Here is a 144179-nt window from a genome sequence, read left to right as displayed (position 1 = left end):
ACAAATGCGGACGAAGGACAGTCGAGCAACCTGGGGACGAGAGGCTGACCAAGAAAACAAGTAGAATTTAACAAGAATAAATCAAACAACATATCACCAATCACTTAACTTCTAATAAACTGCGATTTCCCGAGAAGACCTGGCGCAGCACCCCCTAATCGCTCTCCCGAACCGTCCGCTGCCAGCCGCTTCAACGGACGCAGGAAGCGCGCCGATCTCCGGTCTTTCCTGGTCCGCACCAACCGACCGACTGCCCGCTGCTCCGTCCGCGACTGCTGCCCCGTCGCGACTGCACTGCTGGTGCGTCTCCCACCCACTTCCAGACACACGACGGCGGAAATGCTGGCTCGGACCCAACCATGCAGAGTAAACACGCCCACTGGCAAAACGACATCCCTGCACCAGGAAAGGACCGAGCCAAGCTCCGCAAGATGGTAACTGAAGGGGCCCAGAAGTGCTCGGAGAACCAATTACACCACGGCGTCGCAGCTCGCACCGGCCAGACTGATGTCTTGGGTTGACTCCTGTTGCTCTCGTGTCGACCGCGAAGTCACTACCCTCGCTATACGCCGCGGCCCACTGGACTCACGTGGCGACCTCACATGCGCCGACGCCCAAACGGACCAGTCCTCTTGTGTCTCAGTGCGCGACCGACCAACCGATCGATGCAACCGCCAATGACCATTGCCTGAGCAAACTCGAACAGACTGGTGGCGTAACGCGCAGACTCAGATGCAGGAACTAAGCCCCGACCGGGCGACCACTCGCTGAGTTCTCTTACTGGCGGAGTGGAAAGACTCTCATTTTGCCGGCCTTAAAGGTTGATCCGAACGACAGACAAACACTAACTAACAAATGCGGACGAGAGACAGACTAGCAAGCTGGGAACGAGAGACTGACCCAGACTAACGGACTGGCGAGCTCATAGCGCCCCTTAAATGCACGTGAACAAGCAACCTTTCCCCATTCCCACCATAGGGAGACACCAAAGCTGCGATTGCCACAGCAGCGTTACCGCCAGAAACGGAGGGCGACTGCTTCACACTATGCGCTGCAGCGAGCTCTTCAAAACAGAAAATTTTTACCACGGCTCAGCTATTTTCCATAGCGGCACACAGAATTGCAGGTCTTCAACTGGACAGTATTTTGCCTCTTCTCAACTGACGCAAAGTGTCAACAGCAGCGACTGTCCAATGAGGCGTTTAAACCACTTTATGCAGAAGCTGTAGGTCAGGTCGGAGGCGGTTCTGTGATGGTTTCATTCCACTAATTGCGCCCACTAATATTCAGTTTGCCATTAACATGCACGAGGATGTTTACGTCCACATACTCGGTGACCAAGAGTTCCCGTTTCTTCTACACGGTCCCTTCAAATTATGTGACCACAACCAACGTTCGATATCAGTGTGCGACAATTACTCGTCTACATCCAGATCTATACTCCGCAAGCCACCTGACGGTGTGTGGCGGAGGGTACCTTGAGTACCTCTACCGTTCTCCCTTCTATTCCAGTCTCGTATTGTTCGTGGAAAGAAAGATTGTCGGTATGCCTCTATGTGGGCTCTAATCTCTCTGATTTTATCCTCATGGTCTCTTCGCGAGATATACGTAGGAGGGAGTAATATACTGCTTGACTCCTCGGTGAAGGTATGTTCTCGAAATTTCAACAAAAGCCCGTAGCGAGTTACTGAGCGTCTCTCTTGCAGAGTCTTCCACTGGAGTCTATCTATCATCTCCGTAACGCTTTCGCGATTACGAAATCATCCTGTAACGAAGCGCGCTGCTCACCATTGGATCTTCTCTATCTCTTCTATCAACTTTATCTGGTACGGATCCCACACCAATGAGAGAATTCAAGCAGTGGGCGAACAAGTGTACTGTGACCTACTTCCTTTGTCTTCGGACTGCATTTACTTAGGATTCTTCCAATGAATCTAAGTCTGGCATCTGCTTTACCGACGATCTACTTCTTATGATCATTCCATTTTAAATTACAAAAAAATCGCTCTGAGCACTATCGGACTCAACTGCTGAGGTCATTAGTCCCCTAGAACTTAGAACTAATTAAACCTAACTAACCTAAGGACGTCACAAACATCCATGCCCGAGGCAGGATTCGAACCTGCGACCGTAGCGGTCTTGCGGTTTCAGACTGCAGCGCCTTTAACCGTTTAAATTACACCTAATGCCTACTCCCAGATAATTTATTGCATTAACTGCTTCCAGTTGCTGACCTGCTATATTGTAGCTAAATGATAAAAGATCTTTCTATGTATCCGCAGCACATTACACTTGTCTACATTGAGATTCAATTGCCATTCCCTGCACCATGCGTCAATTCGTTGCAGATCCTCCTGCATTTCAGTACAATTTTCCATTGTTACAACCTCTCGATATACTACAGCACCATCCGCAAAAAGCCTCAGTGAACTTCCTATGTTATCCACGAGGTCATTTATATATATTGTGAATAGCAATGGTCCTACGACACTCCCCTGCGGCACACCTGAAATCACTCTTACTTCGGAAGACTTCTCTCCATTGAGAATGACATGCTGCGTTCTGTTATCTGGGAACTTTTCAATTCAATCACACAATTAGCTTGATAGTCCATATGCTCTTACTTTGTTCATTAAACGACTGTGGGTAACTGTATCAAACGCCTTGCGGAAGTCAAGAAACACGGCATCTACCTGGGACCCCGTGTCTATGGCCACAGACTATAGGTGGCAGCACTAGCAGTGGAGGGTATAAAAAGCGTGTCGCGGCCCCTCGGATAACAGTGCAGTCGTCGTCGTAACGAGGAAACTGAGAGGTTTTTCTAATGTCCAAAAGGGAATTACTATTGGCTTCCGGGCAAGAGTGAAAGTATTTCCAAAAGTTTGAGTTTTGTAAACTCTTCGCGTGCCGCCTTGGTTAAAGTATACAGTGTGTGGCAAAATGGTGCTATTCAAAACCGGCGCCGAATCAACTGTGGTGCACCACGAGCCACATATGACAGGGGTGAACGACCGTTGCAGAGATTTGTACAGGCAAATGGACGTGCAACTGTTGAGCAACTAGCCAGCCGGATGAACGAAGAGGCTACCAGCCATGTTGGCTACTATCCATCGGCGACGAAGGCTGGAATTTCGTCTTTCCATACGAATGCTCCGTCAGACAGAAAGCAGACTCCACGCAAGGATCCATGCTGCAGGAGGGAGCGTTATTATCTGGGGAATGTCTTCGTGGCTTTTCCTGGGTGACCTCGTCATTCTGCAAGGTATAATGGATCATTATACGTATGTATCTATTCTTGTGGACCAAATCGACCACAACATGCAGTTTGTTTTTCCTCGCCACTGTGACATCTTCCAGCATGACAATACAATGTGTCACAAAGCTCTATTTAGATCCAACCGAGAATCTGTAGTATCATCATGATTAGGCCGTCGCGACAGTCATTCTCAGACGAGGAACCTAGAGAAGCTGTCAACGTCACGGGAGTCGGCCTGGCTGTACATCCCTGTCGATACTTTCCAAAACCTCAGTGGCTGTCTTCCTACAACTGTCGCAGTGGTCCACGACGCAAAAGTGGTTATTCAGGCTTTTGACAGGTGGTCACAGCAACGTCACTGGACATTGTGTAACTTCATGATCGCTGTTTCCTAATATGACAACACCCGTGTGCCAAGGGCTGCAATCAAATGATCCCGATTTGACGAACTCTACGGCAATCTACGGGACCCCGACTGCGGCAATAATTTGTGTAATCCCGTGGAGAATGTATTGGAGTATTTGAAAAATTGAGTGAACCGTAGCAGTTAACATCCATCAGGATATATTCAGTTTTGTCTTTAGTTGCACATGGCGTGTATAACGAAACTTACGAAATTTCTTGTTCGTCGGTTTGAAGCCATTACGAAGGCTTGAGTGATGTCGCCTGAGGGCGACTTATCTAGTGTTGTTACTGTGGTAACATCGTCGGCCTATGTTTAAACTACTGATTCAATATCGAAGATAGTCACCACTCATACGGCAGTGTTCAACTTACATATCAAAGCCTCTACAGCTAACGTGCGAGAGCATTGACTTTGACTGTTGCGTACGTGCGGCGGATGCGGTGCGCTAAAATGAGGGTGAAAGTAGGGTGAAACACGCGAACTTGCATGACGTGGTTCGCTGCTGTAGCCCATTCGACCGTTAACTTTGTTAAAATCTAAAAGGGACATGGCTATCAATTATTTAACATGCCTCATCGGGTGGTTGTCATATTAAAGCTCTCTTAGCTGTGAGGAAATTCACACGTTTACAGTACCATCCATACTTATTCCTCTTGGCTCTGCTGCCAATTAGAAATTCGCTTCACCCTTTACGAGTGGTAGTCACAAAGCTATAATTACCCCTCGAAACAACGAAGTTGCATAATTAATTTATGGTTTGTTTCCAGGTAAACGTCTGCGTCCTATCCAGCTGAAGACATACAGTTCTGAGTGCCGCTGTGAGAAACGGCCTTCAGCGGGGTACACGAGTCCAAATGTCTACTGCAAGCTGAAATCCTCGCGCCACAGTGCCGTAGAACACCGCTATAGGATGCAAAACGAAATGGCGCAGTCCATCGACAAAGTGTAGTATCGTGCCATAAATACAGGGCTATTACAAATGATTGAAGCGATTTCATAAATTCACTGTAGCTCCATTCATTGACATATGGTCACGACACGCTACAGATACGTAGAAAGACTCATAAAGTTTTGTTCGGCTGAAGCCGCACTTCAGATTTCTGCCGCCAGAGCGCTCGAGAGCGCAGTGAGACAAAATGGCGACAGGAGCCGAGAAAGCGTATTCGTGCTTGAAATGCACTCACATCAGTCAGTCATAACAGTGCAACGACACTTCAGGACGAAGTTCAACAAAGATCCACCAACTACTAACTCCATTCGGCGATGGTATGCGCAGTTTAAAGCTTCTGGATGCCTCTGTAAGGGGAAATCAACGGGTCGGCCTGCAGTGAGCGAAGAAACGGTTGAACGCGTGCGGGCAAGTTTCACGCATAGTGATGTGAAAGATTCAGTGTTTAAACCTCCTCTACCAAGAAACGTGCCAGAACTGCGAGCTCGCATCAACAATGCTTTCGAACTCATTGATGGGGACATGCTGCGCCGAGTGTGGGAGGAACTTTATTATCGGCTTGATGTCTGCCGAATCACTAAAGGGGCACATATCGAACATTTGTGAATGCCTAAAAAAACTTTTTGAGTTTTTGTATGTGTGTGCAAAGCATTGTGAAAATATCTCAAATAATAAAGTTATTGTAGGGCTGTGAAATCGGTTCAATCATTTGTAATAACCCTGTACAATATTTCAAAGTGGGAAAACGCTGCAGCAATCCATATTGGAGTTTTTAAAAACTTCCGAGTTGGATGTGGTCGAAACGTAAAACTTTCCTCTGATATTTCGTCTCCTATTTTGACAGACATCCTCCTAGGTGTAGTGGCGAACTGCAATCAGAACACGAGGGAGTGCCGAAAATACAGGCAGTATAGAGGCACCTAAATCATCACATGGCTTTGGTTACTTGACTATCTTTGATAGTGCCAACATTCTCGGTTGAAGGTAATCGATCGTCATTCTGGCGGTGCAAAGTCGAATCCATATTTCATCTAATTTGGCAACTTCTCTTTTCTATTAAAATTATTAGGGTGTTTATAAATCTCAACAGTCTCTCTATATTTGCGGGCATCATAACGCGACGTTCTCGATATGATACTCGTCTTACTGAATTTTATTTCATGATTACCCTCTTGGTACACACGTTCTAGTACAGCCGCATTATCTGTGTGTCCCAGACGGCAATTCTTCTTATGTTCAACTAAACGGATGTTAACACTTCTTTTCGTAATACGAATGTATATAATAGTCTGATTTAAACTATTTGTCACGTGACAGGTATCGGGCTGCACAGCTTCCGCCACCAATGGGAGCCTGGCATTGTCGACTCCCCCTGCGTTCCCACCTCTGCCGCGCTACCTTGCCTGAAGCAACGAGCCAGACAGTCCTCGGCCGTTGTAGTGAGAGATTTGGGTGACTTTCAGCTTCACGTGCCTTACGGTGTGTGATGAAAGTAGTCAAAAGAGAGGCAGAGCGAAGCTGCGCACTTTTAGGAAACATTCAATAAGTGTCGAACATGGCGTGATTATACGCAGTCAGTCACATGAATTCTTGAGTTCCACGACGAAGTATTTTGAAAGAGAGACAGCTGCTGCAGCCCCTCTGCCTCCTTTGGATAAAGAAATGGAGTGAACTTCAGCTGCTCTATAAATCAGCGAAAGATCAGAGAAGAGAATCTGCAAGGAGAAATTCGTGAAAGAAAAATCAGGCGGGTCATGTAAATTAGAGACACCTAGGAACAAAAGTCGCCGCGAGAAGAGGATAACAAATTTCGTCTCTTTTCAGAAAGATGCAATCTATCGTCAGATATATGCATATTATTCAAGGAAGGAATAACCGATATTCAAAAAGCTACATGCTACCCTAGCAGCAGTGAGCCTGTTTCAACGTATACAAAATCCTCCCTGTCACGAGTCGTGAAAAAGCTAGAATTCAACTATAAATCGATTACTGCCTGCAAGTTGTTAACACAACGCCAAGATATTGTAGCCTGGCGATGATATTTTCTTAGAGAATCAATAGGGACACATTTTGACGATATCGTTAGGCTTGATGAATCTTGGGTGAAAGCGGGTCACAGTTTTAAAAAAAGGCTGGAGGACATCAGCGGTAGTATGGAAGCTCCGATCGGCATAGAAAAAAGAATGATTACAGCACACCAGCAATTCAAAAGGGTTCATTTCTGTCTGCTGTTATTCACTTCAAACAAGACCTCCGACAATCACGAAGAGTTTGAAGACACTGTGCTTCAAAACTTAACGAAAACCTCTATAATTGTCATGGATAACACGCTGTATCGTTCGGTTATGCAAGACAAGGAGCCCACAGGCAGGAACAACATTGTTTTCTGGCTAGAGAACCGTAAGATACAGTTTGACAGTAACGTGACAAGGGCAGAATTATCAGAACTTGTGTCCCAACACAAGCCAAGGAACTCAGTTAACATTATGGGTGAAATAAATAAATAAATAAATAAAAACAGGCATAAAGTGGTCAGATTGTCTCTCTACTATTGCCACGTCAACGCAACATAACTAATTTGGACTCAGGTTAAACGTCATATTGCTGTGGAAAATAAAAACAATTGCGTTGACGTAAGTGGAACAGATTTTGAAGGCGGCAAATGAAAATGTGACATAAGAACACTGGAAAAAGGTAGTGAATCATGTGAAAGAAGTGATATATGAAGTGTAGAACAATGAACGGGTGTTACAACAGTGCGTCGAAGACTTGATAATGTCTGTCATTACGAGCGACACAGATAGTTCCACTGTCTCTAAATTAAGCGGTGTCTTTCATTGTCTGATTAGTATTTAGTGTTTACTGCACTTTAGTAAAATCTTACTTCCATTATTAAATCTGGTGTTTGAGACTTTATTTCGATCAATTTCTCATTCCTGCCGTGTGAGACTAAGGAATACTGTTCAGTCACCTCCCATCATCTCCTAATAGTAAGTTATACTGCATTTTAAATATATATATATATATATATATATATATATATATATATATATATATATATTGAAGACACCAAAACGTTATTTAATGTCTATGATGCTTTTCGAGGTATGTAATGACAAGAAGGAAACTTTTCCGGACGCAAAAATTTCTCCTTTCTAAATAACCAACGTGACAGCGCCCCTAATTAAAATTAAGAAAAGATTTTTGACGTGCTCAGAGATATCTGAGAGCAATACAATGTCTAAATTTCACAATTTTTATGTTATTTTTGTGGGAGATAGAGACTTTAAACTTCATAGTTGTTACGAGTTAAATAGCGAAAGAATTGTATAAAAACGCCGTTCTCAGAACCAAGTGCACAGGAAACGCAATGCAGTACGAAAATTTTTGAAGATTCGTTGCTGACCAACATAGTTTAGTAATCAACAAAAAAGTATCGCTGTCAGAGCATTAGGTTTTAAGATTTGACGTGATAAGTTTGAAGCTGTTTACGAACGGGATAATTTAATCTGTTTCAAAAATATTAACGTAGCGTTTTCTGTTATTATAATTAAGAACAGATTTTTGATATGCCGAGAGACACTATAGAGGTCTACATAGTACCTTAATTTGAGATTCTCTTGTGGAAGATAGTGGCCTTAAAATACCCTTCTATCGCCGCAGAGAGCGATGCGGTATGGCGACTGCCTGTAGACTGTACCTGACGAGATAATACCGCAACTTCGGAGCTCAGATGGCAAGTGAAAATTATTTTAAATCAGACTATTGTCCACAACTACAAGGAATATCATATACACCTGGTGTAGCCAAGGGACCTCGTATATCTTTTGCCGTTCTTAAATATTCTTTTATCTCCCTGGTGAATCTGAAATAATATGGAAAATGGCCTGTCATTCCTAAAGCTTTAAGTCAGGTTAATACCAGCCGTGAAAGCTTACATTGTAGGGTCAAACCATAGTGAGCTGGTGGGCGTATGCGGTAACCCTGTACCATCGTATGATACAATGATTAACTTGCGCACATGCTTCCAGTGCGGTCAAATAAGTGTGAATGACGGTTATACAAGTGGAAGACAACTTCCCTGTGAAGAAAATGGAATAGCAAGAGAAGCGGAGCTATGGTGTCTGAAGACAGACGCAAAACAATGAAGGCGATGGTGGAAAAAGTGAAACTTATTAATGTATTAGTTTTCAACGATCCAGAACGAATTTTCATTCTGCAGTATGTGTCCGCTGATTGGAAACTTCCTGGTAAGTTACAACTTTGTACCGGACCTGGATTCGAACGTATGACCTTTACCTTTCGCGGACCAGTGCCCTAGCAACACTGTTTTCTTGTTTTTAAATTACCGATGGGACCGTCAGACCTGTTAATCGCTGATTGTGATGAGTCTTAGGTATGTTGTTGTGGGATCCGTGCTGAGTACCTGGTAGCGGATATCCATGCGACGTCCCCTAGCTTTCCAGCAAATCGACATTTAAGTTTGATGCGTAACTCTTGCACTCGAAATGTGAAAAACGTTTCGACCGAGAGAGCCTACTACAGTGGCTATGGGTCACACGGCTCTGACGCTAGCAGTAAGGGTTCAAACCCTGCCCGGGCACCTTTTTTTAACAATTTCATTATAAAGAATAACATTAAATAGTTACTTCATGAAAAATTATTCAAAAATAGTCGTTTTCACCGTAGTTATTTAATTAATAAATGAATTATTTCTGCAAAATATCTTCAGATGTGCATCCCCTTTGCTACAGAACAGATTGCAACATTCTTACTAGCTATAGCGTGCATGGCTTGCTGTGCTAGAACGGAATCCCGGATGGTAGTTGTCGGCGAAGTAAATAAAACACAAATTCATAGAGCACCGCGCTCATTTAATGAAAGCTATTGCCTTGCAAGCGCACGGATTTTTCAGAAGCGATATCGGAAAACACATTTTGTTTAAATTTAAAAAATAGTTCTTTTTCCAATCAACTTCGATGGGAACCAAGCGTATTTGATCATTACTGAGAAAGAAGGTGCAAAAAACTGATGCAGAATTAAAGTTTTATTTTCTCTTCTCGGAATCTGCCCTCGAAGCGAATTCTCTATTAGTCTTTAGCATACGGGAAATACTTTAAATTTGTTTCGTAAAAATTTTAACCTGCCTGTAAAAAGAGACATCACGGGATTGGCGAAGCGGAGTACTTTCGGCAGGATAATTCTTACCGTGCAGAAGCATGCTACTCTTTCATCTACACACATGTAGTCATTAAGTGTCGGCTCAGCCTGTCCTCCTCAATGTTCAATAACGTAAAAAAAAATTTCTTGTCCCACGTACGGAACAAAGACAGATTTTAAAAACTACTCGCGTGGCACTTTCGTGAATTTCCCTGAGTCCCTGAAGGTCAAAATTGCATTTTTAAATTTGTGATTCAAGTCGTCAACTCTTGTTTTAAGAATCCGACCAAGTTTTTGAATAAAGCCGCTAGTCTGGTACTCAGGATAGATCCCTCTACAACGTACGTAAGGCTCATCAAAATCTGTGATTAACAGGTCTGATGGTCCTAAAACTGCCCTAACGTCTTCTTCTTAATTTCGACTGATTCCTATTACCACTAATGATCTGTTAAGATTGTTCTATGAAACTTTGACGGGATTGTCATTCGGCTACGTGTTCCATAATGATTTCCACAGTGTCTTACAAAGAAGTATGCAGCTGATACAGATGATACTTTTCCCCATCGTGTCAGCTAAGTTGTAAAATATGAAAGAACTTTGCTGCACGTAACGTAGGTCCTATAGAACAACGTTCGCCTACACGCTTCGTCAACTGTTTATGATTAAAGTGCCAACCACTCGCCCATTTAACACAATCCAATGCAGGCTCTTTCCCTCCTGAACTAATATGTCTGTCATATTATCTGGTAGACATCGTCTATTTATGAAGAAAAAGTGACCAAGTTCGCTGATATGGAACAAAAGCACACGCCCGTCCCACACAAAATAAATTCATATAAGTGAAACACATAAACAGATAAAACATACATAATATTATTAAGCAAGTGCTGCTGTTGCAGTAAATGGCTCTGGGTTACTGTTTACTGGCCGGCCGAAGTGGCCGTGCGGTTAAAGGCGCTGCAGTCTGGAACCGCAAGACCGCTACGGTCGCAGGTTCGAATCCTGCCTCGGGCATGGATGTTTGTGATGTCCTTAGGTTAGTTAGGTTTAACTAGTTCTAAGTTCTAGGGGACTAATGACCTCAGCAGTTGAGTCCCATAGTGCTCAGAGCCATTTGAACCATTTTTACTGTTTACTATTAAAGATGGATATTTGGCTATGCAATGCAACTTTGTATACGAAACCGTCTTTTTACGAAGCTAGTAAATTTCACCGGTATTTACTAATTACCATCAGCAATTTTAATTTGTTAGAATTCATACTGTCCCTGGTCGAAACTAATTACCAAGGAGTACAAGAAACAAAGAATGAAATGCTCCGTGATTGGAACAAAGTAAATGAGCTTTAAATAATGTGGCTAGAAACAGTTTCGACTGAGCTAGGCGCCATTATGTTAGTAGACTGTTCTGTCTGGCGCCACTAGCTCAAGGGTAGTATCGAGAATCCCTCTTGCGGCCCCGTTGCCAATATCTTGGGTATCTTGAGGAAGAATTGGTATCTGTGGGTTGTGTCCTAAGAAGCTCTTTGGTTGCCGATATATACACGGGTTCGCTGGCCCTTGGAGGAGGCACCAAGCCTGGGGAGAGGCGGTAGCGTCGCGATAAGAGGCGGCCACGAGGTCTGAGCGGCCGAAGCCACGAGCTGCGCAAGGAGGGCCTGCGCAGAAGAAGGGTACCGGAGTACTTCACCGGGGTGAGCGTCTACTACAAGCAGCAGGCCGAAATCCGGTCGGTTGGTTGGCAACGTTTGTGTCAGACGACCTCTTGTGGCCTGGCTGCCCCCTTCTACCTGATTGTCATCAGTACCACTCAGCAATCGCCGCGCGGCACCGTGGATCCATGGAGCTGCTAGCTTATAAAGGGGAGTAACATTCTGTAATCCTCGTGGTGACTGGTGTCATTGTCTACCCGACCTAATTATTTTCTGTTTTGTACCCAATCCTCAGAGTCTTCTTCGGTCGGCTCTTTGGTCGTAAATAGAGGCCGTAGTATTGCACTAAGCACTAGTTGTCGTTCGAAACTTTGTACTGATATTATATTGCCCTTCCTTTCTACTTCATACCCGATCATTAATGTTTTAATGAATCGGCTCCTGGTCGGAAATACGGTCGGAACAGTTGTACCAAGGGACACGTTGCCGTTAAATGAACAGGTGTCTTGTGGTTAGACTTCGATGTTAACCAGTTCAGTTCCTTGATTGTAATTGTCTTTGAGATGATCTAAACTACCTGTTGCACTAAGTTGTGCGTTCCTGTCTTTGAAAGACCGTGTCATTATTGGCGCATTTTTAACTGGATCTTGTGGTTCCGCCGAGTGAGTTCTCTTGTAATAAGTGCTCATATGTAAGTTTTAAAACGTTCCTTCAGAGCGGCCTTCATAACTGAGAAGCAATTTAACTTTTGAGATCTTAACAGGCAACTGTCACCAGGGCTCTAGTGAGAATAAGACTGTCAAAGTGACGGGTCGGGATCCAGTCGCACCTTGTTGCTGATTGAAGTGAAAAGGTTGCTCGCTTTGAAGCAAGCCTGTTCATTGTCATAATTGTTCCTAATTTTTTTAACCTTTAAGCATAGCTGCGCATCTTAACCCCGAACCTTTCGACATACAGTTTCCAAATAAAAAAAAAATTGAAACACTCTTGTCATCAATATTGCTTATGTTTTCATTTGTTGAAGAAGGGCATTTAATAAGAGAAACTGTGTCCAGAGCGGTAATAAACCTCGCTGTTACACACGATAAAAATGGCTCTGAGCACTATGGGACTTCACATCTATGGTCATCAGTCCCCTAGAACTTAGAACTGGTTAAACCTAACTAACCTAAGGGCAGCACACAACACCCAGTCATCACGAGGCAGAGAAAATCCCTGACCCCGCCGGGAATCGAACCCGGGAACCCGGGCGTGGGAAGCGAGAACGCTACCGCACGACCACGAGCTCCGGACACACTCGACAACGGGCGGGCTGCAGGTCCGGGCCATTGTAATTACTGTCATGTTGTTCTTTTTTTGATTTCTCTTGTAAAAGCTCATTCATTTTACAAATTTGTTAATTCGTAAAGAAAACAAAATTATGAAATTGTTAAAAAAACAGGTTGTGTGAAAAAAAGGTACAATCGTGGGACCTCCCCTCTACGTTTTTCTTAATACCAATAAATACCGCGTCTCATCGACTTCAAGTCGTTTCTGACTGATTAAAAAAGCATATTTTGCATCAGGAGCACTATCTTTAATCACGTGAGTTGACAGTATCAATAAAACAAAAATTATTTCATCTTTATCCCCTATGTCTTCGGAATGTCGTTGCTAAATATTAGCTTTGGAATTACCACAAAGTAACGAAGTAATAGAAAACTAAAATCCTCTGCATAAATCATTACGTCATCATACTTTGTTATGTAAAACTACGTAAAGTTCTGATATCGATCTAGTCTCATACTGTGCAAATATAATTTCCATTTGAGGTGTTACTACAGGAGGACTGTGTAAACGTAAACCGAAAACTAACTCGAGCCCATTTAACACACTTCAACAATATTTGTCATGTTGAGTGTGTGTCGATGCCCCACAGCAGTGAAATGTCGGTTGACAGTCGACAGTGTAATTGTAAAGATGTGTATTCTGCAGCTCCCTACCTAAGACGACTGCTCCAAGATCTCTGGTGCCAAGGCTCCGTTGTCTCGTTGATCGATGACCTGGCGCCAATATGGCGATGAATATCTCATGATTAAGAGAAAATTATACTGAAAATTAAATAACGCTCATTGCGTCTGTTCAGAAGTGTCAAACTGTCAAAATACACCATAAAATAAACTTTCGATGTTCGAAACGCAGCGGGAGGGGACATATCATTTTAACTATTATGAACATTGATAAAATTTTCTCGCGATCCCAGCCATTGACAATGGCCGACGAGAACTCGGCCGAAAGCTTGTGGATTTTAAACCACTGGACGCGGCAGCAAGCTCGAGAAAATTTTATCAGCATATATCGCAGCGAAACTATGCATCTGTGTACTATGAACATTGCTTTTCATAAACAGCAGTGGACGGCTAGTTGAATATGAACATTGTCGTGCAGTTTGCCCGTTTATTTACACATCACAAACTTAAACTGTTTGATAGCTCGACCCACACACATATTTATATACAACTTTGAGGATTCTAGACAGTTCGCTACCCCAAATGACTACAGCCCGTTTTACTCGCAGTGGTCTGTTTCACTCGTAGCTGCAACGCAACGTATCTAAAAGTCTCAGTCCAATTAGAAAAACACGTAGATAGCTCATACTAGACTGATCGTAATGAGCTGTAGTGCAGCTCAATTTTCATAGCTGGCTTGCTGTTGCCTCTGAAGAGTTCTGTTGATGTGATATATTGTAAGTCTCCTTGGTGTGTTCTACGATAAATATTCTAGTCTTCTTTCTTCCAATCTTCTCTCATCTCCTTCTCCCATCTTCTTCTTTGTATTACGACGTTCTCCGTCTTACAAATTCAATGACCAATATTCCTCAGAAACTTCTCCTCCTTCTACCACTAACAAACAGTTCTTTCTCAGAAATTTACGAACTTTTCGACAGATTAATTCTGCATACACTACTGCGACATTAGCAAAAGTCCTCGTCTCTCCTTGAACTCAGATGCTCCTCAAATGTCTCTTCGTTCATACATCTATGCAAAGATATTCATTTTCCTGGAGGCCGAAACTCCTAGAGTAACACCATGGAGGTAAAAGAAGAAGGGAAGTGTCATTATGTCACAAACTTGAAGCCGATGTCCGCCATCTTAGCTAGCCCAAGTGCGGTGATAGGCTCCTTCCCGTGACGTCACTCTGACGCGCCCGTGCCCCGTTTCGACAGTGTTGGGTGGTGCTTTGACTGTATGGAGACGTAGTTGTTTCATCAAAAATGCCAGCCTGCGATGTCTATGGATGTACTAATCGATCCGATCGTAATATAAAGTTTAAAGGAATCACACTTCATTCGTAAGTGTACATTAATTATTGCTGCACTGTTTACTTTTTTTGTAATGGTTTTATTTCTGTCAATAGATTTTAGGTTTGTCTTACTTTCCTCAGTGTCCGTTCTTTCCCCTCTTTCCTGTGTTATTCATTTCCTTTATAATGCGCCACACCGGCTTCAGCCAGAAAAAAGCCCATCATTTGTTTGTATCACCTCAACTTACTATCGATTTTTGTGTGCTAGAAGAATGAAGAAATTAAGTTGTTTGTATAATTTTCTTATGCTTTTATGAAGCAGTTCTAAGTCATTTAGAAACAGATTTTGGAAAGATTACCGGCTGGTGTAGAAAATGGTTATTTCGCCCAATTTGGTATAGTGGAGACTCGCCAGATATAGGAAAAGCTCCGACTTATTGAAGTGTAAGATTAATGGTGCGTTGGGCTGCTTAATTGCCACGCGATGGCAGGCTTGGATGGTGTATGTGAAGAGAGGCGTTCACGTGAGGTCGTTTAGTTATTTTGTGGTTGAGGATTAAAGTACGCACTGAGGGATAGTAGCGTTGCATTGCATTATTGTGGTTGAAAAGGTGAACGCAAGCATTGAGCGATAGTGGCTTAGCGATATTTGGTTTGAATTTAATGTGTGACTTCGGCATGAGCGGCGCATTATAGTAAACTCCGGAAATCTCGTTGGACGCACTGAATTTGTAGTCTATATTAAAGAGAACGGTCGTTCTACTTAATATTTACTTATTGAGGAACAGTCGGAAGTTTATTGAGAAACTGATGGCTTTTTCCATTTACAAGAGAACACGCTAACTCTTTCTGAAAGAGATCATCGAGTGCTGTGTTTTGAGTTTTAAATATCAGTGGGTCAACGCCTGAAATCGTTCAGCTTTGCCTGATTATTTGAAATTCCTATAGCTGAAAAGTGTTGGTGACAGTCATGTTTTTTGTTTCATTTTTAATTACATGTCTTCTAAGTAGGATTTTGAATAGAGAACCAGCATTCGAAAAACAAAACGTTGACTCATACCTGTGGATGATTTAATTGCAGGAAATAAAGGAAAGCTGTAAACTGAAAAAGTCAGCACCTGATATGTCCTTTATACCCAAACTACTAAAAGAAAAAAAAAAAGAAAAACCAAAGGCTTATTTGAAAGCACAGTAATATCTTGAATATATCTTTTCGAAATAAAGTAAATCCAAAGGCCAATAAATTAAGACTGGAATATTGGTAAAAGCAAAGTTCAGAAAATTAAAGAGAAGGAATAGTATTTGTCAGTGATCGACTTGCAACTAAAAGAGAGGTAATTAATCTTCAGACTGGAAAAGCAAGTTTGCATGTTATGGAAGAGTCATAAATTATAGATGAAAAGTTATTCCATTTAATTCTGAAAAGCTGAGATTAGCGAAACAGTTTATTAGGATTAAATTTCAATATAGTCAAGGATATTGTTGCAGCTAGGAGCTAATTATAGACGTTATCGTTGACTGGCAACGAGATATAAGGAGTATAAAACTACGTCTTTGCCTTGTGAACGTATTCTCCGATTTACATAAAAGTTTATATCGCTCACAGTGATTGTGTTTATGTACAATTATTAGTTGAAGCTTTAAGAAAGGAGCAACTACAAGAGGCAACGGAAGTATATGACGTACTCATCGGTTAAATACGAAAGCTATTGTTTCAGGTATCTACGTTGTTGAAAAAGTGTTTCGTTGGTGTTGTCAGAGTACACAGGGTAAACTTCACTACAGGTTGCTGTAATTGGCAAAGTAAATACATCAGCCCTACTCCTCGTAGGCTCTCGCATGAGAATTTTCCTGGTGATTGATTCTAGCTTTGGTAGTTGTTTATCTGTCGAACCTAGTGAACCCTGATAGACACGTTTATGTAATTAATATCCAGATAGCTACCACTGACTCATTATTCCACGAAAAGTGATGTAGTGTCCATTCTTTCATACATAGTGATGTTGTGTAGTGTAATTTATAGCGTGAGAAGCTGAATATCAAATCTTACGTGACATCGTAGTGTTAGTACAGACGATTATTTCAAGTCACACAGATAACGTTGTTGAGTGTAGACAAGGTCTTGTCACGAAAACTTACTGTGGTATTACGAGAATGAACTATGTTGCTTTTCACCCACGTATTGCAGTGCTGATAGAGCGTGTTCGTACAGTATATCTCTTACGTGTTAGTGGTATCTAAAGGATGACTCAGTACATCTTCCAAGTCTCAAACGCTCAGACATCCGAGCCACAGTTTATCAACGGCCTCGTCCCCTACACAGAGCTTGTAACCGCTCTGATTGTTGGGGCAGCATTTGATGCCCTAAATTCCTCTCGCCGATAATTATTATTCATTTTTCACATTTCCTCGCCCTTTGAAAAAGATCCCGACTAGAACAGCCGGAGAGAGCGGTCATATGTGCGTGAGTTTTGTGTGCATAATTGTATAAATGTGTAGGTGTGCTGTGCTTCCTTTCTGAAGAAGGCTTTGGGTGAAAATTTATATGAACACTCTTTTTGTCGTGCCTGCCTTGTGCTCGACGTGTGAGTAGCAATCTATCCGTTTCACTGTATAGTTATTCCTTCACGAAGTTTGTTGTCAATAATCCACAGCGCTTCAACAGGAATAATGATGCACGGTACGTAATTACAACACCAGAATCAAAAAATGACTTTCATTACGCCGCATTAAAGTTGTCTGTAGCACAAACAGGGATTCACAATGCTGCAACCAATATTTTTGATCACTTACTCATTGATATTAAATGGCTGACACATGGCAATGTGAAATTTGAAACTAAATTAAAAATGTTTGCCTTTGTTAACTCCTCTTATTCCGCGAAAGACTCTCTATAACTGTAATATGTAAATGATAATGGGTAGAAATTACTAACGTGTCTGTCTTTAATTAAAAAACTTAAACTAAAATGATCAGCATGGAAGCATATTTACAAAAAAAAAGTCTGTATATAATGACTCGTTCCATATCATTACGATTTATCGTGCAAATGAGACTATGGAACACGAAACTAAGTAACTACTGGTAAATCACAAAGCATGGTACAGATTTATATACAGGGTAATCATAATTAAACTTTCAAACCGCTGTAGAAATAACACCACTGGTCATAATGACGTCAAATTGCAGCGGAATGTTATCGCAGAAATGGGAAAACGTATGCTAAGGTGTACGTTTGACGTTAAACAAGCTGTAATACTCAGTGTGCATGAGTGTACAGGTGTGATAATGTTAGTTTCGTAAGCCCACCCACCCCGGCAAGGTAATATCACATCGGATGGGAAAAATCTGTTTTTAATTGTCCTGAGGCGAAAAATTCCATAAAAAGGATCAATCAAAATCAAATCGGATTATTAATTTCCGTGTGACTGGTGCAAAACTTGTTCAGTATGCTGCCCACCGTTTTCTGCAACAGGTTGAAACCGAGAAACAGCACGTTCCACAACTGATCGAAGTGTTTCCGGACTCATTCAGAATGTGTTGCGCAATGCCTGCCTCCAATGCAGCTAAGTTTACAGTTGTAGCACTAAAAACAACATCTTTCAAATAGCTCCACAGCCAGAAGTCAAACGGATTAAGATCAGGTGATCGGGACGGCCAGGCTTTAGGGAAATGGCAGCTGATAATTCTAGCATTTCCGAAATGGCGCTTCAGCAGATTCTTAATTGGATTTTAAATGTGCGGATGTGCGCCGTCTTGCATAAAAATGATCCCATCCACACATCCACGCTGCTGGTAAGCTGGAATGACGTGGTTGCACAAAAGACATAGTGCTTACCAGTGAAGGTACCGGTAACAGGACCAGAAGCACCTGGCTCTTCGAAAAAATATGGCCTTGTGCCGCAGACCCGCACCAGACAGTGACCTTTTCAGGATGAAGTGGTACTGGTTGGTTTGCGTGTGGATTTTTCGTTGCCCATATTAGACAATTCTGTATATTGACATATCCTGTCGGATGGAAGAGGGCTTCGTCTGCCCATAAAATCTCCCATGGCCAATCATTGTCCACTTCCATGCGAGCTGGAAATTCTAAAGCAAAGGTCTCTCTTGCTGGCAGGTCAACAGGAAGCAACTAGTGCACATGGTTAATTTTGAATGGATAGCTAAAGAAGAATGTTTCGTAGGATTTTACGTAGCGTGCTCACGGGTATGTCCAATGTTCGGGCAATCCTCCGTGCACTGCACGTTTGCACACCACCGCTCGTCTTCTCCTGGATTGCTGTAGCCACTGCTTCCACTGATGTCAAATCAATTCGTTTCCTCCCTTTACCAGGTTGCACACCAAAACAACCCGTCTTTTCGAATTTTCGAATCATTTTCTCCAGACCCACGGAAGTTATCGGACCAACGCCTCTTCTTCAAAACCTTCAGTGTCCGGAACTTCATCAGAGCGACGTGTGCACAGTCATTATTCTTGTAATAAGGCTTTACAAGCAGAGCGCGATCCAGCATTAAGACCGTCATGGCAAACGTCGCAGACGCGAAAGGAGAAAAAGCCGTGTTCTGATACATACAGCGCCACCTATCGATCAATTTTCACACTATGCCATACGTATTCCTCCTCCTCCGATAATATTCCGTTGCAATTTGACGTCATTCTGACCAGTGATGTTATTTCTACAGCGTTTTGAAAGTTTAACTTCAATTATAATCACCCTGTACTTTGTAAAGATCAAAATGAAATTAAAAAGTAAAATCAAGGAGATGACCAAAGTAGATGTACATTCCAGCTGTGCTATGTTTGGTATTCCTGAAAAACTGACGGAGTTACTGGGCAGAAGTATTCCGGGAAAAGAAGCAAATAGCTTACTGCTGGAAAAGTAAGTCTACATCTTATACAGGTCAGGCTATAATTACTAAGTTACTAGCTCACTTGTTAAAGCAAAATATGCATTTTAATGTATATTAAGACCATTTCCTTAATCACATTTATAGTATTCCACATGCTGGAAGTTGTTAAAATGATTATATCGTTTCTTTACCCTGTAAGTTGCTATTATTGGCTACTCATCACAGGTAAGATTTCGACGTGAGAAGATGGGTAAACTACGGTGAGACTAATGCAATGACAATCCAATAAAACAAGAATTCTATTCTACATAGAGGTATACCTCTGTGCAGTTCTGTTTCTTTGACATTTCAATAATAATTCACTTTGTTGACACGCACAAGATACGATAGCGTGCCTTGCTTCCTTCCTCATTGCACACGTGTACTGGCTATCAAAGAACACGTAGGAAAGTTTTCTGCAAGCGTGAACACTAAAAACGTTGTGCAAACGAGATGAAAGCTCAAAATGTAACGTACAAAAGTTTCGGAGTTCCAGTTCGTCTGCTATCGATACAAATACAGTAAAAGTGGACTTAATGAATTACGAAACAATGCTTGTCACATCACTTCCTTCTGTTCTGGTTATCCGAAACACAGCAGCAAAAAACAAGTTACATTAACGAGGCAAAATGTTTGGTATTTATACAGCAAATACGCATTCAAGAACAGAGAAACGTTCGAAATTCCCTTCCTGACACTATGTTGTTCACGAAGCTCTATAGTTCTTAGTGTTTAAAACAGTTTTTGCGCGCACCCGACAGAAATAATGAACAAGAAGCAATCGTAAACAGTAGTCTTCCAGTGTTCTGGTCGGATTAAAATGGTGGCAGGCCCCGCCCACTCTGACTTCAAAACAGCGTACAGCGTAAGTCGCTAGCATAGACCATAATATATAACATACCGTAGTCCGCGATGTCCGCATCACTGCCTTGTTAAGGTTTGAAACCACCATCTACGTCACGTGACTCGGGGCAGAAAACCGAGTTCTGTCGTTACGCGCAGTGTGAAGTGGAGCTGACATTTACAGGATTTCTCATTTATAAGTGAAATAAAGCACTGATTTTGGCAATCCAGCGCACTGTAATACTACCGTCACACATGTAGTAGTGCAGTTAACTTAGTTTCTCCGAAATTCTTGATAATAATGCAATGGTTAGGTTAGTCATTTTTAGATGTGGTCAAGTTGAAACGTATTGACAGTTCTTTTTAACAAGCGACAGAATCACTGCTCTTTAATTAATAATTTTTATTTTCTTTTTTGCACTGTGAGTTCTTGTAGTTCACCTCTTCCACAGGAGTGGAAGACAAAATAACGATATCTCACGTAGCATTAGCTGTCTAACGATTCCACAAGAATATGTTCGAAATGTTTTAGTATGCTTTTGTAAGAAAGGAAATTCCTTTATGTGCACAATGTCAGGTATTTACACAAAATAAGCGCATATATTTTCTGACTTTTTCTTAATCCAGTACAGATTCCGAAAAGATATAAAGATAGGAACCGTTGATTATACTTGTGTATTGAGCTAGATGTTAACAATATGTCATCTCTAAATTCATCAAGTTTTACATCCAAGGACCAATATCCATCCTAACTCTCAACTCATGGAAATACATGTGCAAGGATTTTGAAATAGTTCCCTTTCACAATTGAGATTTTCTTCTGTTTGTGAATGTGTAGGGTTAAAAGAAGAGTCTCTCTGCATATATGAAGGTCATTTATTATGCTGCTAATACAAAGCACAAAATTTGATCTGTAACGAAATTAAACTATAGATGGAGAACCCTTAGAGATGTCAAATGAGTCAAGATCTACAGTAACAACAAGCAAGTTGTAGACAATCTGTATTAACACTGAAATAGCTAACTCTATATTGCATAGTTATAGTCATACCTACAACAGCTAATTAATTAAAGCAAAAAGAAAGTTACTTATATCTGCAAAAACTGAGTCTTACTTGCAGTGCATTACTATTTGACTTATAGCTTTACAACATACATTCGTACTCACCAAATAACCAGAAGATCGAGAACTACGGTGTAATTCGTATTAAAAATGCAAGAATCCGTGGTGATGAGTATATTAATTACAAAGGGAATATTTTTCAAGCACTAAAAACAGGGACACCATTCTCGTACACTTGATTTATTTATCTTGAGATACCTTAGATCTAGACAGTTCTATAGGTTTGTGTTGTAGGTTATGCTTTAGTTTATTGCGTTTTGTTTTTCTACGTGAGCCCTAACTTACAATTACCATATACCTTTAAGTCTTACATTTTTAAACTGATTTTAAGTGCAATGGGACTAACGTATTCTGCATTTTGTAGGTGCAGAATGAAATGTTTCAACAAGTTTTCTGAGCAGGACCAAATTGGCATTCTTACCAGAGGCGGAAGCTTTGCAAGCAAAGATGAACAAATTTTATCAAAGCCCATCCAGTGAAAAGTAGAACGTCTAGGTTGAAACATAATCACACAGATGACAAAGAATAGTTTACCAAACCTACGCATTCTGTTGAACATGTGAACGGATTTACGTTTCTCGTTATGGCTGGTAGACAACGAGTTAAGGTTTGCAAAAAAGTGTTTCTGAGTTTTTATGCCATAGGAAATATTATAGTTAGGAGACCGAAAGAGCTGATTTTAAAAGGTGAGTCGCCTGGAGATTTGAGAGGGCAACAGAAGAACCGTAAGACTTTTCCAGAAGATTATACCGACGAAATCAAAGACCACACTAAGTCTTTCTCCCTAAAAATTAGTCACTACTCGTCGAAAGAAATACAATATTTGGAAGCAAGGCTTAACATAAAGAAAATGTACAACAAGTTGTTAGAAAAATATCACGGTGATGCAAAACATAGTCTTTATCATAAGGTGTTCAACGAACATTTTAACTGCCGGTTTGGAAGACCCAAAACTGACACTTGCTGTCAATGTGAGATGCTTAATACGCGAATCAAAAACCCTCAGCTTAATGATACAGCAAAACGAGTAGCTGTTGCACAGTTACTCGTGCACAAAAAGCGGGCTAACAAATTTTATACTTCGTTGCGTGAAACAAAACAATACTGTGCAGAACATGATAATGTTGTGCTTTTGTGTTTTGAGTACATGGCAAACATTTCTTTGCCCACAATCCCAGTTCAGAATGTCTTTAACCTTAGAAGGATGTCAGTTTATCCATTTTGTATCCACAACAGCAGAACTGACACAACGTCCTTTTACTTGTACCACCAACGGGTTGCAGGATATGGCAGCAATGAAGTTTGCTCTTTTATAATGAAGTATATCAATGATAATATACCACAAAATGTTGATGAATTGTACCTGTACAGTGATAACACTCAATGATTAGGCTCCTACTTCCTCTTGCAGTGGAAGAAATGGTTCAAATGGCTCTGAGCACTATGGGACTTAACTTCTGAGGTCATCAGTCCCCTAGAATTTAGAACTACTTAAACCTAACGACATCACACACATCCATGCCCGAGGCAGACAGTGGAAGTTTCAAGAAGATTGTGTACAGACCGCCCTTAAGGGGCCACTCTCATCTGCCCTGTGACAGAGTCTTTGGCCTTGTCAAAAGAAAAGTAAGGAAATGTGACCGATATTACTCAATAAAAGAAGTATGTAAAGTGATATTGAGGTGTACAATACAAAGTTTAGCGTTGATTTGATAGAAACAGAAAATATTTTGGATATTCACAAATAGTGGCCTCAGTTCCATAAAAGTGCTGCTTCAGAAGAAACCAAATCTGAAAAGAAGGGAAAAGAGAATATTTTACTATTTCTAACTAGCATGAATTCTCGTTGCTGCAATCATGTAAAGGAAAAGAAACAGTATCAGCTTTTGTTAGTGGAATCCTCTATAAGACATTCAGACTAGCTATTCCGACACAATCATCCTTTTCTCTACCCACACACAAAGCATACACTGAAAGAAAACCTATTCCTAAAAAGAAAATGGATGATATAAGGAATGCTGTCCAGTTCGTACCTGAGGAACATGGTTTCCTTTATGACGAAGTGATTCATTGGCCTACAGTTGAAAAAGAACTGTGAAATTTAATTATATGAGACTTTAATGTTAATCTGTGTTGAAACTTCCTGGCAGATTAAAACTGTGTGCCGGACCGAGATTCGAACTCGGGACCTTTGCCTTCTGCGGGCAAGTGCTCTCCAAACTGAGCTACCCAAGCACGACTCACGCCCCATCCTCACAGCTTTACTTCTGCCAGTACCTCGTCTCCTACCTTCCGAACTTTACAGAAGCTCTCCTGCGAACCCTGCAGAGCTAGCACTCCTGAAAGAAAGGATATTGCGGAGACATGGCTTAGCCACAGCCTGGGGGATGTTTCCAGAATAAGATTTTCACTCTGCAGCGGAGTGTGCGCTGATATGAAACTTCCTGTCAGATTAATACTGTGTCCCCGACCGAGACTCGAACTCGGGACCTTTGCCTTTGTGTTTGTTAAAACCCCATTCTCATGTATCTGTTATAGCCAATCTCAGTTGTGTATACAATGTTTAATGTAAAATAAATAGCCTTCAAAAAGTCTCAATCATTCATTGCATTTTTTTTTACCTTTGTGTCTATGGATATGCTATTGTCAGCCCTTTAGTTATGAAAGGACTCTCGTCAGACAACTTTGATAGGCACTATCATGCAATATAAACAATAAAATTGTTTTTAATCATCGTTATTACTAGCAGTTTGTAGAATCAAAATAACTAGAATAAAAAACTTATCGTATTTAGTAATATCAGGAAAAAAGTCTTTTTTTTTTTTAAATTTCCCAACACTTTTCTTTTAGTAACAAGAGCCCCTTCATAAATAACCGATTCAAATATGTAAATACCTATATGTATGAATTACGTAATTTTTGTTGTTCTTAAATTTTAATATCGTAAAATGCCCAATATTCTTGTAAAAATAATACACGGATGAATCAAACTACTACTATTATCATTACTACTATTGCATATTGTAATTCCGTTTATATCTTTTGTCACAATCCTCTATGGACGTTGAACACTGTTACTACAACCTACTGCAAACGTTATTTTCGGTAACAGAAGCTTAATTTCGGAGAGGATTTATTGCATATTTTCCTGTGGTTTCGTACTGCAGTCGGTAGCCTGGACTACAGCATTTAATGGAAAGTGCTGGGAATCCACTGCGATAAGACTGCCGTTCATCTGTCCCGTATCGATGCTACGTCACGCACATGCAACAGCAAGCGTACACAGCCGACGCAAGCCGTTATGTAAAGGTCGTTGATTCCGGCCTTGCGCCGGTGATTATCGCGCTAGAGAGGTAACTCATCGGAAACTTGCTTACAAACGTTACTCGTCTAATACTGCGGAACGAGAAAATGTACTGTGCAGTGGAGCCAGGAGATTAGAAAGCACAAGTCATAGTGTACTGGCACGCCGCGAAAATTCCATGGAGACACGATGACCTAGCTTTCAATTAGACCACTATCTGACACTCCTGAAGTTCAACAGCGGAAACTGCCTCACGCCAGAAGCTTGCTGCGTGTTGCTCAGATCGCAGTGGGATCGGAACACGCAGAAATGGGAGGTGCTTTTACAGGTAAGAAATCCGATATCTTATTTTTTCTGACGTCACTACAGCACGAAAATCTCTTAACTGACTGCGGCGTGTACACAGAATTTAAACTTCTTAAAAGATCAAACGGCACTGTACGCGAAGGACAAGGGCCGCCGATTGAATATAAGTAACGTAAACAAACTTAATGCTTTCAAACAATGACGGCTGTTGCACATTCTACGCTTTTTAGAGGTACAATAACGCCCAAATGCTATGTGGTACGTTTTCATATCGCGCAGTTCACAGAAAATGCGTTCACGTCTATATGTGACGGTTACTTCCCATCAAGTTAAATTTGTCGACCAAGAGAAGGGAATGGAGCCTATTAATGAAAACACGATGGAAGCTGCTTCAGCTTCCAGTATTCGTGTGCATAAGGTCACGACGCCGTGGCCACTGGCATCCGAAATATCTACCCCAATGAGAAATTAGAAAATGTTTAAATATATTTTTTAACCTTACGTATAAATTGTGATGTATGATAGCTGTTTTACGATGCTTGATATGTATCAACGTGGGGCATTTCGTCTTTGCTATGCTACCACTCACAGGGTAGATAAACGCCGTTTTTAGGGTAACGTACCTCAGTCGATAAAAATAGAACCCATATAGGTTCAAATGGCTCTGAGCACTATGCGACTTAACTTCTGAGGTCATCAGTCGCATAGAACTTAGAACTAATTAAACCTAACTAACCTAAGGACATCACACACATCCATGCCCGAGGCAGGATTCGAACCTGCGACCGTAGCGGTCACGCGGTTCCAGACTGAAGCGCCTTTAACCGCACGGCCACAACGGCCGCCGAACCCATATAGGATCAGGTTGTTGTCCTTCTGTTAAGACCGCTTTTTCTCGGGAACAGGTAAAAGTATCAAGTCTAAATTGGTGTCAAATCCTAAAGTCTACGGTTGCTTAGCGGTGTAAAACGTTTATGCATGTAAGTCAATGCAACCTCAAGATAAGGTGATTTATGTTTTGATATTCGAAAACTCACTCATCATAACCTACAAAAAAATGGCTCTGAGCACTATGGGACTTAACTGCTGAGGTCATCAGTCCCCTAGAACTTAGAACTACTTAAACCTAACTAACCTAAGGACATCACACACATCCATGCCCGAGGCAGGATTCGAACCTGCGACCGTAGCAGTAGCGCGGTTCCGGACTGAAGCGCCTAGAACCGCTCGGCCACTCCGGCCGGCATAACTACAGATTAGCTATCTATATACTAGTACATAATTAAACGTAAACGAAACCCCAGAACGTGAGCCCTTTTTGCACTTGTCTATCTTATTTTTCACAATATGTTTGTTTGCATGGCCAACATAACAGCTGATATGAATAGTCATTATTAGTTTTACTGTCTTAAGCATACTTCAATCACGAGTACTTTTCACCGAACGCGTTTCAATTTTATTTATACGGCGTATTCTGTGGTCATTTTGGAAATTTGGTATACGTAGTATGTCTCTACAGAGTGATGTTTATACATTAAAAGCATTATGTATTTATAAAATTAGCGCACAATTTACTTACGTAATTTTTGCTCTTGTTGTGCTGAAATCCTGTACTTTTTCTTTCGTTGATAGCGTAGGTTGATATCGAAAAAAAGAATTACACGTGGTGACACAATCACTTTTCGCAAATTTTCGTCTTTTATGAACCCACTTTTTGTTAGGTTTCATTTCTGATTTTTCCATTTCACCTCACTTGTCAAATTCCACAAGAGAACACTACTGCAGTTTTCACGTGTTCACCACTGAGCTCAGAGTTTACGTTCATTCATTTGTTTTAGGTGTACATCGTGAGTAAACCTGTTGCCAACTTTGGCAATATAACTTTGTGTGTGTGTGTGTGTGTGTGTGTGTGTGTGTGTGTGTGTGTGTGTGTGAGTGAGTGTGTGTGTGGAGGGGAAGGTTTGTGTCAGTGTAATTAGAGAAAATGTGTTAAAAGTTCATTACAGTTTGATATTTTGAAGATAAATGGTGAGGGGGGTGGGGGTGGGGAGGGGGGCACGGAGAACAGGAGATATCGAGATTCAAGTTTATGTGGGGAAGAACTGATTAGATGATGTTATAGGTGCAGAGTCAGCAACTGAGGCGAAATGAAAGGTAGGTAGAGGTGTGATCATCTGCCTTTATTTGATATTATGCTAAGTGGTCTATTAATTTAAAAAGTGTATGTTTCATTTTAATATTAATTTTCAATGTATTTTCCGGTCGTAAAAATTCGGGCCATAAGGTCACAGGTCCTTTTTGAAGTTCGTAAACTACATTAATTCTCGCTAGGGGCGGGTGCTCTCACTCGCACACCCACTCCCCCTATGGGCGCATCTGTTGACAGTATTTTGTCAAATATTTGTTGTATACGACTCGTAAATATGTTTGATATGGTTCCAGATGCTGAGGATCCCCTTGCTAATCCTTCGCTTTGTAAGTAGAATTCGTCATTGAACTGTAAATAGTTCTGTTATTTGCTCTAGCAGCTTGAGTGTTTCTTTGACGTGATCATATGGTCGTGTATTGCACCTTGTAAGATCTTCTATAATGTTTATTGTTTCTGTTATTGCTGTATTAAAATACATGTTCTCCACATCAAATGAGAGGAAGGTGGCTGCGTCTGAAATCTGTATGTCTTTTTCGTATTTAAATCAATTATGAAGTGTTTGTTATAGTTCTATTATTATAGTTCTATTTGTAATGTTAATATTTCCAACATATAACTTGCAAGTAGTTATCTACGATCATTCCCATAGTTGACCTTCCTGTGAACTACAGGAATGGTCCCACATCGTGATGAAAAACTATGATGTAGAATGTTTCAATAGATTTATATACATAATATATTTTTCAGTGAAATATACACTCCTGGAAATTGAAATAAGAACACCGTGAATTCATTGACACATTCCTGGGGTCAGATACATCACATGATCACACTGACAGAACCACAGGCACATAGACACAGGCAACAGAGCATGCACAATGTCGGCACTAGTACAGTGTATATCCACCTTTCGCAGCAATGCAGGCTGCTATTCTCCCATGGAGACGATCGTAGAGATGCTGGATGTAGTCCTGTGGAATGGCTTGCCATGCCATTTCCACCTGGCGCCTCAGTTGGACCAGCGTTCGTGCTGGACGTGCAGACCGCGTGAGACGACGCTTCATCCAGTCCCAAACATGCTCAATGGGGGACAGATCCGGAGATCTTGCTGGCCAGGGTAGTTGACTTACACCTTCTAGAGCACGTTGGGTGGCACGGGATACATGCGGACGTGCATTGTCCTGTTGGAACAGCAAGTTCCCTTGCCGGTCTAGGAATGGTAGAACGATGGGTTCGATGACAGTTTGGATGTACTGTGCACTATTCAGTGTCCCCTCGACGATCACCAGTGGTGTACGGCCAGTGTAGGAGATCGCTTCCCACACCATGATGCCGGGTGTTGGCCCTGTGTGCCTCGGTCGTATGCAGTCCTGATTGTGGCGCTCACCTGCACGGCGCCAAACACGCATACGACCATCATTGGCACCAAGGCAGAAGCGACTCTCATCGCTGAAGACGACACGTCTCCATTCGTCCCTCCATTCACGCCTGTCGCGACACCACTGGAGGCGGGCTGCACGATGTTGGGGCGTGAGCGGAAGACGGCCTAACGGTGTGCGGGACCGTAGCCCAGCTTCATGGAGACGGTTGCGAATGGTCCTCGCCGATACCCCAGGAGCAACAGTGTCCCTAATTTGCTGGGAAGTGGCGGTGCGGTCCCCTACGGCACTGCGTAGGATCCTACGGTCTTGGCGTGCATCCGTGCGTCGCTGCGGTCCGGTCCCAGGTCGACGGGCACGTGCACCTTCCGCCGACCACTGGCGACAACATCGATGTACTGTGGAGACCTCACGCCCCACGTGTTGAGCAATTCGGCGGTACGTCCACCCGGCCTTCCGCATGCCCACTATACGCCCTCGCTCAAAGTCCGTCAACTGCACATACGGTTCACGTCCACGCTGTCGCGGCATGCTACCAGTGTTAAAGACTGCGATGGAGCTCCGTATGCCACGGCAAACTGGCTGACACTGACGGCGGCGGTGCACAAATGCTGCGCAGCTAGCGCCATTCGACGGCCAACACCGCGGTTCCTGGTGTGTCCGCTGTGCCGTGCGTGTGATCATTGCTTGTACAGCCCTCTCGCAGTGTCCGGAGCAAGTATGGTGGGTCTGACACACCGGTGTCAATGTGTTCTTTTTTCCATTTCCAGGAGTGTATAAATATATACTAAACATTTAAAAGATTGCGAATAATTACATTTCATTAATTACACGCAACTCCACGTGTAAATACGTACAACCACCCTCCTACTCACCAACCTACACCCACCCAGCCAACCCACACACACACAAATGCTTATAGACATACCATACATTCAAAAGTTCTTTTATGCATTATTTGTCTAGCATTTTTAATGAAGCCATAACTGTATGATTTGGCACACAAAGACATTGTAGGATATGCATTTTATGAATAAGCGTCTATCGAATGTCTGTGTTTAGGTTTTTATTTCTATGTATTTAGGAGCGAAAGCGCCATCTTCTGGGTGTCTAAGTTTCACTTAAGGTCTTTGTTATTGCTGGTGAAGCAGTCTGACTTGACGGAGATTGTATCGTTTCTCTTCATTTTCTCTTTCTACTTTTCTCTCTCTCTCTTTCCTTCACTTTTCTTTCGTTTTCTTTTCTTTCTTTACCTTTCTTCTCCATCAATGCTCGGTCTTTCTGGACTGAAATTCCTTGAGTTATTGGAACATATCTAGAGCGTGTCATATTGAGGGCGGTTTCTGTTACGACTACTTGTACTCTATTGTTATGTGACGTGTGTTACACGAGTTCGCAAACTGGATTTGACCCAGCGCTGTCAATAAATTTATTTGGAGAGAGTAACAATATAGGCGCATCTCAGCAACAGTTTGAAACATGTTGTCTACATTGATCATGTTCTCGTTGCCCTAACGCTGGTGTTCTTGAGCAATTGTTTATAACAATGCAATACATTCACACTAAAGGTGAAACTATCAGTTGGGAATATGGACGTTAAGGATGTCGCTGAGGTACCTTAAAAACATAATATAGGCTTTAATGATTCAGAAATATAGGATTTAGGTTAAAAATGTATCTTAAGGGGCCTGGACGTCATCAATAGTAGGGTGATGAGCTACGAGGACACTTTTGATATCACACTGATATGAAAATTAATGAAATTGATCAGTAAGAAAGAAAGGCATCTATGTTAAATGGTTTCTTTCAGTTTGATGGATAAAATTACATGGTTTGAGAGTGTCCCTAACTTTCAGTTCATTGTAAATAAATTGTCGTACATGTGTGTATTACAAACATTTCAAACATGTGATATAACATTACAGAATACAGCCTTTCACACCACTTGCTCACATGTCAGAAAAACCACCATTTATGTTAGGCAACAAGAAGCTGTAATTCCAGGGGATGTTGTCTTGTACATTATGGCAAATCCAATTTTGCCATTGTGATGCTACATCGCACTGGCATTTACAAAATGTAAGAAAATCAAAACGTGAAAGCATATCTTGTAATGGAATCTCCGAATATCACCTAGCAGAGCACGCTGATAAGATTCCACTGATACATTGAAAACAAATACTGTGTGCATGGTGATATCTGAAATTTTCGCTTCGTAACTCGCCTCTAGCGACCTGCGTGTAAAGTTTCTATCAAAATAGCAGCAGATTCTTGTGTTGTAGTTTCGTAAGTGATTTGGTCATCACAGAACAGCCTCTTTCATGCAATCTACTCACATGTCGGGAAAACACTGTCACTTCTGGGATCCACAAGGAGCTATAATTCAACTGTTATGATTAGAGGTTATGAAGTATAAAACAACACAGGACTTCTAGATATTTTTAAACGCACAATCGTTACAATAATAATAAAAGCAGTCATGAGTACACGAGAATAGATATAGTCGATTTCTATTAGTTTTATGAGGAAATCAGTGAAGATTGTGAGCATTCCACACGTTCAGATTGTAAGGTGTCAGGCAAATCCAACACCTTCCATGAAAACCCTGACATCATAAGCAAATCCAGTAGTATGTCACATAGCTCCGAATAAATCGTGACATTAAATTAACCAAAGTAATACGAGTAACGAGCGAGCAAATGGAATACCACAGACTAACACAAGAATGCCTAAATGCATGTCATACCTTCCCACCGTGAAACAGACGCAGTTCCGAGGGGAGAAACGAGAACAGAAGCCGAGAGCAGAACCGTGTTAAGCTGGAAGGCCCCACGATAAGGGACAGACACCCACGTTGCCAGCTAACCGCTAGGACCACCCCCCAGCCCATGTTAAAAGCTAGAGCCCTCCAGATGAACAGTATAGACCTTACGATAACACAAAAAGGGCCACCCCAGCCGCAAGTTTTAGCGTGAGACTTCTTCGCGTCTCTGTTACGTCAGGACCACCCCCCAGCCCATGTTAAAAGATAGAGCCCTCCAGAAGAACAGTATAGATCTTATGATAACACTAAAAGGACCACACCAGCTGCAAGTTTTAGCGTGAGGCTTTTTCGCGTCTCTGTTACGTTGCAAACTTTAAAAACATTGCCCTACCACGAAAAGTATAACGTTTCTCATTGGATAGACATAATTTTTGTAGGCGGAGCTTAAGGTTAACATTGAGACCCTGATTGGTCAGATGAAAACACAGCTAGATAGTTTTTTTAAACCAACTTCGGTAAATTGTAGTAAGGAGAAGTTAGGAGGGAGTTGCTTCCGAGACGGCGAGATGAGCGGAGCTGTGCTGTCCGCCGCCCCCTGACGAACACCGACAAGGTAATGAACGCACGCGATGCTGCATAACAGCACATAAAGCTTCACTCAGAACTGCAGAAGTCTCATCTGCTACATCCCCTTTTACGTAATACTAGTGTCGATCGTCAATTAAAGCTCATGGTATTCACATTTGCTACGTAAGATAAAATCTGAAACGCGATGATTTTTCTGTTATATAATTGAGGGTCACTGTAGACCATTTTGATAGTTTTCTCTTCTGTGAAACTTAATTTAAACCTAGATTATAGATGTGATATGGCATAGGTCATCCTTCAATTCATTGTAGAACTTGGAAACCCATTCAGGGAATATTCGTTCACATTTTTGTTGAACGCAGTTGGTTTTTGTCATCCTGTATTAAAATATTTCCTTTTATCAATAGTGCAATTTATAAACAATGTGAGTAGAATAAAATTTCCAGTGGTAACCTTAACTGCTTTTTCGATGTTATTTTACCAGCTAACTAAAAATAGGAAAGCCTTGAACCCCTTCCACTAAATTTAGTTAGTATTAAGATTCTTTTACAGGGAGTGCAGTGGAGCTGACGCTGAAATCATTAAGTATTTGGTTATATCATCGCTAGTCTCACTGAACTCTGCTGAACTCTACATGTCATGCGTGGTCTGGCGTCTCCTTACCAGCAACAGGTCCCAGGTTCAAACTAGTCAATTCCCTGACAGACACGCTCAGAGCGTCGTTGCGCGAAAGTGGTAGGGAGACACGACTTAGAACAAACAGACACCACGCAAAATGTTAGAAGATTACAAATAATCGTCTATGTGGGTATTACATTCATTTCAGACACATGAAATACCGACAGAGATCAGCTTCTTTACAGTCATTTGTGACTTTCGATAGCAATCTGCATTGTTATTTTGTAACTCTGGAGTAGGCAAAAAAGAACTACCAACTATCTGCATCTAAACTTTAATCAGTTACACCACTCCTTGTAATAGAACGTCCTATAAGATTTTATCATGCCTCTCTCTTCCAATATATCAAGAAACAAATACCATGTGCATGTTCACAACGAGCATATTATATATATATATATATATATATATATATATATATATATATATATATATATATATATATTGCTACAATGGAGCAGGGTCCAGTGATAAAAGCTGCTTGCACAGACCCATGTAAAGTTTGGTCACCTGTGGCCGGCCGAAGTGGCCGTGCGGTTAAAGGCGCTGCAGTCTGGAACTGCAAGACCGCTACGGTCGCAGGTTCGAATCCTGCCTCGGGCATGGATGTTTGTGATGTCCTTAGGTTAGTTAGGTTTAACTAGTTCTAAGTTCTAGGGGACTAATGACCTCAGCAGTTGAGTCCCATAGTGCTCAGAGCCATTTTTTGGTCACCTGTACTGGTGTAGGACCATATCCCACAGACTATCAATCACAAGAGAGGGTTCCTGCATTGGTCTTTCATAAGCAGTTTCAGACATTGTTTTTCAGCTGTAACACATCCAAGCAATGTTTGACTACAGCTTTGGACACTTCCATACATTTTGTTTTTCTACCATGACTTTGAGGTGTGTGTCAGGTGCTACCCCGACATTAACACATTTCGATCCATTGGCTCTCACAGAAAGCTGGACATTTCATGGGGTAAACTATGTCGCTCCCACAACACTTAAGATGGTAGAAATAAAACACACAGCCAATGTTCCTTTTTGAGAAAAATGTGGAAGACATCGCAATATATGGAAACTGCGAGGATGAGGCATTGTGAAGTGTTTCCAATCAGTTGTCTGAAGGTGATGACCTATACATCTAATCTCACCTTCCACAGTGACAGGATAGCAGATGTCTTCATGTATCATTTTGAAGAGAGCAAGAGCATTGTTTCCCCAATTTGCAGTCATGTACATGATCACAGTTCCAGCCCTGACCATTCCTGGAAGGTGCTGTTCACAACACATGCAGTAGAAATAAAAAGAGGTGATGTTATCTTATTGGTGAAAAAAATTGTGGAGAGCATCACAGCATATGGAAACAGGATGGCTCTGCAGCATCAAGGAATGTCTCCAAACAGCTGTCTGGAGATGATGACCCCTACATTTAATCTCATGTTCCACAGTGACAAGTAACTTATTTTCACTGTTCCCCCAAGGCTCTCTCTATCTCAAACAAGTGGTGTCAGTCAATCATTATGTGGTAATCAACAGTGTACCAGTGGATGGATGACAGAAAAGACACCATCGCTATGAGACAATGTACTGTTACAAACACTGCAGCTGATAGCGTGATCAATTTTAGCAATTTTATCAGCTGTTTTGTAATTTCAACAGCAGCCTGTGACACAGCACAATGCTTCCTATTTTCTGTATCACCGCTAAACCACCCCTCCTCTATTTTGCCAGTACCCATACACTAGACTGCAAATGCTGATAGATGACTGTGCAGTAAGTCCACTTGGTCATTATAAAGGCACATTTGCATGCCGAGCGTGAGTTTCCGCGGAAACGCGAAATACTAATTAAATAAATAATCAGTGACAAATAAATAAAGCCTATGGCACACAACTGCAGCGCTGTGTCGCTGATAAAACAAAAGCACAATTACGTTACTCTTATGTTTGATTAAGAAAGGGGAGAGCTCTGGTTGAAGTGGTGCGAGAAGCACGTATTTTATTTTATTGTCTGGCACACCGCCATATTTCATGTTATAGAAGAATACTGCGAGTTGCAACCACACTAGGCACTCGATTCTGTAAAGAATTATATTTATAAAAGTAAGTAGGATTATGAACTGTAGGCTTATTCATTGAATATATCTGATTTAACTAACTGTGTAACTTTTTTATGTTTAGTAGACAATCACCTCTGTACGACGTATTGGCATGGCTGGCAAATTATTGTAATATTGAGATTTAGATTATGAGTCCGCACCTACCGCAGCAGTCTTTGGAAACGATTTAATTACGAAGTCCGATTATTCAGTTTTATTTCACGGTCAACTACGAGTAACATTGCCTTTACGAAAAAGCCATTGTCAAGCGTCTGATACCGAATAATTAAACGTCCACGTTCCAGATAAGCAAATACAATTGCAATCACAATCACCATCATACAGATAGAATAATCAATATCTAAATAACAATATATTTTTATTTATTTATTTATTTTATTTATTTTATATTGGCGACTGCGTGTCGGACTTGTTATTTTGTCATTTGTTACATTGTTCTCTTTGTTTCATGTAAAAAATCAACTTTCTGGACCTGGACGTCAATGTATGAGAGATAACAAAATCTGAAGATATTTTCCAATTCTGAAATTTTGCGGGAAGACGCAATGAAACTTCCAGCAAAATAAGGTAAGACGCAGCATCTTTGCATTGGTAGGCTTGACCAGACGTATAATTCAGTGTATTAGCTTTTCAGTAAATTCTGTAGTGTTTCTTTTCTGCATAACAGTTTCAGTGATAAATTTCATTCTCAGTACTTTTCCTTAACAATAACGTATGCAACAATACCAATACACGAGTGTACAATATGGCCGACTTCTGTACGATATCATGTAACATGGCCAGCAGCCATTACCAATAATCTCAAATTCAGTTTATATTTTTAAATTGACAGACAGCCATTGTTGCTACGAGCGATTCATGCTCAACTACATTTTATTTTAAAATCAGTGTCAAAATTTTTCTTGAAACATATATCACGTGTGGCATGGTAATAATTAGAAAACAATACGCAAAAATGGAACAGCAAGGACGTACTATTCAGGCGCAATCCGACTCGGACGTGAGACAAGTGTTAGAAAATGACTTTACGACAGCAACCGGTAGTGACGATTCATCAAACATTGACGCAAGTGTTGACGAAAATTTTGACAATAGGCCGTCCACTACAAAAATTTCAAAATCTCAATCAGAGCCCATGTTAATGCATGACGTCACGTCTAATGACGCGGCGGGGGCAGAGACCTTGCAAACGGTAAACATTGCCGACATGTTACAAATGATAATGAAACAAAACGCAGAAAATATGGCAACCATAAGGAAACAGAACGCCGAAAACATGGCAACCTTAAAGGCACAATTAGAGACACAAAATGAACAGTTAAAAACACAAAATGACGAAATCAAATCTGATCTCATAGCAATCAAGATAGGTAATGACACTTTATGTAAGCGTGTGGAACTTATAGACGCCACACTGACCAAACAGATGACTGAACTCAGTACTAAATTTTCCCAGCTTAATACGAGACAAGAAAAGACTACAACTGACGTAGCACTTTTACAGACACAAGTAAAAAACCTTAATGTCACGTGTGAAGTTCTTACTGAACAAATTCAAACATATCCTTCAGTACATGACAACCTTGAAAAACGAATTACTGACGTACAGAATAAATTTGACAATGTTGAACAACACCTGACTGACATCTTACAATCAGATGCCACAGCTCATTTTCAAAATATTAATAAAGAATTTCATGATTGGGTTGAGAACAAAGACAAACATTTTGATAGATGCTTACGTGAAAATTTACCAACAATTGTGCACGACTCCGTAGCGCAATACATTACTAATAACAAACAGCTGATCAGTGACGCAGTACAATCCGTCACTGCACCCATGAGACAATTCACCGATCAACTACAGTCTGAATGTAACGAAAATATCAGTCAAAATGTACAGTTCAGAAACCAATATACATTCGAGTATGATACACACATTCCGCACACGACAAATACGCAAGAACAAAACACACCACGACTACAACACATACCACGATGTGGAAACACAAACACAAGCTATTATCATGGTAAACCACAGCAACATTATCGTAATTACTCGCCAGCTGAACATACCAGTAATTACAGTGGAATAAATCCATATCACAATGCGAAGGAAGATGAAAGCTTAATGAAACACAGGCAATTTCAGATTTTTATCCCAGAAAAACGAACCATTCATCCGGTGATTTTTCTTAAATCTTTTAGTAACGCATTTCCACGCACTTGGAGTGACCGGAAAAAGATTTCATATATTGTCGGTTACATCCAAGGCGATGCAGCTGTCTGGGCATACAGTCAAGCTGACGTATGTACCACGTACAGTGAGTTTGAGCGTGCTTTTCTGAACAAATTCTGGTCGCAATCCGTCCAGGAGCGACTCAGGAGACAAATTTTAGAACCTGAAACTTTTAACAGTAAAAATGGTAACTTACGCAGATATTTTGAAAAATACTTGAACATGGGACATTTTTTAGACGAACCAGTCGCAACGCGTGATATACTCCGTGCGTTGAAGGCCAAATTGCCTTTCAACATTAAAGAAAAACTCCTACATATCCCGGATGACGATTCAGATTATTTTTTAACAGCTTTAGATTCGGTTGACATGTTACTTGAAGATCAGCGCTTCGCGCGGCAAAACAGCAGCCACAATGTTTACACTAGTGGTATGCAAAACATGCAGGCTTGCCAACTCAATTCTGGCGCGCCCACAGTTGGATACGCGGTACAACAAAAACAGCAAACTCACATGCCGTCTCAGTACGGAAATCAAAATCAACACGCGTATTCCAATACAAACAATAGTTACAACAGTAATAACATTTCATGCGGCAATCCATACAAAAGGCACCGCGGTAATAACTACAACGGTAACAACGGATACAAAGGTAATAACAAAAACACAAACAGAAATAGAAATAATAGTAACTACGAGCCAAGACAGCATCAAGGTTGGACTCGTAACGATCAGTACTTTCATTCAAACTCTGCTTTACCACAGCAGCCACCAGCACAAAATTGTAGCATACCTTACGACCGACAGGTAAGTTATAATGCGCAACAGCAACAGCAACCGCAAAAGTTTGGAGATCATAATAGGCAATATCCGAATGTGAATATAATAGAAATGGCACCTGATGCACAACCTCAATCTGTGTCAGTACCTAGTACAAATGCTAATCCAACAAACTAGAAACAGTCACTACTTTGCCCCAGGTCGTGGCTGAAGAATTCTTGGGGGGCGACTTCAATGTTAATCAGTTATTTGACACCACACTTGAACAACAGAATAATGATATGCCGAGTAATTCTAAACAAAAACTACCTGTTTTATTTATAAGATACAACCACAATAACAATATATCAGATGAACTTTTACAAGACAGTACACAATGTCGTTTAAACACAAATGAAATTGTTTTAGCATCTACTACTGGTGTAGTAGGTGGGATTCCAACTACTATTATCCTAGATACAGGTGCAGCTGTGAGCGTTTTGTCTTTTAATTTCTATAAAAAGATGTGTGAATTGGAACCTGTGCCTGAGTTTCCTGCCCAAAACTGTAAAATAACTACTGCACTAGGTAATAAGTCATGTAGGGTTACGAAGCAAGTTTTTGTAAACGTTAAAATAGGTAATGGAACCGTACAATGGCCATTCCTGGTTGTACAAAACCTTGTGACAAATTGCATATTAGGAATAGATATTATGAGCGAGAAGGACTGCATTATAGACTTCTCCAAAGGTAAATGTATTTTAAATGATAAAGGCAGTGTAATTATTATTGATTTGGACAGGAGAACTCTAAAGCATGACAAACACTGTACAGGGTACAAGGTTCAGTTAGTACTTGACAAAGACATTCAAGACATGCAAACACACTCATCTGACACAGAGCTAATGGACTTGAAAACATTGCTTGATCATAAGATAAGTGAAGCTACAGCTCTCAGTGTACATGAACGTATAAAACTACAGGAAGTGTTATCCAAATATTTACAAGTTTTTACCAAACGATTAGGTGTTATCAACACGTATGTGTACAAGATTGAAGTTAAGCCTCACAAGATCTTCTACCATAAGACATATAACGTACCGTTATCTCAACGACCTGCTGTGTGGCAAGAATTAAAACAAATGTTAGACTGGAAGGTCATTGAACCATCCACCTCACCTTATTGTAGTCCTCTACTTGTTGTCAAAAAATCAAATGGAAGCATTAGGTTAGTGTTAGATGCACGAGCTATTAATGAAATAATTTTACCGGTTCACACAAAACCTGAAAATTTAGAAGAGCAATTACAGAAATTTCTAGATGCAAAATATTTTTCCACAATAGATCTCGCTAATTCGTTTTGGCAGGTGGGTATCACTCCTGATTCTCGGAAATATACTGCATTTATGTTCGGGGGGCGAACCTATCAGTTTTGTGTTCTACCCTTCGGACTGAATGTCAGCTCGGGGGTATTCATTACAGCCCTGGATACCGTGCTTGGCGACGATTTGGTTGAGACAGTCACACGCTATGTAGATGATATACTGATAGCTACACAATCTTGGAATGAACACGTTGACACTCTTCAAAGAATTTTAGAAAAATTTGCACAAGCTGGAGTCACAGCCAACCTAAGAAAATCAAAATTTGGTTGCAGTGAGATAAAGTATTTAGGACATATCATTAATTCACAGGGCATACGTCCGGATCCCAGTAAATTAGATGCTATCAGAAACTTTCCTAGCCCTCGAACTAAAAAGCAGTTAAAATCATTCCTTGGGCTATGTTCATTTTTCAGACGTTTTTTGCCACAACCACTTTTGAACAGTAAACATCTGCTAAATCTACTCAGAAAGAATGAAGTTTGGATCTGGTCGGAACAGTGCCAGAATGACTTTAATACAATTAAACATGCTTTAGTGAATGCTAACATATTGAGCCATCCAGATTTCAATTTAGATTTTTGTATGACTTGTGACGCTTCACGTACTGGCTTGGGCTGTTGCTTATTTCAAGTTGTAAAGAATAAAGAAGAGGAACAGATAAGAATTATTGGGTTTGCGAGTCGCACTCTAACTGAATGTGGGCGTACATACTCCACTACTGAGTTAGAAACACTTTCCATAGTATGGGCATTCAAGAAATTCAATTATTATTTATTTGGAAAACATACGGTAATTTACACCGATCACCAGGCCCTGACATTTTTGTTAACTTGTAAACTTGTACATCCTAGACTATCACGATGGGCAGTTACACTTCAGAACTACTCTTTTGAAATTAAGTACATAAGAGGTAAAGACAACACCATTGCAGACACTTTGTCTAGACTTCCACAAGGTATGAATGATACCAACAGTGACTTAGAAAATATAAATGACTACAGGATTCTCTTAATGCAAGACAAGCAGTATCACCAATATGATATTGATATGTGCAGAAACATGGCTAAATTACAAAAATCTGATCCTCACTGGTATAAGATAATAACATTACTGGTAGAAAAACACAATCATCCTTTGACTAGGTATTACAAGTTACACAATGATGTGTTATTTTATCGCCGACATCCAAATGCTACTAACTGGTGTGTATGCATTCCCAAAGAGTCTGAACGTAATCTAATTTGGCACACACACTTAGTTTGGGGTCATTATGGGACGAAAAGGTGTTTGGCAAAGCTCAGCACATACTGTTATTTTAGCAATATGAGAAGAAAAATTTACAGGGAACTAAAAACATGTGTCATATGTCAAAAATCAAAACCTCAGAATTTATCCACAAAAACAGATTTACATTCTATTTTACCCAGTAAACCCCTGGAAATTCTGTGTACTGACATCAGTGGACCGCATCCAGCAAGCTCTGGAGGCGTCAAATATATCTTAGCTTTTTACGATATATTTTCTAAACATGTAAAACTTTATGCTTTAAAATCCGCCACTGCAAATGCTATAATACGAAGATTCTCAAGTGATTACCTGACGCACGTGGGAAAACCTAAAGCAATTCTATCAGATAATGCAGCATACTACTCTGGGTACAAATGGAGAAATTTCTTGAAGGACAATAACATCAAAAGTATATTTATTTCGAGGTTTAGTCCACAATGTAACGCGACTGAGAGACTTTTCCGAGAATTAAATCGATTCATGAGGACCTATATTTCATCAAAACATACTAATTGGGTGTCCTACCTAAGTCTTTTCGAAGACGTACACAATAACTTAAATATTTACGATACGAATTACACACCTAACGAGATCATGTTCAATTGCAAACAGAACGATCAGTGGATAGAACCATTACGTAAGTTGTCGGACAAGGAAATCACACCTGAACAGAAAATAAAAGAAGTATTGACTACATTGACACATCACGCACAAATACGAAACAAACATCACAGAAACATAATAAAAAGAAAACAAAAATTCGAGGTAGGAATGCTTGTACTACTTCGTACTCATCATAAATCTGTAGCACTCAAACGACGCAACGCTAAGTGGCGTCTGCTATATGAAGGACCTTATATGATTGTTAACATACCGCATCCTGGTGCGTATCTGTTACAACATCCTAGAACTAACAAAATTATTGGGCTATACGCACACCGAGATCTTAGAGCATTTCATGCTGAATAATGTCAAGGTCATACCCATCAAAATATTGCTAAGCAACTCGAAAAACTCTGTTGTTACAACACAGATAATAAGTAGTATAGAAATTTTCATTTCAGCAGTTCCAGTGACGCAGTTGAAGACAGAAGAACTCTCCTTTCAGCGCGCGCCTCCACCTGATAGACGGAATATTAAAGTAAAATTTATGATTACGTAGCAGTGGATGACATATTAATTTTTCACGGAACATTTGTTACTGAAGGTACCACTGACTTGGTGTGACACCTGACGAACTGACAGACGTCATCTGTGAAGCGATCTTTTACTTTGAGAAATAGATTAGACGCACATCTCTCAACACGAAAAGCATCTATCAGTAGTCAAGGCCACACAGACACTCTACACACACGCACAGAACGCGAGGAATCGAACATTTTCTCTCTCTTACTATTTTGAATATTTATTGAGTAGTGAAAACGCCTGGTCTTGCCTACTGATGTAATGAATGTTGTGTCTAACCTATCTTAATTTCAGATGACATCACAAAAAACATCGATAATATCCCAGCAAAACCGCTAAAGAGGATGTAAATATCTGCAATTCATGTAATCAAATGTGACACAATGTAATAACCTATAGCGATGTAATGATGATGTAAACATGTTTATGTGCAACTATATTATGTTTATGCTAAGAAAATATGTGACGTGTGTATGTATAATTACTTATTTTTTTAACTGATGTATAGTGTAACTGTTACTATGTAAAAATTTGAACAAAACGAGTGCCAAAAAGACATTGCATAGTGAACCACTGTTCACGGACATTAACGAACATTACTAACTCTGCAACTACGCGGAAACCTATGTGAAAGAAACTGTTAATGCCATTCATTATGCAGCGTATCAATGTAAACGCGATGAACGATTTCCTTGATTAATAACTACGAACATTTAGGTGAGCTATATTCAGCAAAAAACTGAAAATGTGAAGTGCATAATTCGTGCATCGTCTAGTGACATTACTACAGTACCCAACTTCAAGATGTTAGCTGGATTAAATGGACACAAAGTGCCTGTCCAGAAAACAACACGACGGGTGGAAGAATTTTGGTTGGAACTTCAGGGAATGAAATGTTCTCGAAATGTGACGGACACTCTTACCTGGACTGTCCAAGGATCGACGCCAGCTATGTGCCGTCCGAGGTTCTGCAACCAAGCTTCCACGGAATGTAAAAAACGAACTGCACGTGGACCAATTACTCGACGGGTCACGTCTGATCTGTAATAAGCAATGCTTTTAGTCACAACCAACTGCATCACTACGACTATAATGGAAATGAGAAATGGACACGCTTATGTATTAATCACGTTGTTATACAACGATGTTACTGTGATCAAAAAACTTTACCACGACGATACTAACCTGTAAAAAATTATTGTGCAGCGGATGAATATGAACTGTAATAACGACACGATGTGTATAGGTCAACGCACCTGAAAAATACGGACATTTTTCTTTGAAGTATTTCAAAACAATACTATGTAACTAAGAACATTCAACAATCTAAGTTGTATTGTGTTATAACAAATATTGTAAATTTAAAACTAAGTTACCTGTCATAGAATGTAGTCTTCATATGTAATCTTGGTTGAATATTTTCTTTGTGCAACGACTGAAAAACGCGCGCACACGAACAGTATGAACTGCAATACTGTGCCGCGTGATCTAACTGTACGATATAACGGCAGTCCCGCAGTTACACAGACGCTTCTGCGCATGCGCGCACTCTATCTGCCAACATAAGAACTTTTACGGCGCACCCGCGTCATTCAAATTTTGTATATAATGTGTATAATGTGTAATGTAAGTCATGTAAATAGTTGTAGATAACTTAGATTTTCTTGTGCCTTTAGGTGAATTGCTCGCCTGCAGGTGTGTCCTTTCGCCTCGCAATTCAGGGGGCAATATAAAGGCACATTTGCATGCCGAGCGTGAGTTTCCGCGGAAACGCGAAATACTAATTAAATAAATAATCAGTGACAAATAAATAAAGCCTATGGCACACAACTGCAGCGCTGTGTCGCTGATAAAACAAAAGCACAATTACGTTACTCTTATGTTTGATTAAGAAAGGGGAGAGCTCTGGTTGAAGTGGTGCGAGAAGCACGTATTTTATTTTATTGTCTGGCACACCGCCATTATTTCATGTTATAGAAGAATACTGCGAGTTGCAACCACACTAGGCACTCGATTCTGTAAAGAATTATATTTATAAAAGTAAGTAGGATTATGAACTGTAGGCTTATTCATTGAATATATCTGATTTAACTAACTGTGTAACTTTTTTATGTTTAGTAGACAATCACCTCTGTACGACGTATTGGCATGGCTGGCAAATTATTGTAATATTGAGATTTAGATTATGAGTCCGCACCTACCGCAGCAGTCTTTGGAAACGATTTAATTACGAAGTCCGATTATTCAGTTTTATTTCACGGTCAACTACGAGTAACATTGCCTTTACGAAAAAGCCATTGTCAAGCGTCTGATACCGAATAATTAAACGTCCACGTTCCAGATAAGCAAATACAATTGCAATCACAATCACCATCATACAGATAGAATAATCAATATCTAAATAACAATATATTTTTATTTATTTATTTATTTTATTTACTTTATATCATATATACCCAAGTATACCAGTGCTCTTTGCCAGTGCAGTTAGGTAATTTACATATTTCTAGCAGATCGAACACAGTGTGGATTTTATGATAGCGACTAGCTATTTTTCCCTATATGGATAGGAGTCAGAGAGTATTACCACATTCATAGAATCAAGTAGGAAACTGAAAGATCCCCCCACATTGTTCTTGAGCAACCCTCCATGCAAAATGGTGGTCCATTTAATCTGCAAGTGACCAGAAGTAGGAGAGTATAGCAATCACTACGAGGGCAGTTCAATAAGTAATGCAATACATTTTTTTTTCTGAAACAGGGGTTGTTTTATTCAGCATTGAAATACACCAGGTTATTCCCCAATCTTTTAGCTACACAACACTATTTTTCAACGTAATCTCCATTCAATGCTATGGCCTTACGCCACCTTGAAATGAGGGCCTGTATGCCTGCACGGTACCATTCCACTGGTCGATGTCGGAGCCAACGTCGTACTGCATCAATAACTTCTTCATCATCCGCATAGTGCCTCCCACGGATTGCGTCCTTCATTGGGCCAAACATATGGAAATCCGACGGTGCGAGATCGGGGCTGTAGGGTGCATGAGGAAGAACAGTCCACTGAAGTTTTGTGAGCTCGTCTCGGGTGCGAAGACTTGTGTGAGGTCTTGCGTTGTCATGAAGAAGGAGAAGTTCGTTCAGATTTTTGTGCCTACGAACACGCTGAAGTCGTTTCTTCAATTTCTGAAGAGTAGCACAATACACTTCAGAGTTGATCGTTTGACCATGGGGAAGGACATCAAACAGAATAACCCCTTCAGCGTCCCAGAAGACTGTAACCATGACTTTACCGGCTGAGGGTATGGCTTTAAACTTTTTCTTGGTAGGGGAGTGGGTGTGGCGCCACTCCATTGATTGCCGTTTTGTTTCAGGTTCGAAGTGATGAACCCATGTTTCATCGCCTGTAACAATCTTTGACAAGAAATTGTCACCCTCAGCCACATGACGAGCAGGCAATTCCGCACAGATGGTTCTCCTTTGCTCTTTATGGCGTTCGGTTAGACAACGAGGGACCCAGCGGGAACAAACCTTTCAATATCCCAACTGGTGAACAATTGTGACAGCACTACCAACAGAGATGTCAAGTTGAGCACTGAGTTGTTTGATGGTGATCCGTCGATCATCTCGAACGAGTGTGTTCGCACGCTCCGCCATTGCAGGAGCCACAGCTGTGCACGGCCGGCCCGCACGCGGGAGATCAGACAGTCTTGCTTGACCTTGCGGCGATGATGACACACGCTTTGCCCAACGACTCACCGTGCTTTTGTCCACTGCCAGATCACCGTAGACATTCTGCAAGCGCCTATGAATATCTGAGATGCTCTGGTTTTCCGCCAAAAGAAACTCGATCACTGCCCGTTGTTTGTAACGCACATCCGTTACAGACGCCATTTTAACAGCGCTGCCACCTGTCGGAAGTCAATGAAACTATACGAGACGAAGCGGGAATGTTTGAAAATATTCCACAAGAAATTTCCGGTTTTTTCAACCAAAATTGATCGAGAAAAAAAATGTGTTGCATTACTTATTGAACTGCCCTCGTACATTCCACACCTTGTGAAGTAACAGAGCAACCTGTGTCCGTAACTGCTGTTTGTTGAAGACTGTTCCACACTAGTCTTCCTCATGGCGCTCATCCAAGTGCACAAGATCTCTCCAGATGCATGTATCTCGAGGAGGTTAGCACCCCTTATTGGAGTATAATAGTGTTGTGGTGATACAGCAGATGGTTAATAATGGTTCAAATGGCTCTGAGCACTATGGGATTTAACATCTATGGTCGTCAGTCCCCTAGAACTTAGAACTACTTAAACCTAACTAACCTAAGGACATCACACACATCCATGCCCGAGGCAGGATTCGAACCTGCGACCGTAGCAGTCGCGCGGTTCCGGACTGAGCGCCTTAACCGCGAGACCACCTTGGCAGGCAGATGGTTAATAAGAAACATTTGGTTTATGCATGATGGAGCCCCGGACAGATGGAGTTCGAAACATTTTACGTAAATCAATTACGCTATCAGTTCTGGAGTATTAGAAAAAATTATTTTATTTCACATCTATGGTCACAAATTTGTTGGTCCTCAGACTACCTGTTTCGATCAACAATGACCATCTTCAGATCTCATTTATAAAGATGTCATTGTTGACTGAAACCGATAGTCTGAGAACCTGCAAGCTTGTCACCATAGACCTGAAATTAAAACAAAATCATTCTACATTTTTAAGCTACTGTTCCCTTCAACACCATGTCGCGGCTTGTGAAATCTAGCGTATTGTGCCTGGAGTCTGTAGTAAGGAGTTACTTTCACGATAGAAATAACTGTTGAGTATAAACACATACACTCCTAAGGCTACAAGGTCCTGTACCCAACAACACTGTATTGTTAAAGCCACATGCTTTCTGAAGTGTTAGTCTTCTGGAATGAAGGATCGTTGACCATAAACACACACACTCCTAAGGATACAAGATTCTCCACCTAGAAACGCTATTTGTTAACGTCATATGGTTTCCAAAGTATTAGTCTTGTGGAATGCAATGCTCTTAATATTCTAATGCAGGGCATACTCTATCAGTCCAACATCTGTCATTCAACGCCCTGCAAATTTTCTATCCCAGTCACTATGGTGACAAACTTTAAGATGGTGAAACTACTTCCTTCTACCCTATTCTGCTGTCTGCATCTACATTTACATCTACATCCATACTCCGCAAGCTACCTGACGGTGTGTGGCGGAGGGTACCTTGACTACCTCTATCGGTTCTCCCTTCTATTCCAGTCTCGTATTGTCCGTGGAAAGAAAGATTGTCGGTATGCCTCTGTGTGGGCTCTAATCTCTTTGATTTTATCCTCATGGTCTCTTCGCGAGATATACGTAGGATGGAGTAATATATTGCTTGACTCCTCGGTGAAGGTATGTTCTCGAAACTTCAACAAAAGCCCGTACCGAGCTACTGGGCGTCTATCTTCCTGTAAAGAAGCGCGCTGCTCTCCGTTGGATCTTCTCTTATCTCTTCTATCAACCCTATCTGGTACGGATCCCACACCAGTGAGCAGTATTAAAGCAGTGGGCGAGGAAGTGTACTGTAACATGCTTCCTATGTTTTCGGATTGCATTTCCTTAGGATTCTTCCAATGAATCTCAGTCTGGCATCTGCTATACCGACGATTAATTTTATATGGTCATTCCATTTTAGATCACGCCTAATGCCTACTCCCAGATAATTTAAGGAATTAACCGCTTACAGTTGCTGACCTGCTATATTGTAGCTAAATGATAAAGGATCTTTCTTTCTACGTATTCGCAGCACATTACAGATTCAATCGTCATTCCCTGCTCCATGCGTCAATTCGTTGCAGGTCCTCCTGCATTTAAGTACAATTTTCCATTGTTACAACCTCTCGATATACTACAGTATCATCCGCAAAAGCCTCAGTGAACTTCCGATTTTACCCACAAGGTCATTTATATATATTGTGTATATCAACGGTCCCCTGCGGCACACGTGAAATCACTCTTACTTCGGAAGACTTCTCTCCATTGAGAATGACATGCTGCGTTCTGTTATCTAGGGACTCTTCAATCTAATCGCACAATCGGTCTGATAGTCTATATGCTCTAACTTTGTTCATTAAACGACTGTGGGGAATTGTATCAAACGCCTTTCGGAAGTCAAGAAATACGGCATCTATCTGGGAACCCGTGTCTATGGCCCTCTGAGTCTCGTGGAAGAATAGCGCGAGCTGGGTTTCACACGATCGTCTTTTTCGAAACCCATGCTGATTCCTAAGGAGTAGATTTCTAGTCTCCAGAAAAATCATTATACTCGATCATAATACGTGTTCCAAAGTTCTGCAAATGATCGACGTTAGAGATATAGGTCTATAGTTCTGCACATCTGTTCGAACTCCCTTCTTGAAAACTGGATGACCTGTGCCCTTTTCCAATCTTTTGGAACGCCACGCTTTTCTAGAGACCTACAATACACCGCTGCAAGATGGGGGGCAAGTTCCTTCGTGTACTCTGTGTGAAATCGAACTGGTATCCCATCAGGTCCAGCGGCCTTTCCTCTTTAGTGTGATTTAATTGTTTTTCTATCCCTCTGTCATCTATTTCGATATCTACCATTTTGTCATCTGTGCGACAATCTAGAGAAGGAACTACAGCCCGCATCTCGTGGTCGTGCGGCAGCGTTCTCGCTTCCCACGCCCGGGTTCCAGGGTTCGATTCCCGGCGGGGTCAGGGATTTTCTCTGCCTCGTGATGGCTGGGTGTTGTGTGCTGTCCTTAGGTTAGTTAGGTTTAATTAGTTCTAAGTTCTAGGCGACTGATGACCTCAGCAGTTGAGTCGCATAGTGCTCAGAGCCAAGGAACTACAGTGCAGTCTTCCTCTGTGAAACAGCTTTAGAAAAAGACATTCAGTATTTCGGCCTTTAGTCTGTCATTCTCTGTTTCAGTACCATTTTGGTCACAGAGTGTCTGGACATTTTGTTTTGATCCACCTACAGCTTTGACATAAGACCAAAATTTCTTAGGATTTTCTGCCAAGTCAGTACATAGAACTTTACTTTCGAATTCGTAGCCCCTCTCACTTCGTATAATTTTTGTTTGTCTGCAAGGCTTTGGCTATGTTTATGTTTGCTGTGAAGTTCCCTTTGCTTCCGTAGCAGTTTTATAACTCGGTTGTTGTACCACGGTGGCTTTTTTCCATCTCTTACGATCTTGCTTGGCACATACTCATCTAATGCATATTGTAAGATGGTTTTTAACTTTGTCCCCTAATCCTCAACACTATCTGTACCTGAAATAAAACTTTTGTGTTGAGCCGTAAAGTACTCTTAAATCCGCTTTTTGTCACTACTTCTAAAAGTAAAATCTTCCTACCTTTTCTAATATTTCTATTTACGGCTGAAATCACCGATGCTGTAACCGCTCTATGATCGCTGATTCCCTTTTCTACGTTAATTGTTTCAAATAATTCTAGTCTATTTGTCACCTGTAGGTCTTATGTTATCGCCACGAGTCTGTTTAACTGCTGAAGGTAGTTTTCAGATAAAGCACTTTCAAAAAATTAACTGTATTCTTTGTCCCTGCCACCCGTTATAAACGTTTGAGTCTCCCAGTCTATATCTGGTAAATTAAAATCTCCACCCAAAACTATAACATGGTCGGGAAATCCACTCGAAATATTTTCGAAATTTTCCTTCAGGTGTTCTGCCGCAACAGCTGCTAAGCCAGGGGGCCTATAGAGACATCCAGTCACCATGTTTTGGCCTGTTTTAACCGTGACCTTCACCCAAATTGTTTCACATTTCGGATCTCCCTCAATTTCCTTCGATACTATTGCACTTTTTATCGCAATAAACACGCCTCCCCCTTCACTGTCCAGCCTGTCTCTGTGGTATACATTCCAATCTGAGTTTAGAATTTCATTACTGTTTACATCTGGTTTCATCCAACTTTCCGTCCCTAGTACTATGTGGGCGTTGTGACCGTTTATTAATGAGAGCAGTTCTGGGACCTCTCTAGAGACGCTCCTGCAGTTTACTATTACCACATCAATATTGTTATGCCCTGTTGTGTTTTGCCTACTGCTACCTTGTCGCGTCTCAGGAGGCGTCTTGTCGGGCCTAGGGAGGGAATTCTCCAACCTAAAAAAACCCACATGTGCACTCCACACGTACGTCGCTACCCTTGTAGCCGCTTCCTGCGTGTAGTGCACGCCTGACCTATTCAATAGGACCCTACTTTTCTCCGTACGATAGCGGAGTCGAGAAATTTGCACCCCAGATCTCCGCAGAATCGTCTGAGCCTCTGGTTTAAGCCTTCCACTTGGCTCCAAACCAGAGGACCGCGATCGGTTCTGGGAACGACACTACAAATAGTTGGCTCAGAGAGTTAAGTTATCAACTTTTAACTAGACTGCTAATTCACTGAAGGTGGTTGATAGCTGACTATACTGTGGTTACTAGACACTTCTTGTTGGAAACAAAGAAAATAAGCACTAACTGTCTCTGGACTGTATTCAAAACAAACACGAAATCTGTGGAACACTATTACTAGTACTCGAAAATTAAAGCTTCCTAAAAGCAAAAACACACGGAAAAAGGAGTGACAAGTTAGAAAAACACAGTTAATACTTAAATTTACGTAGCTTGCTGCACAGGAGATGTGAAGCAGACGGCAGTTACGACGACACTGTGCTAGGAAGTGACCAAGTTGTTCCTCGTTACGAAGGTGACATCGGTGTATGTCCATCGATCGAACTGCTTATGAACCAACTAAAGTGAAGTCGGGAGATTGCTGTTCTGTCTCTTAGGAAAGTGATGGATTTTATACATCTTTTTAAGTCAGAAGTGTATGTACCCTCAACCACATTTGCTATGTCAGACAAGCTTATTAGCAATAGTAGTAACGGTTTTGGCAGATGCGGCTATGCCTTACTAGAAAACAGAGCGAGGAAAATCTGACATAAATATTTTCTATAGTGGATATGCCCTCCTGCACGAAAATGCACACAAAGAAACAGTGAATTTTTACGAGAGAGAAAGCACCACGATCAGTAGCCAGATGAGACTGGAGACTGTAAACAGTCTTATTGCTGTTTACAGTAGCACTACCATGGCCATTGTAGCATTCTTCTTGCACGTAGAAGTCAGGTCTGATGTTAGGTAGTTTTGCTCATGTGTAGGATAATATAGCAATTTCGTCCTGACACCACATCTCTAGAGTAAATCCTCCTCACACTATTAAGGCTGAAATATGTTTCCACAAAGTTCTCATGTCGTGTGAATTACTTTAAAACCATCACCCGACATTAATTATTCCACTACATCCATACTATACCCTCTACAAAATGTATTGTGCCTTGTCAGTCATTTTGTTCAGCCCTACTGTTCGCTCAACGTGAGTTAGGTGATCGTTAATGACTTCATGTAAAGGGCTTAGTTCTTGCCATCTTACACCACAAGTGTCTAATACGCAAATATTACAGTTCACATGTAGCCCTCTTGACGACTTGTTTCAGGAACTGTACTTCTGGTGCTCACCATGCTGGCTAGTGGCTGCCTGGCCTACAACATACTGGTGTTGGCTCCAGCACCGTCCTACAGCCACCAGCAGCCGTTCCGATACCTCACAAAAGCTCTACTGCGGAGGGGCCACCGGGTCACGTTCTTCACAGCAAACCCACTCAACGTAAGTGTGTTAACGGACTGTTTACACCTTTAATGATAAAGAAAATATATCCACAAAATATGTCGGGATTTCTTTTGACCATGTGTGAATTAATTATCCTAATTTCGTCTATGATTGAGCCTTCAAATTGATATGCTACTCTTTAAAATAATAGTCTTCCCACTAATTTTCCTTGTGAGCCGCAAATTTGAAAAGTTTCTCTTTTTTTCGTTGAGACATACTGTGAACTTGTTAACAGTTTCTATTTCATCACATATATTTTCCTACTTCTTTCTTATTTAATTTTTAAAACCTGTCTAGTATTGAGCAGGATAGTTACACTATCGGAAAGATGCTACACTCTCAAGACTGTGTTCAGCGGAAACATGGCGTAATATGAGCGTACTCAGACGCTGTTGTCTTAGTGACTCATTTTTCACAGCCTTCGGCGATCGATACTGCTAAGGAGGCCTGTCTGTTGGCCTTCTGTTTTGACTTAGGAAGCAGTAATTGTGCTGATTTTGGAGGTAAACAGTGTTTGCATCATTCGTTCTAGGGTAAAAACCATGCTCCACCGACGAGTAAGCTTCAGCCACCTGATTGGGGTCGCATTGTGGCCTGCGAGAAGCTGGATAGACGTATTGATGGATTACTGCACATGTAACAATGCATCGGTGGTGTGTCACTGTATTCAAAATTCGTCCGTGGAACGTTCCCACACCTGTAGAACAGATTCTGGATGTCCACATAGGACAGATGCATTGCACGACCAATGGTGACCGACCGAACAACAGTCAAGGACGAAGTCTGGTCATGTAGTGAACCTGCTAGTTCATCAGGAAGCATCGGGGACTGTCAGCTTGCAGCAAAACTAAAATCAGGCTGATACCATGACACCGCCAATGATGTTTACTATGGTGTCGTGAAAGAGTTGATTGTGGCTCTATTGTCTTCAGTGATGAGAGTAGGTTCTGTCTATAAGCGAGTGACGGACGTGAACATGTATGGGGTAGACCTGGTGAGCTGCCTATTCCACACAGCACTCACTCACGACAACGGGTCCCATTCCAGACTTCAGGGCGTAGAGAGCCATCAATTAAAACTCTCGGACAGATTTGGTGTTTCTGCAGGGCAAACTAACCAGTGCCCGCTATATTGCACAGTCTGTGATCCCCCCGTCGTTTCCATTTCTTCGGCAGGAAGGTGGTGTGCTTTTACAGCGGAAGAGTGCACATCGACATATAGTTTCTGCGAGATAACATGGTCTTCCTGGTGCAAAACAACTGCTCTGGCCAGCAAGATCTCCAGATTTCCGGCTAATTGAACACGTATGAAACGTGATGAAACGGGAACTTACTCGTTCAACAGGGCCTGTAGGAACCCCTGCCGAATTGCAACAGAGGTCGCAGGATGCTTATAAGTGTCCATTGTCGGGAACCGTCCGGCACCTTTATGATCGTTTGCATGCGAGGATACACCCTGTCCCCAGAGGGCGGTACATTGTGTACTGATGCGACTGTTAGTGAACTCTTTACTGTGACATGTGCGTTTCATTTGGTCTAAATTTATCATATATTCCTAGAACGATGAACTGCGTGTCATCTCACTTGCCAATGAAATGACTTTTTTCTTGAGGGTGTCGCATTTTTTCCGGCAGTGTAGCAGATATACAGGGTGAGTCACCTAACATTACCGCTCTATATATTTCGTAAACCACATCAAATACTGACGAATCGATTCCACTGACCGAACGTGAGGAGGGGGGCTAGTGTAATTGGTTGATACAAACCATTAAAAAATGCACAGAAGTATGTTTTTTAACACAAACCTACGTTTTTTTAAATGGAACCCCGCTAGTTTTATTAGCACATCTGAACATATAAACAAATACGTAATCAGTGCCGTTTGTTGCATTGTAAAATGTTAATTACATCCGGAGATATTGTAACCTAAAGTTGACGCTTGAGTACCACTCCTCCGCTGCTCGATCGTGTGTATCGGAGAGCACCGAATTACGTAGGGATCCAAAGGGAACGGTGGTGGACCTTAGGTACAGAAGAGGCTGGAACAGCACATTACGTCCACATGCTAACACCTTTTTATTGGTCTTTTTCACTGACGCACATGTACATTACCATGAGGGGTGAGGTACACGTACACACGTGGTTTCCGTTTTCAATTACGGAATGGAATAGAGTGTGTCCCGACATGTCAGGCCAGTAGATGTTCAATGTGGTGGCCATCACTTGCTGCACACAATTGCAATCTCTGGCGTAATGAATGTCGTACACGCCGCAGTTCATCTGGTGTAATGTCGCCGCAGGCTGCCACAATACGTTGTTTCATATCCTCTGCGGTTGTAGACACATCACGGTACACATTCTCCTTTAACGTACTCCACAGAAAGAAGTCCAGAGGTGTAAGATCAGGAGAACGGGCTGAATTTATGCGTCCTCCACGTCCTATGAAACGACCGTCGAACATCGTGTCAAAGGTCAGCCTAGTGTTAATTGCGGAATGTGCAGGTGCACCATAATGCTGATACAACATACGTCGACGCCTTTCCAGTGGGACAATTTCGAGCAACGTTGGCAGATCATTCTGTAGAAACGCGATGTATGTTGCAGCTGTCGGAGGTTCCAAGCGTCAACTTTAGGTTACAATATCTCCGGATGTAATTAACATTTTACAATGCAACAAACGGCACTGATTACGTATTTGTTTACATGTTCAGATGTGCTAACAAAACTAACATAGTTCCATTTAAAAAACGTAGGTTTGTGTTAAAAAACATACTTCCGTGCATTTTGTGTTGTTTGTATTAAACAATTACACTAGCCCCTCTCCTCACGTTCGGTCTGTGGAATCGATTCGTCAGTATTGGATGTGGTTTACGAAATATATCCAGCGGTAACTTTAGGTGACTCACCCTGTATATCAAATATGAGAGCAGGGGTGTATCAGCCAATGACAGAGTTACGATAGTTTATTGTATTGTTCAATACAGATACATCCACAGTCTTCCACTTTGGCGATTAGGCTAATGAGCTGTTTCGTCTTCGCATTTGAAATTTTTTTCTGATTCTATCAATGTTTCTGTCTCTTCGTGATACATATCTTTACGTCCGTACACTGGACTCGTATTCGGGAGGACAGAGATGCAGCATCCAGATTTACCGTACTTTGATTTGCAGTACGATTTTGGCACATATAATATGCTCGAACGTTATGAAATACCTAAAAGAAAACGCTCCATTGACTCATAACCAGCACTGATTCAGAAAACATCGTTCTTGTGAGACACATCTGGCTATTTATTCGCACAAAGTAATGACAGCTACCAACAGATCTTAACCTAATTCCATATTTCTAGATTTACAGAAGGATTTTAGTACCGTTCCTTACAAGTAGCGTCTTTTCAAATTGTGAGCGTCTGGATTCGTGATTACAGTCCTTGGTAATTAACGGGAAGTCATGTGGTGAAAACGAAATGATATCTGGGGTTTCCCTTGGTAGTGTTGTAGGCGCTCCGCTGTTCTTAATCTATACAAACGACTTAAGAGACAGTTTCAGCAGCCCTCTTAGATTCTTTGCAGATGTTAGCGTCTTGTGAAGACATTAAAACATCAAAACTAATTGCAAAGTTATTTAGACAAAATATCTGTATGGCAGAAAAGTGGCTATTGACCCTGAACTAAAAAAGATGTGAGTTTCTCCATGTGCCTACCAAAAATATCCGTTAAATTTAGGTTACACAATAAATAACACTAATTTAAAATTTGTAGATTCAACAAAATACCTAACGATTACAATTGCAAACGCCTTAAAGTTAAATTATCACATAAAATTTATTGTAGGGAATTCGAACCGAGGGTGTGTTTTATTGGCGGAACACGTTGGGGATGCAACAAATTTACTAAAGAGACTGCCTACACAACGCTTTTCCTCTCTTCTGGAGTATTTCTGCGCTGTATGGGATCCTTACCCAATACGGCTGACAAAGGACACTGAAAAACTTCAAAGAAGGGGAGTTCGTTTTGTATTACCGCGAGATAGAGGAGAGATTGTCACAAATATGATAAGCGAGTTGGGGTAGCATTCATTAAAATACAAGTGTTCTTCGTTGCGGCAAAATCTTTTCGTCTTCTCACGAAATGCGGGAACATTTCGTTTGACTGCCACCTACATAGAGAGAAGTGGCCAACGTAAGAAAATAAGAGAAATCAGAGGTCGCACTGGAATATTTAGGTGCTTGTTTTCGAGAGTGGAGAAAAATATTCTGAAAGGGTTTCTGTGAACTCTCTGGCATACACGTAAGCGTGAATTGTAGAGTAATCATGTAGTTACAGTTATACTCCAATGCGTCACTGAGCTCATGCTCCTACGATAATGAGCACGTCGTCAACGGGTGTTTAATCGTTAATTTTCCTTCTTTTTCCTTTCAGTATGCCAAAGATTTGGGGAGAGTTGGGGGGGGGGGGGAGGGGGAGGGGGAGGGCGATCTCAGAACTGTAACGACCGTCCGGAGATGATCCCAAATATTCTCTATGAATTTCAGGCCGGAAGATTTTACGGACTTCTCTACATGATTACTCTGTTGCTACTGAAGACATTAGTCGAGCAGACAAACCCTGCCATTTGTGATCGAGCTTGGGCGCTATACTGAAAAATTACACTCTGTTGCACCAGCGTAAGAGAGCATCATGGACGTCATCTGTATAGTACTGCAGTCACAGTTGTACATGTAGTTACAAGAGGGACTGTGAGAAGCAGCATCCTCTTCATCATGCCCCTTCAGAAAAATGTTCAAATGTGTGTGAAATCTTATGGGACTTAACTGCTGAGGTCATCAGTCCCCTAAGCTTACACACTACTTAACCTAAATTATCCTAAGGACAAACACAAATATCCATGCCCGAGGAAGGACTCGAACCTCCGCCGGGGCCAGCTTCCTGCCCCTTCGATCTCCCCGCTTCCACGTACTGCTTAATCCGCAGGTATTCGATTCAATGGTTGTTTAATGTTGTGCTTGCTAAATCACAACAAATCTGTCTCAACCCAAGCTAAACCGAGAATTTGTGGAGAGAGATGGGTGCCTGACAATAGAGTGCTTGTGTCGTACAAGGTAAATACGCTCCTGGAAATTGAAATAAGAACACCGTGAATTCATTGTCCCAGGAAGGGGAAACTTTATTGACACATTCCTGGGGTCAGATACATCACATGATCACACTGACAGAACCACAGGCACACAGACACAGGCAACAGAGCATGCACAATGTCGGCACTAGTACAGTGTATATCCACCTTTCGCAGCAATGCAGGCTGCTATTCTCCCATGGAGACGATCGTAGAGATGCTGGATGTAGTCCTGTGGAACGGCTTGCCATGCCATTTCCACCTGGCTCCTCAGTTGGACCAGCGTTCGTGCTGGACGTGCAGACCGCGTGAGACGACGCTTCATCCAGTCCCAAACATGCTCAATGGGGGACAGATCCGGAGATCTTGCTGGCCAGGGTAGTTGACTTACACCTTCTAGAGCACGTTGGGTGGCACGGGATACATGCGGACGTGCATTGAACTGTTGGAACAGCAAGTTCCCTTGCCGGTCTAGGAATGGTAGAACGATGGGTTCGATGACGGTTTGGATGTACCGCGCACTATTCAGTGTCCCCTCGACGATCACCAGTTGTGTACGGCCAGTGTAGGAGATCGCTCCCCACACCATGATGCCGGGTGTTGGCCCTGTGTGCCTCGGTCGTATGCAGTCCTGATTGTGGCGCTCACCTGCACGGCGCCAAACACGCATACGACCATCATTGGCACCAAGGCAGAAGCGACTCTCATCGCTGAAGACGACACGTCTCCATTCGTCCCTCCATTCACGCCTGTCGCGACACCACTGGAGGCGGGCTGCACGATGTTGGGGCGTGAGCGGAAGACGGCCTAACGGTGTGCGGGACCGTAGCCCAGCTTCATGGAGACGGTTGCGAATGGTCCTCGCCGATACCCCAGGAGCAACAGTGTCCCTAATTTGCTGGGAAGTGGCGGTGCGGTCCCCTACGGCACTGCGTAGGATCCTACGGTCTTGGCGTGCATCCGTGCGTCGCTGCGGTCCGGTCCCAGGTCGACGGGCACGTGCACCTTCCGCCGACCACTGGCGACAACATCGATGTACTGTGGAGACCTCACGCCCCACGTCTTGAGCAATTCGGCGGTACGTCCACCCGGCCTTCCGCATGCCCACTATACGCCCTCGCTCAAAGTCCGTCAACTGCACATACGGTTCACGTCCACGCTGTCGCGGCATGCTACCAGTGTTAAAGACTGCGATGGAGCTCCGTATGCCACGGCAAACTGGCTGACACTGACGGCGGCGGTGCACAAATGCTGCGCAGCTAGCGCCATTCGACGGCCAACACCGCGGTTCCTGGTGTGTCCGCTGTGCCGTGCGTGTGATCATTGCTTGTACAGCCCTCTCGCAGTGTCCGGAGCAAGTATGGTGGGTCTGACACACCGGTGTCAACGTGTTCTTTTTTCCATTTCCAGGAGTGTACATGAAGAACATTGTAATGAAGGTAACAAAACGCTTATTTTTACGATACAGTCAGTGTTCTGCGTATCGTCTTCAGTCCTTTAAGGCTGGTACGATAGTCCACAGGAGAAGATAAACTTCCCCCTGCAAATGTTACCTCACTTGAATAGGCAAGGGAAGTGTGTGACATCAAAAGCACAGAACTGCACAAAAATGTGCTTCGAATATCAATCGCTCATCACAAAAACAGTAGTGTGATCCACTCCCATACAAAACTGCACTTTTCACCAGGAGAGACATTTAAACCATCACCTGTTCTAAGAGAAGAATTTTGGTAATGTGAAGAAACATGATATCAATATAACTGGACCAAAACCACATGACTTTTGCTAGTCAACACAGTCTACTATTTTGTTGCAATTTGATTTACTTCGGATGCATTTATGGTGCCACATAAGTCTGCTATGGGAGCTGAAGCCAGGGTTCTCTTCAGTATCCTGTAGTATACTGGTTCTCGACGTTTTGAGCAGGATGGTTCCTACTGCCTTCCACTTGAACGTTCTTGCTGGCAGTGAAAGCCTGGTAGTGCTGGATTTGCCAACTCCAGGTACAAGCTCTTCGTATCTTCATGCACTTTTGCGTCGTCTCGATTGTATATAACATATTTGTGAATTCCATAACATATACTCCTATTATGTTTCTTATTAGCAGATCGCAACATTGCATCTAACATTTTGACAACATTCAAGAGTTTAATTTGCCTCCTGATACCGCTAAATTCTCTTTTCACTCTAAACCTCAAGCGAACACTCAAACAAACAGTCTCCTACGGCAGCCATGCAACGCACACAAGTAAAGTACCTGCTAGTTCAGATAGAGCATGGCACCGTCAAATAGCGCACTATGCATGGGACTGGTTCGTAACACTATTTCTGGGATGAGCGATTTATATTCTGAGTACATTTTAGTAAGGTTCTCAGCGTTCGAGCTTAGGCACTTCCATAGTGATACTGCACTTCATGTGGGGGACGCAGTTGGACGTTAACGAATCGGAAAAGAAATTAGTGTTTTGTAAGTTTTACTAACCTAAGTAGTTGGTCCCGACGCAGTGATAAGCGAGGCGGCAGTTCTGGATCAGATATTGCTGTCTCACATGGAATGATACCGTACACGACACGGATATTTAGACTTAGGCAAACAACGTTCACAACGCAGTGAGCTCACAACGATCAGCGATCTACAATTCATACTCAAGATTATCCATACACTACTGGCCATTAAAAATGCTACAGCCGGCCGGAATGGCCGAGCGGTTCTAGGCGTTACAGTCTGGGACCGCGCGACCGCTACTAGAACTGACATGTGATTACATTTTCACAAAATTAGAGTGCATAGATCCTGAGAAATCAGACCCAGAACAACCACCTCTGGCCGTAATAAAGGCCTTGATACGCCTGGGCATTGATTCAACAGAGCTTGGATGACGTGTACAGGTACAGCTGCCCATGCAGCTTCAACACGATACCACAGTTCATCAGTAGTAGTGACTGGCGTATTGTGACGAGCCAGTTGCTCGGCCACCATTGACTAGACATTTTCAACTGGTGAGAGATCTGGAGAATGTGCTGGCCAGGGCTGCAGTCGAACATTTTCTGTATCCGGAAAGGCACTACAAGGCCTGCAACATGCGGTCGTGCATTATCCTGCTGAAATGTAGGGTTTCGCAGGGATCGTGTGAAGGGTAGAACCACGGGTCGTACTGCAACACATCTGAACACTGTTCAAAGTGCCGTCAATGCGAACAAGAGGTGACCGAGACGTGTAACCAATGGCACCTCATACCATCACGCCGCGCCGTTTGATACGCCAGTAGAGCGATGACGATTACACGCTTCCAATGTGCGTTCACCGCGATGTCGCCAAACACGGATGCGACCATCATGATGCTGTAAACAGAACCTGGATTCACCCTAAAAAATGACGTTTTGCCATTCGTGCACCCAGGTTTGTCGTTGAGTACACCATCGCAGGCGCTCCTGCCTGTGATGCAGCGTCAAGGGTAACCGCAGACATGGTCTCCGAGCTGATAGTGCATGCTGCTGCAAACGTCGTCGAACTGTTCGTGCAGATGATTGTTGTCTTGCAAACGTCCCCCATCTGTTGACTCTGGGATCGAGACGTGGCTGCACGATCCGTTTCAGCCATGCAGACAAGATGCCTGTCATCCCGACTGCTAGTGATACGAGGCCGTTGGGATCCAGCACGGCGTTCCGTATTACCCCACTGAACCCACCGATTCCATATTGTGCTAACGGTCATTGGATCTCGACCAACGCGAGCAGCAATGTCGCGATACGATAAACCGCAATTGCGATAGGCTACAATCCGATCTTTATCAAAGTCGGAAACGTGAGGGTACGCATTTCTCCTCCCTACACGAGGCATCACAACAACGTTTCACCAGGCAACGCCGGTCAACTGCTGTTTGTGTATGAGAAATCGGTTGGAAACTTTCCTCATGTCAGCACGTTGTAGATGTGGCCACCGGCGCCAACCTTGTGTGAATGTTCTGAAAAGCTAATCATTTGCATATCATAGCATCTTCTTCATGTCGGTTAAATTTTTCGTCTGTAGCACGTCATCTTCGTGGTGTAGCAATTTTAATGGCCAGTAGTGTACATGTTCCGCTAATACATTTTTATACAATAGTATCTGTACCCGACGACGCGGTGCTGTGCCTCAGTCTGCTTAAGTGGAAAGGAAAGCAAATACAAAACACTGGCTCCTAATATGAACGGGAATTGGATATACGTTCTAATTTCCTCCTCCCTGCCTCTGCCGATCTTCCCGTTCTCATCTGTTAGTCTATCTCCTCTTTCCGTCTCTCTATCCATCACCTCCTCCCCTTCTCTCCGTCCATCTTCTCCTCCCCCTTCATTTTCCATCTTTTTATGCTCCCTTCCTCTGGCCATCTTCTCCTGTCCATTTCCTCCTACGCTCTCTCCATCTCCTTTTCCTCCACGCTCTGACATCGAGCGTTGTTTGTTGTTATTCCAAGTTCAGATTCTGTAGTACTATTCTGTCATAAGCCGACAAGCCATAAACACAACACCCCGTTTTCTTTGAACACCGTCTGTGAAGAACAAAACAGCACATTGCTGTGTATACAATTTACGTTTAAAAATATATACGAAAATGAAAGGATGTCCCATACTTCTTGACAGAGCCTAGGGGAACGATGCGGGAGACCCGCAATGCCGTAACAGACAAGGTTCTAATGGAGGTGGTTTGCCGTTTCCTTCTTCTGGCCGTAACGGGGATCAATGCTGATAATGAACAACGGCACAGCAACACCCAGTCATCTCGAGGCAGGTGAAAATCCCTGACCCCGACGGGAATCGAACTCGGGGACCCCGTGCTCGGGAAGCGAGAACGCTACCGCGAGACCACGAGCTGCGGACAAAAACATACATAATGAGAAAAAAATTTTATGGGAGAAAAATTTATCTAAGGGGTTTTAATGCTCCAAACTGCACATTTTTACAGTGGAGAAATTTGTTTTTCGCAGTTGATTTTGCCAGATTCTTTTATTTTCTATTTTAGGTAGGTAGGCTGTTTCTGTCTAAGTTTTTTGTGCATTAATTTGAATGGAGTCAGGCAAGAACTTTTCGAGATTTTGGCATACAACTTTTTCTATTATATGTACACAAATTTGAAAGTTTTTAGCAAAAATTTCGTAATCTTCTTGACCTACTGATTTAAAAAAGTACGTGACTGCTTTTTTACACGTTATTCTAATAAACATTTGGACGAATGTGGGCTACATATATATAATATTACATTAGAGAAAAGTTCACTTCACATTTATGTTTCTTTAATATTCTGTATTTGTCCTAACGTAAAATTTCAAGTCAATCGACAGACCACTTTTCTAGTTCTGTGAGCACAAATATACGTAGCCTCAGGCTATATATATTAAGAATATCACTAAAAACTTTGCTGTTCACTAATTAGTCCGGATCGCTCGCATACTAGTTTCATTACGCAGCCACACATCTGCCGGCATGGCACTCCGATACAGACTGCCAAAACGGATCTATTTCTGTTCGTGACAATCCAACAACGGACAAAGGGAATCGGCCGTTAATACATTTTCTTATTTCACAAAAGTCATACTGATAGTACTTTAATAAGTAAGAGGGACGTTAAATAAGAAATGCAACACATTTTTTTCTGAAAGCATGTTGGTTTTATTCAGCATTCCTATAGACCATATTATTCCCCACTTTTTTGGCTAGAAAGCCACGTTTTCAACATGATTTCTGTTCAGTGTGAGGGCCTTAATGCCACCTTACTGGCAGGGCCTGTGTACCTGAATGGTGCCACTCTACTGGTCGATGACGGAGCCAACGTCTTGCTGCATCGATAGCCTCCCCATCATCAGAGTACGCGAAAGAACTTGCCCCCCTTCTAACAGCCATGTACCACAAGTCTCTAGAGGAACGTAAGGTTCCAAATGATTGGAAAAGAGCACAGGCAGTCCCAGTCTTCAAGAAGGGTTGTCGAGCAGATGCGCAAAACTATAGACCTATATCTCTGACGTCGATCTGTTGTAGAATATTAGAACATGATTTTTGCTCGCGTATCATGTCGTTTTTGGAAACCCAGAATCTACTCTGTAGGAATCAACATGGATTCCGGAAACAGCGATCGTGTGAGACCCAACTCGCTTTATTTGTTCATGAGACCCGGAAAATATTAGATACAGGCTCCCAGGTAGATGCTATTTTCCTTGACTTCCGGAAGGCGTTCGATACAGTTCCGCACTGTCGCCTGATAAGCAAAGTAAGAGCCTACGGAATATCAGACCAGCTGTGTGGCTGGATTGAAGAGTTTTTAGCAAACAGAACACAGCATGTTGTTATCAATGGAGAGACGTCTACAGACGTTAAGGTAACCTCTGGCGTGCCACAGGGGAGTGTTTGGGACCATTGCTTTTCACAATATATATAAATGACCTAGTAGATAGTGTCGGAAGTTCCATGCGGCTTTTCGCGGATGATGCTGTAGTATACAGAGATGTTGCATCATTAGAAAATTGTAGCGAAACGCAGGAAGATCTGCAGCGGATAGGCACTTGGTGCAGGGAGTGGCAACTGACCCTTAACATGGACAAATGTAATGTATTGCGAATACATAGAAAGAAGGATCCTTTATTGTATGATTATATGATAGCGGAACAAACACTGATAGCAGTTACTTCTGTAAAATATCTGGGAGTATGCGTGCGGAACGATTTGAAGTGGAATGATCATATAAAATTAATTGTTGGTAAGGCGGGTACCAGGTTGAGATTCATTGGAAGAGTCCTTAGAAAATGTAGCCCATCAACAAAGGAGGTGGCTTACAAAACACTCGTTCGACCTATACTTGCGTATTGCTCATCAGTGTGGGATCCGTACCATATCAGGTTGACGGAGGAGATAGAGAAGATCCAAAGAAGAGCGGCGCGTTTCGTCACAGGGTTATTTGGTAAGCGTGATAGCGTTACGGAGATGTTTAGCAAACTCAAGTGGCAGACTCTGCAAGAGAGGCGCTCTGCATCGCGGTGTAGCTTGCTCGCCAGGTTTCGAGAGGGTGCGTTTCTGGATGAGTTATCGAATATATTGCTTCCCCCTACTTATACCTCCCGAGGAGATCACGAATGTAAAATTAGAGAGATTCGAGCGCGCACGGAGGCTTTCAGAAAGTCGTTCTTCCCGCGAACCATACGCGACTGGAACAGAAAAGGGAGGTAATGACCGTGCACGTAAAGTGCCCTCCGCCACACACCGTTGGGTGGCTTGCGGAGTATAAATGTAGATGTAGATGTAGATCTACGTACCGCTTCCTGCGGAGTGAGTCCTTCCTTGCGCCAAACGTATGAAAATCGGTAGGTGCTGGAGCCGGACTGTAGGGTGTATGAGGAACAACACTCCAGTGAAGCTTTGTGAACTTCTCTCTGGTGCGGAGACTTCTGTGAGGCCTTGCCTGGTCATGGACAAGAACAAGTTCGTTTGCATTTTTGTGGCGACGAACATGCTTAAGTCCTTTCTTCGTTTCCTGAGGATAGCACAAAACACTTTGGAGTTGATCGTTGCCCCATGGTTGAGGATATCAAACAGGATACCCCCTTTAGACTCCCAGAAGACAGCTGCCATGACGTTGCCGCCTGAAGATGTAACTTTGAACTTTTTCTTTGGAGGAGGGTTGGTAGGGCGCCACTCCATGGATTGTCGTTTTATTTCCGGTTCGCAGTGATGAACCCATGTTTCGTCGCCTGTGACGATGTCCGACAAAAAATTGTCACGATCAGCCTCGTAACGAGCATGAATTTCCACACAGATAATCCCTCGCTGCTCTTCAGGGTCTTCTGTCAGGCGGCAAGCAACCCCACAGACACGCTTCTCAATACCCCAACGTGGGCGCGTGTGTCAGTGTTACCACGAGAGGTCCAGTAGTGCAGCGGGATGTTTGTGATCAGTTGATCACCTCGACTGAGTGTGTCCACACGTTCCGACATCGCAGGAGCCGCGGCTGTGTGCGGCCGGCCAGCACGCGGGAGATCGGACATGTTTGCGTGACATTCTTGAGATGATGACAGACGTCTCGCCCAAGACTCATCCTGCTTCTGTACACTGTCAATTCTCCATAGACATTCCGCAAGTCCCTACGATGTTCTGATTTTCCGCCAAATGAATGTCAATGACAGCCCTATGCTTGTAAAGCCCCTCCCAGGCAGACGCCATTTTGAAGGCTACGTATAGCACCGGCACCTATCGGAACTTCATGAAACTATAGAGGCTGAAGGGATAATATTCCACGTTGTCCCACAACAAATTCCGCATTTTTCAACCAAAATTGTCTCAAAAACAAAAATGTGTTTCATTAAGTACTGAACGCCCTCGTACATCCTAATGAGTTCATTGAAGAGAAACGTTTTACACTCGCAGATTCTTATTGACGTCTTATTCAAATAATAAATGTACTGAAGCTACAGGTCTTGGCGCACGCAAAAGTAGCCAATCGGGGCGTAGTATTCTCCGCTGTTTCCCCGTCAACCAAAAGCAGCTTGCTGAATCGCAATGTCGTGTGAAAACAAGCGTACACTCGGCAAGTTTTCTTGGTAAGAAACAACAATCAATAGCTTTCTGCCTGGATGACTATAAAATAACCATGGCCCCAAGAACTGGAAATGTCACAGTGGTTGTATATACTTCAGATAGTGATCACAATATTGTGCATGATTTGCCTATTTACCGAGGTAGTGTCTGTAATCAGTACAACAATCTTCATTCCAGCGTTCACGTTCGTGCGTCCACAACAAATACTCGCCCACTGTCAAAAAGCTTTCTACGCACAGTAGTCGACGACATGATGATCTATCTACATGTCTGCAGAGAGCGCAGGGCGCAATTGGAATTGGGTCGAAAATAATTCGCTCTAGCCATTAACAACAAATATCGGTCTTCGATGTACACACGTCAGAAATACTTTTGCATCACCACGGTTCAAAAAATGGTTCAAATGGCTCTGCGCATTATGGGACTTAACTTCTGAGGTCATCAGTCCCCTAGAACTTAGAACTACTTAAACCTAACTAACCTACGGACATCACACACATCCATGCCCGAGGCAGGATTCGAACCTGCGACCGTAGCGGTCGCACGGTTCCAGACTGAAGCGGCTAGAACCGCTCGGCCACTCCGGCTGCCCATACCTCGGTTTCGAGAGTTACCGAACCTGTACAAAAAATTGGAATAGAGATCAACATAAACATCATTTCCGCCCTTTTTATTGCTCGCGAAAACCATACATTGCATGTTGTACCGCCATACAGCGAGACCTTCAGATTGCTGTACACACCAGTGGTACCTCTATTACTCAGTAGGAAGTCCTCTTGCATTGATGCAAGCCCGTATTCGTCGTAGCATACTTTCCACAAGTTCATCAAGGCACTGTTGGTCCAGATTGACCCATTCCTCAACGTCGATTCGGAGTATATCGCTCATTACGTTTGGTTGGTCACGTCGTCCATTAACAGCTCTTTTCAATCTATTGCAAGCATGTTCGATACGATTCATGTCTACAGAACATGCTGGCCACTCTAGCGAGCGATGTCGTTAAATTGAAGGAAGTCATTCACAAGATGTTCACGATGGGGGCGCGAACAGTCGTCCATGAAGACGAATGCCTCGCCGATATGCTGCCACACTATCTGTCGGAGGATGACATTCACGTATCGTACAGCCTTCCATGATCACCTGCGGCGTACGTCGGCCCCACATAATGCCACACCAAAACAGAAGGGAACCAACACCTAGCTGCATTCGCTGGACTGTGTGTCTAAGGCGTTCAGCCTGGCCGGGTTGCCTGCAAACACGTCTCCGACGACTGTCTGGTTGAAGGCATATGTGACACTCATCGGTAAAGAGAGCGTGATGCCAATCCTGAGCGGTCCATTCGGCATGTTGTTGGGTCCATCTGTACTGCGCTGCCTGGTGTCGTGGTTGCAAAGATGGACCTCGTCAAGGACGTCGGGAGTGAAGTTGCGCGTCATGCAGCCTATTGCGCACAGTTTGAGTCGTAACATGACGTCCTGTGGCTGAACTAAAAGCATTATTCAACATGGTGGCGTAGCTGTCAGGGTTCCTCCGAGCCATAATCCGTAGGCAGCTGTCATCCACTGCAGTAGTAGCCCTTTGGCATGCTGAGAGAGGCATGCTATCGACAGTTCCTGTCTCTCTGTATCTCCTCCATATCCGAACATCGCTTTGCTTCACTCCGAGACGGCTGGAAACTTCCCTTGTTGAGAGCCCTTCCTGGCACAAAGTAACAACGCGGACGCGATCGAACTGCGGTATTGACAATCTAGGCATGGTTAAACTATAGACAACACGAGCTGTGTACCTCCTTCCTCGTGGAATGGCTGGTACTGATCGGCTGTCGAACCCCCTCCTTCTAACAGGCGCTGCTCATGCATGGTTGTCTACATCTTTGGGAGCGTTTGGTGACATCTCAGAACAGTCAAAGGGACTGTGGCTGTGATACAATAACCACAGTCCACGTCTATCTTCAGGAGTTCTGGGAACCGGGATGATGCAAAACTTTTTTGATGTGTATACAGAGTGTTACAAAAGGTACGGCCAAACTTTCAGGAAACATTCCTCACGCGCAAAGAAAGAAAGAAAATATGTTATGTGGACATGTGTCCGGAAACGCTAACTTTCCATGTTAGAGCTCATTTTATTACTTCTCTTCAAATCACATTAATCATGGAATGGAAACACACAGCAACAGAACGTACCAGCGTGACTTCAAACGCTTTGTTACGGGAAATGTTCAAAATGTCCTCTATTAGCGAGGATACATGCATCCACCCTCCGTCACATGGAATCCCTGATGAGCTGATGCAGCCCTGGAAAATGGCGTATTGTATCACGGCCGTCCACAATATGAGCACGAAGAGTCTCTACATTTGGTACCGGGGTTGCGTAGACAAGAGCTTTCAAATGCTCCCATAAATGGAAGTCAAGAGGGTTGAGGTCAGGACAGCGTGGAGGCCATGGAACTGGTCCGCCTCTACCAATCCATCGGTCACCGAATCTGTTGTTGAGAAGCGTGCGAACACTTCGACTGAAATGTGCAGGAGCTCCATCGTGCATGAACCACATGTTGTGTCGTACTTGTAAAGGCACATGTTCTAGCAGCACAGGTAGATTACCCCGTATGAAATCATGATAACGTGCTCCATTGAGCGTAGGTGGAAGAACGTGGGGCCCAATCAAGACATCACCAACAATGCCTGCCCAAACGTTCACAGAAAATCTGTGTTGATGACGTGATTGCACAATTGCGTGCGGACTTTCGTCAGCCCACACATGTTGATTGTGAAAATTTACAGTTTGATCACGTTGGAATGAAGCCTCATACGTAAAGAGAACATTTGCACTGAAATGAGGATTGACACATTGTTTGATGAACCATTCACAGAAGTGTACCCGTGGAGGCCAATCAGCTGCTGATAGTGCCTGCACACGCTGTACATGGTACGGAAACAACTGGTTCTCCCGTAGCACTCTCCATACAGGTGACCTTGTACTCGTACAGCAGCAACTTCTCAGACGCTGACATTGGGGTTATCGTCAACTGCACGAAGAATTGCCTCGTCCATTGCAGGTGTCCTCGTCGTTCTAGGTCTTCCCCAGTCGCGAGTCATAGGCTGGAATGATCCGTGCTCCCTAAGACGCCGATCAATTGCTTCGAACGTCTTCTTGTCGGGACACCTTCGTTCTTGAAATCTGTCTCGATACAAACGTACCGCGCCACGGCTATTTCCCCGTGCTAATCCATACATCAAATGGGCATGTGCCAACTCCGCATTTGTAAACATTGCACTGACTGCAAAACCACGTTCGTGATGAACACTAACCTGTTGACGCTACGTACTGATGTGCTTGATGCTAGTACTGTAGAGCAATGAGTCGCATGTCAACACAAGCACCGAAGTCAACATTACCTTCCTTCAATTGGGCCAACTGGCGGTGAATCGAGGAAGTACAGTACATACTGACGAAACTAAAATAAGCTCTAACATGGAAATTAAGCGTTTCCGGACACATGTCCACATAACATATTTTCTTTATTTGTGTGTGAGGAATGTTTCCTGAAAGTTTGGCCGTGCCTTTTTCTAACACCCTGTATACTGTAGGTCTTGGATTGTCCGTGGCTGAAATTTCTAGACACTGACTCAATACTTAGAAACTGTTGTCACAGTCTTTGAACAAGGAAACACGTAATATTAAATATCTGATTTGTCTCCAATACGACAACCACCCGCCGCCTCAGTTCGTCCAGTGAATGACACTCCGGTGCACTTCGACCAAATTAACAGACTTCCCACACTCCGTTGCATCGATATACAGCCATTAAAATGCAGTCGTCAACTATGTACAGACGACGCAAGTAGTAACAGTTTCATTTCAGTTATCTTGTGTAATAATTAATCCTTCACAATTTGGAAAGACTAGTGATGCCCACAGCTACAATGGTGGACGATAGAAAAAGACCTTAACTGTGAATGGTTCACAACGGAGTTCAATAGGCAGCCACTAAAGTAAGCGAATATTTAATAAGAAATGGTTGCATATGTAGCTGAAAAGATGATATTTTGAATGTGTCGCTAGTTACATGCACTGTGTTGAAGGCTAATATATTTTCTCTTATTTAATTTGAACCATTATGCTGTTCAGTAACCAGTAAGTGGTCAGTTTGTATCGATGCTCACAAAAACAGCAAGAATGCGTAGCTAGTAAACTGACTCATTCCATAACATTTCGAAAAAGTCGTGCAAATTATCCTAGAAACATGTAACTAACTTACATTACTACAATGATAAGAATCGCTTTGCATCATTTTGTTTATTTTTCGAGCGAAGTTACTGCAGTTTTGCGATTATCCCCCATTTTATAGAAGCCAGTGACGTAAACATTGCTAGGACTTTTAAATTCGGTGTCATTGTGTTTTTCTATTGCAGATATCTAACGAGAATCTAACAGAAATTGATTTGTCTGTGGGATACAAAGTATACAAGAACATTGACCAAGTGACACTAGCTCAACAGTCGCCAACGCAGAGTCTCTCATTGCTTCGAGATCCCCCGCCAAAATTTATTCCGTTGCTGTTTAAGGAACCGGCAGTTCTGGACTTCATGAGGTGAGTATAACGCAGATACAACCTCGATCTACGAAGTATTTTTATGTAATTTTATATGAACGTCCTTCTACCCCACTCCATATCCTCAAATGTCTCCTACATCACTTTTCCTTTACAAGAATCCCTTCCCCCAGTCCGCATATGTTCGTCTAACTAGAAATGCCCACACAACCGAAACTCACCACACAACTACAGTAACACGAGTTACAAGTAGAAGAGCAACGGAATCAACCCGCGAAAACACATGGACTCTACAACAACACTGCCGACTTGCGGAACTCTCTGAAAGCGACTCGTGCCACATGCACATAAATATTTGTGGCTAGAGCGACACAAACATCCCACTCCCCTCTCCACTTACATCAACCACACCATCACGTCTTTTCACATCCTCAACCTTCTCCTATCCCACAATCCATCCTTTCGTCTGTACGTAGCTTATCAATCGACTCATCACCGTCAAACCTCTAAACCTATACGCCAAATATGGATAACAAAAATCAGTATCCACTTGTTGCTTCAACCTTCACTACCGGCCATTTTTTCCTCTTGTTCTACCTGGACACAACATTTGTCAACCCAAAAGAAAGGTTCAAATGGCTCTGAGCACTATGCGACTTAACTTCTGAGGTCATCAGTCGCATAGAACTTAGAACTAATTAAACCTAACTAACCTAATGACATCACACACATCCATGCCCGAGGCAGGATTCGAACCTGCGACCGTAGCGGTCGCTCGGTTCCAGACTGTAGCGCAAAGAACCGCACTGCCACTCCGGCCGGCTGTCAACCCAAAATTCTTAACTCAAGAAATCAGAAAGTACATCCTGACTTCTGCCATCAAACGCATGTAAAAAGATCCGCCAAATGAAATCTCTCAACCCCTAAACAGCTTATGTGGTATGTCGTAGCGGGGACTCGAACTCGTATTGCTGCAATAATCCTTGCCTTCTGCAGCCAATACTGCTGCTCACAGAACTCTGTGGGTAGACCTCGCTGTTTCACAGCTTCAATCAAAAAAATGGCTCTAAGCATTATGGGACTTAACATCTTAGGTCATCAGTCCCCTAGAACTTAGAACTACTTAAACCTAACTAACCTAAGGACATCACACACATCCATGGCCGAGGCAGGATTCGAACCTGCGACCGTAGTGGTCACGCGGTTCCAGACTGAAGCGCCTAGAACCGCACGGCCACACCGGCCGGCCAGCTTCAATCTATCGGTCTCTTAGGTTCTGAACTCTTTATTAGCTCTCATAACATCTGACCGAAATAACATTCCCGGGAGAAAGGCTGTGATCAAAAATGGCCCTTCACAGTCTAGGATCTGAAACTAACTGGTAGATTAAAACTGTCTGCCAGATCTGGACATGAAAATGTAATCTCGTCTCTAGGGGCAATGCTCTTATCTAGTGAGTTAGCCAGGCACGACTTACGATCCTCTACCCTTCTCACTCCTTCACTTCCCCAATTCATTTCTCTAATTAGCAAACTTGAAAGGTCTCTTGAAGGCCTACGTCTCGCCAGACCAGTCCTCTTGGAAAAAAGGAATTTTAATTCTGAAAAAATAACCGTAGACTGTGAATAAATCATTTTCTCCGCGATATCACTTCTTCTCCCTCAATGTTTGCAGGAGAACAGACTGTGAAATTCGGAAAGGTACTTCCTCCGAATGCTGAGTTCATGTCCCTGCCCGTCTTACGGTTTTAATCTGCCAATACGATTAAAACTAGTGCACAGTTCTCTGCTGAGTAGAAGAGTCATTCTGGAAACTAGGGTTTGTTTCCGGGCATGTTTGTGTACTTATCCGGTAAGAGTATTATTACCTTCGAGAGTCAAGGGTTGAGATTTAGTTGCAGTTTGATAGTTTTAACAGGGAGCAGCCTTCTTCAAAAAAATTCCTTGTAACATCTTTGGTCCAAATACCACATTTACGCCTATTCGCTATCTGTAGGCAAAACAAACTCATCTCTGTCATCTGCTGTCGCAGTGTTATCATGGAGGTTACCTTGAGACTACCTCCCAGGGTAGAAATCACTAACGTCTTTCACATCATCACGTCCTACATTCAGACCACCCTCACCCGCAAATTCAAAGAGTCCTTTTCACGACAAACGATTTCACATGTGATTATGGAATTATCTATTCGTGCTGAAATTAAATCGAATCCTTAAAAATCCGTCCCTAGTGCTACTGCTGCCGAAAGTGTCCTGACCAGAATTGTTACCTGGCTGGTAGACTAAGAATTAACCTCAACCACTTTTCGGTACTGCAGACCTCGTCACTTTCCAAATAGTTTCCAAACCCCACCTCCCTTCCATGAACTACTTGTAACCAAATCATTTCATCAACTTCTACAAATGTAAACTCAAGACAACTTAACAGGCCAGAAATAACTATACTTATCTGAATCATTGCTACTCCTTCTTCATCTCACTTTTTAAGATTCCTCATCAACATCTAACAAGCATTTGTCACCCCAAAATCTTCAAATACTGTAACATAGTTTTCTTGATGCTCGTTTCAGATCCCGACCAAACATTTGAGCACCATTTTCTTATCAACAATTTCACATCTTTTTAAACGACTCATCTACCTAGTCTAAACGCCTCAGTTCTCACTTATATCAAATTTGATCCGTAATCATGAAGCATGGTGATGCTATAGCAGTGTATTCTATTCCGCCACAATCGTTCGTACAGAACAAATGAAAGGTAATTCACATATTCCCTCTCCAATCACCAGTTCCGTATTGGACCTTCCTATAATTATTACGACTTACGTCCTGCACCTTTAAGACGACTCACTGCCTGTAAATACTGGGGACGTAAAGAGCATCACCATTGGACCACAGATCCCTGCTCATCACCCTTAGTGAATACCACATGCTTATTCTTTTGTTCAAACTCTCAATTATCGTATATTATACTATATATGTGTTAACAAGCAGGGCAGAATTGCTACGGGGACAGTCCCCATCCAATTGGGTATCATCATCAATTGATGCGGATGTTCAGCATGGTCAAGCGTGGCTTACTGTCACTGTTCCTCGTCTTGATTCTGCATTATGTTCATTGGCTACAAGTTCGCCTCGTGATTTGATTGCTCACCAAACATTTATGGTTACACAGTCTGAAGTGACGTCTAGAACTGATACGTCAGGGAATCATTGATAAACCTGTGTGATAAACCTAGGCTGATGTTCGCCTAGCACTTCCTGAAGTTTCTGAGCACGTTAATGAAACAATTCTCGAACCAAATCAAAGCAACCACATACCTGTCCTATCCAACCCCAACGTCCAACAGAGTGTTCTCTAAGAGTATTCTCAATCCACGGTATATTGATAATTTTTACTTATGGACCGTCTGACAGCAACTGAATAAAACACAATTTAGTGCCATACGCGTTTCGCCTTTATTTTCTGCAAGGCATCATCAGTGGCCTGGACTATGTACGTATGTAAGCTATTTTATTTACATTTTTGTCACTGTGCCTATAGGTTATAAACAGTTCTGGTGGTTGGTATTTCCCATTAAGTAGTAATGTTTTGAACTGTACTTACAGGTTGCGTGGACAATTTCTTACATATTACGCTCCTGTTTCATTTTTGGTGTTGTTCTTCTTCTTATGATCGCCAATTTGCGGTTTTTTCGACATTCCACAGCACTATGCACTGAACGCTTGTTTTGGTTTCTGTTGTCGACTGTCAAATGTTTCTGCCAAGGACTACAGAAGTTGAAGATTCTCAATCCAACTGGAGTCCCTGTCAGGAATTGTCTCCTAACCTATCACCGCTCTTTTCTGTGCCACACCTTATGAGATCTCTTCCCAGCAGTGTCTATCAATTATGACTGCACCACATTTCTTCCACAAGCTCTACGTCTTATTGTGAAACCTGGCGATTTTACTCTATGAAATTGGATAAAATTACGTGTCAGCAGCAAATACTAATACCCATAATTGTACCAAACGCTGAGAAGCGCCAGAAGGAATGCATCAAGCGTAGCGCGTCATTCATACAAAATATCTCAATAACTGGAAAGTACTCCAATTCCTCACGGTCAGTAATTACCCGCCATTCTACTCATTCTTCCACAACAGCCTCCCTCCATGTTAAAATCTAATCAAATCCAACAATTCTGTATCTCTCTGAACACTTCGTATTTTTTTATGACCATCACTTTAACTTCCACCTTTGTAAAGAATCAGTAACCACACCGACACTGCTGTCGCACGACTTACTTCTAACTTCCAGTACATGGGCAACTTCGAGAGCCAGACAGAATCACAAAAATCACAAAACATGACGTAAAACAATTACACTACATAAAAAACAACAGTGAGCCTAGACACGACCACAGCAATAGACATCTGAAAGAAATTATGGTTCCTTCTCGCAGTCTTTAAAGCCCTATGCAACAGTCTCATCTTAACCAACACCTCTAAATCTACCTTCTTACGACGCATAAATAAAAAACATAAACCAGCACCTATCCGTTCCTGTTACCCAAAGGGACTTGCATTAAGCTGTCTTTTCTGTTGATGACAAACGCATGTATGTTACTCACTTCCCATCATTTTAACTTAACAAAATATTTGTTATGTTCTTTGAACTTGGAAAAGACTACTAGCTATATGACATTTTGCTCTGCTCTCCGTGTTGTTGTTTTTGGGGCGGAGGGTCGCTGAACGGTAAAAAAAAATGGTCAAATGTTTGTGAAATCTTATGGGACTTAAATGCTAAGGTCATCAGTCTCTAAGCTTACGCATTACTTAACCTAAATTATCCTAAGGACAAACACACACCCATGCCCGAGGGAGGACTCGAACCTCCGCCGGGACCTGCCGCACAGTCCATGACTGCAGCGCCTTAGACCGCTCGGCTAATAACGCGCGCTCAACGGTCAAGTCATATATATATATATATATATATATATATATATATATATATATATATATATATATATATATATATATATATATGTGTGTGTGTGTGTGTGTGTGTGTGTGTGTGTGTGTGTGTAATACATCATAATTTCATCTAGTCACTCGAGTAAGTGGATAGCTGTTAACAGCACCAATTCCCATATCGTCTACTCTATTTGTGGCGTGTCACAAGTGTCTGTCCTCTCTCCACTCCTGAACAGCTCTAAATTATCAACATTCCAAAATCACCTCTGGCTATATGCTCATGAAGTCATTTCCATAACTTTTTATTCTACGCTCTAGAATTTCCAACAACTTCTAAAATCCATTTCAACCGGTTTCCAGTAGACTCTCTTGATGCACTATCCTTAAGACCTGCAAAGGATTCTTCTTAAAAATTGTTCCCTACATTTACGCTTTATTAAAAGTGAAATATATTCTTCCAATTCCTCGAATATCATGCACTTCACCCTTTTTTCTGTACCTTCCTACCTTTAGGATCATGAATCATATCAAAGTTCATTAGACACACCTCGATCCGCACTGTACACAATTTTCTATTTCTTTGAAAACATACACCTATCTCTAATACTGATATATTGCCTAACTTTTACCAATATGTTCATCAAACTTTGCATTCGCTTATCGTTGTCCAACACAACTGAAAGCAACTGTACCAACACATCCTACCAAGAACAAAAATTTTAGACGTTTTACCCAAATCAAATTTAACTATCTCCTAAAACAGACTGCATATATTCATCCTACTAGCTATAATGTACAATTCCTTTACAACTAGAAATCAGGGGTCCTCTCCCCTCCATATCATTAATTAAAGTTTGCTTTTGACCCATATCTAAATTATATTATCGTCTTACCATCAAAATCCTTTATGAGAATGGAGGGTTTTCGGTTAATTTCATTGATTAAATCTTCTCGGAGTACCAGCCGAATCATAACATCGTCTTGTCGTAACATTTCGACGAGTTTCCTATTCGTCAAGCGAAGTCTGAAGGTGACTAGTAGGAAACACGTCGAAACGTTACATTACGACGCCCCGACTCGGCTGATAACCCGAGAGATTCCGTCAATCAAAATCATTTTTAATTCATGATAAACACAGACTCCATTGTTGCTACACCCAATGGCATTAGAAGTATTCAACTGCTCTCGTCCATTCATCCAAGATATCCAAACGTGTGTTGCAAGTCCTCGACAAACCATCTTTATCATTACTTTTAATCATCTCACCGGCTCGTGATACTGTAGTTACTGTTTATAACGTTCAATATTTGTTTCGTAAGCGCAGAATCATAATCATTATAATTTCTTAATCGTTCATTGCTCCTTAAACAACAGATAGCTTGTAACATTTGTCCTCCATTTTAGTGTCGGGCGCACTGATAGGAGTGGAAGATGATGTAAGAATTCTTCTTTGGAATAACTGTTGCAAACAACAGTTTAAATATTGCAAAATTGTTCTAAGGTAGTGAAGCATTGTAGAAAGCGTTGACAATTTGTTTCGTGTCTTAGGATGTAATTGCCCAAATTTGTTGTATTTCTTTCAGGAGGAACCACAGTTTCGATCTCGTAGTCATGGAGTGGTTTCCATACCATGCTTTCTACGGGCTGATCCACAAGGTTGGATCGCCTCCCATGGTAGGCGTCATCACGCTGACGCCATTCGCCCCCATCTACTACGCTATGGGAAACCCGATGAACCCGGCGTACATGCCGGACGTCTGGATCGGATACTCCCACCACATGAGTTTCTGGGAGCGCGCGTACAACGCGTTCTTCTACCTCTGGATCCACTACGTGTGGTTCTACGATTTGATGGCCGGTCAGGAGGCCATCATGAGGGATGTGTTTGGGCCGGACCCTCCGTCAGTGTACGAGACGGAGCGCAACTACAGCCTCCTCATCGTCAACAACCACTTCTGTCTGGAGTATCCACGCCCACACCTGCCAAACATCATCGAGATCCCTGGCATCCACGTGAAAACAGACGTCGAACCTCTACCCAAGGTGAGTGCAGCATGCAGGGTGAAAAGTATTTAAACCGACAAACTCTGGGAGATTGTAGGGGGCATCAAAACAAATATTTTCCCCTAATGTCATTTTTTCCTATGGGGAGTATTTAAACCGGTAGAGGAAGATTTCTCTGGCGGCATATTAATTAAACCAACAAACACTTTTCCACTTTTCTATGAACAAGAGACAACACATTAACACAACCCAATTTCAGTTACAGTAGATTTTCAAAAATGCCTCCATTGACACGTAAACAAAGGTCACACGTCGGATCATGGTCTGTCCGACGCGGGCAAAAGCCCCAGGAGTATCCTGAAATGCTCCTGCTGCTGCTATTATCCGGACAACCAGATCCTCTTCTGATGCAACAGGAGTTACGTAAACAAGGTTGCGCATCTCTCCCCAAGCAAAAAAGTCCAGAGGGGACATATCTGGGTATCGAGCAGGCCATGGTACAGGACCACGACTGCCAATCCACGTTTCTGGGAACCGTCGGTCCAGGAATCGACGCACACGACGACTAAAATGTGCCGGCGTCCCGTCACGTTGGAACCATATGCGTTGTCTCGTTGGGAGCGGGACGTCTTACAGCAATTCTGGCAATGCTCTGGCGACAAAATTGTAATAGTGCCTGCCATTTAATGGCGTAGGTAGCAAATACGGCCTAATTAAACAGTCCCCGACAACACAGACCCACACATTAACTAAGAACCGCACTTGATGAGCGCTACTAATTGTGGCATGTGGGATATCCTGACTCCAAACATGCGAATTGTGCATATTGAAGACTCCATCACGCCCGAACGTTGCTTCATCGGTATACAACACAGAGGATGGAAATGTACGATGCCTTTCACACTGCTCCAGCTACCACTGCGAAAACTGTGCTCTGGGTGGATAATCCATCGGTTCCAGGTTGTGGACACGCTGGAAGTGAAATGGACGTAACAATTGCTCTCGAAGGACTGTTCCTACATTTGTCTGATTCGTCCCCATGTTACGTGCAATTGCACGAGTGCTGATTGAAGGATCCCTCTCCACATGCTGCAAGACAGCTTCCTCAAATTTCAGCGTTCTTACCGTGCGACGGCGTCCCTGTCCAGGTAATCTGCTAAATGACCAGGTCTCACGCAGGCGTTGGTACACAGCAGCAAAGGTCGTATGATGCGGAACACGGCGATTAGGATATTATTGTTGATAAACCCGCTGTGCCGCTCGTCCGTTGTGGTGTGCTATGTAGTACGCACCGACCATATCAGTGTACTCACTCCAGTTGTGTCGCTCCATTAGTAAACAGTAGTAAACACACTGGTGGACAGCAGTTGCCTACAACAGAAGAGCTTAATACGCCCTCTAACAACTGAAGATCGTAATACGGCCTCTAACAACTGAAGAGCGTAATACGTCTCCACCGGTTTAAATAATCCTCATAGGAAAAAATGACATTAGGGATAAATATTTGTTTTGATGTTCCCTACAACCTCCCAGAGTTTGTCGGTTTAAATACTTTTCACCCTGTATATGATCCGTATTGCTGCGATAGCAGACAGGATGAAATTTTGAAATGGGAAAAAATTTGATATCGATTGAAATTACATGTTAACTGTTGCCAGTTTCAATTTATTTCAACAATGCTTTTCATAGATTGAAACCTCCTTCGTCAAGTGGATTTACGTCAGTTAATATTACATGATCGGATGGGCAGGGTCTGTAACAATCTGCGACTGATTGCCAATGATGCGGTAATGTACAGGAAAATGTCGTCGTTGAGCGACTGAATGAGGATATAGGATGATTTTTTTTTAAATATGTTTGCTATAAAGACTGGCAGATTGCTTTGAATATAAAAAATGTAAGTTGATGCAAAACGATCCTGTAATTTTCGAATATAGTATTAATGGTGGTTTGCTGGTAGCAGTCACGTCGATTAAATATCTAGGCGAGACGTTGCAAAGCGATATGAAATGAAATGACCACGTAAGGTCAGTAATAAGATAGCCGAATGTTCGACTTGGCTGTATTGAGTGAATTTTAGAGAAGTGTATCTCGTCTGTTGTAGAGGAGATACCGTATATAGCATAAGTGCAACCTTTTCTTGAGTACTGCACGAGTGTCTGAGATCCCCACGCGGTCGGATTAAAGGAAGTCTTTGAAGCACTAAGCTACAGACGGTGTCGGACAACAAGCAAATATTACGGAGATGTTTCGTGAACTCAAATGAGAATCCCCGGGATTATGACTTTCTTTTCGCGAAAAACTGTTGTCAAAGTTCACAGAACCGGCAAATGTGACTCATTGCGGAACTATTCAACTGCCGCCAACGTACATCTCCCGCAAGGACCACGAAGACAAGATAGGAAAAATTCGGGCACTTACAGACACATATAGATATCCGTTTTCCCTGAACCATTTTCGAGTGGAACATAAGGGGAATGACTAACAGTGGTGCAAAATATCCTCCGCCTTGCCCGCCCGGTTAGCCGTGCGGTCTGACGCACTGCATTCCGGACGGGAAGGCGTGCCGTTCCCCGGCACGAATCCGCCCGGCGGATTACTGTCGAGGTCCGGTGTGCCTGGCAGTCTGTTGATGGTTTTTAAGGCGGTTTTCCATCTGCCTAGGCGAATGCGAGCTGGTTCCCCTTAATCCGCCTCAGTTACACTATGTCGGCGATTGCTGCGCAAATGCCGCGCGGGATTAGCCGAGTGGTCTCAGGCGCTGCAGTCATGGACTGTGCGGTTGGTCCCGGCGGAGGTTCGAGTCCTCCCTCGGGCATGGGTGTGTGTGTTTGTCCTTAGGATAATTTAGGTTAAGTAGTGTGTAAGCTTAGGGACTGATGACCTTGGCAGTTAAGTCCCATAAGATTTCACACACATTTGAACATTTTTTTGCTGCGCAAACGCTGTCTCCACGTACGCGTACACCATAATTACCACGTCAACATTGAGGTTACACTCGTCTGGTGTGAGACGTTCCCGGGGAGGTCCACTGGTAGCCAAGCCGCACGATAACCATGGGTTCGGTGTGGGGCGGCAGTGAGGTGAGTGGACTGCTGTAGCCTGTTGTGGGGTTGTGTACCACTGAGGGCTACGGCAGGGACGAAACCTCTCCGCCGTTTCTAGTTCCCCAGTTCACAACACAAATCCTCCGCCTTGCACCATATCATGGGTTAAAGAATATGTATGTAGCTGTAGATGAAGTATTTACGACTCTGGGTAATCTGTGGCATTGTCTCCAATGGTAACTGGCCCTGTTTCTGGCGTGTTATATCACATACACGTAACATACACTTATTAACCACTGAAGTGACCCAAGATGAACGACAGAAGTTATCAAAGATGACCGCAAGTATCCTTAAGCTGTACGGACATGTACTGATCCACAGAAATCCACCTGTTAGTGAGGGTTCAACTCTCTGAAACCGGAGTGGAAACAAAAAAATTGTTATTGCTAGCAGGAAAATTGATCTTTCAATCGAGGACCTGACTGTATCCTCACATATACGAGAAGAAATTATATATTGTTTGTAATATGATGGTTTGTAACATTCAGAGAAACAAAAATACAGAATATTATTAGTGTTCAAACAGTAATGTCGAGGTTTGTAAAGCTATATAGAATTTACTAACAGCCTTAAATTGATAAAATATTTACAGGAAAAAAATCATGTAATACAGCTTGTGCTACAAGAATTTACTCTGAACATCATTGCTCATCAGCATTCATCCAGTTGACCATGTGGCATATCTCCGCAAATACGCGACTGAGTCGAAAAATATTTGATTAACAGAAAACACGGAGTATGTACGGTGATTGTTCCACAGAAATGAAACATTCGATTAAGTAAGTATAAGAGCACAGCTCACAATCTCAGTATACATACACGATTTACCAGGCACGATCAGCAGTGCTGTAAGATTGTTAGCCCGCGATGCCGCTTTTACAGGAAAATATCGCCGCTGGACAGTTCTAACGAATTTCAGAAAGACATGGATAAAATTTCCAGTTGATGTGATAAAAGGTATCTCTCTTTAAACGTGGATAAATATAAAATAATGACTACAGCAAAGCGAAAAAACTCGCTCTACTTACGTCACCCCAACTTCCTTAGCTAAGCAAGAACCGGTGAGCATTAGTTATCAGGAGACAAGCTGACGTGCGCAGGGCGTATCTTGCAAGCGTTATTACGCCTTTCCAGAACTTTAGAAGATGGAATGAGATTACAATTAGCGTTGTCCACTAAGTGAGATTTGGCCGCAAGTACTGTAATATTTACCTAGCAGTTTGTATAAACAATTATGCTTTGATTATTTTCGTATAAATGGTCTGATAGTTTAGAGTAGTGGTCGTCAAACTGCGGCCCGACTCAACTATTCCAGCGGCCCGCGACTCTCAACCGTATTGTACAACGTGCGTCTGAAAAATTCGTTGAATGGTCTCAGAAAATAAAGAAACAATAGTTACAAACAGAATACGTTTTCTAGACTTCGAAGTAATCACTGTTAACTAGAACACACTTCCGACAAGGGTTGTAAAGTTCTTGGCAAGCGTCAGCAAATGCTTCTTGAGGAGTCGCTCGGGGCAGCGTGGCGACGAGCAGTGTCTGCGAAGCGTAAGCCTTTCAGAGGCAATTTAAGGAAGAGGAACAAAAAGAAGGTTTCCGGCGCCATACTTGGAGAATAATTAGGGTACTAAAGACCAGTTAACTTGCGCCGACTGAGACCGCTGAGAACGCAGACATGGTGGATATCCAAGAACGCATGACCACGTGTGCTTCGAAAGATTTCGGAAGAAGCGTTTCCTGACAGTTTCCAACAACTTTACAACCGGTGGCAGAAGTCTCTCCTGTCTAACGGTGATCACTGTGAAGGCCAGTAAAGATACTTTGTTTGTAATTATTGTTTCTTTTACTGTCTGAGATCATTCCCCGATCTTTTCAGACGTACCTTGTGTAATAATATGATCTAGCAACCAGCAGCCGAATTCAACTACCAACGTTAAGAAATGTTTATCCCTCACAGTACCAAGGAGGGTAGGGGCGTAGGGGTACTTTGAAACCACCTTTCGAATATATTGTAGTCTAGTCAGTTGCTTCACATTTTAAAGCTTGGAAAAAAAATTTAATGTTTGTAATAATTTCTTCTTCCAAATTTCACAAATTTCTTAAATTTTTCAGTTAAATTTAACGATAAAATTTAAGTCTTAGTAGTGGTTGTCAGGTTTCCCAGTCACTGTCATATTCAACATTCTCAGGTTCAGGACGTTACTCACACATCAACATGTATTTTTTGAGTAAAAAATGACTGAATCTCGCATTTTTAATTAGTTTAAGGCGGGTGTAGGGTACCCTCCCCCTCCCCCCCCCCCCCCAATGTCGATAGTACACATTACTGGAAGTATGTTGATACTGCTCAGAGTGTGCTAAAATATATTTTCAGGCTCTGAACCCTACTTAACCATCAGTATCACTTCAAAAAACATGTTTTTAACCTAAGGCAACAACAATTAACGAATTTTTTCAAATTTTTTATAGTGTGTATGAAGTAACTATGCTTAGTAATTCGCGTTAAAGAAAATGCATTGGTATTTCTAGGGTAAAGAGGGTAGATTTCCTATTCAGTAACAGACAAAAATACAGAGACAGTAATATTTTAAGATGTGCTTAATTTTAGTTGATGTTGACGAATTTGGTTGTGATCTAAGGACAGGTGGTCGCTAACTCAGGGGCAGCGGCGTAAGTAGTGGTCCCGCTGGAGGTTACAGTATGTGTGAATTGGAATATTTTGTTGCTTGTCTTGGTGTACTGACAGCTCACGGACGTGATTGGCTCGTAACGATCAGCTGCCATGGTATGAATATCAGATGGAAGTAACATGGAATCGTATCCCGCCCGGTTGGCCGTGCGGTCTAACGCACGGCTTTCCGGAGTGGGAAGGAGCGCCGGTCCCCGGCACGAATCCTCCGGGCGGTCTTGTGTCGAGGTCCTGTGAGCCGGCTTGTCTGTGGATGGTTTTTAGGCGGTTTTCCATCTACCTCGGCGAATGCGGGCTGGTTCCCCTTATTCCCCCTCAGCTACACTATGTCGGCGATTGCTGCGCAAACAAGTTCTCCACGTACTCGTACACCACCATTACTCTACCACGCAAACATAGGGGCTACACTCGTCTGGTGTGAGACGTTCCCACCGCACAATAACCCTGGGTTCGGTGTGGGGCGGCGGAGTGGTGAAGTGGACTGCAGTAGTCGTCGTGGGGTTGTGGACCACTGCGGCTGCGGCGGGGACGGAGCCTCTCCTTTGTTTCTAGGCCCCTGGTTAACATACAATACAACATGGAATCGTGAATGTGCATTATAGATAGTCGGTCATCTTCAGCTGCGCTTCATATTTGTTGCAACGAATATGAAGTTAAATTAAGGTTGGTGGTTGGTTGTTTCGGGGAAGGAGACCAGACAGCGAGGTCATCGGTCTCATCGGATTAGGGAAGAACGGGGAAGGAAGTCGGCCGTGCCCTTTCAGAGGAACCATCCCGGCATTTGCCTGGAGTGATTTAGGGAAATCACGGAAAACATAAATCAGGATGGCCGGACGCGGGATTGAACCGTCGTCCTCCCGAATGCGAGTCCAGTGTCTAACCACTGCGCCACCTCGCTCGGTGACAGGAAGTGTTCCGCCTTTTAACAATCAGTGCTTTGGGACCTACAGCCAACTTTTCGCGCCTTTCCTATAGGTAGTCTGTTGTAGCTCATCATATATCAGTATATGTAGGTTACAAATTAACAAGATCGGTTAATATAGGGGCCGAGTTGCCGTCCTACAGTGTCAGTATTGGCACTTGAGCAAAACGTTTGACGGCCACTGGTCTAGAGACGTCGTCAGTGTGAAACAATCAGGAATTAAACATGCAAAATGGGACCACTTTGAAGAGCTGCACAGAAATTCCGTCCCACGCTAACCTAGGTGAACCACTTCCTGTATGCGATCTGAAAATTGAAAAGCTCATTCATAAGACGTTTTTCACTTCTACTGACCATGATTTCAGTAAATTTTAATCGTTCTTTTAGGCACTTACGAACTGCTTTTGCAACTTTAGAAAGACAGAATCTGTCCGTCCCCTGGCAGGTATTGACGTGCCCTGACGATTGCAGGACATCCAGGAATTCCTGGACGACGCTAAGCACGGGGCGGTCTACTTCAGCCTCGGCTCCCTCGCCAAGAGCAGCTCTCTACCCTGGGAGAAGGTCCAGGCCTTCGTGGAGGCTTTCCAGGAGCTGCCGCAGAGGGTCCTCTGGAAGTGGGAGAACGACTCCCTGCCGGGGCAGTCAGCCAATGTGATGGTCAGCAAGTGGATACCTCAGCAAGACGTTCTCCGTAAGTTATCATTCTCCATTGCACTAAATAGGTCTGAAGCAGGGTTAATCGATTGTTTTTGTGTATTGCGATAAAATTAAATCAACATTTTCAAAGTGCCCTGTGCTCCGAAGCAATAACCCAAATTTCAGTCTGAATTTGAAATCAAAATATCAGTTTTCCAATTCGTCTAGAAGTCAGGAAATATTTTTCTCAAATGTAAAATTTAATTTGCTAATAAAGAAACAAGTAGTCACTACATCAAATGAAGGTGGTGCACGGATGCCATAAAGTTGAGGGACTTGAGGCAAACCATGTTTTCATCCTTAGCGTGGAACAGCATTGGCAGTAGGGATGGGGAATGATATAAGAGGCGCAAATTTGCTATAGAAGCGACGTTCTCAAAAGGAAGCTCTGAGCAGGACGTCGAGAATTTTTTTACAACATTGGCACAAGCACATATCCGGTTTCCGGTTTCCGGAAACTGTCAGGTGCAATTAATGTGCGGAGACTCGTCTCAGCTGAGAGGGTGAAATCGTCTAACAGTTCTGCCTGCGGATGGAAGAAAAATAAAGTGGCACAGAGTAATATTTGCGACATTGCCGTCGTTCTTTATGGGGCTCGTGGTCTAGGGGTTTGCCTTTTTGGTTGGTAATCAAAAGTTCTCGGTCCCTGTTTCTAACCCCGCCACCGTTTAAATTTTGAACAACAATCGTCGGCAGTGGCGGCCGAAGACTTCCGGAATAAAAAGTCGCCCTCATTCTGCCAACGGCCTGGTCAAAGAGAGTGGAGGAGCGGACAGAGTTCAGTACACTCCCTCGCCCTTGGGATAGGAAACTGTCTCTGAAGGTGGAAGAATCAGCAATAATCAACGCCATGAGGATGCAGAAAGCAATGGAAACCACTGTTTGATGTCTCTGTATCTGACATCATATCTCCTGAACTATGTGTCATACAATGATATAATTTTGCGGGTACATTCAATGGTATATGTTAATACGGTCTGCAGAATGCGTCGCGAATACAGTTAGTAGTAAAACAAACAAACAAACACTGTCCGAACAGATCTTGAAGGTCAAACGGTACTTACGGTCCGCCGTGTCATTCTCTGCTCTTAATAGTAACCGGATGCGGATACGAAGAGGCAACTGGTCAGCACACCGCTCTCCAAGCCGTTGTCAGTTTTCGTGATGGGTGCCGCTACTTCTTAGTCAAGTAGCTCCTCAATTGGCCACACAAGGGCAGAGTACACACATCTTGCCAACAGCACTCGACAGACCCAGATGGCGATCGATCGACCGATGGCGCTTAACTTCGGTGATATAACGAGAATCGGTGTTAGCACTGCGACAAGGCCGGAAGTTTTACTGGATGAACAGCGAAAGTGTAGTAAGCGATAAATTTTTTCCTTTTATCATTATATGTGGGTGGTCAGATATAGGGAGTTTCGCGAAGATTTGAAATTGTGTGTAAAGTTTATTGTAAGACTCTAACAGCTCATATTCTCAAATGTTGGTTGACTAAATGATGGGTAAGAGCGCGTCGTGGGTTGCATTGCTTTTTGACGCCCACTACCACCCCTTTGATAGGTAGGTGGTTATGACCCCCACGGCGATGAGTTGCACTCAGTAAGTCCGATTGAAATCGGTCCATTCGTTTAGGAAGGAGATATGTAACATACATATTTATATGGGTACATCCATTTTTATAATTTGTATGGATTTATGGATTTCACGACAACACCATGTTGAAATTCAACGTCTAACGTAAGTGTCTGTACGGCTAAATTTGAAGCAGCACTAGCAATATGTGTCATGACCATGACGTCACAAGGCTCGATCCGAGTTCGCAAACGCGAATGAAGTCTCTTGTGTAGCGTACTCGACTGGGGGACGACAAGAGAGAAGATCGGGTTGTAGAGGACACAACAGGAGCCTTGAACGATCACGCCGTATAGTCTCAGTAGACATCAAACACACACACACACACACACACAAGGATATTCCAATACACTATGACGCGTGCTCTAGGGGTAGCGTCTTTGATTCATAATCAAAACCTCTTCGGTCCCGGGTTCGATCCACGCCGCCACTGCCTAAATTTTGATAAATAATCAGCATTGGAGGCCGAAGACTTACGGCATAAGAAGTCAGCTTCATTCTGCCAACGGCCTTGTCAAAGAGGGCGGAGGAGCGGATAGAGGTTCAGGGCACTCTCTTGTCCTAGGGGTGGGAAATTGCCCCTAAAGGCGGAAGAATCAGCAATGATCAACGACATGAGGATGCAGAAGGCAATGGAAACCACTGCATTAAAGACACGTAACGTGTATCCACAGGACATGTGGCCTGTAATTGAAGAAGTGTCGTGATGATCGCTCCATTGGTAAAAGATTCCGGAATAGTCCCCCATTCGGATCTCCGGGAGGGGACTGCCAAGGGGGAGGTTACCATGAGAAAAAGATTGAATAATCAACGAAAGGATAAAGTTCTACGAGTCGGGGCGTGGAATGTCACAAGCTTGAAAGTGGTAGGGAAACTAGAAAATCTGAAAAGGGAAATGCAAAGGCTCAATCTAGATATAGTAGGGGTCAGTGAAGAGAAGTGGAAGGAAGACAAGGATTTCTGGTCAGATGAGTATCGGGTAATATCAACAGCAGCAGAAAATGGTATAACAGGTGTAGGATTCGTTATGAATAGGAAGGTAGGGCAGAGGGTGTGTTACTGTGAACAGTTCAGTGACCGGGTTGTTCTAATCAGAATCGACAGCAGACCATCACCGACAACGATAGTTCAGGTATACATGCCGACGTCGCAAGCTGAAGATGAACAGATAGAGAAAGTGTATGAGGATATTGAAAGGGTAATGCAGTATGTAAAGGGGGACGAAAATCTAATAGTCATGGGCGACTGGAATGCAGTTGTAGGGGAAGGAGTAGAAGAAAAGGTTACCGGAGAATATGGGCTTGGGACAAGGAATGAAAGAGGAGAAAGACTAATTGAGTTCTGTAACAAGTTTCAGCTAGTAATAGCGAATACCCGGTTCAAGAATCACAAGAGGAGGAGGTATACTTGGAAAAGGCCGGGAGATACGGGAAGATTTCAATTAGATTACATCATGGTCAGACAGAGATTCCGAAATCAGATACTGGATTGTAAGGCGTACCCACGAGCAGATATAGATTCAGATCACAATATAGTAGTGATAACGAGTAGGCTGAAGTTCAAGACATTAGTCAGGAAGAATCAATACGCAAAGAAGTGGGATACGGAAGTACTAAGGAATGACGAGATACGTTTGAAGTTCTCTAACGCTATAGATACAGCAATAAGGAATAGCGCAGTAGGCAGTACAGTCGAAAAGGAATGGACGTCTCTAAAAAGGGCCATCACAGAAGTTGGGAAGGAAATCATAGGTACAAAGAAGGTAGCTGCGAAGAAATCATGGGTAACAGAAGAAATACTTCAGTTGATTGATGAAAGGAGGAAGTACAAACATGTTCCGGGAAAATCAGGTATACAGAAATACAAGTCGCTGAGGAATGAAATAAATAGGAAGTGCAGGGAAGCTAAGACGAAATGGCTGCAGGAAAAATGTGAAGACATCGAAAAAGGTATGGTTGTCGGAAGGACAGACTCAGCATACAGGAAAGTCAAAACAACCTTTGGTGACATTAAAAGCAACGGTGGTAACATTAAGAGTGCCACGGGAATTCCACTGCTAAATGCAGAGGAGAGAGCAGATAGGTGGAAAGAATACATTGAAAGCCTCTATGAGGGTGAAGATTTGTCTGATGTGATACAAGAAAAAACAGGAGTCGATTTAGAAGAGATAGGGGATCCAGTATTAGAATCGGAATTTAAAAGAGCTTTGGAGGACTTACGGTCAAATAAGGCAGAAGGGATAGATAACATTCCATCAGAATTTCTAAAATCATTTGGGGGAAGTGGCAACAAAACGACTATTCACGTTGGTGTGTAGAATATATGAGTCTGGCGACATACCATCTTACTTTCGGAAAAGCATCATCCACACAATTCCGAAGACGGCAAGAGCTGACAAGTGCGAGAATTATCGCACAATCAGCTTAACAGCTCATGCATCGAAGCTGCTTACAAGAATAATATGCAGAAGAATGGAAAAGAAAATTGAGAATGCGCTAGGTGACGATCAGTTTGGCTTTAGGAAAAGTAAAGGGACGAGAGAGGCAATTCTGACGTTATGGCTAATAATGGAAGCAAGGCTAAAGAAAAATCAAGACACTTTCATAGGATTTGTCGACCTGGAAAAAGCGTTCGACAATATAAAATGGTGCAAGCTGTTCGAGATCCTGAAAAAAGTAGGGGTAAGCTATAGGGAGAGGCGGGTCATATACAATATGCACAACAACCAAGAGGGAATAATAAGAGTGGACGATCAAGAACGAAGTGCTCGTATTAAGAAGGGTGTAAACAAGGCTGTAGCCTTTCGCCCCTACTCTTCAATCTGTACATCGAGGAAGCAATGATGGAAATAAAAGAAAGGTTCAGGAGTGGAATTAAAATACAAGGTGAAAGGATATCAATGATACGATTCGCTGATAACATTGCTATCCTGAGTGAAAGAGAAGAAGAATTAAATGATCTGCTGAACGGAATGAACAGTCTAATGAGTACACAGTATGGTTTGACAGTAAATCGGAGAAATACGAAGGTAATGAGAAGTAGTAGAAATGAGAACAGCGAGAAACTTAACATCAGGATTGATGGTCACGAAGTCAATGAAGTTAAGGAGTTCTGCTACCTAGGCAGTAAAATAACCAATGACGGACGGAGCAAGGAGGACATCAAAAGCAGACTCGCTCTGGCAAAAAAGGCATTTCTGGCCAAGAGAAGTCTACTAATATCAAATACCGGCCTTAATTTGAGGAAGAAATTTCTGAGGATGTACGTCTGGAGTACAGCATTGTATGGTAGTGAAACATGGACTGTCGGAAAACCGGAACAGAAGAGAATCGAAGCATTTGAGATGTGGTGCTATAGACGAATGTTGAAAATTAGGTGGACTGATAAGGTAAGGAATGAGGTGGTTCTACGCAGAATCGGAGAGGAAAGGAATATGTGGAAAACACTGATAAGGAGAAGGGACAGGATGATAGGACATCTGCTAAGACATGAGGGAATGACTTCCATGGTACTAGAGGGAGCTGTAGAGGGCAAAAACTGTAGAGGAAGACAGAGATTGGAATACGTCAAGCAAATAATTGAAGACGTAGGTTGCAAGTGCTACTCTGAGATGAAGAGGTTAGCACAGGAAAGGAATTCGTGGCGGGCCGCATCAAACCAGTCAGTAGACTCATGACAAAAAAAAAAAGGTTCACGTTCCGAAAACTGTGCAGTAGCCACTGTCTGTGGCATGATGCAGCGAGTCCTTGGTAGACTGAGGTTACGCAGTTCCCGTAAATTACAAGCCAGTGATTCGTCGGAGCGGATGTGGCGCCCGACACCCTCCCAGAAGTATTCCGCTGATTACAAATCGGGTGAATTTTGCGGCCAAGGAATCAACGTGAGTGAAATATCATGCTTCTCAAACTACTGTTACGCGTTCTACAGCTGTGACACGGATAGTTATCCTGCTGGAAGACGGCATGGCCATCGGGGAAGACATCAAGCATGAAGGAATACAGGTAGTCCTCAATAATGTTCACGTAGTGCCCAGCTGTCGCGGTGCGTTAGATTACTACTACAGGTGTCATGGAAGCCCAGGTGCATGTGCTCCATAAAATAATGGTGCCACCACCAGTCTGAATCCGTACTGTGAGGCATGTTTCGACCAAACGTTCGCCTGGATGATACCGAATCTAGACACGATCACCCACTTGGTGTAACAAGAACCGTGGTTCATCCGACCAGGAGACACTGAAGACCAAGTTAATACACATACTCCACTCGCTTTGTTCGCTTCGTTTTCGTTCCTCACTGTGCGGTGTTAGACAACTGATGATAACATTGTTGCAGTACAGTCCTGAGCTCGTTGCTCTCCTTTTCGACTTTCTCCAATGTCATGAGAGGTAGGGATCATTGTCACGCACATCAAGCATCAGTATTGGAGGCCACCGCGGCTTAGATCAGACATGGTTCTGTACAGGCTTAACGAACACCTCCTCCTTGCCAGTTTCTTTCAAGGTTGTTCTACGTACTAGAAGTGTTGACAGGCAGCGAGCGACCTGTCGGGAGTCTTCCCGTAAAAAGATAAGCGGATAGGTTATCAGGCAAAAATTCGATTGTGCTGTAAGGTGAGTCACTTTGTTACGTGAGTCCTGGTATGTGCCTCAGGCAGGAGAGAAATGTGAGCATAATTTTAGTGTGCTTTTGGTTCCCAGTGCAGTAGTATTCTATCGATATCGCATAGAAAGGCCTGTGGGATGCGGACAGTAGTCACTAAAGTATAAACATATTAAGTGCAATACAACGAATCCACACAACAGTATGAAACATTTTACTACTACAGTGTTAATATTTTTTTTATAAAATAAGGTAAAATATTAATTGTAACAATTGCTTTGAAGATATTCTTCAATGGCATAGACCGGGTTGTCCAACTGAAAGTTTTTTACATCAGTCTCAAACTCCGCCACATTACCCGTTATCCACTGAAGAGCCAAAGAAACTGGTACTATCGTGTAGGGCCCCCGCGAGAACGCAGAAGGAACGCAACACTACGTGGCATGGACTCGACTAACGTTTGTAGTAGTGCTGGAGGGAAGTGACACTATGAATCCTTCAGGGCTGCCCATAGATCCATAAGAGTACGAGGAGGTGGGCCGGCCGCTGGTGGCCGAGCGGTTCTGGGCGCGCCAGTGTGGAACCGCGCGACCGCTACGGTCGCAGGTTCGAATCCTGCTTCGGGCATGGATGTGTGTGATGTCCTTAGGTTAGTTAGGTGTAAGTAGTTCTAAGTTTAGGGGACTGTTGACCTCAGATGTTGAGTCCCATAGTGCTCAGAGCCATTTCAACCATTTACAAGGAGGTGGAAATCTCTTGTGAACAGCACGTTGCAAGGCATCACAGATATGTTCAATAATGAAACTTCCTGGCAGATTAAAACTGTGTGCCGGACTGAGACTCGAACTCGGGACCATTCTCATTCTGGAAACATCCCCCAGGCTGTGGCTAAGCCATGTCTCCGCAATATCCTTTCTTTCACGAGTGCTAGTTCTGCAAGGTTCTCAGGAGAGCTTCTGTAAAGTTTGGAAGGTAGGAGACGAGGTATTGGCAGAATTGAAGCTGTGAGGACGGGGCGTGAGTCGTGCTTGGGTAGCTCAGTTGGTAGAGCACTTGCCCGCGAAAGGCAAAGGTCCCGAGTTCGAGTCTCGGTCCAGTACACATTTTTAATCTGCCAGGAAGTTTCATATCAGCGCACATTCCGCTGCAGAGTGAAAATCTCATTATGCTCAATAATGTTCATGTTAAGGGAGTTTCGTGGCGATCGGAAGTGTTTCCACTCTAAAAGTGTTTCTGGAGCCACTCTGTAGCAATTCTGGACGTGTGGAATTTCCCAAGTCCGTCGGAATGCTCAATGGACATGAATGGATGTAGATGATCAGACAGAATCCTTACGTACAAATCACATGTCAGAGTTGTATCTAGGCGTACCTGGGGTTCGATATCATTCCAATTGCACACGCCCCACACCATTACAGAGCCTCCAACATCTTGAAAAATCCCCTACTGACGGGCAGGGTCCGTGGATTCATGAGGTTGTCTCCATACCTGTACACGCCCATCCACTCGATAAAATTTGAAGCGACACTCGTCCGACTAGGCAACATGTTTCCAGTCATCAGTAATCCAATTTCAGTGTTCACGGGACCAGGCGAGGCGTAAAGCTTTGTGTTGTGCAATCATCAAGGGTACACAAATGGGCCTTCGGTTCCGAAAGCCCGTATCGATGATGTTTCGTGGAATGGTTCGCATGCTGACACTTGTCGATGGCCCAGCACTGAAATCTGCAGCACTTTGCACTTCTGCTACGTTGAAAGATTCACTTCAGTCGTCGTAGGTCTTTTTCTAGCATGATCTTTTTCCTGCGGCAGCGATGTTTGAGATTTTATGATTTACCGTATTCCTGATATTCACAGTACACTCGTGAAACAGTCGTAAGGTAAAATCCCCGCTTCTTCGCTATCTCGGAGATGCTGAGTCCCATCGCTCGTGCGCCGACCATAACACCACCTTCAGACTGTTAAATCTTGATAAGCTGCCCTTGTAGGAGCAGTAACCGATCTAACAACTGTACCAGAAACTTGTTCTCGTATATTGGCGTTGCCGACCGCAGCGCCGTATTCTGCCTGTTTCCACATCACTGTATTTGAATACGCATGCCTATATCAGTTTCTTTGGCGCTTCAGTGTATGTTGAGTGTCGTGTGGCAGATGGTTGAATACATGTGCATCCATTTAAAAATCAACCTCTCCATCACGCACAGAGGCTATAACATGATGATGGACACGGCAACACGGTCTAACTGTCTGTTACTTTAGTATTTGAGAATTTTAAGTATTTTATAATATGACCTGACAACCCACCCAAAAGGATTCACACCGGTCGCAGATGCCTAGGTATTTATAACACACGTACGACGGCCAAAGTAAAAACCATATAAAATACATGCTGACAATACGAAGGAAAGCGTTTCTCAAGAAGAAAAAAATTGCCAACATAGAATACAAATTTGTTAGGAAGTCTCTGCTGAAGATGATTGTATGTAATATAACCTTGTATGGAAATTCGATGTAAACGATAAACAGTTTAGAGAAGCGCATGAATCGTGGTGATACAAGGGACTGTTGAAAATTAAGTGGATACATCGAATAACAGGCGAGATACTGAACCAAAATGCAAAAAAAGTAATTTGCGGCACAGCTTAATAGAAAGAAAGGATCAGTTGCTGTGATCCATCCTGAGGTGTCAAAGAATCATTAAGTTGGTAATGGAGGGAAGTATGGGTAGCAATGAATGTAGAGGGAGATCATGGTCTGAGTATATGCACATCAGCAAAAGTGTCCCGTCTCCTCGATATGTGGTTCATCTGTATTGATTTTGTGACTGTTCCTGTGCCAATCGAGGGGTCACCGCTGACGTTGTTTGTAAGCATACACATCGTCATCATTGTATCGTATTGTATTGTATCTTAACCGGGGACCTAGAAACGACGGTGAGGCTCCGTCCCCGCAACAGCCGCAGCCGCAGTGGTCCACAACCCCACGACGACTGCCGCAGTCCACTTCACCCCTCCGCCGCCCCACACCGAACCCAGGGTTATTGCGCGGTTCGGCCCCCGGTGGACCCCCACACCAGACGAGTGTAACCGCTATGTTTGCGTGGTAGAGTAATGGTGGTGTACGCGTACGTGGAGAACTTGTTAGCGCAGCAATCGCCGACATAATGTAACTGAGGCGGAATAAGGAGAACCAGCCCGCATTCGCCGAGGCAGATGGAAAACCGCCTAAAAACCATCCACAGACTGGCCGGTTCACCGGACCTCGGCACAAATCCACCGGGCGGATTCGTGCCGGGGACCAGGCGCTCCTTCCCGCCCGGAAAGCCGTGCGTTAGACCGCACGGCCAACTAGGCGGGCCATCGTCACCATAGTGCTACCTGCGGGTAGAGCGCCACACTCGAATGGATTTTGGCATTTCACATGTAATTCAATCTTCAGTAGCGACACATTAGAGATGTCTGTGGAACAACAGAGTGAACCCCATCGTTCCACGAAGGAGTATCACATACAATGGTCGAGTTCGCGTCTTCACGTTACATGCGGAACACTTGTCAACCACGGACGTCACTCGACATGTGTACCGAAGTCGAAGTGATGTGGTTCTCACTTGAAATCGGTTTCCAATTGACAGCTACTTTCACCGCACAGGGCTTCCACGTTCGACAGGTGCACAGTATGATCGATATCTAAGAATTTGGATTCAAAGGAACCCTGGGCTAAGTGCTTCAAATCTAAATTCGGCGTTCGAGGAGGCTACAAGAAACCATATATTTCGTCATACTGTTAGCTAATGATTGCTAGATGTGAATCTCCATACCCGACGAGCATGGCGAGTACCACGTCATACACCACATCATAAACTCTATTACAAATGGGCAAGACGTCGTGCAGAATAGACGCCCGAGGATTGGCGTCAGGTGTTTACAGACGAAACACGTATCTGTTTGTACCCTGATAATCGCAAACAACGTGTTTCGAGACAACTCGGTAAAATGGAATAACTCCAACACCGTATCCAATACGTGTAACATGGTGGTGGTGGAGTGATGTTCGGGGATGCCATTACACGGTGCCACCGTACACCTCTCGTGGTTGTTGGGGGCAATCTCATTGCTCTGTGGTACAAGGACGAGGTTCTGCAGCCAATAGTGTGACTGTACCCATAACATTTTCGTAACCATTTAATCCTGATGAATAATAATTAGCGTGGTCATCATGCTGCTCTAGTGAACACACTCCTTCAGCATGCTAGGATCAACGATATGGAGTGGCCTGCCTGTTATCCGGACACTCACCCAATCGAAAATGTGTGGGATCGATTTAAACGAGCTGGTTTTGGACTTCCCAATGACCACGCACTATGCGCGATCTGCGTAGGATCGCCATTGGAGAGTGGGACAGTTTGGGCCAGGGCTGGCTCGATGATTTGTTCGACGGTATACCACGATGGATTCAAGCATGCATTCGAGCAAAGGAACAGTCCAGAACGTAATTTTTTATTTTTTCATCTGGGTGCTTTGAAAATGAATAAATGAATTTGTACGCATTGCACATAGCCAACTCTTGTTTTGTGTGAGATGAATATCAAAATAAAAGGATGATGCAAAATTTTCTGAGTGTGTGTAGTAAGCAGGTTCGTATGGATGTAGGTTGCAGTAGCTATGCAGGGATGAAACGGCTTGCACATGACAGAGTAGCATGGAGAGCTGCATCAAACCATTCATCGGACTGAAGCACAGAACAAAAACAATGGTGCACCCTAAAAATAAAAATAAAAATCTTTCTGAACAGGACATAGGTCTGTATGTAACCTCACTGACACACCCAGGAAACAGACCTCATCGTCCTCCAAAGGAATATACAGTATATGTAAAAGTTAATGTAAGCTTAACTGTAAATCACCTAATAAAGGCAGGGTGCTGTCGTGGCGAAGAATATAGGTAAATAAACTTGAATGAAGGTGAAAAATTGTTTTATGTATTTTGTTTCTTCGTTTGTCTGTCAGTACAGGATTTACACTCAGTACGCATAATGTTGAAACGTTCGCTAATCAATATTATAAAAGAAAGGAAACGGAAGATACAAGAAGTTTTTTATTCGCTTCATGCCAATTTCAGTCTGCTGCCTTAGATGTTTGGCTCCTACAAATTGTTTGTGAGAGCGTCTTTTGGAATTGATTAAAGCATTAACATTATGCGTCCTGGAATATCGGTATATCTGCAAAATGTGTGTCTCGCTGCGTTACCATTAGGAGATGTGGAGTACAGTGCATATTCGGTGAAAGTTTTGTGCTGTTTAGCCAGAAAGTTGCGCAGAAAGATCGGGGTGCGTGGGCGGGTGTCCTCATACGGCAGAAACCGTTTTCGAATCCTACATAGCTTTGATCGAACATATACGTTACAATATAAAACCACTGTAGAGGCTTGTGATTTGATCACTGATAACTACAATCTACTTCCTAAAAATTTGTTTACCCATTTCGGACAAAGCTTATCATCAGAACACCGGCCAAGAAAGTGAAAGTACAAGCACAACGAATATATGGGATAACATACTCGAATACATTGACAAGTAAGCTACGTACCTTATAAGAGGACCTAATACATAATATTGTGTCACACGAATTCAGTCTTGATACTGGTGGTCAACTGACCACGGACTACCATTACAAAAACTAGCTATAAGTTATAAGTACTTGCCACTAGGTGGTCCTATGGAGTGGCGTTGGAAGAGCTTGCCTTTATGGAATGGCTGGCTTCGTCATTCTCAGAGGGCGTCCTGGAAAAGAATGTCTATAGAAACGCTCTCTGTAGTTTGCTTCCTTCCGTCTAAAATCTTCAGAAAGAAAAAGCTCGATCGCTCTTAACTCGCTATGTTCAGTGTTCGTTCCTTTGTCTTGCCCTACCGTATCGTATAATAAAAACCGGTCAATACACAAATGCATGACAACCAAAACTCCGCTGTTTTTGTATCCCTCAACATTAAAAAGTCCGATGAACATGTATGACATTCCGGTCTTCTTTTCAAAATCCACTTCCACTTAACAAAGTTCGCCTTATTGCAGCCTTACTATTTAATCGGCCATCCTTTGTCACTATTAACAATGCCAGTTGCTACTGCAAGATCACCCTAAGGCTCCGTCTTCGCTTCTCTCGTTTATCTCTGCTACATGCGCAAACACCCTCCACCAGTTCACCTCCTTCAGCACGCTACTTTTATCGTTTTCCTCGCCCTCTACCCTACAGTTGAAAAATTCAAATGATCCCTCCAAATTCACCTTAATCAGTTTACTTCCTGTTGCCACCAATGGCTCCTCAAGGTCAACTCCTCCAAAATCTACACAATAACCATAAGAAGAACCACATACAGCCTGTGCCTCCATGAATACTACATCATGATTTAGTACCGTTCTATACAAGTACTAAGACAATAAAATGTCTTAGACTAACAGTCTAATGGCAACCAATTTGGACATTTCTGTTACTAATTATCCAACAAAAGTCTACAACAGATTAAAACAGCCAACAGTGTTAACTGGCTGAACCTGGGAATTACATCCCCCCGCTACCCTCCATGCCTACAAAACCTGGATCCTGCCAATCCTTTCCTATGCGAATGCTGCATGGACATACACTTCACCTAAGTAATTGTCTTGTGGTGTTTCAGTTCTTCTTAATATGTCCACGCTTGCTACGAAATGGGAAAAGGAATTTCGCCCTATGCAAAACACAAAACAGAAAAAAGGTGTCTTGCATAACGCGGGATTCCTCTTCCCACTTCACCTAAGGTCTATTAGTCCATCTAAATCCTTGAACGTCAATTTTTCCGCCTCCTTTTCCGCATATCCTATGCTATCCGCAAACTAGATTTAAATAACTCCATTGTTCCTCTCTGATCACCACACCTGGTACGCTGTCTTGACTTCGCAAACAGATCCCACAGACCCTGCATCTACATACACTCCATACGCTATCCCAAAGCAAAGCAACTTCAACCGACTCATTCTCCAAAACAATGAAATCCGCCCCAATGTTTATCCATCGTACCAACTATAACTCTCCCCAGCGTGTCCCATTCCACATCAGCCCCTCCCCCTTACCTCTTGCCTCTCCATCTCGCACCATCCTTTCTCGTCTTGACAGCACAAACGTGTCCCAACCACCAGTCTCTTCCTCACTTCCTGTCTTCCCACTTTCCACACCAACAACTACGTTCCAATGTTTCTACCTAAAGGAACTCTATACTTCTTGCCCGCACCCTTCAGTTCTATAGAACAAATCTTCTCCTTTCCAAATCCTTTTTTTTCAGAGAAAGTCCTTCAGCTTTTTAGTAAAAGTACAATACTGTGGTTAGACGAACGTCACAATTTCTGCAGTGTGTTTTAAACATATATTTCTATTTTTATTTTTTATCTATTCATTTTTAAATAGAAGCAACAAAGGGAGAAACAATTTTAATATTTTTATGTGAACAGCAAAAATTTCTTACTATGTAGATTTTAAAAACATCTGTAAAACCTTCATTTTCAAATTATATGTGTTTCGTGTTTCTTTACATTTTGAGGCTGTTGGCTGAAGAACGGAGTGGCATACTGCTGACAGACCTACCCCAGCCGTTGTGGGACGAGAGGGATGAAGTAACAATAAGGAAAAGAAATAAACGTATGAATCTCTACTCCGCCTACGAAAATGGTTTTCATGAAGATACCATTTCAGAATTATAGTAGGCCTGATTTTTAGGTAATCTACCTGAAAAATAAACATATTAAAAGTTCAATAAAATAGTTACATTAAAGAGTAATAAAATACGTGATTCCATTGAGTGTCGTTTTGAAAGTACTGGTAGCGCCAAGTCTCATCTCGTGCAACGACATTATCCAGAAAAAATTTATATGATTCCTCCGTAGTGAATTCCACTGTCATCATCATAGTATCAGCATCTGCTCCGTTCGCTGGATGTTGTCTGTACGGACGCGATACATCAGTAACTTCCTGTTCATCCGGAAAGCGTGTGAGCAAGGGGTAAGGACTCTTTCTGTCCACGGTTTCAGTTCCACAGACTTATATATGGCAAATGACTTGTCAGTTTATAATAAATTATTATATTTATGCTTTGCTACATTGCATTATCGCTCATATCTTCATATTCACTATGCTTGCAGCTAGTAGATGACGAATCTGAGATTAGCTTTGTATGTGGCACTTTTCAGTATGTCATCCCGTGCTGATTCACTTTTAACACGCACTGTCACTTAGATATTGGGCCATTCACGGGGTGTTTTAGATGTTAGCGAGGCGGCGTCCCTTGCAGTTTTGGTTCGGAGTGCACTCAGAACAAGAACCAGTGAAAACATGACCAACCCATTACATAGACATCATTCAATAAATGCAAGTTGTTACGGATGGTTTTACTCTCATAGAATTTAAGTCACTGTTCTACTGCAGCCTGAATACAGCGATGTTTCCGTTTCGCAGGTCATCCAAACGTGCGTCTCTTCATCATGCAGGGAGGTCTTCAGAGCATGAACGAAGCAGCGTACCACGCGGTTCCGCTTCTGATCATCCCGTTCTTCGCTGATCAGAAGCACAACGCGGCTAAGGTGGAGGAAGCGGAGATCGGGCTGAAGCTACTACTGGAAGATATCACCAAGGACACCGTCTTGCAGCGCACACGTTCCATCCTTGATGATCCAAAGTAGGTACTTTCGTGTATGGAATACACTCGATTTTGACACATCTATGCTAATTTATGATACGTTTTAGCCCCTAAGAGTAATTGCATTGCAATTATCAGTTGCACCTGACAAAATTTTATCTCGCTTACACGGTAAGACACATACACACACACACACACACACACACACACACACACACACACACACAGACAGATATACAGAGTGAGTCACCTAACATTACCGCTGGGTATATTTCGAAAACCAAATCAAATACTGACGAATCGATTCCACAGACCGAACGTGAGGAGAGGGGCTAGTGTAATTGGTTAACACAAACCATAAAAAAATGCACGGAAGTATGTTTTTTAACACAAACCTACGTTTTTTTAAATGGAACCCCGTTAGTTTTGTTAGCACATCTGAACATATAAACAAATACGTAATCAGTGCCGTTTGTTGCATTGTAAAATGTTAATTACACCCGGAGATATTGTAACCTGAAGTTGACGCTTGAGTACCACTCCTCCGCTGTTCGATCGTGTGTATCGGAGAGCACCGAATTACGTAGGGATCCAAAGGGAACGGTGATGACCTTAGGTACAGAAGAGACTGGAACAGCACATTACGTCCACATGCTAACACCTTTTTATTGGTCTTTATCACTGACGCACATGTACATTACAATGAGGGGTGAGGTACACGTTCGACGGGCGTTTCATGGGACGTGGAGGACGCATAAATTGGCCAGCCCGTTCTCCTCAACTTACACCTCTAGACTTCTTTCTGTGGGGTACGTTAAAGGAGAATGTGTACCGTGATGTGCCTACAACCCCCGTGGATATGAAACAACGTATTGTCGCAGCCTGCGGCGACATTACACCAGATGTACTGCGGCGTGTACGACATTCATTACGCCAGAGATTGCAATTGTGTGCAGCAAATGATGGCCACCACATTGAACACCTATTGGCCTGACATGTCGGGACACACTCTATTCCACTCCGTAATTGAAAACGGAAACCACGTGTGTACGTGTACCTCACCCCTCATGGTAATGTACATGTGCGTCAGTGAAAAAGACCAATAATAAGGTGTTAGCATGTGGACGTAATGTGCTGTTCCAGTCTCTTCTGTGCCTAAGGTCCATCACCGTTCCCTTTGGATCCCTACGTAATTCGGTGCTCTCCGATACACACGATCGAACAGCGGAGGAGTGGTACTCAAGCGTCAACTTCAGGTTACAATATCTCCGGGTGTAATTAACATTTTACAATGCAACAAACGGCACTGATTACGTATTTGTTTATATGTTCAGATGTGCTAACAAAACTAACGGGGTTCCATTTAAAAAAACGTAGGTTTGTGTTAAAATCATATTTCCGTGCATTTTTTTATGTTTTGTATTAACCAATTACACTAGCCCCTCTCCTCACGTTCGGTCTGTGGAATCGATTCGTCAGTATTTGATGTGGTTTACGAAATATATCCAGCGGTAACGTTAGGTGACTCACCCTGTAGATACAGGGTGTCCCATTTATCTTGACCACCCTAAATAACTGTTTCTCCAGATGCAAATTATAAAATGTTTCAAGCAAATGTTCTTTAGCCGTCAGGGGTAAACCAATCAGCATGATTGCTTTCGCTGTAGTTTTGTTTTCTTACGAAGATATGAACAGCGGAATGACTTTTTTTAAATGGAACCCTGTATTTTTTATTCGGTAATTCATTTCCTCTCCTAAAGACCTATTCGAAAATATTTCACAGTGTACCATTCACTGAAACACAAAGTTATTAATTACGTAACACAACACCGACGTTGACGCTCCCAGCGTTTAGTGCAGGTATTCTGGGTAATGGCACACATCCACGTGCTGACGTTGACAGACGACAAATGTAAACATAAGTAGAATGCACACCCGTCATTCCGTCAACCATCGTCAGTTGAAGAGTTGTGTGGGTGGAATGTACACCAGCGAAGAGAAGGTAGACATGCTACTTATCTATGGTGAATGTAAGTTAGCACAACAGTAATTGCAATACTGTTTTCTTATGTACGGGTACATTTAGTACAGTAGTGTAGTCCTTTTAAATACTGTTGTGTAGAGTAGGCACACAGTAAAGGCTGTCCTTCTTACAAACTGCAACGGCGTGACGTTTCTTTTATTGTTGTTGGTATTGTTGAAGGTAGGCGAAGTGCTACGTAGGCTGCAGAACTGTACAGGGAGCAATATCCTGACATGATGGTTCAAATGGCTCTGAGCACTATGGTACTTAACATCGGAGGTCATCAGTCTCTTAGACTTAGAACTACTTAAAGCTAACTAACCTAAGGACATCACACACGTCCATGCCCGAGGCAGGATTCGAACCTGCGACCGTAGCAGTCGCGCGGTTCCGGACTGAAGCGCCTAGAACCGCTCGACCACCGCGGCCGGCTCCTGACAAGAACCCACCTTCCGACGGATGTTTTCTCGTCTTGTTGCGACGCTTCAGGAAGCGACAAGTTTCATCTCACGACAACGCAATCGTCGTAGCACTCGCACAGACAAAGCTACCGAAGTTTCTGTTCTCGCTTTCGTTGCTATGAATCCACATGTGAGCACATGACAGTTAGAACACTAGACTGGCATTCCTAAAACCAGTATACATCGTATTCTTACACGTCACCGATTCCATCCTTACCATGTACAACAACACCAAAAATTGCATGGGAATGATTTCCAGAATCCAGTACAGTTCTGTCAGTAGGCACAGCAGCAAATCCTCGCCAACCCGAACTTCTCCAATGTTTTATTTACCGATGAATGTCCCTTGTCAAACAAACGGCAGGTATGAAACTTCCTGGCAGATTAAAACTGTGTGCCCGACCGAGACTCGAACTCGGGACCTTTGCCTTTCGCGGGCAAGTGCTCTACCAACTGAGCTACCGAAGCACGACTCACGGCCGGTACTCACAGCTTCGAGTCTCGATCGGGCACACAGTTTTAATCTGCCAGGAAGTTTCATTTCAGCGCACACTCCGCTGCAAAGTGAAAATCTCATTCTGGAAACATCCCCCAGGCTGTGGCTAAGCCATGTCTCCGCTATATCCTTTCTTTCAGGAGTGCTAGTTCTGCAAGGTTCGCAGGAGAGCTTCTGGAAGGTAGGAGACGAGATACTGGCAGAAGTAAAGCTGTGAGTACCGGCCGTGAGTTGTGCTTCGGTAGCTCAGTTGGTAGAGCACTTGCCCGCGAAAGGCAAAGGTCCCGAGTTCGAGTCTCGGTCGGGCACACAGTTTTAATCTGCCAGGAAGTTTCATATCAGCGCACACTGCGCTGCAGAGTGAAAATCTCATTCTGTAAAGGGCAGGTAAATACAAGGAACATGTATTATTGGTCCTGCGACAACCCACGACAGCTTAGACAGGCGGAACATCAGCGTCAATGTAGAGTTAACGTCTGGTGTGGGATGCTTGGTACTACAATTATTGGCCCTTATTTTATCAATGGTAGTCTAAACGGCACAGCGTATGCCAACTTCCTCAGACGAATTCTTCCTCCTCTTCTGGATGAAGTGCCGCTGAGACCCAAAATGCTAATGTGGCATCAAGACGATGGATGTCCAGCACATAAGTCCTCGCGTGCACGTCGTGTTCTGAACCGAAGGTATCCTGCCAGATGGATTGGTCGAGGAATCAAAAAAATGGTTCAAATGGCTCGGAGCACTATGGGACTTAACTACTGTTGTCATCAGTCCCCTAGAACTTAGAACTACTTAAACCTAACTAACCTAAGGACATCACACACATCCATGCCCGGGGGAGGATTCGAACCTGCGACCGTAGCAGTCGCGCAGTTCCGGACTGCGCGCCTAGAACCACTAGACCACCGCGGCCGGCGTCGAGGAATCAAAATGGCTCTGAGCACTATGGGATTTAACAGCTGTGGTCATCAGTCCCCTAGAACTTAGAACTACTTAAACCTAACTAACCTAAGGAATCACACACATCCATGCCCGAGGCAGGATTCGAACCTGCGACCGTAGCAGTCGCGCGGTTCCGGACTGAGCGCCTAGAACCGCTAGACCACCGCGGCTGGCGGTCGAGGAATCCTATGGACTTTTTTCTTTGGGGATGCATTAAAAACGTTGTTTATCGCGATATTCGAACAACGCCAGAGGACATGCAGGAATGTATCGTGTTTGCTTGTAATTCTCTTCAGCAGGCAACACGAGAAGCAGTAAATAATTCTTTCATTCAACGAGTGCACCAGTGTATCGGTGTCCAGGGTCACCACTTTGAGCACCTTTGAATCTTCTACTCCTGGGAAATGATACAGGAGATGCAAAGTCAATTTTGTGTTATGTTTTTACTCGGTTTTCATTGGTTTTCTGATAACTCCAGCAAGTGGACAAGTTTGTGATCCCGCGCTCAACGTCAATGTTGTGTTATGTAATTAATAACGTTGTGTTTCAGTCGACGGTACACTGTGATACATTTTTGAATAGGTCTTTAGGAGAGGAAATGAATTACCAAATAAAAATACAGGGTGCCATTTAAAAAAAGTCATACCGTTGTTCATATCTTTGTAAAAAAACAAAGGTACAACGAAGGCAATCATGCTGATTGATGTCCTTCTGACGGCTAAAGGACATTTGCCTGAAATGTTTTGTAATTTGCATCTGGACAAACAGTTATTTAGGGTGGTCATGATAAATGGGAGAACCTATATATATATGGGAAATGATGAGGACAACACAAATACGCAGTCCTCGACCGAAGAAAATCTCTGATGACGCCTGAAATCGAACACGGGGCTCCGCGATCTACAAGCAGCGACGCTAACCAGTTGCCCACGAGCAGCGGACAAAGCAGTGTAAAGTATGGTCACTTAAAATATTTGCAGTGATTCTGTACTTTGCAGGAATTTCTCACACTCAATAACATCGTTTTCTAATGTGTTTGTTTACGTTTTCATGTCGAAATGATCTTTCATGTGATCAAGTTTCTTATCGCGCATCAATATTTTTCATTTCACACATTGGAAAACGATGTTATTGTGTGTGAGAAATTCCTGCAAAGTACAGAATCACTGCAAATTTTTTAAGTCAGCATACTTTACACTGATTTGTCCGCTGGTCGGGGGTAACTGGTTAGCGTCGCTGCCTGTAGATCGCGGAGCTACGGGTTCGATTTCAGGCGGCATCAGAGATTTTATTCGGTCGAGGTCTGCGTATTTGTGTTGTCCTCATCATTTCTCATTCATCGCAAAGAAAAGCAAGTCTCCGAAGTGGCATCAAATACGAAGGACGTTTAGTAAGTAGTGCAGCACATGTTTCTTTTCGGCTAATATCAGGAGAAAAAAATGCAGAGTTTGTTGCGCTACATCGTGGAATGTTCCCGCTTCAGACCCTTTAGTTTCATTAACTTCCGATAGTTGGCACTGCTATACGTAGCCTTCAAAATGGTGTCTGTAACGGAGGTGCGTTCCTGTCAGAGAGCTGTCACTGCTGGCGGAAAACCAGAACATCGCAGACATTCATAGGCGCTTGCAGAATGTCACCAGCGTCCTGGCAGAGAACAAAAGCTCGGTGAGTCGTTGGGAGAGGTGTCTGTCCTCTTCGCAACAAGGTCGCGCAAACCTGTCTTATCTCCTGCGCACCAGTCACACCACCTCGCCTCCGAAGAAACAGTCAAAAGACGCACCCTCAGCCGGTGAAGTTACGGCGACAGTCTTCTGGGACACTGAAGGGGTTGTTCTGTTTGACGTCTTCCATCATGGTGTCAACGATCGACTCGGAAGTGTATTGCGCTACCCTCAGGAAACGAGTTCAGCGTGTTCGCCGTCACAGAAATGTAAACGAACTTCTCCACTACAACGCAAGACCTCACGCATGCCTGTGCTCCCGAGAGGAGCTCACTAAACTTCATTGGACTGTTCTTCCTCATCCACCCCACAGCCCCGAAAATTGGAAATTTGTGGTAAGTTCTATGGGAACAAACTTCTGAGGTCATCAGTCCCTAGGCTTACACAATACTTAACCTAACTTAAATTAACTTAGGCTAAGGACAACACACACACACACACACACGCCCAAGGGAGAACTCGAACCTCCGATGGGGGGAGTCGCGCGAACCGCGGCAAGACGCCTTTGATCGATCCCGAGCGGCTACAGCCCCGATCTCGCCCCTTTCTACTTCCATCTGTTTGGCCCAATGAAAGATGCACCTGGTGGGAAGCAGTACGTAGATGGTTGGGAGGCTATTGAAGCAGTAAGAGATTGGTTGCGACGTCGAACAGTAGAGTGATACCGTGAGGGCATACAGACCACTCCAGTAAGGTGGAGTAAGACCGTCACACTGAACGGAGATTATGTTAAAAAATGGGATTCTACAGTCAAAAGAGTTGGGAATTTTATGATTTGTTTGAATTCTGAATAAAACCAATCTACGTTCAGAGAAAAGTATTGCATTTCATATTGACCAACCCTCGTAGAAAGAATTGAAACAGGTGGCCGAATAACTCCAGACGGGAAGTCTGGGCCAATGCCGCAATGCAACAATTTCATTTTTTTCGTTTGCTTTGATACTATATCTTACTACTACTGTAGTTTTTATTGCGTTCTACGTTCTACTACAACTAATAACCTCGTTGTTAAACTCTACTTCATATTCTGATCATCTACTGTCTTCTTTGCACTGTTCCTATTCCTGGTCACAGCTGCGTTTGTTCCCTTACCTTGTCATTTCTTCTTGCCAAGGTTTTTCACATATTCATTTCTCTAGCTATTCATTCTATTACTTCCTCATTTTGTACTGTTTCCATTTAATTATTATCTTCACTCTGTTGCACCCAGTTTCTAAAACTTCCAGTTTCTTCTTCGGGTTTCTTACGTTCAGCGTTTCACTTCCTCTCCGCTGTGACTGTTCTATACCATTTCAAAGAAACTGTACTGCCAGTGTCACGGAAATACCCAGATTACGCAATATTAGCTGGAAAAAACTTTAACATATGGACTACAGACGGGGACGTCTATGCACACATTGCCGGGAGTACATACAGACAGTGTTGCGACCTTCTTTCTAACACGTTTCCCGAAAACTGTCTTGAGCAGCTAGTTCGACAGCCCCCACACGATGGAAATATTTTCCATCTTGTGACTACAAACAGGTCTGACCTAGTCTACGGCGTCAGCGTAGAGACAGGGATTAGTGACCATGATGTCATCACAGAGACTTTGGTTACTAAAGTTAATAACTCAATCAAGAAGGCTAAGAGAGTATTTCTGATAGAGAGAGCAGACAGACAGTTGTTGGCATCGCACTTAGACAATGAATTGATATTATTTAGTTCCAATACAATGGACGTAGAGGAATTGTGGGCAAAGTTGAAATGGATTGTAAATGATATTCTCGAGAAGTATGTACCGAGTAAGTTGATTAAGGACGGGAAACACCCACCGTGTTTTAATAACTAAATTCTAAAAATGCCGAAGAAACAAAGGTTGTTGCTCTCTCGGTTCAAAAGAGGACACGCAGGTGACGACAGGCAAACGTTAACAGAAACTTCTGCATCTGTGAAAAGATCGATACGCGAAGGTTACACAATTATACCACGTCATACTTTATCAAAAGAGCTTGCCGAGAACCCGAGAAAATACAGATCCTATTTAAAATCGCTGAGTGGGTCTAGGGCTTCCATCCTCTCACTCGTTGATCAGTGTGCTGTGGCAGTAGAAGACAGCAAAAGTAGAGGCAAAGTTTTAAATTTCGCATTTAAGAAATCATTCATGCAGGATAATCGTACAAACTTACCGTCGTTTGACCATCGCACAGACCTTCGTACGGGGGACATAGTAATAAACATCCCCGGCCTAGCTGAAAGAGATGAAAGCGCATAAGTCGCCAGGTCCCAATCCAATCCCTACTCGGTTTTATATAGAATACTCAACAGCACTGGCCCCTTACCTAGCTTGCACTGATCGTGAATCTCTCGCCCAGCGCGAAATCCCAAGTGACTGGGAAAAAGCGCAGGTGAAGAAGGGTAAGAAACCGGAGCCGCACAATTACAGACAAATATTCTTCACATCGGTTTACTGCAGAATCCTTGAAAATATTGTCTGTTCGAATATAATACATTTCCCTGAGACGATAAAACTACTGTTCACAAATCAGTATGGCTTTAGAAAGCATCGCTCGTGTAAAATTCAGCTCGTCCTTTCCTCACATGATATACTGTGAACTATGAATATTTCTGGAAAACGTTTGACACGGTGACAGACTGCCAACTGTTAACGAAGGTACAAGAATGCAGAATCGATCCCCAGACACGTGAGTAACTCGAATACTTCTTAAGAAACAGGACCTAGTATACTGCCCTCAACAGCAAATGCTCAGCAGAAACAAGAGTAGCCTGAAGAGTGTCCCAGGGAAGTGTGATAGGACCACTGTTGTACTCTGTTTACATAAATGATGTGGCTCACAGGGTGAGTAGCAATCTGCCGTTGTTTGCTGATGATGGTGAGATGTATGGGACAGTGCATGTGCTGAGTGACTGTAGAGGACAGAAGATGACTGAGATAAAATTTCTAGTTGATGAACGGCAGCAAGCTGTAAAACTAGAAAAATGGAAGTTACTGCAGATGAGTAGGAATAATAAGACCATAATGTTTGAATACAGCATTAGTAGCATGCCGCTTGACACACTCACGTCGACAAAAATTCTAGGCCTAAAGTTGCAAAGCAGTATAAAACGGAGTGAGTAAGTAACTACTGTAATAGGGAAGGCGAATTGCGGACTTCGGTTTATTGGAAGAAAAAGTATGATTCACCTCTAAGGACACCGCATTTAGCACACTAGTGCGACACGTTGTTGGGTACTTTTTGAGTGTTCGAGATCCGCGCGAGGTAGAATTAATGGAAGAGATCGAAGCAATTCAGAGGCGGGCTGCTGCATTTGTTACCGGTAGGTTCGATCAACATGCAACTATTGCAGAGATGCTTCGGGAACCCACACGGGACTCAGCGAACGGAAGGTGACGTTCTCTTCGAGGAACACTATTGAGAAGATTTAGAGGACCGGCATTTGAAGTTGACTGCAAAACGATTATACTGCCGTCTACGTACATTTCGCGTAAGAACCACGAAGATAAGATTAGAGAGATCAGGGCTCGTATAAGGCTTAGAGACAGTCACTTTTCCCTCGCTCTATTTGCGAGTGGAACAGGAAAGGAAATGACCGATAGTGGTAAGAGTACCATCCGTCACGCACCATGTATGTATATATGTATACGTAGATGTACACTTTGGTGAAGACGTAGATTTCAAGAGATGTCAGTTTACTGTTTTTTGTGGAAGTAAGCTTTTCCTTAGTTTCTGCTAGCTTCATTAGGACGTCATCTTTGCTTTGGGCATCCGATGTAATGTACTACACACATAACAGCGTCGAGACTCTGTAAACCACTGTGACGTTTATGGCAGAGAGCACTTTTCACTGTACCACGTATGAGGTTTTCCCCCGTTCCTTTCGTGTGCGGAGGGCGGGAAGAAAGACTGCATAATGCCTCTGTGCGCACTGATATAAATTAGATAAAAAGATTTGAACATTGTTAATTGAAACCGAAATCGTTTATTAACTGTACATGTAGTGTAGACTTCTAAATAAGTGAACAAAGTAAGAGAAGCTCAAGTATTATGGGATTAGAGGTCTTGCTGATAGCTGTCTTTCGTGATATCTAACGAAAAGGATTGAGTGTGTCGCATTAAGGAAACGAAGATGTGTGCAGATCGAAACAGCATCTTCAGAATGACGAGTAATCACTACATATGTATTACAGAGATAGATGTTGGACCCGCTATTATATTTCTTAAATTCAATTAAATATCTTGTGGTATTTCTAGCTGAGATATCACACAAGGTGGCTTCAGTCGCTCAGTTGGAAATGGGGTTCTTCTTCTCCACACATTGACTCCTTTCCTTGCTGATACGCGAGAACTGCATTACACATGTATTTGTGCAGTGTACATACATGAGTGAATCGAAGGCGTGTATAGTTTAGTGTTACGTTTGTTTTAGATGATGGCGATGATGCATGAAGGGAGATAGTGAAATCTGGTGCTAGTGCTTCGCCTACTCCTCTGCATAGCTCCCAGAGAGTCGCCAAGTTTAAAATCCCCATCCGAAGGACGTATCACCATCAACAGTGCCACACGCCTTCATTTTACGAGACTCTGCAGACCAGTTTGGAACTTAAACCAGTACATAGGAGGAAAGACTAGTGTTGGGAAACTGTACGCCCCACCCCTCTCTTTTGCCCCACACTGCTTCTCTTGCTGGCCAAATACCGGAAGTGCAGAGTTCATCTGTCAGCAGGATTCAAACCGGTGTACCTCCGGGTCGAACACCACTGTAAATGTGTGCGTCTGCAACATCGGTTGTGGAGGCTGTATCGTTATTAAGGAAAATATTATAATCATACAAAATCGAGAAACTTTAATACTTTGATATATAAATCATATTTTCTTGAAAACTGATAACTAGGTCTCTGGAAACTGGCTGTTACTAATCTCAGATAAAACATAATACATGCAATTCAGAACAGCACAAGTCCTGAACATACCTTTAGAAATAGCACCTAATCGTAAATCAATAAATGACTCAGAACATTCTAAATTAAGAAATGTTAAAATCGCTAAGAATTTGAATTCGAAAGCAAATGGAACATATCGTCTTACACATATGGTTCAAATGGCTCTGAGCACTATGGGACTTAACATCTATGGTCATCAGTCCCCTAGAACTTAGAACTACTTAAACCTAACTAACCTAAGGACAGCATGCAACACCCAGCCATCACGAGGCAGAGAAAATCCCTGACCCCGCCGGGAATCGAACCCGGGAACCCGGGCGTGGGAAGCGAGAACGCTACCGCACGACCACGAGATGCGGGCTTACACATATAAACTATGGATTCTTGCGTTAAGGATAATATCAGATGTTTTAGATGAAAATGTCAAAACTTTGACTTAGTTTTCCTACTTTCATTCGATGATGTCGTATGACCCCTCATTGTTTCACAGAAGGCAGTAATAACGATAAGGTATGGTGTCGACTCTGTCCACTCGAGATCTCTTGTAGTCAGCTCTCGAAACAGCTGTGAATACAATAGCTCCACAGTATACTTATTTCCTTACGGCTTTTCTGGTCAACTATCACTCACAGATTGAAAATAACAGTAACATGCACTAATATAATACGAGAAAGAGAGGTGAATCGGCCTTAGAAAGTTACAGGAAGGGGTGCGGCATACAGTAATAAAAATATTTCTTTCGCCTGATATGCGTGCGTGTGCACTTGTGTGTGTGTGTGTGTGTGTGTGTGTGATTGAGCATAGTTAAGTATAAATTATTGTACGCTAATAAAAAGAACGTAGCTGAAGAGAATCGTGTAAATGGGCAGCATTTTGTCATATTTCTGTGCTGGAAATCGTAATATAATTGTAAAACAGACTCAGTTTACATCATAGCGAGAGGTCTAAATTATTATCCTTGAAACATACAATTAATTAACTAACTTGTCAAAATGTTATCGTTGAAAAAGATAAGTGCTATTATCAGCTGTAAACCCGATGCCTTAAGATTCCCCCATAGGTATCTCCTCTTTAAAAGTATTTTCCGTCTGCTGACATGTCTTGCACTTTCTGGAATCGATGCTTCGTCTCTTGTGCGTTCGAAAGTTTAACAATACTCCTCACTCCTTGTATTTCAAAAAACTGGTCTCTCTGCATCAACAGGCTGCTCCACATTCGTCATATGGGGGGCGTAATGCAACTGTAAGGTGTCAGGCAAATCCAACACCTTCCATGAAAACCCTGACATGATAAGCAAATCCAGTAGTATGTCACATAGCTCCGAATAAATCGTGACATTAAATTAACCAAAGTAATACGAGTAACGAGTGAACAAATGGAATACCACAGACTAACACAAGAATGCCTAAATGCATGTCATACCTTCCCACCATGAGACAGACGCAGTTCCGAGGGGAGAAACGAGAACAGAAGCCGAGAGTAGAACCGTGTTGAGCTAGAAGGCCCTACGATAAGGGACGGACTGGACACGCACGTCGCCAGCTAACCACTAGGACCACCCCAGCTGCAAGTTTTAGCGTGAGACTTTTTCGCGTCTCTGTTACATCAGGACCATCCCCAGCCCATGTTAAAAGATAGAGCCTTCCAGAAGAACAGTATAGATCTTACGATAACGCTAAAAGGACCACACCAGCTGCAAGTTTTAGCGTGAGACTTTTTCGCATCTCTGTTACGTTGCAAACTTTAAAAACATTGCCCCACCACGAAAAGTATAACGTTTCTCATTGGATAGACACAATTTTTGTAGGCGGAGCTTAAGGTTAACATTGAGACCCTGATTGGTCAGATGAAAACACAGCCAGATAGTTTTTTTAAACCAACTTCGATAAACTGTAGTAAGGGGAAGTTAGGAAAGAGTAGCTTCGGAGGTGGCGAGGTGAGCGGAGCTCTGCTGTCCGCCGCCCCCTGACGAACACCGACAAGGTAATGAACACACACGATGCCGCATAACAGCGCATAAAGCTGCACTCAGAACCGCAGAAGTCTCATCTGTCACATCCCCCTTTTGGCGTAATACTAGTGTCGATCGTCAATTAATGCTCATGGTGTTCACATTTGCCACATGAAGTAAAAATCTGAAACGCAATGATTTGTCTCTTATGTAGTTATTGAGAAGCCACATCAGCCACTGTAATTTACGACAAGTTAGATAAGTAATTAAAGATAATTGAGGGTCACTGTAGACCATTTTGATAGTTTTCTCTTTTGTGAAACTTAATTTAATCCTAGATTAAGGATGTGATATGGCATAGGTCATCCTTCGATCCATTGTAGAACTTGGAAACCCATTCAGGGAATATTCGTTCACATTTTTGTTGAACGCAGTTGGTTTTTACCATCCAGTATTAATCCATTTCCTTTAATCAATAGTGCAATTTACAAACGATGTTTTGTGAGTAGAATAAAATTTCCAATGGTAAACTTAACTGCTTTTTCGACGTTATTTTACCAGCTAACTAAAAGTAGGAAAGCCTTGAACCACTTCCACTAAATTTAGTTAGTATTAAGATTCTTTTACAGGGAGTGCAGTGGAGCTGACGCTGAAATCATTAAGTATTTGGTTATATCATCGCTAGTCTCACTGAACTCTTCTGAATTCTACATGTCATGTGTGGTCTGGCGTCTCCTTACCAGCAACAGGTCCCAGGTTCAAACTAGTCAATTCCCTAAAAAACACGCTCAGAGCGTCATTGTGCGAAAGTGGTAGGGAGACACGATATAGAACAAACAGACACCACGCAGAATGTTAGAAAATGGCGAACCTGCCAGGATGGTAAAATACCATGATGGAAGGTCGACCACATGCCTAACTAGATCAGAAAAATATCCTGTTGAAAAATTTTCGTAAAAAAATTTTTTTTTAACGTTATAAATAGTCGAAAACAGTAGCTGCAGCAATAGATAGTAAGAAAGTATTCAATAAAAGTGAGTCTCGCAGAGACAATAGCATAATTAAGTTATGAATTTTAATATTGTTAGAATTAAGTTTTCTCTCCAATGCAAGCGCACAGGTGGCGGATACATTGTTGACAAGTTGGTTCTGACCCAACAAGTCAGTGAATTGATTGTCAAGTCGTGTGTGTAAAAACTTTATGAAACGCGTGAGATCGTATGAGCGTATGCTGACGCGAAGTAGGGTGCGTGAATTGCTTTTAAAACAGAAAATAAAGGATTCGGAAAGATTAGCAATGGCAGATCGAAACCTTGACCGAATTGAGGTAGAGACCTAGCGTGAAAATGGACAGAGAATAGAGGACAGTACAACAGACGATGCAGTATCGCGAGAAATAGGACATATAACGCACCATAACGAGGATAATGTACGTCAAGGCACAGAAAACATAAGTCAGCATACGACAGAGGAGCAGGAATGTAGAGAGACAGTCGATGAGGATTCTAACTTGCGTCTTGAATACGTGGAACCCATAGCACAAGTAATCAGAGCTCCCTCACCACAGAGTACAAGGAATGCGAGCAGAAACGTGTCACAGCACAGTTCAATGCAATCGGTTGCGAACCAACTCTTGGGCGAAAACACAGAGCGTAGGACGTCGGAAGAAAACGCAATAGGACCCACCAATCTGGCAGAATTATTACAACAAATTACGAAAAAACCATGACATGACAAAATAAAGAAATTGCGAACCAAATTAAAATTCAGAATGCAGAAATGACGAAACAAAATGCAGAAACCACGAGACAAATGCGTGCGATTAAAGAACAAAACAAAAAATTCAGTTACACCTAAGTCATATTGAAGACGAGGCAAAAGAAGCTCGAGAAGTGATAGGAAACTTAATAATAGGTCACAATCAATTGAGAACAGACATTGACAAGGTACAAGCGGACGTACAAACATTGCGTAATGACATTCAGGACGAGATCAAAACATTACGTAACAACACCCAGGGAGAAGTCAAGAAACTAGAGAAACAGATAAACGTAATTACTAGACAAGCAGCAGGTACAGTGCGTGAAATTGTTGAAAACAGTGTGTTACACAAACGTATCACAAAAGCAGCGCTGAAAAGATATGATAACCGCATAGTCAAAATATAAGCGCAAACGAAGCGACAATTTCGGAAATTGCGAACAGAGTTGTTGCAAACCATTGAAGAGCGTAGTGAACAGGATCGAACAAGCACAGAGTCTGCAACCACATCCGTATCTGTAACAGCACCGTAAAAACAAGCAACTAACGAAGAGATCATGCATTTGCGATTCCAATCACAGGCGGAAAGTAACATACGTGACAATGGAAAGCCAGGTCGCGAAGAGTACAGTGCAATGCATTCATTCAGCTACACGTTCACAACCAATGGAAGAAAATTATTGCGTACCACTCCAACGATACTAGGCAAGGGTAGGCGAAAGTTACAGTGGACAATATCCAATGGATTTACCACAATCGGAAAGAACGACGGGAGAAATGATCAGAAACAAAAGTGGCGAAGAATCGCGAATTTCATATGGAACTATGACGAAGTACGACAACGATCATTTCCTCAGTCAGAAAATTTCAACACTTTCGAGAAGGAAACTCATTACATCCACGAACTTTCATTGATCAATTCCGAGTAGGATTACCAGAACACTGGACGCTAGCACACAAATTAGACTTTATATGTGCACACATGTCTGGAACAGTCGCAGAAACCTTGCAGTTTGTTGCAGCGACATGCCGATCGTACGAAGATTTAAGAGAGAAGTTTCTCTCACGATATTGGTCCAGCGAAGCACAGAACAGAGTGAAGTACGAATTATTACAGAACCCATATTTTGAAAATTCAGGAGAGAAGAGTCCCGTGAAATTTTTCGAATTAATGGCAAAGAAAAATCAATGCTTAGATGTACCATACAATGACGGAGAGTTGATTAAATTATGCGCTATGAAGCTACCATTGACATACCAGCAATTATTAGTAGGTCGCGGAGGCAATGACGTCGAAGCATTTAAAGGTACTCTAAGGGAACCAGAGTTCACGTTTTCGGAAGATGACGCAAGAAAAAGACGAAGCGCACGTGAAAACGAAAGCAAAAAGCAGTGGAATCCACAAGACACAGTACGAAGAAACAAAAATTACGAACCATGTGATAACTTCGCACTAAGAAACGACAATAGATTTCAACAAACAGCCGTTTATGGATTTAGAAGGGAATATGGCAATAACTATAATTCACCCAGGAACGGCAACAACTATTACAGAGGGAATAACGACAACCTGAACAGGTACTGGAGAACCAATAGACCGACAAATTATCAACAAAGAAACCACTATCAACAAGCTGAACAAGAAAAGAGAATACAGATAGAAGAGGTGGAGGTAAGACCACCAAACCCCGATAAACGTTCCAATTGACAGCTAAGCGCCCATGCCAAAGAGAATGACGCACCGACCCAGGATAATTGCAGCACCTTGAACAGAGAAGTAAAAATCTTATCACGAGAAGAGAAGAAGGAAGAAACAAATCCGCAGGGACCAGATGAAAATGGAGACAAGAAAATAACAATATCGTGTTAATTGGGAGAATACTGACGAGGAAGATGAATTACCAGAGGCATGCACAACGAATGTAGGAGGAAAGGACGAAGTAATGAGCATTGCAGAACTATTTGAGATGGAAACCAGGGAAAGCGAATTCAATGAGGATAATGCGCAGTCGACAGAAGTTGAAAATAAGTTACGAGTGGGCACACAACCCAACGTATATAATGAAGGGAGTTATGAAGCAATAATTAGAGCATTTAGATGCGATTATGTGGAAGTAGCGACGAAGAAGGAGAAGATAGACGAGGATGAGGAAAAAGTAGAGGATGTTGAAGAAAGCGTAAATGAAGGAAGAAATAGAGAAGAGGAAATAATAGAGAGAGAAGTAGCAGTCGAAGCTTATCCTACAGAAAGTTCGAATTCACAAGGGAAATTCCTAAAAAGACTCATGTATGATTCAGTGGAGGATTCGTTGATGCAAGAAGAAGAAGAACAGAACCAACCCTTTCAAATTCAACCAATTGTGAAGGCCATGGTAAAACATATCCCAGTCACTATTGTAATTGATAGCGAAAGTGAACTGACTGCGATCTCAGAAAATTTATTCATGCAGTGTAATGCCAATGAAGAATTGCCAGTTCTGAAAACACGTAAGATTAAAGTAAGAGGTCCTATTAGAAACAATGCTGCGGAAGTTACGAGACAAACAAGGTTAACTCTTTCGTGCCAAGATCAAAAGATCGAAGCCAACTTCGTGATTATACCTAAACTAACTGTAGATTTGATTATAGGTGCAGATTTTTTAAATGAGAGACGAGCGATAATAGAAATGGAGAAACGTAGCGTAACATTTGGGAATGTCACACTTCTCTTTGAGCAAAAGCTAAAATTAGAAGAAATACCAGTTATAAACAAACACTTAAGAATGACGCGAGATAAAGAGGATGAAGAATTAGAATGGTATGCACAAAAGAGGGAATCGCCTCAACTCATGTTAGAAGTCCATAAAGAAATCGACGAAAAATTGCAAAAAGTTCAGGGTATTTCGGAACACAGTAAAAGAGAATTAGAGGACATTTTACGAGATAAAGCAGAGGTATTTTTACCTAAGACTGGCAGTATTAAACACTTTCAGTACAAGTTTGAAGTAAAACACCACAAACCATTTAGAGTGCCACCCTATACAATCCCATTAAGCTACAGGAATAAAGTATTCCAGGAGATATCTAAAGTGTTAGATGACGATATTATTGAACCAGCTACCTCCACATATAACAGCCCGCTCCATATTGTACAAAAACGAGATGGGAGCATCAGGTTAGTGCTTGATTCCAGACAGATCAACACAATCATAATCACTGAGACAGATCGCCCAGAAAAATTGGAGGAATTGATACAAAACTTCCACGGTGCTAAGATATTTTCATCAATTGATTTACGGAGTAGTTTCTGGCAAATAGAATTGGCCCCAGAATGTAGAACATTTACAGCATTATCGTATTCAGTAGATGTTACCAGTTTAAACGATTGCCATTTGGTTTAAACATATCATCAGCAGCGTTTATGAGGGGATTTAATACTATACTCAGTCCTGAAATTTTACAAAAAATTACTTGTTATGTTGATAACGTGATTATAGCAGAACCCTCTTGGGAACATCACGACACATTAAATCAGTTTTACAGATCATGAAAGAGCATGGGGTCACAGTAAATATAACAAAATCCAAATTTGGAGAACGAGAGGTCAAATTTCTCGGACACATAATTTCCGAGAAAGGGGTAATGCCCGACCCAGAAAAACTAACGGCAATCAAAGAATTCTGTACTCCATATAATAAGAAAACTCTCAGAGGATTTCTAGGTCTCACCGGATTCTATAAAAAATTTATTTGGATCGACTCTCTCGCAACACCACGCCTATGTGCACTGACTGGAAAAATCACGCCATGGGTATGGGATCAACAAGCCAATGAAGAATTTGTAAAAGTGAAAAACGCACTAACAACAGCAACGATTTTAGCACATCCTGATCTAACACAAAATTTTTGTATGGCCACTGATAGCGCGAAAACAGGTTTAGGAGTTGTTTTATTCCAAGAATACGAACAGGCAGGGCTAAGATCATATAGAACAATTGCATTTGCCAGTCGGGTAATCACAAAAAGCTAAAAAAACTATTCAGTCACGGAGCTGGAAGCATTGACCATTGTATGGGGCTTCCAACGTTTTCGATACTTCCTATTCGGAAGAAAACCAAAAGTATACACTGACCACAAAGCATTAGAATTTCTGTTATCCGCCAAACTAACTCATGGGAGGTTAGCCAGATGGATGTTAATACTACAAGAATTTGACTTCACTACTACACACATACCAGGACCAGCGAATGTATTAGCAGATGCTTTATCACGATGTCCACAGGGTGCATCCAATAACATAGGTTTAGAAGCAGCAGAAGACCAGTTTACAATGTATTATATGAAACAAGTACCTTTCTAAAACTACATTACGACAGCATTGAAAAACATAGGCAAACAACAGGATAAGGATCCCAAAATACTAGGAATCAGACACAAGTGGAGAAGTAAGGATTATCCAGACATTCGACAGCACTATCTCGTAAAAAACAATGTTTTATTTTTTAGACGAAATGTTGCAACGAATGAATGGTTAATTTATATCCCAGATGAACTAATTAATAAGTACATATGGTATACACATTTAAGTAATGGCCACTTTGGACCAAAGAAATGCTTTTTAAAAATAAAACAAACAAGCCATATTCCTAGCATGGACAGACGAATTAGAACAGTATTAGTCAAATGCAAAAAATGTATGAGGGCTAAACACGTCACTTTCCAAACCAAACCACCTATGTTTCCAATAATCCCTAAAAGATTAAAACAAATAACTGCAACAGATTTGATGGGGCCCCTCCCACGCACAAAAAATGGATATATTTTCATATTTGTCGTTTTGGAACTTACTTCTAAATATGTTACCTTGACACCATTAAAACGGGCAACAGGTCTTACTATAAGTAAAGCATTTAGACAAGATTTTCTCAGACAAGTAGGTCGAGTGGAACGAATAATTTCGGATAATGGCCCACAATACAAATCAGTGCAATGACAGAACATGTTAAAACAACACAAAATAAAACCCATCTACATATCTAAGTACGAACCTAGCGTAAATCCAGCAGCACGATCTATGAAGGACATAGGCACTTAATGCCGATTATATGCAGGCAAAAGGCACAACACTTGGGAAATATACCTTAAAGATTTTCAAGAAGTAATAAATGAAATGCCACGTAGCACTACACTACTACCTCCAGTTACTGTACTTAAAAATATTGAACCCCCAAACATAACCAGAGAAAATGTTAGATTTCCTACTGTACCACGTAGACAGCACAAACAAGTCATAACAACAGCACTCTCCAACATCAGAAAGGCAGCCATTAAAAGAAAAGAAAGAGGAGATAGAACAGCAATTAAAAGAACATTCTCAGTAGGCCAGAAAGTGTTTGTAAAAACACACCATCTCTCCAGCAAACAGAAACAAAAAATACATAAGTTTTACGCTGCATACAAAGGACCTGTCATAATTATCCGAATTGCTCATGATAATGCTGTGGAACTAATGAACCCAAAAACAGGCAAAACCTTAGGACTTCACCATGTGAGCCATATCAAAAAGTTTGAAATTAATTTTATTACTGGTAAATAATCAGCACAATATTTCAAGATTATGTTGCAGATAAGATTGTCAGGAGAAAGAAGAATGAAGAGAGAGGAAGGTGGGAAAAAGAAAGTAGTTTCAATAAAAACAAAAACAAAAATAACACCAATAGTACCATAGATTAAGGTGAAGGGATAAAGCGTAGATAGTCTAACAGCATGAAATACTAAAATGCTATACACCACAACACTACACAAAAATAAAAAACGAATTTGAGGTTTCTTAAAGAAGTTAGGACTCAAAATATCTTAGAATTGTAACATGGAAAGGGCGCCAAAATTTGTAAAGCTTTTTAAGAAGGCGTAAAACAATGTAGGTACTAGAGATATGTTAGATGATTATAAGTAAAACTTTTTGTAAGAACCATTGTAAAAACTCCAGCAAGGACGAGATGCAATGACCCATTAGTTGCAACGAGAGAAGTATCAAGAAAGAAAAGGACGTAATTAGCAAGACCCGATTCCTACAAGGCAGAAGCGTCAAGAGAAGGGAAAGGACAGCGAGATCAACAGAAGGCACTTGTAGCTGAAGTGGGCTGTATATTTGCTGGGACAGAACACGGAACCCTGCAGAGACGCGACGGGACGCCGAACGCCGGAAGGGTCTCCGAGCACTCCCAATCAGCAGAGCGAGCAAAAAACGGGCCGATCAGATGACGGCTTGGGCAAGCCACCACTGGCAAAAAAAAAAAAAAAAAAAAAAAAAAATGTGTAAAAGTCACACTACCGCTATTAAACAGCACACTGATGCACGAAGCTGAAGAAAACGTTCAAAAAGTAGAAATGACATGCCCAAACAATTTATCAAACTGTTACTAGGAGGAGAACTTCAAAGCGACTAGTTATCAATAAATATTTCCATATCCTGCCCAGAGAAGAACCAAGAAGCAAGTAAGAAGCAGAGAAAAAGCAGGAAGAACAGAAGTTGAAGATTCGCAAGATTGAGACCAAGAAAGAAGATGGGTGGAGAATAGACGACATACCTTCCCAGATCCCTATCCTATTGTAAACTAGTCGTCTGTGAAGTATCACAACGAGAAACGACCGCTTTCAGCGACACATAACGATGACTTTCATGCATACAAAGCCAGTAAACCATGAGATTCTGCACTCACAGCTCCATTCCATTATGGGACCTCCACAACAGCAACATACACTTGCAAAGCCAACAAGGAACGACGAACGAAGCTGTACATCAAATACTTGCCCACATCCATCTCGCTCAAGTCCATCACCTTCGTGCAAGAACATTCGCCTACCTCATGCTTAAACATTCATAGGACTGTGTGAATGTGTGAAATCAAATTACCTGATGTAGGAATTGTGCAAAAGAAACGAGTGAAAAACTAAATAAGTTAAGCACACCAGACAGCTAATAAACTACAAAATAAAAGTCATTGACTATGGACTTCAGTAAAAATAGACTATCAATAAAAATAAGTCATTAGTTCTGAAATGGACAGTACATAAAGAAGAAAAGTAAGGCATAATAAACACTAAAACTATATGCCACTTATTTTCTCCTCATAAAAATAAAAGAATAATTATATATTTTACTTATTCTCTCCTTATAAAAACAAGGAATATCTTGTTGGATGTTTTCACTTTTTTTAACATTTGTACCATTTGTTAGGATAATATCTCAATACTTGTGTATGTATATTCCTTTGTCAAAGCAATTCTCGGAAATAATTCTTATTTGTTAGTGCAACAATGTTGAAATGAGTGTCTAGAAACAAAAACATTTTACTTGTACATGATATTTAGAAAATGTATTAGGAATAGATTTTACTTAATTACTACATTTATAAAAACAATATTTCTAAGAAAATCGATGTGAAAGACTCCTCACTTTCGATAACAAACTTCTTAAAAAACAAACTTCACACTTAAATAAGGAAAGAAAATAATTAAAAATTAATAATAGCATTAAAATATTCTTCTCTTGTCATTTTTAATTATAATGTGGAAGAATATAAAAATATAAATGAGTAATACAAACTAGCATAGAAACAGAATAACATAGCTGAACAGCAGGCAACAAAATTTAGACAACGGAATAATTTTTGACTGACTTAGACAATGATTCAATCATTGCCTAACTTCAGTGCAAAAATTAAGTTCTAAGGGTGGTGATATGTAAGGTGTCAGGCAAATCCAACACCTTCCATGAAAACCCTGACATGATAAGCAAATCCAGTAGTATGTCACATAGCTCTGAATAAATCGTGACATTAAATTAACCAAAGTAATACGACTAACGAGTGAACAAATGGAGTACCTCAGACTAACACAAGAATGCCTAAATGCATGTCATACCTTCCCACCGTGAGACAGACGCAGTTCCAAGGGGAGAAATGAGAACAGAAGCCGAGGGCAGAACCGTGTTAAGCTAGAAGGCCCTACGATAAGCGACGGACTGGACACCCACGTCGCCAGCTAACCACTAGGACCACCCCAGCTGCAAGTTTTAGCGTGAGACTTTTTCGCGTCTCTGTTACGTTAGGACCACCCCCCAGCCCAAGTTAAAAGATAGAGCCCTCCAGAAGAACAGTATAGATCTTACGATAACGCTAAAAGGAGCACACCAGCTGCAAGTTTTAGCATGAGACTTTTTCGCATCTCTGTTACGTTGCACACTTTAAAAAACATTTCCCCACCACAAAAAGTATAACGTTGCTCATTGGACAGTCAGAATTTTTGTAGGCGGAGCTTAAGGTTAACATTGAGACCCTGATAGGTCAGATGAAAACACAGCCAGATAGTTTTTTTAAACCAACTTCGATAAACTGTAGTAAGGGGGAGTTAGGAAAGAGTGGCTTCGGAGGTGGCGAGGTGAGCGGAGCTGTGCTACCGCCGCCCCCGACGAACACCAACAAGGTAATGAACGCACGCGATGCCGCATAACAGCGCATAAAGCTTCCTCAGAACCGCAGAAGTCTCGTCTGTTACACCCCCTTTTTGCGTAATACTAGTGTCGGTCGTCAATTAATGCTCATGGTGTTCACATTTGCCACATGAAGTAAAAATCTGAAACGCAATGATTTGTCTCTTATGTAGTTATTGAGAAGCCACATCAGCCACTGTAATTTACGACAAGTTAGATAAGTAATTAAAGATAATTGAGGGTCACTGTAGACCATTTTGATAGTTTTCTCTTTTGTGAAACTTAATTTAATCCTAGATTAAGGATGTGATATGGCATAGGTCATCCTTCGATCCATTGTAGAACTTGGAAACCCATTCAGGGAATATTCGTTCACATTTTTGTTGAACGCAGTTGGTTTTTACTATCCAGTATTAATCCATTTCCTTTTATCAATAGTGCAATTTACAAACGATGTTTTGTGAGTAGAATAAAATTTCCAATGGTAAACTTAACTGCTTTTTCGACGTTATTTTACCAGCTAACTAAAAATAGGAAAGCCTTGAACCACTTCCCCTAAATTTAGTTAGTATTAAGATTCTTTTACAGGGAGTGCAGTGGAGCTGACGCTGAAATCATTAAGTATTTGGTTATATCATCGCTAGTCTCATTGAACTCTTCCGAATTTTACATGTCATGTGTGGTCTGGCGTCTCCTTACCAGCAACAGGACCCAGGTTCAAACTAGTCAATTCCCTAAAAAACACGCTCAGAGCGTCGTTGCGCGGAAGTGGTAGGGAGACACGATATAGAACAAATAGACACTACGCAGAATGTTAGAAAACATGTATATTTTTTTTAAGGCAGGATGGTTTTGCTCAGGATTCCAATACACCGTACTATTCCCCACTACGGTACCACTGTGTGTGCTCGGCTTAACACAAAATGTTCAAGTTTGTGTGAGTTCCTAAGGGACCAATCCCGTCTCCAGCCATCCTGATTTAGGTTTTCCGTGATTTCCCTAAGTCGTTTCAGGCAAATGCCTTGATGGTTCCTTTGAAAGGGCACGGCCGATTTCCTTCCCCATCCTTCCCTAACCCGAGCTTGCGCTCCGTCTCTCATGACCTCGTTGTCGACGGGACGTTAAACACTAACCTCCTCCTCCTCCTAAGGGCCCAAACTGCTAAGGTCGTCGGTGCCTAGACTTATCCACTATCTCAAACTAACTGATGCTAAGAAAAACATGCACATCCATGCCCAAGGGAGGGCTGGAACCTCCGGCGGGATGGGCCGCGTAATCGCTGATGTGGAGTTTCGAACCGCGTGGCCACTCAGCGCGGCGGTTTAACACATTAGGAATGGTGCGATCGTGGATGGGTGAATTGAGAATTATTTGTTTAAAACATTTTTGAATTTATCGAACCACAAAATTATCATTACAAATGCTAACTGAGCACCAGGCAATTATCGTGTATTAAAGTGAGTTTAATATGGGAATCATTCTTTCATTAGAAATAATATAAAACAAAACAATTAAAACTTTCAAGATAGAAACAGAATTTGCGTGCGCTTTCAGGAGTCTTTTAAGTTTCATCCAAATGTCCTAATAAACAGGTTTAAGATTCTGTAGTTAAGAAAATAAATAAATAAATAAAACACGCACATAGTGAACTTCACAAACAGCAGAAGATAAAAATACCAAAGATAACGGGCAGAATACAGACAGAAGTGGTCCCTGTAAAGCGTGACTCCCAATAGCGTGTCCTAAAAGCTGTCAAGGCTCTCAGCTGAAACGTCAACCAAAACAGGCACGCACAGGGTCCACCCAGGTCACGCAGGCACACGCCGCGGCTGGCGTAAGGGACCATATCATAACTGACTTCTGTAACACACCAAAACACTTGAACACAACCGCCATTTTAACGTAATTAAAAAAAAGGGTGCTTCGAGTGTAGTTGCAGCCTTTACCAAATTCAGATATGAAATACCAAAAGGTGACAAATAGCCAAACACGCTTCAAAAAATTTACAGCGGGGGCACTAGAACGGAGATGATAACACATAAAGCCGGCCGCTGTGGTCGAGCAGTTCTAGGCGCTTCAGTCCGGAACCGCGTTGCTGATGCGTTCGCAGGTCCGAATCCTGCCTCGGGCATGGATGTGTGTGATGTCCTTAGGTTAGTTAGGTTTAAGTAACCAGAAGCACTTGCCCGCGAAAGGTAAAGGTCCCGAGTTCGAGTCTCGGTCCGGCACAAAGTTTTAATCTGCCAGGAAGTTTCTTTAGGTTTAAGTGGTTCTACGTATAGGGGCCTGATGACTTCAGATGTTAAGTCCCATAGTGCTTAGAGCCATTTGAACCATTTTTGAAAACACAAGGCTCAGTCAACAGGTGAACACAATAAAACAGAAACGCTTTGCAATAGAAGCCAAAAGCGAAAACAAATTACATCCAAGAGGGAGGCTGAATACGGCGTTGCTAGAGCGACATGAACATGCCACAGAAGTACTAAATAAGCAATATGGGTACATGTCGAAATGAAGAACAAAGTGATGGACCACAACAGGGCGAATGGACAAGCTGCCGAATAATATTCCAAGAACCGTGCTAAACACTCCAGTGCCCGGATCTGAGGAAAACCACCGACGCAAGCGGATAATTACGGTACCCACCCAGTTTTAATAAATCCAGGAGCAGCAGAACTTCGTCCTCCGGGTAAACCGACACCACCAGCGAGATCTGGAAAACAGAGGTTGACACAGGCAGCACGTCTGCTGGTAACGGCTCAGCGGAGGAACGTCCTCCTTGCCGTGCGGCAATCCTGATTTAGGTTTTCCGTGATTTCCCTAAATCGCCCGAGACAAATGCTGGGATGGTTCCTCTGAAAGGGCAAGGCCGACTTACTTGCCCGTCCTTCCTTAATCCAACGAGACTGATGACTTCGCTGTTCGCTCTCTTCTCCCAAACAATCCAACCCAACCATTGCCGTGTTTACACTCTTTCATCTTACTTGCCCAACGAACTCCAACGGAATTCTCGTGCACCGAGCACCTCGTAGCCAAATCAGACCACCAGCGACCTCTTTCAACGACAACGACCAGAAATCTAGCTCCGCCCGCGGCACTGGCCTAGTCTGTCTAAGCAACTGAAGGAGAGCCTCACATCGCAGCACCACAGACGTACTCGCGAATCGGGAGCGAGGTATCGCCCTTGCAGCACGTTTCACTCCGTCCTACGTCACGGCGTTAGGTCACTTTACTGGGAATGCCTATGAGCCCCCATGGTACCACTCTGCTGGGTGGTCCTCAGCTCGTCGTCTCGCGGTCGCGTTCTCGCTTCCCGAGCACGAGGTCCCGGGTTCCATTCCCGGCGGGGTCAGGGATTTTCACCTGCCTCGAGATGACTGGGTATTTGTGTTGTCCGCATCATTTCATCATCATTCAAGAAAGTGGCGAGTTTGGACTGAGCAAGGTTGGGAATTTGTACAGACGCTGATAACCGCGCAGTTGAGCGCCCCACAAACCAAACATCATCATCATCATCTGCTGGATAGCGTCGACGCCAATGTCTTGCTGCATCAGTAACCTCCCCATCTTCCAAGTACTGCTGTCCATGGAGTGCATACTTCATTCGACCAAACAGATGGTAGTCGCAAGGCGCGAGATAGCTGTAGGGTGGATGAGGTAGAACAGTCCAATGACTCTACCAGCTGAAGGTGCGGGTTGAACTTTTTATTCGGAGGAGAGGTGGTGTGCACCACTCCATGGATTGCCGTTTTGTTTCCAGTTGTTAGTGATGAACCCATGTTTCATGATCTGTAACGATGCTCGACAAAAAATTGTCACTATCAGCTTCGTAATGTGCAAGCAGTTCCACACAGATGGTCTTCTGCTAGACAGCGAAGAAAACGCAGCGGGCTCTCTCCTTTGAGTACCCCCCGTCTTGGACGACTGTGTCAAGGCTACTAATAGAGACGTCCACTTCAGCAGTGAGGTGTTTTTGATCCATCGATCACCTCCAGTAAAAGTATTCGGACATTCCAGCATTGCACAGCTGTGCGCGAACGGCCGGCACGCGGAAAATCGGTCAGATTTATGCGACATTTTTTCGAAAATGAGACACTACTGGCCATTAAAATTGCTATACCACGAAGATGACGTGCTACAGATGCGAAATTTAACCGACAGGAAGAATATGCTGTGATACGCAAATTATTAGCTTTTCAGAGCATTCACACAAGGTTGGCGCCAGTGGCGACACCTACAACGTGTTCAACCGATTTCTCATACACAAACACCAGTTGACCGGCGTTGAATAGTGAAACCTTGTTGTGATGCCTCGTGTAAGGAGGAGAAATGCGTACCATCACGATTCCGACATTGATAAAGGTCGGATTGCGGCCAATCGCGGTCTCGGTTTATCGTATCGCGACATTGCTGCTAGCGTTGGTCGAAATCCAAAGACTGTTAGCAGAATATAGAATCGGTGGGTTCAGGAGGGTAATACGGAACGCCGTGCTGGATCCCAACGGCCTCGTATCACTAGCAGTCGAGATGACAGGCATCTTATCCGCATGGCTGTAACGGATTGTGAAGCCACGTCTCGATCCCTGAGTCAGCAGATGTGGACGTTTGCAAGACAACAACTATATGCATGGACAGTTCGACGACGTTTGCAGCAGCATGGACTATCAGCTCGGAGAACATGGCTGCGGTTACCCTTGACGCTGCATCACAGACAGGAGCGCCTGCGATGGTGTACTCAACGACGAACCTGGGTGCACGAATGGCAAAACGTCATTTTTCGAATGAATCCAGATTCTGTTTACAGCATCACGATGGTCGCATCCTTGTTTGGCGACATCGCGGTGAAGGCACATTGGAAGCGAGTATTCGTTATCGCCATACTGGCGTATCACCCGGCGTGATGGTATGGGGTGCCTTTGGTTACACATCTCGGTCACCTCTTGTTCGCATTGACGGCACTTTGAACAGTGGACGTTACATTTCAGATGTGTTACGACCCGTGGCTCTACCCTTCATTCGATCCCTGTGAAACCCTACATTTCAGCAGGATAATGCACGACCGCATGTTGCAGGTCCTGTACGGGCCTTTCTGGATACAGAAAATGTTCGACTGCTGTCATGGACAGCACATTCTCCAGATCTGTCACCAATTGAAAACGTCTGGTCAATGGTGGCCGAGCAACTGGCTCGTCACAATACGCCAGGCGCTACTCTTGATGAACTGTGGTATCGTGTTGAAGCTGCATGGGCAGCCGTACCTGTACATGCCATCGAAGCTCTGTTTGACTCATTGCCCAGGCGTATCAAGGCCGTTATTACGGCCAGGGGCGGTTGTTCTGGGTACTGATTTCTAAGGATCTATGCACCCAAATTGCGTGAAAATGTAATCTCTTGTCAGTTCTAGTATAATATATTTGTCCAGTGAATAGCCATTTATCATCTCCATAAATTCTTGGTGTAGCAATTTTAATGGCCAGAAGTGTAGACACCACGCCCAACGACTCACCGTGCTTTTGTTCATTGACAAGTCTCCGTAGACATTCTTGCAAGTGCCTGTGATCTGTGATGCTCTCGTCTTCCGCCAAAAGAAACTCAATGACAGTTCTCTACTTGGAACGCGATCCGCTGCAGACGCCATTTTCGAGGTTACGTAAGCGCCCCACCTATAGGAAGTTCATGAAACTGTAGGGGCTGAAGCGGGAATGTGCACGATGTCTCAGAACGATTTCCGCAATTTTTCTACCGAAATTAGTGGAGAAATAAAGTGTAGCATTAATTATTGAACGCCCCTCTAATTTCCTTCCGCTCCGCTTCTTAATTCTAACAGTCATCTCCTTTCCCCAAGACTGTTGCTTGTTTGGGCAAGATCTGACGTCTTGCAACGTCATTCACAGAGATAAGAATCTGCCTTTCTTCCTCGGCCTCGTTACCAGCTTTAATCTTATTCAGATACTGTATACCTCTCAATCGGTTTTACACACACTTGCATCTCATCCACAGGTACCGAGACAACATGAGGAAACTGTCAGCCATATTCCGCGAGCACAAGGCAGAGGCAGAGGAGCGCGCCGTGTGGTGGATCGAGTACGTGGTACGTCACAAGGGGGCCCCGCACATGCGCACTGCGGCGCGTGACCTCTACTGGTGGCAGCTGCTGCTGCTCGACGTAATCGCCTTCCTGCTGCTGGCAGCGGCTGCCATCTTATCCGCCGCATTCTTCATTGTCCGGCAGATAATAGCAGCGGTGAAACGCAGTAAGCGGAAGCACAAGAAGCAATGATACTGTCATTGAGTTTATGGTCAAGTGCATTTCGGCATAATTTCAATTTTTAAAAATTGGACGCAGAGTTCGAACCACGTGTTTCTTGCTGTATCGACCATGTCGCCTAGTTCATAACTTACGCCGAGATGATAGTGGAGTATTACTCTAACAGACTGTTCTTCTATGAGCCTTGCAGTGAAGACTGTATTCAAAAATCAAATAAAGTCTACTGAACTGAATGTATGTGTAATTTTTCTGCATTTGAGACCCAGCATCTCGCTGTCCAATTTAGATTAGATTAGATTAATTATTCATTCCATAGAACCATAAAAGAGGGAATCCTCCTGCGTGTGGAACATGTCAGATAAACACATTACAAAAATGTAATTTTTTCTGAGTTTCATTAATTTTAATGATCCTCAGTCAATAAACAGTAAAATTATGCACATGAATTAAATTTAAACTTCTAATATTTACAGGTTTAGTACATACATCTGCTTTCATTAAATCCATCATTCAGACATTTGCTAGTTCCTTGGCTATTACAACCAAGTATTGTCAAAAATTAAAGTATAATAAATTTTCATTAAAATGGTCTACTGCACTTGTTGAGAAACTCATGGATGGAATAGAAGGAGTTGGCCACCAAAAATTCTTTTAAATTATGCCTTGTCTGAAACTAAACTCTTAATGGTTGCTGGTAACTTATTGAAAATATGCGTTGCTGAAAACTGGACTCCTTTCTTTGCAAGAGTAAGTGATTTTAAATCTTTATGTATATTGTTCTTATTCCTAGTACTGATACTGTGTATTAAGCAGTTAGTTGGAAAAAGAGATGTATTATTTACAACAAACTTCATTAAGTAATATATATACTGAGAAGCTGTGGTTAATATGCCCAACTCTTTGAATAGGTTTCGACACGATGTTCTTGGATTTACACTACTCATTACTCTTATTATAAGCTTCTGTACTCTAAAAGATTTTTCTCTGTTTGTGGAGCTACCCCAAAATATGATACCATATGACATAATGGAGTGAAAAATAAGCAAAATATGCCAGTTTTTTTATATTTATATCTCCTATGTCTGACATTATTCGCATTGCAAATACAGACTTGTTTAGGCGCTTTAGCAGTTCGTTAGTATGTTGCTCCCAACTGAATTTATTATAAAGTTGTAATCCTAACAATTTTACACTCTCAACTTCTCCTATTTCCATGTCATCATATTTTATACACACACCAGAAGGAAATCTCTTGGAAGTTCTGAACTGCATATAGTGGGTCTTTTCAAAGTTCAATGACAGTGAATTGGCTATGAACCACTTATTAATATTAGTAAAAATTTGATTAGCTGCCCTTTCTAAATTTATATTTGATTTACTATTTATTGCAATGTTTGTATCTTCTGCAAATAAGACAAACTTGGCATCTGGTAAAGTAACAAATGACAGGTCATTAATATACACAAGAAACAGTAGTGGACCTAGTATGGAACCTTGCGGAACACCACATGTAATTTCTTCCCCGTCAGATGATGTCTGATTGCCTACTGCCGAAGTGTTACATAATGACACCCTTTGTTTTCTATTAGTAAGATATGATTGAAACCACTTTGCAGCACTACCAGTGACGCCATAATATTTCAATTTACTTAAAAGAATGCTGTGATTCACACAGTCAAACGCCTTTGACAGGTCACAGAATATGCCAGTTACCTCTAACTTGTTGTCCAATGAATTAAGGACATTTTCGCTGTAAATGTAAATAGCTTTCTCAATATGAGAACCCTTAAGAAACCCAAACTGTGACTTTGACAGTATGTTATTTTCACTAAGGTGCTTAAATAGACGCTTGAACATAACCTTTTCAAAGATTTTTGAAAATGCTGGCAAAAGTGAAATCGGTCGGTAATTTGACAGCATTTCTTTGTCCCCTTTCTTGTGGAGAGGTATAACTTTAGCATATTTAAGCCAGTCTGGGAATGTTCCTGTGACAAGTGATTGATTACACAAATAACTTAAGATATGACTAAGCTCACATAAACACTTGCTTTCAATGTTTAGCAGATCTCAAATCTCAGAGGCACTTAAAAGAGCATTCAGAATTATTTAGAGTAACATTGTAAAATAACCTCAATTTGGAAAACTTTTACAGAAAACTTAGAAATTTCGAAAATATTTACCTCACGGAATCTTTTAACTTGCTTAATCATTAAGTAAATGAAACTAAAACGATAATTCAGAAGAGCGGTAAAAACAGATGCATTGTTTAACTGTTTTGAAACAGGATTGCAAGGAGCTGGATAATGTATGCACTAGCCAACATAAGGGTACCAGCTTGAACTCAGCCCATGCGCCACACAGTTGATTGGTTCAGCTCAGAATTTACAGTATAAACACAACGTGCAGCAAAAATTACGCAACAGAAATAAATTTCAGATCACACACGGGTATTTGGCTCACGCATAATAAACCTAAAGCAGGGGAACTGAGCCCATTTAATCCACAAAAGCATTAAGGTAAACATACAACTGAGGAAACAAATGTTTTACAAGAGTTTTAACACCTGAACATTCATAATAAAGTGCACAAAAAATTTTGAAGAATCTTTGAATGAGTGCTTTAAACATAAAAATTTTATAGGAGTTTGAATACCTGAGCACTGAATATAACACACTCAGACAATTTTAGGGACCTAATCTTTGTGCTTAATTGGTTAATAATGGAACTAGACCCAGCCAACAAGTGGACTGTCTTATGACTGCCTTTTGGAATAACTCGGGCGCATTCCAGTTATCAGAGATGCTGATCCACATTAAAAACGCGAGTCAGAAAATAGACACTAGCAAAGGCTGCACAAAACTACGGGATAAAATCCAAAATCATTTTAGTGACATGAACTCAGCAAAAGAATAGCATTATTACAGGCGAATCTCATAAAATACTTAACTACACGCTCAACATTCTTTTCTACACCATACCTTGGTGAAATAAAGGATACTGGCAGAATCATGTCCACCAACCAACACAGCAGAAATATACACTAGTGGCCATTCAAACTGCCACACAAAGAAGAAATGCAGATAATAAACGGGTATTCACTGGACAAATATATTATACTAGAACTGACAGGTGATAACATTTTAACGCAATTTGGGTGCATAGATCATGAAAAATCAGTACCCAGAACAACCACCTCTGGCCGTAATAACGGCCCTGATACCCCTCGGCACCGAGTCAAACAGAGCTTGGATGGCATGTACAGCTACAGCTGCCCATGCAGCTTCAACACGATACCACAGTTCATCAAGAGTAGTGACTGGCGTATTGTGACGAGCCAGTTGCTCGGCCACCATTGACCAGACGTTTTTAATTGGTGACGGATCTGGAGAATGTGCTGTCCATGACAGCAGTCGAACATTTTCTGTATCCAGAAAGGCCCGTACAGGACCTGCAACATGCGGTCGTGCATTATCCTGCTGAAATGTAGGGTTTCACAGGGATCGAATGAAGGGTAGAGCCACGGGTCGTAACACATCTGAAATGTAACGTCCACTGTTCAAAGTGCCGTCAATGCGAACAAGAGGTGACCGAGACGCGTAACGAATGGCACCCCATACCATCACGCCAGGTGATACGCCAGTATGGCGATGACGAATACAGGCTTCCAATGTGCGTTCAGCGTGATGTCGCCAAACACAGATGCGACCACCATGATGCTGTAAACAGAACCTGGATTCATCCGAAAAAATGACGCTTTGCCATGCGTGCACCCAGGTTCGTCGTTGAGTACACCATAGCAGGCGCTCCTGTCCGTGATGCAGCGTCAAGGGTAGCCGCAGTCATGGTCTCTGAGCTGATAGTCCATGATGCTGCAAACGTCGTCGAAATGTTCGTGCAGATGGTTGTTCTCTTGCAAACGTCCCTATCTGTTGACTCAGGGATCGAGACGTGGGTGCACGATCCGTTTCTGCCATGCGGATAAGATGCCTGTCATCTCGACTGCTAGTGATTCGAGGCCGTTGGGATCCAGCACGGCGTACCGTGTTACCCTCCTGAACCCACCGATTCCATATTGTGCTAACAGTCATTGGATCTCGACCAACGCGAGCAGCAATGTCGCGATACGATAAACCGCAATCGCGTTTGGCTACAATCCGACCTTTATCAAAATCGGAAACGTGATGGTACGCATTTCTCCCCCTTACACGAGGCATCACAACAACGTTTCACCAGGCAACGCCGATCAACTGCTGTTTGTGTATGAGAAATCGGTTGGAAGCTTTCCTCATGTCAGCACGTTGTAGGTGTCGCCACCGGCGCCAGCCTTGTGTGAGTGCTCTGAAAAGTTAATAATTTGCATATCACAGCATCTTCTTCCTGTCGGTTAAATTTCGCGTCTGTAGCACGTCATCTTCGTGGTGTAGCAATTTTAATAGCCAGTAGTGTAACTCCGTGCTCTTCACGGCACAAATCGCCAGCGACAGCACGGCCACTGACCTCCGTGACCTCCGTGATTGATGAGCCATCCCTGTTAGCATCCAGAACAACCATCCAGACAAGACTCAGCAGCGAGCCACTCTCTGCGATTATGCCTTGAAAGGGTTGCGAGACTGCTCCCATGCGGTACGCGAGGGAGGCCATAGCTATGAAACAAAAACCAAAGAAGTTCCGTGGGCAGCCTGAATCGGTATGATTACACGTACAGCTCAGGTATCCTTCCACCCTTTGTAATCCCAACACTTCATCCTTTGTTTTCCACAGTTTTTTTCGCTGTTGGTTATGGTATACATTGCATATTACCCATCTTTGCCCATGGCTTACACCTATTTTTCCGTGAATTTCCAACATCTTGCATCATTTCTCATTCTCGAACCCTTTATATAGGTCGACAAATGTTATAAGCGTGTCTTGATTTTTCTTAAGACTGACTTTCTAATACAGGTACATTTCCTAACGCTGGTTAGCAACCTGAATGCCATAGATTTTGAAATGACTGTGGAAGATTCTCGTGCTTATCTATGTCTTCTATCTTTGGAGTTGTGTGGATGATTTTTTTTGTGAAAGTCCGATTGCATGTCTCCAGTTTGATAGACTCTGGAAACCAGCTTAAATATTTGATTGCCATATCCCTGGTGCCAGAAATTCCGCAGGAACGTTGTCTATGTCTCCTTGCTTATTTAGTAGCAAGTCTTCCTGAGCACTGTTAAACTGTGACTATAACACAGTATCTCCTACGTCTTCCACATCGACTCACATCTCTTCCACCGTCAATAATCAGCTAGCTCTTCTCCCTCGTAAATGCCTTCCATTGCATGCATTCCACCTATCCGCTCTTCCCTATGAATATAACAGTTAAATTCTCATTGCACTCTTGATGTTGAAGCAATTGCTTTTAATTTCATGCATTGGTGTTTTGTCTTTTCTGTATACTGAATCAGTCGTTCCGACAAGTTTTTCTTTTTCGATTTCTTCGCATTTTTTCTGCAGCCATTTCACCTGTGTACGGGCACTGAAACTGATGGGAAGGACCAGGCCCCTTTGCTTTTTTCTTTTATCACTCGTTTATTACATCAGAGAAATACACATTTTAAGACAAAATTTAACTACGTGAAACATTGCTCCCAGTAAAGGTTAACATAAGCAGTGACAAAACTTAGTTGTCTTAAGGGTTTCTGCTGGCAACAAATTTTAAGGAGGCAATGTAAGGTTTGTACCAATTTAGCTCAAACACGTAGCTAGTGATTGAATCACGACACAGACACTTCAACAATTTCGGTAACTGATAAATAGCGTGAATTTGTACTCACATTAACGAACTAATCAAGAGCCTTGTCATTTAATAAGTAGTAGGCCATTTGGAACGTATTAGCAACACCCCGCAACTAGGGGAGTTAATACCAACACTCTTTAAATGTCTTGTTCCCCATTACATAAACAAACTTACAGTAATTAAATGAATAACAAATCAAACACACTACGCTCCACTCAAACTCTTCAGTGGAAGCCAAACCAAAATGAGATTCTATTAACTGACTAGCACTAAGTCACACTAAAGCTCATCTCTGTGTTACCACACACACATGGGGCAAACTTATACAAGACAAGATTTTGAAGGGAGCACATCAGTAAAACCGGTAGTGGAGCTAACTCGTACCACTGAAAATTAAGGTACTAGACCGGGGCACAAGGTGGTATACAATTAGGTTGCCTTAGTACTATACTGCGCTCCAAAATTTTAATTCAAATGGCCAATTCAAAATTAAGTACACATAAACCAGCATTAATTAACGAGGAGTGACACCAAGTACCCATCTAATTTTCGATTTGTCTAAACGTCTTCGTCCTGTAGGTTGGTCCCTAACACGTCCCTTAGTTCTGATCCCTCCTCCCTTCTATAAAAGAGATCAGCCCATCGCAGTCTCCTCGTCCTGGCTTCCGCAACAGTATCTAATTATTAAGTATCTACCTGAGCTCCCTGTTCTTTCTTTTACGTCATTCTTGTCCCTCACCAACTGGTTTAAATATCTTCAGCAGAATCTTACACTCAAAAACCTTTATCTTCCTGTGTTTGTTGTTACATATTCTACTTATTTATACTCCTCATAGTAATTCTGGTATGATTGTAATTTTAGGTATCGTTAGTCTTTGTAATTTTGATAAGATTTTGTGTGACACTGATTTGTTTAATGAATATCATGCTCTGGATGCCGTTTTGGTCCTCGTCTATATTTCTTGTTTCTCGTCAGGCCCAGATGTTTAAACTCAGCTACTTCTTGAAATACATGGTTAATAAGCTGCACGATTCCCATCACTTTCATCTAGTAATTTCTTTCTACCTTCGTGGATTTTGTTACTCTAATGTCTTTTCTCCTAAATCAATTTCACTTGCATTTTTTAAAATAGCTTTCTATGCGATAAGCGAAAATCCGTGTTCGAGGCCGTGTCTGGCACGAATTTTCGTTGTCGTCTTTCCCTTATTCAGCTAATAATTGTTCGTATTCGCAAGTGCGAATACTTTTCATGTATTTCATAACGGTTGTAGCAGCCGCAGTGTCTGCTGCTTTGGACATACATCCATGTCCAAAGGAACACTGCATCGGTATTTTTTTTTTTGAAGACAGGCAGTGCAATACCGTAATGCTATACCTATGGCAAAAGCTATGTATGTAAAATATGCTGTACAACATATAAAAATTTTTATTAAATTGACATTAATTATTGTAAAAACTGTTAGATCGATGAGTTCTAAAAATTTAAGTCAGACATACATAATGTGGAATGTACTCTTGGCTGCTACCCTACTGCTATAAAGAATATTGCTATGAAAACTACAGTTAAAGTAAGACGATCCTGCAACATCCAACAAAGATTCAATTGTGATGTAGGCGACTCGGTATAATCGATATATACCACAACTCCAAGGGCTTTCACATCTTTGATGTAACTGACACTGTAATAGTATTGAGGTTGCCCATAGAGGGCACAACTATTACACATCGCAGTTTACTGTTTTTATCTAAAATATAAATAAGCTGTACACATACTAACTATCTGTTAATCAGACATTTTAAATGAATCAATTTTTTGTTATTAGTGTATTTCCTACTTTTATACTTTGACGATAGCGTCATATTATGAATGCTGATTGGCAGTTGCGAAGTAATGTGACAGGAAGTAGGCGGAGCCTCTGCATATTTAAGCTCGTGCTCAGCACTCATAACCATCAGTTGGCTTCGTAGCAGCTGAGGAGAGCTCCGCCTACCATCCGAAGGGAGCCATGGGTATAATTAATTTTATTTTATCTTGTTAAATTTTGACATCATTAGACACTTTCATTTTATTTAAAGATTGGTTTCTAGTATTTCGTAAAATTAATCCACAGTTCTGTTGATGGTTATGTAAAAATAACCGAAACCGGTTACCTATGTCATTGAAACATAAATGGTGTGATCAATACTGAACTTTAGTCAAAATATAAAAATGCTCGAGCTTTGAATGGCCATCTCCACCAACGTCGTCCGGAGTTCACTGACTGCCGGGGCTGCTCTTTTTTTTCTTTCTTTATTGCATTTCAATTCCCCATTGGGGCGGGCTGGCAGCAGCATATGCGCTGTTCTTCAGCCGAAAGACATAGAACAAACAATAGAAGACATTTAAAAAATAACAAAAGAGAGAATATGGTGAACATAGATACAAAAAAGGGGGAACATCATGGAAGACAATAGATAAAAAACAGGGTGACTGTAAAATGGAGATAAAAAACTGTTTAAAAGTAGCACACACAAAAAGCCACGCACTGCAACAATTAAAAGAACACAAGGCACAGTATGACTGGAGCATAAAAGGTATCGACGGATGGCGTAGCACAGAACAAACACTGACGGTGATCCTCAAGGCAGTACACAATGAAAATCACACCTCTTGACACACAGAAGAAACAGCACTAAACACAACACTGATGTGGCACACTGACGATGATCAAAACGGAGGATCTGCCAGGCGCAAGGAGATGAGGGAGACCAGAAGAAAGGAGGGAGGGAGGGAGGGCAGGGAAGAGAGGGGGGAGATGAGTGGGGGGCATGCTGAAGAGAGCCAGGTAGGGAGGGATGTGGGAAGGAAAGAGGCAAGTATGGGGTGCAGGGTCTCAGGGGTGGGAAGGAGGAAAATCCGCTCTGGGAGAAGGAGGGGAGAGGAAAAAGGGGGCCCTGGGGAGGGGGGAGGGGAACAAGGCCAGGTTATAGTTGGAAGGAAGGGTAGATGTCACAGCGAAGTTCGTCATCCGTGAGGGGGAGGTGTTGGAAATTGTCCTGATGAAGGAGATGGAGGGTGTGGAGGTGGAGAGAGGGAGGGATACAGCGATAGAGGCGCGGCAACAGGCGGGGGGTGGAGAGGAAGGAGAATACCAGAGGGTCAGGGGGATCAAGCCTGTGGACAATGTAAAGGATGCAGAGATGTTGGAGGAACAGGAGGAGGTGGGGGAAGGGGATCAGTTCATACAGGAGCCATGTGGGGGAAGGAAGGAGGATACGGAAGGCAAGACGGAGTGCATGGCGTTCAAGGATTTGGAGGGCCTCGTAAAAGCGGGTGGGGGCAGAGATCCAGGCAACGCTGGCATAACAGAGGATAGGACGGATGAGGGATTTGGAGGTGTGGAGGATGGTAGAAGGATGCAATCCCCATGTCCGGCCAGACAGGAGTTTCAGAAGGCGGAGGCTAGAATGGGCTTTCTGCTAGATGGTCTAGAGATGAAGGGTCCAGGTGAGGTGTCGGTCGAGGGTGAGGCCAAGATATTTCAGGGTGGGGGTGAGGTGGATGAGACAACCATAAAGGGTGAGGTAGAAATCATGGAGGCGATAGGAGCGAGTGCTACAGCCTATGATGATTGCCTGGGTTTTGGAGGGGCTGAGACGGAGGAACCACTGGTTACACCAAGTGGTGAACTGGTTAAGGTGGGTTTGGAGGGTACGTTGGGACCGTTGAAGGGTAGGATAGAGAGCCAGGAAGGCGGTGTCATCAGCATCAGAAGGTGGACTGGTGGGGGTGGATTGGGCATATCAGCCGTATACAAGAGATAAAGGAGAGGGGAGAGTACAGAACCCTGGGGGACGCCAGCTGTGGGATAAAAGATACGGGAGCTGGTGTTGTGGAGGGTGACATAGGGAGGACGGTGCGAGAGGAAGGAAGCGACCAGATGGACAAAATTAATAGGCAGGGCGTAGGTTTGGACTTTAAAGAGGAGACCGGCATGCCATACACGGCAATAGGCATTTTGGAGGTCAAGGGAAACAAAAATGGCGGAGCGATGGGAGTTGAGCTGGAGGGACAGAAGGTGAACGAGGTTGAGGAGTTGGTCTTCAGCAGAGAAGGAGCGTCGGAAGCCACACTGGGTAAGGGGGAGGAGGTGGTGTTGAGCAAAGTGCTGATGGATACAGTGGGAGAGGATGGATCCAAAGACCTTACTGAAGACGGAGGTGAGGCAGATGGGACGATAGGGAGAGGCAGCAGAAGGGGGTTTGTTGGGTTTGCGGAATAAGAGGATGCAGGAGGTCCTCCACAGGTCAGGGTAGAAGCCAGTAGAGAGGATGACATTATAGAGATGGATGAGGACAGTCAGGAAGGAATAGGGGCTTTCTCGAAGGTGACGGTAGGTGATACAGTCGTGACCAGGGTCCGTGTTGCGCTTGGACTGGAGGATAAGTTTAATGTCTTGTGCTGTGATGGGAGTGTTAAGTGGGAGGGGGGCAACTGCCCCAAGTGCTGGAGACTAGGAGCAAGTGGAGCGACTGAGGTATCAGCACATTCCATGACGGTGGGGAAAAGAGAATAATCAAAGTGGGGATCATCGGTGATGGAGAAGACCTCGGAAAGGTGGGAAGCGAAGTGGTTGGCCTTACTGAGGTTGTCAGAAAGGTGGCTATCGTTATGGAGAAGGGGGTAGTGGGGAGCGGAAAGGGAACCAGTAAGATGATGGAAGGCGGACCAGTACTTGGAGGAGTTGATAGGGAGGGTGGCGTTGAGTCGTGTGCAGGTCTGGCTCCAGTCTCGGCGTTTCGTTGCTGTAATAAGGTTCCGTACGTGTCGATTTATTTGCCGGTGGCGTTGGAGTGTATCCCTGTCACGAGTGCGCGGGAAGGAGCGATAGAGGCGGCGGGATTCACGGAGGAGGAGGACAGCCAGTGGGGGGAGAGTGGGACGGTGTGGGTGGATGGTTTTAGTAGGAACATGGGCCTCTAAGGTGTCAGTAATTACCTTCTGAAGGAAGGACGAGGCGTGGATGGTGTCTTCAGGATGGCGATAGGTAAGAGGGTGGCTTTCGACCTGGTTGGAGATGGAGTGCCGGTAGGCATCCCAGTTGGCATGGTGATAGTCATGGACGACATTGGGAGGGGGTGCAGGGTGCGGAGCTGGAGGGGGCGGTGAGCAGACGTTATGGTGAGAAGGGCAGGGAGGTCAAGGACGGCGACAGCAATACGCCCAAGGAGGTTGGTGGAGGCAATGACAACATCACGGGTGGTGTCACTTTCGGGACGGGTGTGCTGGAGAAGGGGAACAAGGTCACCCTGGATAGTGGAAAGGAACTGATGCTACCGCCGAAGGGCAGCAGGAGTGCGGCTATGGATGTTGAGGTCAGTGGCAATCACATAGGTGGAGAAGGTGAGGTCAATGTGCGAGATGAAGTCATAAAGAAGAGGAGCAGTGGAGTGGACATAGATGGTGGCACAGATAATGGTGAGGGAGGGGAAGAAGACGCTAAGGATAAGGTGTTCAGTGGGGTCATTGAGGAGAGGTTGTGGCCGGACGGGGATATGCTTAAGGTGGCCAATCGTGACTCCACCCTGCGCGTGAGGACCAGGAGCGTCAGTGCAGTGGAGGATGTAGGGAGAGTGTGGATAGAATGGTGGGGCTGGAGAAAGGTTTCATTCAAGAGGAAGGTGTCGACCTGGTGGTGGGAGAGGGTGTGAATGAGGAGGTATTTGTTGGAGCAGAAGGAGTGAATGTTCTGGAAGAGGATGCGATACTCGTGCAGCGCCATGGTGGGAAGGAGGGGGGGAAGAGAGGGAAGGGAAGAGACTTAAACTAGGGTGTCAAGGTGGGTGAAGGTGAAGTGGGCTTGGTTGTGGGAGTAAGTGGCGAAGGTGTTCAGGTGGAAAACGGAGCGAGCGGCAAGGGAGATTTGTTGGAAGGTGCAGGGGTGCTGAAAAGGGTGAATGTTTTGGAGTACAGTGGTAAGGAACCGGATGATGTCCTCAGGCGTGGGGGGTGGACGGAGGGAATTGTTGGGATGGACAGGGGGATCGACAGGACGAACTGGGACTGTAAGCTCAGGGGTGGCTGGAGGGGGTTTAGCTTTACGCTTGTGGAAGTAACTGGAATGGGGGCCATTGCAGGTATTACAGGAAGGAGGAGCAGCGAGGTTGGGGCAGTTCTTAAGAAAGTGGGAGGCCTTGCAATGGGGACAGGTGGGGGGGTTTTTTCAGTTGGGAGTCAGGTGGTCATCAGGCACCGCTGGCAATGGTAGGATTGGGGAGGGGATTTGGAGGATTCAACAGGGTGGCGACGGTGGTATATCAGGGCACCCTGGGTGAGGAGATGGTCAATGGATGGGGCGGACTCAGAGAATACACGCATGAGGTAGGTGGGACCAGAGGCATTGTGGATACGGCGGGCAGAGCGGATTTCCAAGTCCGGGTGGGAGTTCAGTTCTACCAACACTTCATCCTCTGTGATCACCGGGCTGAGCTTGGTGATCACAGCGGTGTAGGTGGGGGGGGGCGACGGGGAGGCTGGGGCTGACGAGGAGTGGAAGTGGAAAGGAAGGGTGTCAGAGAGGCGTGGGGGCCAAACATATGACGGGGCTGCTACGGTTTCTCGCTTATATAGGCATGTTGACATCATCAGCAGCCAATCAGATCGATCCAATGTGGCGCGACCGCGTAAGTGGACCCGGGTAGCTAGCGGAGCTATTGTCCGTGGCAGCAGCGGTGACGTCAGGTGGCGCCAGGGGCAGGCACCACGTTTGAAACTGCCGCTCCTGCGTCGATCATCTGTCTCTGCTTTCGATGTCCAACGCCCGTCCCCTAGCCCTGCTGAGTGTGTATCCCTGGTCTCTGTTGAAATTGTTGCTGTTTAAACGAATCTCGGCCGCTTCCTTTATAACGGAGTCCCAATATGTAGACGCATAGACAACACTTTCGTGTCTTCAAACTGTGTTTTATGTCAGTTTTCTAGGTAATGCTCCGCTATGACCAACTTGTCAAGCACCCTTTGTTTTATACCGCGCTTGTGCTCACTACAACGCTCCACAACCGTGCGAATTGTTTGTCCAATATACATGCTGTCACATTCACAGGGCACACCATACACACCGGACACTCGAAGAGCAATGTCGTCTTTAACATGGCGCAACATATCTCGTATCTTGGGGGCGGGCCGGAACATTCTGAGGACGTATAGGCTGTAGTAATTAACAAGATGGCGCTATAATTTCCACATTCTTGTTTTTATCAGTGTTTCTATTTTTATTATGCGACTCACTCTTTATGTACTGTTTTCTGCTCAGTACTGTCGGTGAATGACGCTGCGACATGGAATCTAGTTGCCAAGGTTGAAGAGATAACATAGATAAAATAAACAGAAAGTGTAGCTGTAGATGCGTAAAATCTGTTGCCAAAGCAGATAATTTACGAGCCTGCTTCCCGAGTGTGAAATTCTTCTTTAAAGGTAAAGTAGAATAACACAAAAAAATCTATCTGATACTTTTTAAAGGGTCTAAAGGGCGCTTTTACGGGTGTGGCTGAGCGCCTCTGAATTCGCACACGTTCCTGCCGCAACGCCTACTCGGCAAGGACGGCAAACGCTGCAGCAGTGCTCTGCAATTAGTGTCGCCAGCGTCCTCCGTCCACCAACTGAAAAAAATTCTCAAGAGACACGCAACAGATTTTTAAAAAAATTTACAGTAATTACTTCTGATTGCATACAATTCCACTCAAGGACGTTTTGTGTAGTGGAAAATAAGAAACCGTCTGCTCTGTTTATTCTGTAGGCACACAGCGAGGAGAAAATATCGATACATTTTCTGACAGTTACTTAACATGAGCAGGCCATCACTGTCTACAAGAAGGATAGTAGAATTGATCCATATAACTAGGGCATAAGAAGTCAGCCTCATTCTGCCAACGGCCTTGTCAAAGAGGGCGGAGGAGCGGATAGAGGTTCAGGGCACTCTCTTGTCCTAGGGGTGGGAAATTGCCCCTAAAGGCGGAAGAATCAGCAATGATCAACGACATGAGGATGCAGAAGGCAATGAAAACCACTGCATTAAAGACACGTAACGTGTATCCACAGGACATGTGTCCTGTAACTGAAGAAGTGTCATGATGATCTCTCCATTGGCAAAAGATTCCGGAATAGTCCGCCTTTCGGATCTCCGGGAGGGAACTGCCAAGGGGGAGGTTACCATGAGAAAAAGATTGAATAATCAACGAAAGGATAACGTTCTGCGAGTCGGGGCGTGGAATGTCACAAGCTTGAACGTGGTAGGGAAACTAGAAAATCTGAAAAGGGAAATGCAAAGGCTCAATTTAGATATAGTAGGGGTCAGTGAAGTGAAGTGGAAGGAAGACAAGGATTTCTGGTCAGATGAGTATCGGGTAATATCAACAGCAGCAGAAAATGGTATAACAGGTGTAGGATTCGTTATGAATAGGAAGGTAGGGCAGAGGGTGTGTTACTCTGAACAGTTCAGTGACCGGGTTGTTCTAATCAGAATCGACAGCAGACCAACACCGACAACGATAGTTCAGGTATACATGCCGACGTCGCAAGCTGAAGATGAACAGATAGAGAAAGTGTATGAGGATATTGAAAGGGTAATGCAGTATGTAAAGGGGGACGAAAATCTAATAGTCATGGGCGACTGGAATGCAGTTGTAGGGGAAGGAGTAGAAGAAAAGGTTACAGGAGAATATGGGCTTGGGACAAGGAATGAAAGAGGAGAAAGACTAATTAAGTTCTGTAACAAGTTCCAGCTAGTAATAGCGAATACCCTGTTCAAGAGTCACAAGAGGAGAAGGTATACTTGGAAAAGGCCGGGAGATACGGGAAGATTTCAGTTAGATTACATCATGGTCAGACAGAGATTCCGAAATCAGATACTGGATTGTAAGGCGTACCCAGGAGCACATATAGACTCAGATCACAATATAGTAGTGATGAAGAGTAGGCTGAAGTTCAAGACATTAGTCAGGAAGAATCAATACGCTAAGACATGATCCAGCGAAAAGCAGCGCGACTCGTCATGGGGACATTTAGTCAGCGTGAGATCGTTACGGAGATGCTGAACAAGCTCCAGTGGCGGACACTTCAAGAAAGGCGTTACGCAATACGGAGAGGTTTATTATCGAAATTACGAGAGAGCACATTCCGGGAAGAGATGGGCAACATATTACTACCGCCCACATATATCTCGCGTAATGATCACAACGAAAAGATCCGAGAAATTAGAGCAAATACGGAGACTTACAAGCAGTCGTTCTTCCCACGCACAATTCGTGAATGGAACAGGGAAGGGGGGATCAGATAGTGGTACAATAAGTACCCTCCGCCACACACCGTAAGGTGGCTCGCGGAGTATAGATGTAGATGTAGATGTAGAAGTGGGATACGGAAGTACTAAGGAGTGACGAGATACGTTTGAAGTTCTCCAACGCTATAGATACAGCAATAAGGAATAGCGCAGTAGGGAGTACAGTTGAAGAGGAATGGACATCTCTAAAAGGGCCATCAAAGAAGTTGGGAAGGAAAACATAGGTACAAAGAACATAACATAGCTGCGAAGAAACCATGGGTAACAGAAGAAATACTTCAGTTGATTGATGAAAGGAGGAAGTACAAACATGTTCCGGGAAAATCAGGTATACAGAAATACAAGTCGCTGAGGAATGAAATAAATAGGAAGTGCAGGGAAGCTAAGACGAAATGGCCGCAGGAAAAATGTGAAGACATCGAAAAAGATATGATTGTCGGAAGGACAGACTCAGCATACAGGAAAGTCAAAATAACCTTTGGTGACATTAAAAGCAACGGTGGTAACATTAAGAGTGCAACGGGAATTCCACTGTTAAATGCAGAGGAGAGAGCAGATAGGTGGAAAGAATACATTGAAACCCTCTATGAGGGTGAAGATATGTCTGATGTGATAGAAGAAGAAACAGGAGTCGATTTAGAAGAGATAGGGGATCCAGTATTAGAATCGGAATTTAAAACAGCTTTGGAGGACATACGGTCAAATAAGGCAGAAGGGATAGATAACATTCCATCAGAATTTCTAAAATCATTGGGGGAAGTGGCAACAAAACGACTATTCACGTTGGTGTGTAGAATATATGAGTCTGGCGATATACCATCTGACATTCGGAAAAGCATCATCCACACAATTCCGAAGACGGCAAGAGCTGACAAATGCGATAATTATCGCACAATCAGCTTAACAGCTCATGCATCGAAGCTGCTTACAAGAATAATATACAGAAGAATGGAAAAGAAAATTGAGAACGCGCTAGGTGACGATCAGTTTGGCTTTAGGAAAAGTAAAGGGACGAGAGAGGCAATTCTGACGTTACGGCTAATAATGGAAGCAAGGCTAAAGAAACATGAAGACACTTTCATAGGATTTGTCGACATGGAAAAAGCGTTCGACAATATAAAATGTTGCAAGCTGTTGGAGATTCTGAAAAAAGTAGGGGTAAGCTATAGGGAGAGACG

General features: G+C 42.9%; 1 protein-coding gene across 1 annotated transcript; it reads left to right on the top strand.

The window, feature by feature from the left end:
• The first annotated feature begins 76181 nt into the window (after positions 1-76181).
• LOC124594551 (UDP-glycosyltransferase UGT5-like) lies at positions 76182-127928 on the top strand. Its single transcript, XM_047132922.1, has 4 exons — positions 76182-76613; positions 83764-83986; positions 98699-98918; positions 127649-127928. Exons 1-4 carry the CDS (start codon positions 76182-76184, stop codon positions 127926-127928), a joined length of 1155 nt encoding a protein of 384 aa, XP_046988878.1.
• Positions 127929-144179: the final 16251 nt, after the last annotated feature.

This window comes from Schistocerca americana, chromosome 2 (assembly GCF_021461395.2).
Source record: "Schistocerca americana isolate TAMUIC-IGC-003095 chromosome 2, iqSchAmer2.1, whole genome shotgun sequence".
NCBI lineage: Eukaryota > Metazoa > Arthropoda > Insecta > Orthoptera > Acrididae > Schistocerca > Schistocerca americana.
This window is presented reverse-complemented; position numbering and strand designations above follow the sequence as displayed.

Bases quoted from the DNA above. Each gene is read 5' to 3' on its own strand.
- LOC124594551 (XM_047132922.1), top strand. From the start codon at position 76,182: ATGGAGTGGTTTCCATACCATGCTTTCTACGGGCTGATCCACAAGGTT. The intron at 76,614-83,763 runs GTGAGTGCAGCA...TGACGATTGCAG, and splicing joins ACGTCGAACCTCTACCCAAG to GACATCCAGGAATTCCTGGA. The intron at 83,987-98,698 runs GTAAGTTATCAT...TCCGTTTCGCAG, and splicing joins ACCTCAGCAAGACGTTCTCC to GTCATCCAAACGTGCGTCTC.